This window comes from Psittacula echo (genome assembly GCF_963264785.1).
Source record: "Psittacula echo genome assembly, chromosome: 4".
NCBI lineage: Eukaryota > Metazoa > Chordata > Aves > Psittaciformes > Psittacidae > Psittacula > Psittacula echo.
Window position 1 is genome coordinate 1884700 of NC_137738.1, and position 130641 is coordinate 2015340.

Genomic DNA, 130641 nt, shown 5'->3' on the forward strand with positions numbered 1-130641 from the left:
GACTAATCTTTTCCTGTTCAGTTTTGACATGTTGGATGTGCTTTGATGCTTTAATGTATTTCTATGCATTTACTTCTGAGCTACCATTTCTTTTAGAAAGCCAAGCTGCTTAAGCTCTGTGGCAGTGATTAGGTTTTATTCTCTCCCACCCAGTCAGTTACAAGTGCTGTCTGGAACTTCCCGGCAGTTGCTGCCTTTATAAAGCTTCTTTCCTTTCCTATCCATCTCCATGTAGATTTTCAGGTTGATGAAGAGTTCATGTTGCATCCTTCCCTCCCCGTCTTTCCCAAGCACTGAGATCACGTGCATCTTCTTGGGACTGAGTATCTTTGAGGCTGCTGTTTGGAGCTGGCCAACAGATTCCAGTCTCCCTATAGTGAGCACAGGCCCATAGAGCCAGAATAATTGTCCATGCCAGAAAGAAGTTCATTTTGTTCACCTTTTTGCTAAGGCATAGCTTCCTAATACTTCTTCAGATTACTGCTGTGGCAGCTGAACCAAAGGCTGAACCAGACATGAAGGTTATGACAGTAAGGGGAGAGGTGGAGAGGAACATGATGAAATACAGATGAGGAGATTTGCATGAGGGAGCTGCGAAGTGGCGTGGGATGTCAGCCTGATACGCAAATGGCTGATGGAGAACCTTGCTCTCAGGTCTCTGAATAGTGCATTTTGTGGGGGAAGATGAAGGCTGGAGCAATAGAATAGAAAAGGTTGAGGAAGGGATGGAGGGAGTCTGCTGCTGTCAGAAGCCATGGAGTAGGGCAAAGGGCAGGTGATAAGGAAGGGGCTGCAGAAGCCTACCTGGCTGGATAAGTTGAGATTCTTGCTAAAATGCTGAAGAGAAGAAATCTTTTAGGTGTGAAACCCACTTTTGTGTGTATGTGACAGGCTTCCCTATCACACCCGCTTTCTGTGTCCCTGCACCATTTTGGGAATCATACAGAACTCAACTGAGCTTCTTTTAACAACAGAAATTCCACAAACAGGAGTCTCTGGGGTGGGAAGGAGGAGAGGGATACGTTCTCTGAGCTGCTGCTCCCGTGCCCATCATCCGTGGCACCATTCTTCCCACGTATTCCACCCCATTTGCGTGACAAGCAGCAGAATCGGTAAGACATGATCCCTTGGGATTTGTGCCAGTTGCTCTTTAGGCCCTTGCTACCACGCTGGTCCTGCCTCCCACTTGTGTGCTGTACTTAGGCAGGCAGAAATGTAGCATAAAGGACTGTGTGGTTTTCACTGGTCCTGTGATTGAGATTGCTCATTTGGACCTCCTGGATCTAGTAAGTGTCACGAAGCAGGAAAGGAATTTTCTCTGCAATTGATACAAGTGGTACCTGAAAGTTACCAGAAGAGGATGGAGCACAGTTAGAGAAGTTTCTTTTCTTATGCAGGGAAAATGGGCAAAAACCCCAGACGTGAAGGAATGGTTGATGCAAGTAATTACATGATTCAGCCAATTCTCATGGGCAGTTCTTTATTACTCATTTCCTTTACGATTCGCCTGAACTTGACTCCTTTGCCTGTGCAGAAATGTATATTAATATCAAGATGGGAAAATAAGCATAAATACTTGGAAGTACTTGCCTCCGCTGAACCAAGATGCTGAACCTGCAGTGCTGAGCAGGGCCTGCGATTCTGATCCCTGTTCAAGAGTGTTCTGCTGCTGTGCATTTGATGTCCTTGTATGTTTCATGCTGCAGGAATATGTGAGCTTCCAAGTCCTCCTCTGCAGCGGGGAGAACTGAGTGAGGTCTTGGTTCAGGGGAAGAGCAGAGGTCAGAGAGGCTGAAGTCACTTGCCCCGGGTTTCACCTGCTGAACCTGCGCTGTTGAGGTGCGGGTGGGGGCCTTGACCACTGGATGGAGCTCTGATCCCCTTTGTAGGACGCGGTAAATGCGCGGGTATTCCTGCTCTGTGCCGTGCGTATTTAGGAACAAGTTTCCAACGTTCTTCTTGCTCAGCTCTCAAGGGTGGGAGCTCCAGTGTCATTTGGGCACTCCATGAAATGGCTGGGTTTGAGTGGTAGTGGGTTCTTCTGAAGGATGTGAGGTCCTGGGTGTATTGGAAAGTCTTCCAGTCTGCAATCTGGTTATAGTTGACGCTATAAGGTGATAAGCTTTCAAAGAACTGCTTCTTAAAGTCATTGGCAATAGTCTTTGGCAGCCTTCTAGTTCCATCTCTGGACAGAATGGATCACCACAATCACTAGCCAGTGTGGAGATGATGGTTTATTTGGCTGGTGACAACAGGTATTCTTTTTCCTGCCTGTTAAATTTCAGTCTTACGTTGTCATTCACGAGGCATATGAAGCACCCAGTGTTTTCTGAGGGAAGGAAGCGTGTTTTGAGCCTTTCCAAGCAGTGTGAAGAACATCATTAATATCCAGTCTGATGAGTGACCATTGACCACAGAGGCACAATGTTTAAGCTGTGCTCAGTTGGCTTTCCACACGGGAGCTGTTCCATGGGTGACAGTGGTGTGAGAGAAAGGGAGCATCTGTGAGGAATCTGTATTTGTTAGAAAGCTGCTCACTGATTCCTGGCTAATGGGTGCTGGGAATTCTGCCAGCAGGAGGCATTGCTGTCCAGCTGGACCGTCATGGAAATGCAGTTCTTTTTTAACCTTTGGACACTGGCTTTGCAGTTTCTTATTCTGAAACCTATAATTAGCCTGCAAAGATCTAATTATGTGTTTTTATGGGGAACATTTATTAATGCTGCCCTATGAATTTAATCCAGGCTTTGTTAATTCCTTGCTCTTGGCTGTGCTGTGGACAGACAATAGTCTCTCCTGCTGGTGCTTGTGTGCCAAAGGCAAAAGGAAGCCTTTAACCTCTAAGTAGCTGAATGCAACAGGAGCAAGTTGCTGAGACCCAGTAGGACCTGGAAGGACCAGCGGTTCTTGCACCATCCCTCCCTGGGGCTGCTGAGTTCTTAAGAAGCTGCACCCTGCTCTTCTCCATCTCTTAAGCACCAGTGCCAGAATATAGAAAAGATAGCCGTACCTGAGGAGTATTTCACTGTCACTGCTTCATACCACATCTGGTTATTTAAAGAAGTCTTCAGAGTAAACTTAAGGGCAGTCTGTTGCCTTGGGCAACCTGACACTGCAGAGAATGGGGTTGGAAAAGGCACTGCACATGGACTGTGACCTGGTAAAGGCCTCCAAGAATATAGCGTTGTGATCACTAACCATGTGTAACAGTAATTATGTTCTGAGAGTAGGTACTCTGATGTAGAAACCACCCATGCTCTCTCCCACGCTTCTGCAGTACCTGTAGTGGGTCAGACTGGATTGCTTTGGTAGACATAAAATGTAATTGTGACTAAAACATGGAGGTGAGATGCTATAATCTGGTTATCTAGCCAAGATCCTGAGAGTTCATGAAGTATACAGTATACACAGATAATTCTAAGTCACCACATAATCCACTGTGCTTCTTGTAGCCCTTTTCCTCATCTTTCTATGATGTTTATTAAGATCTCATCCTGCTAAGATTTTTCCCTTAGTTTGAGAGTATCTTTGTGTAGCAACTGCACAGGAAACACGTGGTAGTCACTGGGAGATGTGAGCCCGAGACCCAGCTCTCAGGGCCAGCACCAGATCTTTCTGATGTGAGCCAGCTTGAAACATGGCTTGTGTGGGGACAAGACACACAGGGAACAGGAGGCCCTTGTGCTGACAGCCCACAGCACGGGCGGCAGTATCAGGGAAAGGCAGGCGCCAAGATCATGATGTCTCTGCCCTGCGCAGGCCTAATAACTCTTCCTTTATTGCAGGGTGCAACCAAAAAGGCTTTGACTCATGCACTCCAGTGCTTCTCAGGATGCTTTTTGGGCTGAACTAAAATGCAGTGTGCCTTTATCAGGGAGGGGTAGCAGGAATATCAGAATAGCCATCGAGTCAAGGCTTAGCCATCTATGGTTTTCCTCCTGGGACAGGCCTGCAGCAAAGTTTTGGGAAGTAGTGTAAGCAACAACACAGAGATCTGGTTGTCCACAGCTTCTGGTAAGGAGTGGCTTAAGTCCTGTGCTGTAGGTTGCATCCTGACCACAGTGATTTACTAACCCTCTGAACTCAACAGAGTCTTCTTTCCAAACCTCTCATCTGTCTGACCTGCACAATGTGCTGAGCAAAGCAATCCATTACTCCAGCAACACTTTGTGTGGGGGAAAAAATACTTCCTCTTGTTTAGCGTATGCGTGCTTTGCATGTTTGATGCTTAGCAGGGAGCCACCTGGGGCCATTGCTAATATTAAGGTGTTCTAATACCCAGCATCAGGTACAGAATCAACAGGAGTGACTCGAAAGTCACTTAGAGCTTCTCATTTCATGGTAATAGTGGTTAATGTAAGATGTGCTTGGAAGCGTGTTGGTGAAGACCGATGCAAGGTTGTATCTGTGAACAACTTAGCTTCAGGGAATTTCAGACCTTTGCAGTTGTTTAATCATGATTATTTCTCATCTTAAATCTTGGGATCTGTTGGCAGGGGCAGCAAGACAGAAGGTAAGTGGCTGCATCTGTAGCCTGTAGAGAGAGGATGGGGTTTTTTGTTTAGTTCAAGTGTCTTTACTGTCCTTCCTTTCCTCCTTTGCTACACGCACAGTGCACAACAGTAGGGCAGTGGAACAGTTGTGTTGGACTAGATGCGGACGGATTATATCTCAAATTCTTAATTAAAAACAAGTCCGAAACCGTGGTTTCTATTTCACAGCTTTGCTTTAATTCTCTGAGGTTCCATGATGAAATGTATAAACAGTGCAATCTCAGCAGACAGGTATTGCCCGTGACACTCCAGTTCTCCATGGCATCACAGCTCTCTGAACTACATGTGATACGGGTGAGGAACCTCACCTCCTGCACACCTTTGTCACAGCCTCTGGGTCAGGCTTGTCCACAGAAGCCACAGAAGCAGGGGTGCAGTCTCTCTCAGGTGAGTAGTGACTCTTAGGAGCCTTAGCCCCTTGAAGCTGAGCACTACAGCTGAGCTGCTATGGACTTGTTAGTAAGTCTAGGATGGCTTCTTTCCTGGGTCTAACAATGTCCTTTGGATAGTGTAATGCTTCAGCAGTTGGGCTGATACTGAAATCCTTACTCAGTTTTGAGAGAACAGACTGAGGATTTAGAGTCATAGAATAGTTAGGGTTGGAAAGGACCTTAAGATCATCTCGTTCCAACAATCATTCTTGTTCAGTTCACTTGTTACAGATGTTGTGCTGCTATTTCACTTCTCATTCTTTTTAAAGAGTTAGGATGCTGGACTCGAGCTCAGGAGGGGCTCAGAACTGATCACAGAGTCTCATCAGAGCTGTGTAGAAATGTTTTGGGCTTTAGGTTTCTTTTCCTACACTAGCAAGTAGTGCAGCCCAGGAGGAGCTGGACAGTTGTCAATGAGGGTTTCTTTCAGACCAGCATTAGTCCAGCTCTGTGGCTTGTGAGCCAGCTGCAATGGATCATTTGGGTTAGCTTCATCCAAAAGCAATCTTGTTTTCCTGATGTGTCCACTCAGTGCCATGGGCCGTAGCACAGTAGGTGGGGACAATCAGGAGTTGCATGCTCCTGTTTGAACTAAAATGCTAATTTAGCCACACAAAGACAAGGCAAACATGAATTGATAGCTGTTGCTGCCTGCTGTGACCAAGGGATCATCTATGGTTCAGTCTATAGCGTTTCTAAGAAGAAGGAGCACCACAAGCCCACTGCAGTAGTCGTGCATCCTAACCCCCTCCCCAGCTCTGCTTCACACCTCCTGGTGCACATGCAGCGCAGAAAGTCACTCAGTCTCCAAGCAGTGAGCTTACAGGCAAACACGGCACTACTTCTGTACCTTTAAGAGTACTAGATAGCATGTAGTGAGAACAGAAACCTCATGGTTTGGTATCTGAATATCCTTTTATCATCAGATGTTACTGTGAAGCCAGTGTAACTTGCAGAAGAGAGGTACAGGGAGAATGATGCTGTGTAAAAGCTTGGATTACATTTTATTGAGGAAATAGAAATGATGGGTATGTTGAGGCAGAACAGCTGGCCTCTCACACCCATGGCTTTGACCAAAGGTCAGAGTTGTCTCCCTTTGCTGGCTGTTAAAGGACAATGGTACCTGCTGGCTGGAGGTGGTTAATGAAGGACACAGTATGATCTCAGGCTGCTGTGATAGTGTGAACACACTTCAGGTGATTTTCCTTGGCTTTGTACATTGGTGAAGGGAAGTCAGTTACTCCTGATTCCCCTTAAGAAAGAGTAAGCATGTTACAGACACTGTACTGTAACAAAGAGCTCTGTGTCAGTGTGTCAGAATGTCCTGTCTCTCCCAGCAGTCCATCAAATATTGCATCAATACTGAAGGTGTCAAAAGCGAGCGCAAATAAAATTACTACAGAGCTGTAGCCTGAAACTCATTAACTCAGCCTTTGGTACCACACCAGTGGCTTGCAAATATATATACACATATATATGTATGTATATATGTGTGTGTATATATATATAAATTACTAACCTTTTCCCAAGCAAGAATTCTTCTGCAAATTGTGGCAATCTCTTGCTAGAGATCCCCCATCTTTTAGACAACTAAGGCTATGCTAAGTATGTCAAGCCTTTGTTTTGACTTCATACACACAACCACATTACTACACAAGGACATACAGCTGAAAACCACCAAGCCGATTGTCAGAAGGCTTTAAACTCTCCCTCACTGATCTAGAGGTGAAATAGCCCATCCCAAACTGGATGCTGTATTTGGAAGCCCTGAGGTTTTGATTTAAAGTGAGCTTCTGCTTTCTGTCCCCAGGAGGGTTGCTGACAGCAGTGTTTAACCAAGGGACTAGAAACTACAGCCTGGTGCTAGTAAGAAATCCTTGTCTTCAATTTTAGATATCCCAGAGGGGAGAGAGTAGGAGCAAAAATCCCACAGTCTTGGAGATTGCTTAAGGGTTTTTTCTTGATCTTGGTTTTTATGCTGCCCTCCCCATCTCTAGAGGAAAGTGCACATTTCTAGTACTGGAATTCTTCCCAGAGTTGGCACAGCTTCAGAGGGTTTTATCTTGGCTGTAGTACCCACACGCTTCTGCAAAGATCCCCAGGGAACAGAGTTGGAAACAGACAGAAGAACAAGAAAGCTCCAAGGTCCTCCAGGAGGCTCTACCCCACTGGAATGATTCTCTAGAAGCCAGTCATACAGAGAAATCCCTATCTTCCTTCCCCATCTCCCGCTCATCACCATGAAGCATCCCAGCCCTTGGCTTCTCTACAGGACCCATGACTTTCACTGTGTCCTATTCTCTTTGCTGGTGAGAGCTCTCCGTACATGTGCTGAGTTAGGGCCCTAGTAGCTTTTCTTCAGCTGCATTTTCCTGTATCTGCAAGGTCCCAGCAGAATGACACTGGCCTACAAGCACTAAAGCTTCCCAGAATGGTTGGTGTTGGAAGGGCCCTCTGGAGATCACCCAGTTCAACCCCTGCGAAGGCAGGGCCACCCAGAGCAGGGCACACAGGAATGTGTCCAGGCAGGTTTGGGATGGCTCCAGAGAGGGAGACTCCCTTGGGCACAACCCCCCTGGGCAGCCTGTGCCAGGGCTCTGCCACCCTCACGTAAAGAAGTTCTTCCTCGTGTTGAGGTGACGCTTGGTGTGGTTCAGTTTATGGCCATTGCTCCTTGTCCTGTTACTGGGCACCACTGAAAAGAGTCTGGCACCATCCTCCTGGCACCACCTTTGAGATACTGACCTGCATTGATGAGATCTCCTCTTTTCTAGGTTCTTTGGTAATAGTATCAACCCACTGGCCAACAGTCTGTGATTCTGAAAAGCTCTTTTCTGAGCACCCGTGAGGGAAGACAGAGAACAAACCTTCATCTACCAGAGTCCTTCAGTCACTCACAGCAAAAGGTTGTTAAAATGATCTCAACTATTTCAGCTGTACAAAGAGCCTCTGTACATGGATGCTACACTTTAGTACTCTTTCAGGCTTAGCCATAAACATTAATCTCAGCCCACTGCCTTATTACTGGGATGTGGCATGGAGCACTTACCTCAGCAACACAGAACACTGAGGACCAAGAACAGCATTTGACACAGCGCTGATGTATCCGCCTGTATATCTACACAGCAGGTTGTTACCTTTCTATCTACTCTGCAGGTGCGAGGTTCAGGGGGTTCTGCCTGCACAAAAGAGAAAATACCCAAGAAACCTGAGCATGCATAAACTCGTTGCTGTGGAATAATATTGGTCTTTCATCTAAAAAGCTTGGGGTCTGTTTCTACTCAGGTTGGATTGTGAGTTGTCAGCAAAAAGCTGATCAAGAGCAGTGCTGAGGTTGCCTGTGAAGTTTCCTGTAGCACTGGGGAAGGCTATTAGTTGGAAAGGGAAGTTCAGTTCCAAATCAGATAGTAGCTTTAACTCACAGGCCTGATCCTGCAAGCCTTACTCATGTAAGTGGCTGTCTTGCTTTCAGCAAGATTGGTCCAGCCAGCAGCTCTCACTAGCTTGTGCCAAAAGCTTTTCTAGATAACTACATCCAGGCTGGGGGGGAAAGGGAGAAGACAGAAGTCACAAAATAACTCATTTTCCACAAGAAATCAGCTATAAAAACAGGATAGTCAGTGAGCCTTGCCCTTAAGGTTCCTGATTAGCTACTAAATTAAAGGAAAGGCTAGCATGTTTGGTCATGAATTGTGTCACACACCGCGGGCATCAGCAGTAGTTACTACGGACACAGCTTCCGAGAGAAGAGACAGGCAGGGAGAAGGAACAAACAGGAGAGCTAGAAAAGAGTTAACTGGGATTGTGAAAGATCTAAAAACCTTATTCAAGATAGAGTCAGTAATCCTTGGCATTCCGAAACTCTGGCATGCTCCAAACCCTCCTGGTGGGCTGGGTGCCCCGTTCCACATCCTCAGAGATGGTCTTGATGTCACTGATGAACGGGGAAATCCTGGACCGGGATTTAAATGTTGTTAAGGAGAGGCTGGTTTTGTTCTTTGTGTTCCATTGCCTGGCAAGTTTCTTGGCCTCTTCCTCTTCTTTGATCTTCTCAGCAGCTTCCTGCAGGGCAGAGCGGAAGAGCCGGGATACTTCCTGCACTTCTGGTTCATATTCAGCAATGAGTTGCCGGAATCTGCAAGCAGAGTCAAGGCAGAGCTTTGATTAAAACCATCAAATGACAGATTGCTGCCAAGTCACTGTACAAGGCTTGGAACTTGCACTGTTCTGCAGAATGGGACTCCCTGGAACTGAAGGGAACAACAGGGAGGGGCCATGAAGATCTGCTCAAGGTCTCTAAAATCACAGAGAATGTAAGGAAGCAATGAATCACTGTTTCTCATAAGTAAGAGAAATAATAGGGAGCAGCAAACAAAGCTAGAAGGTGGCAAGTTCGAAACAGAAGGAAGTGCTCTTTTCACATAACACCTATTAAATCAGAACTCAGTACTATCAATAGCTTAAGAAACAAAGTGATTAAGCAAGTTTGTGGAAAATGTCCCCATTACTGCTGATTAAATGTGATTATCCAAATGCAAATCCTTGCTCAAGTCACCCCTGAACTGCTGCTTACCAGAAGCTAGGATAAACCAGGGAAAGTCGCACTAGACTTCCCTTGTTTCCAATTCTCATTCGCCAGTGGCCATGAGACAAACAAAATTCCTGTAAATCTCTTCTCTGTTATATATTTGGTTGTCTCCCAATATTCAGTGAAGTGACATTTCATCTTCCTATGGATTTCTGCAAGAGAATGGACCAGCTCAGCTTGACTGGCAACATGATGCTCTATCTAAGTAGACAAGTGTGAATTACTCCAGTGCTTTCTCAGGAAAGAGCTCAAAATGTTTGTTATTAAGCTAGGTTAATGCCAGGGAAGTGAAGAATTCCCACTGTTTATTTTGCAGGTGAGGAAGGGGAGATGCAGAGCAGGATAGTGTTCTTGAAGTCACTGAGTGGGTTGCTGGCTGGGCCAAGAGGAGAACATACCATTGCTGACACCTTGTTGGGTACTGAGGTCCTCAGCCTGGAGAGTGTGGGATCCACCCCCACTGGTCATATAGATATTCTAGTTGTTCCATAGTAGTATGCATGTATGACAGATGGTAATATGGCTACGCCTGTAATAATCAGTTTTTAACATAAAAGTTGTATCTACAAGTAGACACAGCTGAAATACTACTTTGCTAAAGTACAGGTATTTGTACTTAATGGAAGCTAAATGGGCTGTAAGCATTTTCGTATCTTTTCTCCAACAGAACTGAATGAGGATGGAGAACAGTAGGATTGCATTTAAATAAGCCTAATAAAACAAAAGCTCATAGAACAAGATCTTGCCTATTGGTTTCTTTAAAAGCCTTAGGAATGTAACAAGGAGTTTAGTGCATTATGGAACTGCACTGCTTAATGGTGTATCAAAGGATACCCAAGATAATAAGGACAAAAGAAAACCAGAGATAAACCAAAAAGCCTCTTTGTACATTTATGCCTTTTGACTCTTCCTGTGGAGCCCTGGTATTGGACATACATCTTAACAGCATGCTGCATCTCGAGTGTTTCAGTGTGCTTCTCTCACAGCACATGTTGGCAGCTACATGTACAGCAGTGGGGACACCACTACTGCACGCTGATGGAAATCTGTTCCAGCAGAAGCTTCAGGCCCTTGCAGGGTTGAGCTAAAGAAGTTTGAGACAAATCCCACCAAGGTCACCAAGATGTTCCTTAACCATTTCAGTTGTTGAATTCCTAACCCACCTGCTCCAAAAAAAACCAAGCCTAAATGTGGAACATTAGAGTGCAAACAGCCTCTGAGGCACTGTAGTTCACATTGGTATAGAAGTACTTACACGATACTGCTAAAGCAAGTTGTGCAGAGCCAGTAAGAGCAAGAGACTTGGTCTTGCTGAGTGTTACCACATAACAACACTAAGAGGGATTTGCTGTACATGGCAAACATCCTTTCTGCTTTCTAAGGAGGCACTTCAGTTGTGTTTTCAAAGAGATAAAAACACAGTTTCCACAATAAATACACTTCTCCCTTTATTCTATACAGAAGCACAGACAGACGAGTCCATTGAAACCCAGGTCTTCACAACATTATAATTCTACCGAGAAAAGCACCTTCAAAGGGGTTTACTGCAGAGGTGAACTGAATGAGTCATTCCATTATTTTATCTTCATGTGTATTTTAAAGAGAGCTGCTGTCATGTTGTATCTATATCAGTACGTCCTCTTTTTTTGTATTGGCAGTTGTGCACCCAGGAGGCCTCATCGCTGCCTCCAGTTTTAGAGGCTGTGTGACATGCTGCTGGACTGTGACTCCAGAGCAGGTAGCACCATGTGTCAGACTATTACTGGACCACTGAGTGGCTCTGGGAACAAGAGGGAAAATAAGTGGTACGATGGCAAATCTATCCTCTGAGCACAGAGCTCTAATGCTAATGCCCTGTGTTGCTAATAATACTCCCAATCAAACTAGCTGAAATAGTTCTCTAAAATCAGCTTTCCACCTTTGTAGCTCTCTTCCTGTTTGCACTCTCCTTAGCTAAGGCAGCAAGAATTGGTTTTGCTGCTAAGATTTACCACTGGCTTTTCAGGACCAACACAAGAACTACTTCAGATGGATTTGAGCAGGTCTAAGGGACAAAGAGGTGATCCAACAGACTGTCTGTCAGTCACCTGAATAAAAGCCACACTCATCCAGATAGAGAAGGGAAAGGGAGCCCTTTCCTCCCGCCCAACAGGATGAACTAACTTCACCCCTTTATTAATGCCCACCTAACTTCAGTACGAGCATGTTTGTGTAAGGAGCAGCCCCTGCATTAAGTCCAATAGGTGTGCATGCCACAGTTATTTCTCAGCAGAAAAGATGGACAGGTTCTGAGGGGGTGAGGTCTAGCTAAACCAGTCCATGTGTCAGGAAATAGCTTGCTGTAGCCACCTACGCAGCACTGAAGCCATCCTCCTCAGTTACCAACGAAAACCAGTTGCTGTACTGGATGATCAAGCAATCTGCTCTCTGCACAAAGCACGCAACAGACAAAAACAGTAAAACCACTGGAATCAAGGAATATGGGCTTGTATCCTGGGAAACAAACTCCATGCAAAGCTGCTCAGTGGAATTAGGCAGAAAAAATGGCACAAGGCTCACCTATCTTCTAGCACAGGTTAACACCCTTACACTTTTGCATGGAATAGTTCCAGACTAGGCAACTCCACATCCACATCCAGAAATCCCTCAACATGGCTTCCTTATTCATCAGTAAAGTATACCTATCTTGTGATGATACTACTGGTAGCCAATCCCTAATACAGTATGCAAGTCTCACAGTCTTAGACATGACCATCAACAAAACTCACCTTGAACCAGCAAAGCAGCCTGGAGAGCATGTATACACACACAGAGGGATGAGCACATTCCCCACTCCAGCCTGTGTTTTAATCACAGTTCAAACAAATTTGTTTTCTTTACACTGTGAGCCTTATACAGCCAGTAGAACTGAGGAATCTGACAGCACCTGGCTCATACTGGCACTGCTTTTGTAAAGCACTGTCACCTGCCCATGTTATTCTGTAGGTCCCCAGTTCAGTAGGTTTCCTAAGTACAGCCTGAACTTTAAAGACCTCTTAAATCCAATGGAAGTCGATGAACTTAAACAGTGTGCTTATAGTTCAGTGTACTCCTGAGTGCCTGTCTGAACTGGGAGCTCTAAGTAGATTTAGTCACTCAAAGAAAACATGGGCTGCTTAGAGCTTATAATTAGCTGCTGACTCCTGAATCTATATTTTGAGCAGGGATTCTGGCTATATTGTAAAGTTATGCAGAGCTTTGCTAGAGAAGGCTACTTGACTCCCAAAGGACCATGGCATTCACTAACTCGTATCACCACAAACTTTAGCTCATGATAGTGAATAAATCCATGTCTGGTTTTAGGCATTTGTCTTACATTCAAGCATAGGAAGTCCAGCTATACACAGTCCTTAGGAAATTACACTCCTTGGCCTGCAGTATTAATAACAGATCACCAAAATGCAGGTTTACATTTTCATATTAGGCTTTTACTGTTTCACTTTTGCTGAAACTGAAAGAAATGAAACAGCTCTGATGAGAGCTTAAGCTGAGTAAGGATGGCAAAACCCTAGCATTCTGTATTAGCAAGCTACTAGTCTACTTATTCAGTTTAACCGTGGCAAGTCCCAAGGGCCTCACCAAAAATCACCGCCACTTCCTTCAAATGGCTCCAGGATTTCATTTGAAATCTAGTCTGTGATCTCCAACCCAGTAACCTAAAGCTAAGTTACACCTGAATGCAATAGCTTCATTTGTATGAGGTGAATCAGTCTCCAGGTAGCTGCTGGTATTTGCAGTGCACTTGAACCCTTCCAGGGTTTCAAGTGACTCAAAGAGAAGTTTCTATTGACCTGAAATACAAACCCAGGCAAATTGGATCTGAAGGGAAGATCCTTCCCATTTCAGAAGTGCTCCTTTCCAGCCTTGTCCACATCTAAAGGAACAAACTTAAAGAAACTCTGCTTCTCAGCAGATGTGACTGTAGCCACAGAAAAGGACAATTTGGATACGCATTTAGAAGACCTTTGGAGAATAAAGTCACATCTCTGACAACTCAGACCAAAATGTTTTGTTCTGGTTTTGACTCTGAACTCCGAAGCTCCCAAAGAAGGAGACTTTGTGTGACACAAACGAAACAAACTCTGCAGCCTTACAAGGTGTATGCCATTTGTGTGATTAAGTATTACATGCATGTCGAGTACATCAGAAAGGACTTCACCTCTTAAGATGTCCAAGCTGGAAGGCAAAGGATCCAGCTTAGTATTTCAACCAGAACCAAAGGCTTCAGTAAGGTACATGCTCTGCATTTGAATTTCCAAATGTAAATTTGTAGATCTTTAAGTGGAAGATTTTTCTTACAGTTGCTACATATTAGAAAGTCACAGAGGATTCAAGAGGAAACACCAGCAGTGCAATAATCTGATGATTAAAGTTCTACACTGCAAATGTGGCCATTTCAGGTGAATTCCTATTATACTGCTCTTGGGCAGTTTTGGGGAAGTTACTAAAATCTCCATGCTATCTCACTGACTGAGAGGAGAATTTATCCAGTTCTGGCTGCCTTTTAGTTAGATTGCACACTCCTGCTTTCTGCTGTGCATTTTCAGCTCCTAGCATGGCCAACCCCATCCTTTTTAATTGTTTCCACAACAGCAATGAAGATTTCTGAACCACAGGGCTCTGGGTGAGAAGGTAGAAAAGAAGAAGGGTCGACTGCTCACATTTCCAACACAAGGTGAAAGGTTTATCGAGTACAACTAGTCCATACTAGTTTAAGACAAGCAAAATACAGTTTTCTCCAGTAGAGCTCTAGTTCAGATGTAGAACTCTGCCTCAGGGTGCCACAAATGCTAACATTTACATGTGTTCAAAACCAAGAAAAGCAAAACCCCACGACCTAAGCAACCTACTGAAAGAAAAAGCCACGGAGGGCGATTATGAACAGAAGGGCCACTTCTGGCTCCAGAAGTCTCCAAGGCCCAGTAAGTTGGAGGCTAAATACAAGATACTATAATTGCCCACACTGTTGTATTTGCTTGCCCTGTTCTTTTCCTTTTTCCTTACGCTGATGCTACTGGCACTACCTCACAAACAGACTGCACATCAGATCAAACAGACCTGTTCTGCTGTTATTGTGGCTATGGCATTCCCTTCTCAATGAGGGAATTGAACCAACAAACGTTATGCAAGTCTCATTTATTTAATATGGCTCTGCTAACCATAGTATGGAACAAACAAAACCATGCCACTTCTTGACTCATCCTGTAATACAATTTATGATAGCCTATAATAGCAATTTCTAAGAAGATTTTAGGAGGATGGTTTTATCCTTTTTCAATCATGCCCACATAGAGCCCACCAATGTTGTTGAGTATGTTTCTCTACCGCCAGCAGCATGCTGAATCCTGAACAAGCACTAGAAGCAGCACTGAAAACACACATCTTTACATGAACAAAGCAGGAGCAAGTTGTAGATGGCTCAGCTTAGTACTCTTTTCTGAAGCAGCTGATGAAACCTCCCAGCTCCAGCAGCTGAAGCCTGCTCTCATGGAAATAACCTGTTTTCCAGACAGCCCTTGCTCTGTGGCCCTGGGGAGGGTGAAAATAACTCTGAACCCCAAGGGCTTTGAAGTGGCTTGTTTACAGCATAGCTTGGAGTTACACAAATATAAGGCAGGTGCTGTTTCCAGCAAACTTCCACTGGGGAGAACCTGGCCACTCAATGAGCCCAGATTTCCGATTCTGCCACAATGATAGCCTTTGCAAGAGCCAAAGCCCTGTGCCAGCTTGCCTCCAAGGTTCAGCCCCAGGGCAGATGAGGGCTAGAGAGGCGAGGCAAGACAAAGCACCAGCTCTTTCCAGCCCTCTTTCAGTTGTAATTCAGGAGATGTAGATTCATTTGTTCAAGATAAAAACAGGTGCCATCACATGCAGTGAGTGACTGCAGGGTGTTGGGAATCCCTTTGTATATGGCCTGCCAGGACCATTTTGTTTTTAATCCCAGCTGAAGAATATGTTAGAAGAGGGGAAGTGGATTATACAGCCCCATTTCACATCTTGGCTTTGGCTAAGGTGGACTGCGCTGTGCTCAGTGAGATTTAACTTAGAACACTTCCCCCAGAGGAAGCGAGTCACCTCCTTTCCCCCAGCTTGGGTGCTAGAGCAGGCTTAGATCTATTTCTAAAGACATTTTCACTGAAGGTTACTCAGCTGGCCAGCAGCAAACCCAGATCTAGAGCTTGAAAGGCTCAACAGCAAGTCCAAAAGGCTGTATCTGTACGTACAGCAGAAGGCAGAAGTACCATGTAGCTGTTCCAGCCAACAGCATGCCCCACCTGCCTTCTACTCCATGTGAAGGGTGTGGAGGGAGGGAGAAGCATGCAATCCCTTCTTTCTCTGGGAATACCTGGCTCACAGGCTAAAAACCACAATAGCACCTTTCGGCTAGTCTGGACACTGGGGACAAATGCCTCAATAGACCTGCTGGACAGCTTAAACCAAGGAAGGAAGGCTCCAATGAGAGTGGATAAACACCAAAGCAGGTTGTTCAGAGGCTGTGGAATCTCCACCCTCAGAGATATTCAGCAATAGACAGCACAAGGCCCGGAGTAACCTGATCTAACTTTGAAGTTGGCCCTACTTTGAGTAGGAGGTTGAAGCATGTATCTCCAGAAGTCCCTTTAAACCTCAGTTATTCTATGGATTCTAAAGACTGAAGCAGAAGCCATCACAATGCTGGAATGGTAACTGTTCATCAGCAAGACAAAGCTTCTCTGGCTGCTCAGGAGCATAAAGTACTCAAGCCAGTCTGAGGGGGCAATGGCATTTAGTAACTTTATGGAGGAAACGATACCACATTAAACTATCTTACAGCATTAGATTTCTCTACTTCCACAGAGACCCTGTCCCAGCATGACTTACAATACAAGATACCAAGTTTTGGTTTTGTTGGTTCAACCCACTCTCCCTCCCTGCTCATGTCTCAGAAAGAGGAGAGGGGGAAAGGAAAGGTCTGTATCAGCACATCTTTTACTGTACCTGAGTATGACAGGCCCACAGTAGGAAGGGTGGATTTTGGTACACATATCCTCCAGCTGCAGGCGCTCTCCTGGGCTGATATCATAGCTCTGCTTTGGATAGCTGACCAGCCAGCCGTAGTCCACCCCAGTCTTGATCTTGCGATACTCATTCTCTCGCTCTCGCTGCTTCTTCTCTGCCTGCTTGGTCTGCCAGCTCAGCTCCATCATGAGAGTCTCCACCACCATTTCCGTGGGGCTCTTCTGGGAAATGCGGCTTGGGGGCTCATTCCACCGGAACCAGGAGGCCAGTGACATAGTGCTCTGTGTCTTCATGGGGAGGGGGTAGAGGGTAGGGAAAGAGAGAAAAAGAACACTGCCATCATCCACCAACCATAGCCAAGAACATTCTCGCCTGCATGTCTCCCTGAGTGTGTTTACCTAAATCTGCTACTGGATTAGCCAGTTAGGACTAACGGGTGCTGAGCACCTTGAGAAATCTCATCCATAGTGGCCAACCTGTGCAGAGGGTGAGGCAAAGGGGGAAGAGACAGTTCCCTTGAACTGCCCATCACCGCGTCATTGAAGTGACAGTCACAGTTCTATGTCTGGAGTTAAGGAATAAGGATACCTTGCTCCCTCCCAGTCAGGCTGGGAAGCATTCTGCTGCCCACACAGAAGAGCTGGAGCTAAGGTTTGCCTGTCTGAATCCTTATGGGAAGGCATGACCTTGCAGCGGCCCTATATGAAAAACTCAACAGTCCTTCCCATGGGCTGCAGTTCTCAAACTGCTCCAGCCTGAGTGCCTTCCATGGGGTGCATCCTTCAGGATCAGGCTGATCCAGCCTGAGTCCCCTGCAGGGTCACAGCTCCTGCAGCAAACCTGCTCCAGTGCAGGCTTCCCATGGGGTCACAGCTTCCTTTGGGCATTCCCCTGCTCTGGCATAGGGTCTTTCATGGGCTGCAGGTGGAAATCTGCTCCCCTATTAACCTCCATGGGCTGTGGGGCACGGCTGCCTCCCCATAGGCTGCACCATGGGCTGCAATGGAGTCTCTGCCCTGGAGCACCTCCTGCCTTCTTCTTCACTGACTCTGGTGCCTGCAGAGCTGTTTCTCTCCCATGTTCTCACTCCTCTCTCTGGCTGCAGCTTCTCACAGGAGCCACCCCTGTAGCCTCCCCGCTACCAAAACCTTGCCACACAAGCCCAGTCTACCCAGGTTGGTTTGTTGCTGCTGAGCGGTAGAGCTCACCTGTACTTAGATAGTAGTGGCAGAAGCAATAGGTACAGTAACTACAAGGCCAGGCAGAGCTTTACTCATTATTTAGCAAATGTGCTGTTGCAAGCAGGAAAGGCTGCAGCATCTTCTAGAAATTGAAGTTGAATTATTAGCCATGCTAGAAGAGCATTACCACCAGTGTCAAGGGAACTGAGGCTGGGCTGACAGGGAAGGAGCCGCATATTAAGGTTTAAATTGTTATTACTTCTAAGTGAGAGGTTTCTGCTGCTGGAACACTGAGAAGGCAGAACAAACTGCACCAATCAGCTCAGCAAAAGATGGATTTAACTCTCCACCTGGCCAGTCCCTTCTTGGAGTCACTTCAAGAGGACAATGCATGGAACAAAGTTATTAACTATTGTATTTGTATTCAAACACAATGGAATCCAAAGCAGGCTCTAGGGACGTGAGCAGGAGCAAAACAGCATCTGTTTCTTCACACAGCACACTTACGTGCCTTGTTGCTCCCTTCCTTTAGCCCCCAGGGAGAAGGGGTGGCACAAATAAGCATTGCAGCTGGGATTACCAAAAAGCTACTCTTGGCAGCAGCCCAATCAGGACATGGAGTTAACACGAAGGTAATGACTGAAGAGCCTCATTCTGCAGGGCCAGAGCAAATCCTCAGTATTGAGACACAGGCACAAAGAGAGACATGAAAGGGAGAAAAAGAGGCTTTTGATTTAAGCTGCTGTATTGGGGCCTAGAGCCTTTAGTGACAATGCAGATCACCAAAAGCTCATAACTACTCAGTACTCCCACTGTTGCTGAGAGCCATAAGCTTCCAGACTCCCTAGAACAGCAATGGTCAATAGGATTCTGCCTTCAGTGCCTGGAAAACCATCACCATCTGCACCAGGTGAGAAGGACACTTCAGTTGCTTTCATGCCTTTATCCCTTGCCATAATGTAGCCTTGTTCTCTTTCAAAGATATACTGCGATGTTATGTAAATATGTCACACCATTTCAGTATGGAAAATGCTCCAGACCCATGGACAGTCTGTACAGTGTCCAGGTGTGAAATTATCTCACGGTGTAATGCTTAATCTTTTCTAGAACCAGCAAGTTTTCCAAACTGCACCAAAGGACTCGTTTCTCTAGCCCTCTATCCTACCTCTCCCAGCAAGCAACACCAGTTTCTTCAGGAGCGACAGCTTCCACAGGACACAGATCGAGCTAGATAGATGTGCAAGGCCACAGGCACTCTTCTGAAACTGTACAAACATTAACACCTTTGCTGCTTTACAGTGCTTACATGTGAGAGATTGCTGAGTGATTGCTGCTCTTGCCCTGGAGTATCATCTATGACTATCCTTATGATAGCAGCCATAGTCAGCAGCTGCTGGAAGTAATCTTGCCCCTCTCTCATTTCTGTGCTCAGCAGGAGGAGGAGCAGCAGCAGCAGGTCCTTTCATTTGCTTTCATGGCCAGGGTGAATCCAGCTAACAGCTCTCAAAGCAGCACACAGTGCTCTGCCTGCCTGCTGCTGAAATACCTGCCCAAGACACGTGAATGAGCTCAGGTTGATGTGCTGAAAGCTTCAACTCCATAATCCTACCATCCTCACATGTACCTGGATCCTGCTACATGGTACCCTCCATTCACCATTACACGCTATTTAGGATGAAGATCCTTAAAACTTAAGGCCCATTCCTTCATCCTACCACTTACATATCACATAGGTAAGCCCTACTAGCAAAAGTGAGCAGCATAACAGACCACAAGCGGTTGTAATTGATTTGAAAGTCTCCTGTTTCTTTTCAGCTTATGTGAGAGCAGGTTTTCATAAGCTTTTACAGATACCTGACCAATTCATGTATCATTATTATTTCCATTTGTGCCTTCCTCTGATGAAGATGAGCATGCCCTTCTCTATTTTACCAGCAAAGGGTTAGCTTGCTTTACGCTTATTCTGGCTATGACCTGATCTCACATTTGTGTAACTCTGCTGACTTCAGTGTGTCAGGGGTAAATCAGTGTAACTGTGAAGCTGATGAATGCCCTTCCGGCTATTCCAAGCTCACCAGCTCTTTTGTTCATTAGAAAAGGAGCATGAGGGGAATTTAGTGGTCAGAACTGGAAAAGAGAGCAAGGAGACCTGGGCTCTAATTTGACCTGCCCTGGCTTTCACATGGTCCTCAGCTCTTCTTACTGCCTTTATGTTTTATGTCACAGGTCTCCCCCAAAGGAAGTAGTTCTGCAGGAGGAGAACCCTTTTACCTAGCACTGGTACTGCAGAGAACAATCAGCTAGGAAAGTGTTTTGGATAACTTTGTCTGAGCAAGGCTGCTGAATCTGAGCTCTGCTCTGTCCCAGAGCTTTCATAAGGCACTGGTAAAAGGCAGTTTTGCTTTTCATATGGGAACACAGACACCACTGACTCTGGAGCTTCCACTTGTCTCCCATACATCACTTGAAAAATCTGCTTCCACGAGAGAAGAGTACAAAGTAAGAAAAGCACCTTACCTGCAGTGGAAATGGCCGGTTCTCAAATTAAAACAAATCCTATGCAAGCATTTCATGCTCACTGGCGGCTTGTGCTGGCTGCTCCTAAGGGAGTCTTGTTTGTATGAGATTGTTTCCTTTCCCATCTCTCATCCATCATCTCCTCCTTTTGAGAGCTGGAAACTGGCCATCTCTATTTAGCAGGCTTGACAAGCCACCACTCTTCCCACTACTGGTCTTTGCAGCCTGCAGAAGATCCTATGGGCTCCATTAATTGTGGCTGCTGTTTTTAATTGAAAGCTCACATGCAAGCTAATCATTAAATGGCTCAGAATGGCTTTCCTAGTAGGAAAGGCTCAAAGCATGGTTGGCAGGATGTGGGCAACTGAAAGCAGGCAAAAGTTTCAGCCTGGCATTCTTACAGGGGAAAAGGACAAATTCACACTCTGCAAGCATTCACTTTACAATTATTGAAAGAAAGACATTGCCCCATCTGAATACAGACCTTTATGTTGCACAGTGAGCCCATTTTCTGATTCCTTGTAAGAGGCTATCCTGGGAGCTGACAGAATCCAGATGAGGAACTACTCTGGTGTTACCCAACAAAATCTCAGAGCGGTTTACACACACATTCCACTCCAGAAACTGAATCTTGAAACTGGTTTCAAGACATTTACCTCACCCTACACCTTCATCTACAAGATAAACCTTCTCCTCACTCCATTGACTGCAAGTGTGACCAACCACCTCACAGCTTTTTAAGCACACATTTAACTCAGCTGTGTTGAAGTCTGGAGTACCTCACTTCCTCTCACACAGCTTTGGAGGGCTTCCTTCAGTTTTTAGTGACTGCCAATAAGTCCCTCTAGACTTTTGCATGTGAAAGGTTCCTGTTAGCTTTAGTTCTAAAGAAGCTTTTTGCCTTTCTCCAAATCTCATTTCTGTTCTCCATGTTGTCAGCAATTCCTCAGTTTTCCTCCTCACGTACTTTACAACTCTTTCCATTCTCTTCTAGTGGCAGGTTCTGTACAATTTCATCTTGTCTCCTACTTTTTCACCTTCTCTCGTATTTCCCCGTATGATTTCCATTTCTTGCTCCACAGAATGCACCAAAGAATCAGAATAAGTATCAGAGTTCACATGTCTTGTTTTTCACCTGCCTAGGACAGGATTTCAGCCTTTCCTAGCTCTTCTACTAACAAAGACAGTATGTCTCTGTAGGTTGCTCTTTGGATGTTCTTTGGCCAGCTGCGGGCTGTTCATATAACCTGACAGACATCAGTCTTCTTCAGGCTTTTGCAGTGTGGCTCACCACTTGCTAGGCTGCTTTCTGGTAAACCCTAAGTTAAGCAGCAGGACCCTTTTGCTTTGTAGAAGATGAATATCTAATCCAAATGATAAACAGCCTAATCCCAAATCCAGTGATGTCAATGGAAATGTTGTCACTCAGCTGGCTATGGACAGAGTCCCAAGAAATCCACTGTCACCCGGGCAAAGCATACCAACAAACTACTGGGCTGAGGAGCTGGGAAATGCCTTCCCTCCCTTCTTACGGGTGGTAGTTCCTTATTGCCAGGGATCAGAGAGACAGAACTGCTTTTTCCACACACACCAGATGAGAAGGTAACAAACAAGGAAGGTTATTTCTAAGAGAAGTGGGACAGGCTCCATCCCCAAATTGTGTTCATAACTATACTTATTAAAAGAGACATGCAGTCACAGGGAAAACAGAGGCTATCAAATTGAAGAGCATATTAAACATTTTTCCTTCTTCTTTTTCTTCTTTCATTAACCAGAAAAATTCAGCATCCTTTGGATAGCAAAGGATATCCAGTATCTCCCTAGACTGCACCTCATAGGTAGATTAAAGCCAGTTTGGCTACTCCCATCCCTGAATTGTGTGTGTGCTCACTGGTGCAACATTTAACCGGCTTCTCCCGCAGACTTTGTAGCCACGGCTATTCTGCTTGCTGTACCTACATGGAGTGGCACTGAGTAGCAACAGCAGCACACGTCAACCCCAAATTCAGTTTCTTCTGTAATAAAGATATTTTGATTCTGTTCTGAGCAAAGAATCTTAGCAAATTCTAATTCAAGAAACTGCTGCCAACCCTTTCTCAGTTTTATTAATATAGTCCATCATAGCTTTGTAAAAGGATCTCTGTTCTCCACTGCTTTTTTGAAGAGTTCTTTATCTTTATTCTCTCCATACAGAAGTTTTTACCTTACTAGAGTCCAAAGAACCCTACTTCCTATCAGTCTGGAATCTCCATTCTTATTTAGTGACATGGAAGGCCATGGTGTTTACACATTGCCACACGACTGTAATCTTACTGGAAATTATTATAACCTCAGCCAGAGAACCCACATCTGTCTCCCAAAGTTGCTACGAGGCAATTAATGCTGAAAAAGCAGTAGCTAGAGCTTTTCAATCAAGAAACTTAGAAGCAATGCATATATAATGATGCTAATACAGCAGCAGTCCTCATGCTGACCTGCAGAATGCAGAGAGAACTGCTGGGGACACTCAGAAGTGTGCTTACAGACCACAGCAGAGAACCTGTTTTGCTTTATGAGTGTACCCATTCTCTTGCTGTGATGGGGACAAGCTATTTCTGGACCAAAACAAAAAAATCACAGTTAAAGAGCATTGAAGGACATGACCCTGATACAAGCAGCAAGGAGTTCTGAATAACAGAAGTACAGGGGATCGAGCCAACGTTTTAAATGGAACATTATTTACTGTCAAGTCTTCCTGGCTGCAGGTGTTGAGGACAGCAAAAACAGCCTCACAGCAGCGTCTAGGAGTGAGCTGACGTGACAGGGCACTGTGGCACTCAGCAGGCCACAGCGTGCCAGGTAATGCCTGTCTGCCCCTAGCAGGGCAGTGCTCATGATCTGACCAGCCTGCTGCAGGCTGACAGCTCCTGCTGCTGCCTAAGTCTGCTTCTGAATGACAAGTGCTCTCAAAAACGTGTGAGAGCCATGCTGCCATTCAGCATACAGTCTAATCTCTGCATTAGTGGGTTTTTTCTCCAGCAGACTGCATTCTCTGAGTTACAGAAATGGGCTGGGGCTTTGTCTGGTGTAATTGCCAAGGACAGTTACAAGTCACTTAAGCCATTTGTGAATGTGCATGGCTAAAAGTCACTGCTAGCTAGTGTAACAGGACAGTCAGAGTGTACTACAAGGTGCTGCAACACAAAAGAGAAACCATTTCTACGAGGGAAAGCTTGAAAGCCCTTCTATGGTACACATGGGTATGTCACTTTTTCTACAGCTAGTAGCCCTCAAAAGATTTTTTGTAATGCAACTGTTTAAAATGGAGAACACACACAAAAATACTGCTCTCACCTCCCCAGCATCTGTTTAAATTGTAATATATCCTTAGAGCTTCAATCTTTCAGAAAACAAGTCTCTCTGGTGCATTTTACATCTGCACTTTGATTGTAAGAGGGGTAAAGAAGTGGGAATTCAGCATGAACTGGGCTCCAAGCTCCTGTTTGAATGAGAAAGGTATTTTTCAGTCGCTAGCCAAAATACGAGAAAAAAACGTAGCTGATCTAACAGGTACCACTTCATGATCTACCATACAGCTGCACTAATATAAACCAGATTTGCCTCACCAAACTAAATAAAAGAGCTCTGCTGATTAACTGCAGACGAAAATCCAGTCCACAAAGCTTAAAGAAAAAGAGATGGAAGAGCCTGGAGCTCTACTGATGACTGGGACTCTGTACAGAAGATAATCTTTGTGTTATCTGCAGAAGCAAAAGGGTGGGTGTTACTCAAATCTGCTTATGAAGCAGAGTAGCATTTTACAGTTTGTCTACTTATGAGAGCAAATGAGTTCCATCTGCTGAGAAACAGGACTATTTTCATGCCAAATTCTCACTCATGCTCTAAACAGTATTTTCTAATAGCAACCATAAAAACACTCTATGAAATATAACCTACACTGGATTGTTACCTACACCTGCTGAAGGGAGGAAGTTAGAACACACTGATCTGCTCTGTTTGCCTGCCTTGTTATTAAAACTCCTACATTTTGCTCAGCTCTTGCTGTGCTGGATCAAACACACCTTCAATTCTGTATCTTTCTTTGATCCCTGCAGACTACAAAGCCAGGTTTCCAGTCAGGACAGAGAGACCTAAAATATTCTTCACCATTCATTCAGCCATAGAAATGAGAGTTCAGAAGGTAGCACAGATAAATAGGTTTCCTGTTACTAAAACTATTTAAACCATAGGAAAAAAAAAGTAAATAAATAAATAAACCCCTGTATTCCTGTATAAAGCAATAGCAGCAATAGCATCCAATGGAAGGCTCCATAAAAGGCATTCAAAATTAAAACTCAGAGAGATCCCCAGCTCCTCTTTCTCTTATTCTACTGTCACTGTAGCTATACAGTGTTATTAAAAGAGCAGTCATTAGAGTTTCTAATACTGTCATTCACTGCAGATACTTATACCTACAGGATTACTTAAAGTAAGAGCTTGAAAACTCAGACCCAAAAGCCTATTTCACCTGTTGTCAGATCCACTGAAGTTTTGGGGGTTTTATTCATATGTAGTGGCATAGACCAGACAAAGTGCTGTGAAAATGGGTGTGCATTTGCCACCCAGACTGAGGACTGATTCTTCCGTGAAAGCAGGAGTAACTCACAGCATTGTAAGGTTACAATGCATTTTAATGGATGCCCGTACATTTCTGTTCAGCACTGAAGCTTGGTTACGGTATCTATCAGAAAGAGTGTTGACCAGAGGTCCCCAAAGTCTCACTGTGTCTCAATTCACTGCAAAGCTATTAGCGTGAGTTTTCCCTGTACTGGAGAACACTAGGACCAGTGTTAAAGTTTGGTAACAGGAGTTACTTAAAAATACACATCGCTTTAAAATTAGCACCCAAAAGAAGAATGCCAAGTTACAACTTGAGCCTCTCTTTGTAGGGATCACATACAGCACAGGGAGCAACAGGCAGAGCTCTGGGAAAGCTCACCCTTTTCTTGTATGAACCACCTACGACCCATCCACAGAGAAGCATAAGCATAAGCTGTCTTGAAACAGATTGTAACTAGTGTGTTAGCACTAAGTGATGTACAGTGTGTAGTGGGTTCTCAGTTACACTGCCATCACTCCACAGCTATCTGGCTGGCCTTAGCGGCTGGGGTTACAAAACACTGGGGTTCCACATAGAAGACACTTAGTAGGGCAGGTATTAAATCTGAGAGATCTTAAACGCGAGTGGGATAAGCTTAAAGCAGCATAAACCACGCTTTCCTCCTCGGCTGCCTACTCTTTATGTAACCGGTCACCCGGTGCTTAGCCATGCAGGCAGCCATGCCCGAGCCCAGCCTGGGATTAGAGCTGGAGCACCCCAGCCCCTTCCCTGCCCACCCATCCCGCCTCACCTCGGGCAGCGGTGCTCCTGTGAGGGCAGAGGGAGCCAGGCTCAGCGAAGAAAAGAGGACAGGGCTTGAAGTGAAGCCCTCTAGAGTGGCACCGAGAGCTTAAATCCACACTGGGGTAGGGATTAGCCCTGGTGACGAGGGATAACAGCTGTGTTTACAGCAGTGCTTTGGAGCTATTAGGGCTTGGTGCGGTACCTCTACAAGATACCCGCCAAAACCAATGCGCTTCGGGACTCGGGCAGAGCTCGGTGCCTGTTTCAAAGTCCCTCCAAACCCTGAGAACTTTGTGGGGTTTCTATGGGCAGCTCAGCCGCTTCTGTGAAGAAACGGGCGGCATTCACACAACAATCCGCACTTTATGAAGCTGCCGGGGCTCGATCCCTCAGCCGCCCCCCCCACCACCACAGCGCCTCATGGCTCCAGGGCGTGCAGAAGCCGCACGGCTCGGGCAGCGATACCGGCAGACGCGGGCACTCAGCGCTCCACTCCGCTCGGCACCACCTCCGTCCCGCCGGGCACCCACCCCGCCCGCCTCCAGCAGCGTCCCTTCCTCCTTACCGCGGTCAACCCGCTCCCGTCCCGCCGCCGACGCCGGGGCAGCACGGCCTCAACGCCGCCCCTCCGCCGAAGTTGAGCGGAGCCGCCACAGGCTCCAGGCGGGCTGAGGCGCGTCCACGCTCCCCCGCCGGCAGTTGCTGTTGCCATGGTGACTACGCTAAAGCGGTTTGACCCAGGGGCGGTGCGCTCCCGACCGCAGGGCCCGGCCCCGGGACGGCGCAGACCCCCTCAGGGATCTGCCCCGTAGATTACGTGCGCGCTGATAGTAACGGCGTGGTGGAACCACGGAGTCACAGAGCGGTTTGGGATGGAAAGGTCTTAAAGCTCATTCACTTTCAACCCCCTGCCATGGGCAGGGACACCTCACACTAGCGCAGGTTGCTCCGAGCGCCTGTGTCCAACCTGGCCTTGAGCACTGCCAGGGATGGGGCAGCCACAGCTTCTCTGGGCACCCTGTGCCAGCGCCTCAGCATCCTCACAGGGAAGAGCTTCTGCCTTAGATCTAACCTGAACTTGCCCTGTTTCAGTTTGAACCCATCACCCCTTGTCCTATCGCTGCAGTCCCTGATGAAGAGTCCCTCTCCAGCATCCTTGTAGCCCCCTTCAGACACTGGAAGCTGCTCTGAGGTCTCCACGCAGCTTCTCTTCTCCAGGCTGAACAGCCCCAATGTTCTCAGCCTGTCTCCATACAGGAGGTGCTGCAGCCCCTGATCATCCTCGTGGCCTCCTCTGGACTTGCTCCAGCAGCTCCATGTCCTTATGCTGAGGACACCAGCACTGCACACAGTGCTGCAAGTCGGGTCTCAGCAGAGCAGAGCAGTGGGGCAGGATCACCTCCTTGACCTGCTGGTCTCACTGCCGGGGATGCAGCCCAGCACACGGGGGGTTTCTGGGCTGCAAGTGCACACTGGCTCATCTTCAGTTTTCCCATGAACCGATCTCTCTCATTTATTGATCACCAGGGCTTCCAGCAGTAGCTAGAGCTGTCCAAGGGGCTTCAGTCGTGGGTCACAGGTTTCATTGGGTTTAGAGGGACGAAGAATGATGAGGGGTTGGCATGGGAGCTAGAAGGGAATGAGGGAGCTGAAGAGGAGGAGGCTAAGGATGGAGGTTAGTTGGGAAGGTGAAGGACATGCAGTGTCAGAGGGAATAGCTTCATCTGTGAAACAAGCATGTTACAAGAACAGTCCCTGTGCACTGGGCGCTGCAAGGGATGTGTACGGATTTGGAAAACCATGAGGAGTGGTTGTTTTTATTAAAAGGTCGGTGAGGAGAGCTGTATGTAGTGAGAGGTCAGTGAGGTAAAAAAGAGTGAAAACTGGCCTGGAGACCATGCAGGTCTGTACAGTACATGCATAAATCAAAACAGACCAGCTAAAACATTGCGGGCTAAAAGAAGCCCAGTGCAGTCTAAATTAAAATGTATGAGGACTTCTTTGTCTTTTGTCTAGTTTATTATTAGATCAAATAACAAAACCAGACTAACAAAGAGATTAGAAGCATTTTCTGCTCTAATTATCTGTGGAGGATTACGTGTCTGTCCCCCGCTCCAGCCCAGCCCAGCACACTATCCAGTCTGCAGAGGTTTATGACATTCTGGCTGTGCTCTGCTCAACCCGGGATTGTTGAGTTTTAATTAAAAGTCATCTTAAATGGCTAAAGACCTTTACATTTTCACCCAGTAAAGCTTCTTTCAACAGTCACCAACTCTGACTAATGCAGAACAAACCCTGTCTTGGAAATACTTAGGGACCAGGCAAATGAGGGGTTGTATTTTCAGTGTGGTGAATTCATGGGAATTTCCTGCCATGAATTCGAGACAGTGGTGACTGGGGGATATCTTCAGGAGCATTTCTTTGCAGATATATAAGCCTCACAATGAAAGAAATCATTTATCTCTCCTATACCTTATTAAGCAGTTGAAACCAAGGATTCTCCTACTGTTGTACTGATAGGACTTAACTGATCAGTCAGCGTTCAAACCACCAGTTGCTTAGTGCTGTGGTAAGGTAGACAGGGTAAAGATTTACTCCATGTTACGTTTTCCAGGACAATTCCATGATTATCGAGTTTCACCGTTACCATTTGTAGTGCTGTCCATTCGGGACTGCTGTTTTGTGTGATTTATCAGATGCTGCCCTGACTCACCTGAGCACATTACGAACCCCAAGCTGCAGGCCCCTGTGATGGGAGCTGTACAGCCTTCACGTTTCAGTGCCAAAGTCACAGACCTCTGGCACTGACACTAAAGAGGGGCTTCTTCAATCTGCATGGGTCCAACCACAAGTAAAAGCTCTCACTCCATCACTGATAAAAGTCAAGTATAACGTGGCAGGGTTCTATCTGGCCTGCTGTTTTTTGGCTAAGTTGGTGAAGCATACCAATGAATATAATGGGGCTCGCAGAGGGAGCGGTGCTTTTTTTCATAGGCTTAAAACCCTGCTTAGAAAAGTGCCACTTTCAGAGCTATTTGTCATATTTTTGTAGTGCTTGTTTTCACTCAGCAAAGCAGTTTATCACTGACTGGGGAGGTCTTCTTCCTGCTGTTTACTTCCAATCCAGTCAGCCCACCCACACAGAAGTGCACTATAAGCAGAAAAGAGAAAGTTCATTCAGTCTTCAGCAGCAATCCCAGCCTTTTCGTGGCTGAGGCTCCTTTGGGAAAACCAGCAGTGTTACCCAGGCTTTCCTAGTGAATGTCTCTTTCTTTTCCTCCTCACTGTGGGGCTGCCCCTTTCTCCCTCCACTCGGTTGTGGGCATGAGACTGTGCCCAGTGAGGCTTGGATTTGACACTTCAGCTGCTGTAGGGTGTCCCCTCACCACAGAGGTATCATACTGCCATCAGGGACCACAATCCAGAAGGGCAAAGAAATCAACTCAGAAAATAGTATCCTGAATCAGTAAAAGAGGCAGATACTTGGATATTGTGTTCCAGGGCACAGCTGGATGAAGAACACGCTATACAGCTCTTTCTCAGGAAAACCTCTTGCAGAAAGAGTTGCATCTCATCAAGGACTTTTGTCTTAGATAAACGCACCATAATGTCATTGCAAGGCCAGTTCTTGCTATAGTGAAAAGCATTTCTCCTGTACAAGCTCCTCACTGAGAGGCCTGTTGCTGTAGCTGAGTAGGCTCTGATGTTCATTTTTTGCTCTTCTCTCATTTAGGAGGAGATGACAGTTGCTATGGTTTACTAAAGGCTAGAGATACTGAAGCCGTTGAAAACAGAATCACAGGGTGCTACACTGCCAGGAGTGGAAAAAGGTCACTCAAAATTAGTATTAACTAGAGGAAGAAATTTAAGGAAAGAAAATCAGGCAGAAGCAATGACTTCAGACAACAGATTTGTGAAATGGACAAGTATTTACTGTGAATGAGCCCCCAAGCTAAACATTTCAAAGGACACCAGGAAAGCAACAGAAAACATTTGCTTCACTGTAGGGAGGTGGAATGAGTTAGTATTAGGAGCACTATGCCCCTAACCTCGATGGTACTAGGAAGTGACAACCAACACATTTCGTCTTTGCTGCAGGCATTGCCCACTCAGTGAAGCCAGCTTTAACTGCTTATTCCATCTGATATACTGTGATCAGTGTAGAGAGGCTGGATCTACACTGCTCCTTGTGTACTACAGAACCCTGTTGCAGTGATTGTACTTAGCTACGGCCCTCAAAAACGCTGATAATCACTCATGGAGACTATCCAGAACACAATAACCAAATAACCTTCCAGCCATGACATAGCCCCTCTCCCTGAAACATCCTTTAAGCTGGGGATTCAGAGCTGGCAGAGCCACTGATGCATTTGCCTCTGTGCATCTGAAGTAAGCAGCACCAGAAAACCTGATACACAGGGTTAAAATGTTGTTCCTTCCTTCTTGCCTTTGTGTTCACCATCATAAAGAATCATTTAGCGGAACTGTAGTGGTCTGTTTAATTGTGGATTAACTTCAGTGAGCAACCCAACAAATATTAATTCTGTATTTTTAGCGCTATGAGTGAAAATGATGAAGTGTCATGAAATATTCAGCCAAAAACCAGATGTAGAAAGGCAAGCTGAGCAGCAAAAATTACAACACAGATGGTCGTGATAAATTAATTGAAGACACTCAGGCTGCAAGGGGGGAGATGCAAAAAAAACCTGCCATAGAGCCTATAAGTAGACAGATGTCAAAAATATCTGTGATTATGCACTTAATTGCGCTCTCTATGATTGCTTGATTCCTAATGTGCACTATTAACAAACAGTAATCTCCAAAGGGTATTATCAAGGTTGTTGGCTTTTAAAATGACCACATCTCAAAGGCTGTCACAGTCCCTAATATCACCTTTTTACAGGAATGATATGTTTTTCAGCTTGAATCTTCATTATGTGACAAAAATTGCTTTAGTACTAGAGATGGAAATGCTTTCACACCACATTTAAAAGGATTTTGCCTCTATCTTACCCAAATATGTGTTGTTAAACTGATACAAATGGAATCGTCAGCAATTCACAGGTTTTCCTTAGTCCCAGGAGGCTGTGAATTGTTTGTTCTCTTCCATCCAAAAGTGAATTTTGTACCGTCCAAAATTCAGTGCAACAGGAATTTTGCCATTAAATTCAACAGGAGCAAGACTTTATCCATACACTGAGGTTGCCCCAGAATCCAGAGGGGATTTCAGCTGATTTACAAGGGAATTAAAAGCAAAAAAGTGGTTGGGAGGAAGAAGATGACAATGCTGTAGTATCTTTTAATACAAATGTAGAACATAGAGAGAATCCAATTGTTGTTCCACACAGTGTATAACCTAATTATATCACTGAAACTTTATGGGATGTCTCATGCAAGAAATACTAGCTTTATCAGACACATCCCTTCAGGAATCATCAGCAGGAAGACAGAAGCCAAGTATATCTATGAAACTGCTTTGGGGATATGAGACTGGAGGACACAACAACAGGGAGGCAAGAACTCAAAACTCAAACAAGTCCCAGTGGGATCACATTGTTTGTGTTGTGCCTCCCAAAGAACATTGTGCCAACTCTTCCCACTCTGAGGCAAACAGAGCCCTGGAGCATGCCTGTATCCTCGATGGGTCTAACAGATGCTTCTTTTAAACATTAAGAAAAGATGCAGGGTCCAAAATGTCCCTGTCACTACATCCTCAGGCCTTAAAGCCTACATACTGCAGTTAGGGAAGTAGGATCACCCTTTTTCTATTGCTAACAACTGCTTAAGAATAAAGGTTTCTGAAATGATGGTGTTTCACAAGGAGGAACATTCCCTGGGGTATCACTTATAGCCATGGATCTTTCCTGGGTCACTCACACAGCACATGGAAAACATCAGTATCTAAGTAGGTTTCAACCCAGCATTTGGGCTGCTCCTGACACTGCTCCACCAACCTTCCAAGCACTCAAATACTGGCCATGAGCATCAAACGCCTTTTGGCACAGCTACAAACAAAAGCTGGCCTACTGCAACCCCTACATGGGCTTGGCCCTGGAGGTCTTTCCTTTCAGGGAGGCTGCTCCCTGCTTTCTCCATGCTTTCTACACTTAGAATCGTAGAGTCATGGAATAGTGCATATTTAAAGCCAGAAGAGCCTGAGTGTTGCAGTGGCAAGGGGAGATTCTAGTTGCTGCTTGTGGGTCATGAGCAAGACATTAAAGTAGGATCACAAGGGCAGGGAACTGAGGAATTCCAGCGTGAGTTTGTTTTTTCAGTTCTTATTAAACTTGTTCTCTTTAAAATGTGGATTCTTCAGGTATATCTGAAATGCTTTGAACATAATTCCTTCAGTTAAACGCCCGTTTTCCAACAGATATGTAGCATTACCCACCCACAGACCTGTATTTCTTCCAGCGTGGGAGATCAACATTTGAAACTCTAATCCCACAAATGCTGAGATTTATTCTAAATCTAGAGCCTGTGATTTATTTATTTATTTGAAGTTTCGTTTAAATTCAACTCGACAATCGCTCTTTCCTTACAGCCAGCCCCAGGCCACCCCATTCATCCATTACCCAGCATTATGCTGAGACCATGAGCAACCGAAGACAGTACATGCCGCAGGGCGGCTTCACTGGGGAAGGTGTTAAACGCCGTGATTTAGCAACAGCACGTTTTTAGTCTCTTAAGCAGACGGTGATCTATGGAAGCAGATGCATCCAGTAAATTGTATTCACAACACGTAGAGAGTCAGCTCAATCGGTCCTGAGCCTCTATGCCCACAACCGAGTTGTAGTATCTCACTGTGGCACGGTCCTGCACAGCACTGGAAGGTAAAACTCCATACCTGCAGTGGGGAGCAGCAAATAAATGCAAGAGAACATGCAGAGGGTGCTGAGCAGCAGCTATCAAGATATATTTGAAATAACTCAGGCTCAGCCTAGTTGAGATCTTCTAATTTGATGCTTATCTGCCACTCCACCCTGCAGTATGACAGAAATGCTCTGGAGCCTGCCAGTAAAATGTTCTACATCATAACTCAAAATACTGATTACTTGACAAGCTAGTGCTCATTTTCTTATCATTGCAGCTGTCAGGTTTCTGTTGTGATTATAAATGGTTAAGTAAGCTGTATAGTAGGAGACGTAATCTGCTGTAATACGGCGTGGTCTGATGCACGCACCTAGATTGGAGTGTTACTTAAGCTTTAATCCCCAAGAAATCAGTGATTACCCACAGGAACAAATGGAGGGCTGTTTATAGTATAGTTGCTAGACAACAGTGCACCATTTAAAGTCTATTTGTCCAAAGATTAAGTGCGTTTCCAAGGCTAACAACTTTTCCAATGACCTGCGTGTGAAAAACAGAATTTAGAACATGCAGATTTTCAAGAGGGAAGAGAGGAACATCATTGTTTGTTGGCAGTTTCAGTGACATGGGGAAACAGTGAGTGTGGTGCAGAACGTAGAGAAAGAGGCTCATAGGGCTCAGTCTGCAAAGAAGCAACAAAGAAGCAGCACGGTGGGGACTGTGAACAGGTTCTTGCCACCCCTCTGCACACCCAAGGTCTGCATTTCCTCAGCGTTTCTATAGTAGTGCCACTACTCTAATGCTCTAAAGCCGTTCATTGGCTCCCTTACAGAGAAGAACCAAACAGAGTAAAAAACGACAATGTGTACCATTAAATCCATCTTTTCCCCCGTTTTCCTCTCCTGCGAGTGTTACAGTGACTACCTTTGCTCCTTTTGGCAAGGCAGGGTATGTAAATGGTGCAGAGCTGGGCTGCATTTATCAAGATCTCTTTGGAAATGCTCAGCTACAAACTGCATTGCTAATGTCTAACTTAACTGGTGCTTCCTTATAGGCTGTCACACATAGTTTTGCCTCTTCTTAGTGTTTTTTTGTTGTTTCTTTGACCACATTGTCTTTTCCTTCTTCCCAACATAGAAAATGAAGCAAGGAAGGAATATGGGCGGGAAGGGGAGGGTGTCCTGTGTATGAAAGAAGCAGGAGGACAAGAAAGCCAACAGGGGCTCAGAAAAGCGAGATTATCCTGACCTGCCCTTTAGATCCCATTCTCTGGTTTATAAGAAGCAAGTGTCTGGATGATATAGTCTTTACAATATACGGCCTCTGGGTTGCTTGGCAACTTTCTGAAACAGTCCTGGGGTTTTGCAGAGAAGGAGCTGTTTGAAGTGTATATGAGTGCTTCACAATCCAATCCTCTGAAATGATCTTCTCCAAGCTCTTCTTAATATATGGCAACAAGACTGTCCCTTTTCCTTTTCTTGTTGTAAAGTCCCTGTAGGACCTTACAGTCACTTGGTGGCTGAAATGCTCTCTTATGACCTCTTCCTCTACATGGAGACATTCAGCGAGTTTGGGCAACTGTCCCATAACTTGTGCAGAATCAAAATCCTGTCCTTCCAGGCCTTATTTTTGCTGCCCCATGGACATTCAGGGACTGTTTGTGTGGTGAAAATGCTTTCCCTCAAACAAGGATTTAAGGATAATGTCCACTTTGCTGCCAAATAAAGGTAAAATCAGCTCCAGTCAGTCCTTTATGGCAAGAAGGTCATTGCAAAATGATATATTCTCCAGTCAGACTCATTGGACACTAATAAAAATACCCAGTGGAGCCAGGCTCATAGGACATCCCTGTGAGACTTTATCTGAAATTACCTCTTACACTGAGGTAGAGGAAGCAGAGAGAGCTCTGAGAGTGGTTTTTCAACCAGCACTTCTTTGTTATGGTACTGCATCTACACCACAGCGTCCCTGGTGCATCATTAACTTCTAAATGGTGGCACAGAAAATCTGTGCAGCTGAGAGCAGGATTTGGCCTGCATATTACTAAGATTTGCTGTTCTGGTCCGTGCTCTTTCAACAGCCATCAAGTTGAGGACTATCTATTCTTAGCTTGAGGAATGGCATTAATGCTCAGCATTGTGAGAAAAGCAGAGATACATGGCCCCCAAAGCACTGCTTTCTTGTGAGACAAAGGCAGTCAGGGCCAGCTATAACTCCCAGGCCACCCATTTAGGTCTATATACACAAAACCTCCAGAGTACATCACATACGTCCTCCCAGGCTGAAGCTATAAACTGCAATGTCAGAGGAAGATGTGATCCTGGATTATCTGCATGAACTTGAAGGGACAAATGGGAGCCAATACAAACTTTGTTGAAGATTTCCTCCCCATAGACAAGCCAGGCAGATTGCAGTCACTGTACCAGGGCATTTTGTTCCTTTCCTGTGATAGTGTCCCAGGAAGAAAGTTCAGAACATGCAGGCTCTGGTTTTGCAAGGCACTGAGCTCCCTGTGTCCCTTCCCTACCAGGAAAACCCAGAACGTGAGGGATTTCCACCACTTTTGTAGGTAGGGCCATTTGTTGAAATAAAGGGACTGGAGCTGCTGAAAAGCTGAGGACTTGGTGATCAGGCAGCTCTGCAAGCAAGAGCAGAGGCAGTTCTTTCCGTATGCAAAAGCTGTCCACCCCCTTATATCAAGAGAAGACAGCCATTCCCTCATGGAAGTTTGCAAGAACCCCCTGAACATCTCCATTCAACTTTGCCCTCAATGCACTCTCTGACCCACTGTAGTCCCTTGGGCTCTCCACAGAGGAAAAGGCGGTTTGAAGTGCAGCAGTGGCCACCGTTCTCTGAGAGGGTCATTCTCTGCAGCCCCCATTTCCAGTGCTTGTGGTCTCGAGAGAATGGCTACACATGGAGATGGTTACAGAGCCTGAGCTGTGCTCCTGGGCTGGGGCTGGGCCCCTCGGAGGGGATGGAATCCTTCGTAGCAATGGGCACACAAACCCGCAACAGCTCTGCCTGTTTGGAAGTGGATGCTGCAGCTCTGCTTACCAAGGGCTGATGGTCTGCAAGTGGTGCTGGAGATAAATTCACATCAGGTACTTTCCCAACTCATTGCCTACCTGGAAAGGAACGGTTTGAAAATGAAAGTGTCCCTTCTTTCCTGAGTGAAATGGTACTGTGGAATGGTAGCCTCCTCACGGCTTGCCTACCAGGAGGAAGAGACTGTTTCATTTGAGAACAGCTACTGCAAGGACAGTGATTCTGCTCCCAATTCTCCCGAATAAGATATTCCACAATAGTCAATGCTGCCTTTCCTTTGTTTCATACAGACAAGCCTCAAGTGCCAGCAAAGATGAACTAGAAACTGGAATGACCAGGCTACTCCCTTGAAGAGGGAAGGCTAGGTGCTGCTGAGGAGTCCCTGAGGATCTGTGAGGAGCTGTTTCAGCAGCAGGTAGCAGAACCAGAGAGACTCCCCTGGAAAATTACTGACAAAAAGTGCAAACCAAGCAACCCATCCATTTCCAGCTGCTTATTGCCAAAGTGAAATCATCTGTCAGCAAGGAGGACAGAAACACGCAGCATGTTATCCGTGCCTGACAGTTCAAATCGTCTTCCTTTTGCCAGCAGAGTCCAGCACAGCTTCCTGCAGGCAGTGACCTGCTTGCTTTGACAGTGAGGGCTTTTAACAGGGAAGTACACACACAGCCATGATGCTGAGGAGAAATGTAACTTCTGGAGGGAGACTTTAGTGGCAGCCAAGCTGCAGCACTCAAGAGTCCGACTGCTGTCTCAGCTTCCCCTCCAACCGCTGGTAGGTCATACCAGAAAGCAAACTGTCCTGGTGGTGCTGGTCTCTAAAGGAGCTGCTGGAATATGGAGTTGCTGGATCTGAGGAGTGGTTTCAGCAGCAGCAGCTTGACTCTTTGATTGTGGTGCTCAGCAGCAGCTCTCCTCCTTGCCAAGTGGTATGTCTTCACACAGCCTGTGAATGCACAGATGATACAGCTTGTGGCACTGCCCCTCCCCTGCTGCTCAGGGGTGTCAGAGCATCTCCTTCCCCAGGGTCTTAGCAGGTCCCTGGATCACTGGGGCAGCTGAACCAGAGAAATGAGCCTTGGCACTGCCCACTTTGCCTAGGTTTTCTGATGTGCCTATGAAAATGTTGCTGTGACAACATAAGTCTTGATATGGGGATATACCAGCCTCAACCTCTTCAGTGCCTGTATGGGGACACTGCTCCTCAGTTGCTCTGTCTTCCTCTGTCTTGGTCTTTCATAACTACCAGTAACCTGGAAACAGACCAGGGCAACCTTGGGATCTGCGCTGAGTTACAATGGTTCTGGCTGGTTCTGGCTTCTCCTCAGAGCTCAGCCCTACATCCTAATGTGAAACATGGTGTAGAGAGGCTCTGGGGCTAGACCCCCGTGCCCACACTGACCAACCATCTCACAGGAACGAGGAAGCTTCTTGTCCTGCAGAGCTGGAAAGCTGCTCCATTTCACAAAGGGCTTGCTAACATCTTGTTGCTGATCCAGTCATTATGGAGGAGCAGACAGGCTAAAATGAACAGCGCAGCAACAGTCAGCACTCTATCATGAAACAGAACATGCACGTGTGTGAGACTGAGTCCCATTCTAGAAGGTCAAAGAGCAGACCTCAGCAGGCTTAATGCTTCAGGGCTTTTCCCTTTCGGTGAAATACATTGCATATGGCTGCAATTCAGTAACTGTTGGTGTGAATGACTTGATGATATTAGCACTAATTGTTAAGGTGTACAACTACAGTTGTGCTGACTTCACTGTGTTCACACCAGCATTGAGTCTAACCCACACGTACATCAGAGCAGTCTCCAGCTTGGGATGCCTTTGCCCTCTATTTACTCTCGTTTCAGCTCTGCTCTCAGCAAGTTCTCTGTGCCTGTCACACACTGAAGATTTAGACTGGACATGAGCTCCAAGCAGAAGGTCAGATTTTAACCCAGCTCAGCCAGAGAATTGAGGTCTCTTCTTTTTGCTGTAAATATTTATCCAGCACATTCCTGATGCTTTGGGAGATAATAATAGAAGATTAGAATGATTATCATCTCTGCAAGGAGTGGCTTGCTGCGATTCACGAAGCGCAACTCAGCCAGAATGAACCTAGTCCTGTACCAGCAGCTGAAATGCAAGGAAGCTGAAAGGGGCAAACACTGCTGTGTTCTCAGTGACAGGGCTACAGGAGGATTAGTTCTGTGATGTCTGAGTCTAGTGTTCCAGAAACTGTCTGGCCTCTGCACAATAACTCATTAACTCTACTGAAAGGCTTTGCTATGGATTTGAAAAGGGCCACAAGAGAGTGGCCAAAAAAAATCACACTGACTCACAGGGCCCAGTGCTTGGCATTGAACGGATGTTCATTTTATGCTAGCAAGGGAAAGCTGGAAGATGAAGGTGGCCACCCATGGGCACTGTGACACTTTATAAAGAAGCAGGGCCAGCACTCAGAATGGCTGAGGCAGCAGCACAAGGGAAAGAAGAAAGATTGAGTTGCAGTGAGCTGAAGTGTTCACTCAGCTTGTACTACAGTGCTGTTTTCCTCCCTTTCCCCCACAGCCCATCATGTCGTACTGGTGCAGGACAAAGACAGATAAATGCAGTTCTGAGTTATTATACCAACTGTAATGAAACCATAACACCAGTGAGGAATGCTGTTTTCAGCAGAAACACATCGGTCACCTCTCACAGGGGTTTCAGCATCCTGATTCAGATGGCTCTGTGACAGGATTTACCTGCACATTTATCCTTTAAGGTGTTTCTTGGCTCTTAGAGCTATTATTTGGCTCAGTGGGTGGTTTATTTATTCTTTATAGAAGCTGTAACCGTCTGAGAACTGGTCTTCTTTCCAGTGACCTAACAGGTGCCATATGGAGAGCTTCTCGCCTGCCATCTGCTCCAACCTGGCTGTGGAGGCAGCAATCATTCAGTTCCACTGACACTTAGTCCTTGAGGTGTGTGCTGATTGCCCATAACAGTTCAATAAGTCTTACTTGTGATGTGCACAACTATCCAATAAAGAGAGGATTAAGACCATCTGTCTCATTAATTGCCCTTATTCCTAAATGGTGATGATGCCCTGCCAACGCAGGTAGCTCCTCTGAGGTTAGCACAATGCATAAATTGTTATTTATGGCAGCCAAGGATCTGGCCAACATTCTGAGCCTGCACTTCACAGATGCAGTGCTATGGTCTTCTGCTTGGCAGAGGGCACCCTTTGCACTGCCAAGTGTGGTGTGACTGCTGGGATAATGTTTTGGCAGTGTGCAGTGAATCATGTGCGATGTGAGCGATGGCAGCCTGGGCACAGCGTGTTGCTTACCTCATACCTCAGAAGCATGGAGTCCTGGAATGTGTACTGAGCAGGATGAATATGAGTGTGTGCACTCTTAGTGTGTTTTGGGGTGATTTAATGACAGACCTGCCTAAGAAAGCGGGAAGATGCGTAAGCATTCCATGCACAACGTACACACATTAAGCTGTCCTCTGAATTGGGCACTACAGGAGCCAGGAGTTGTGCTGCAGGAACTGGATGATAGCAAGGCAGAGAGGCAGGGATCAGCATTTCAGGTCAGCAGAAAAAGAAAGGAATTGAAAGGACAAAGATAAAGCGCAATCTCATCACTGCAGATTGCACTGCAGGACTCTGGAGCACCTGGGTTTAGAAGTGTCTGAAAGCAATAGGAAGAGAAGAAACATGAGAACTCCTGCTGTCCGCTATGACTAGGTCTCACTCCCCCTTGCCCTGCCACACACTAACCTGCAAACCAGGGGGGTTTAAACACCTCTCTAGCAGCCACTTTGAAGGGGACAAAATTTAAGGGTCATAGAATCTGGTTTTAGTAAGTGAAATAAGGAAACTTAAAAAGAGGAAGCTCCTGGCTCTGAAGTAAAAGATGCTCGGCTATAAGATGGTCTTTAAACAAAAACTGTGCCAGTTTTACTAGCAGGTTTCACAATAGGCACCTATTCAGGAGTTGCCCCAGGTGAGCGCATGGGTCACTTCAGAACAATGGTTGTGAAAAGCCAAGTCCTCTTTTCACCCTGCACGGTGGCTGCAAGGTTACACCAGGTGCTGATGCTGAGAGGAGACCTCATCTCTGCTACAAACAACTGAATTCCCACTGGAGCCAGCACTGCTGCCCTGCTCCCTATTAAGAGCTCGGCTTGGTCTAATGAAATTATCTGGCTAGAAAGCAGCTCCACTGCACTGCCACATCTGCTGCCCAGGAGCAACTCAGTGCGAGGGGACCACTGACACATCGGGAGTTACCTGCATCCCTCCTGCAAGGATCTCTGTAGGACCACACTGTCAGGTGAGCCCTAGTCCCTTCAGCACATGAGTTAATGCGGAGCTGTCATGTATCTCCCTGGCCTTTGGGAGGGGAGCCACTGCACAGAGCTGGAGGAAGCGCTTGGCCCTGGCCAGCACTCACTGTCAGCAGCACCAAAGGCTCACAGCAGCTCTTAAATGAACAGGAATAGAGACTGCATCACCAGAAAAAGGTCAGATTTACTGCAAGGTCAGACATCCCTGCAGCACTTTTAGCCATGGAGTATTTCTACTGCTCATTGTGAATGTGGCAGGTTTAAGCACCAAGATTTCCCTTCCTCCCACAGCCTGCCCCCCTTACTGGTAAAAACCCTGCTTCACAGCTACCTTTGAGCCTGTATCCAGCTATTTAAGTGCTAGAAACAACTCAGATTTCATCACCACCTGCTGACTACAGAACATGCCTGTGACTAATGGCATGTCTGTTCTGGAAAGAGGTGGTATGGTGGCAAATACTGATCAGCTTTGCCTTAGGTCTGTCCTTAGGAACAGTCACCATTATCAATGCTGAATTATGCCCGCTTCCATCTGGCATGCAAATTTGCATACAAGGACTGCTTGGAGACTGCACCATGGTTATAACTGGTTTCACTCGGTACATCACATCTTTTGGCCCTAGTGATGTAATGTATAGACCTTTCAACCTGGGCAGGACAAGCAGTGCCAAGCTTGGTTTAGAAACTACTGGTGAAATCCTAAACCTAGCATCAAGCAGAGTGACTGCCCGAAAAATCAGAATGGTGGCTTGAGGATTGAGGACACAAAACTGAAAGCCTGAGATTTCTGTTGGGTGAACGCTTCAGATGGCTTTGGGCAGGGCCTGTGCTTCGGCTGCGTGCCAATCACATTGGGTCCTCCAGCTACAACTAGGAACAAATTCACTTCTAGGCTCTCCTCAGGCTGTTCCATCCCAACAGCTCAAAGATAAAACTGACAAGCTTAGGACGAGCAAACCACTGAAGGAGCAGAATCTCAGAGGGAGTTTAGCTGGCTTGCCTGGCTGATCCATCAAAGACACTCACTATTCAACAGATGGGAGCAGTGTGGGCCTCTTCGTGATGCAGCAGAAATAGCCCAACCAAATGTGACTGTGTATTACTACCCAAATAGCGCTGCCTCCCATCCATCAGATAAGACACAGTTGTAACCTAAGATGTTCTGCACAAACTGAGAGGACTCTGTGCCTGAGGCAGAAATCCCTGCACCGTGTCATACAATCCCACACTGGTTTGGGTTGGAAGGGACCTTAAGATCATCCAGTTCCAACCCCTGCCACGGGCAGGGACACCTGCCACTAGAGCAGGTTGCTCCAAGCCCCTGTGTCCAAACTGGCCTTGAACACTGCCAGGGATGGGGCAGCCACAGCTTCTCTGGGCACCCTGTGCCAGCGCCTCAGCACCCTCACAGGGAGGAGCTTCTGCCTCAGATCTTGCCCTGTTTCAGTTTGAACCCATCACCCCTTGTCCTATCTCTACAGCCCCTGATGAAGAGTCTCCAGAGGAATTCTCGCTAGCATCAAAGTGGTGGTGACCTGGTGACCTGCATCTCTCACTTTAACCAGAGAACTCTGTCTCCTTACAGCAGTGCTGAGCCCATCAGCCCATTTGTCTATCTCATTCTGGCTCCCTAAGGCAGATGCCTGGGCTCTTGTCAGGGCTGCTCTTTGTGCCACATGAGCCAAGTCCAGCTTCATCCCAGCACAAGAGACTTGTGTGAAAGAGAGGGGATTGCTCTTGCCCACACCTGGACTCCTCCCCTGGCTCACTCCTGGGGACCGCGGCAGGTTCCCACTGCCCTCACAAAGCTCCCAGCAAAGCCCATTTCCCATTCCTCATTTCCCGTACAGCCACACAGCAGGGAAGGGCTGGACACCCCATGGAGCACAGCTTGAGCCCACAGGCAGGAGAGGGGGGCTGTGCTCCTGCCTGGATTTACAAGAGGGAGAAGCAGAGTTTGCCTTTGAGCGAGCAGTGAGCAGGACAGCCCGGGCCAGGGCAGGTGGGTCAGTAGCTGCTGCTGCTGAAATTCCACATGCCTGCCACAAGGCATCTTAATGGAAAGTAAAAGCTTTGCAGAAGGACAACTTGACTCTCAAGTGAGCGACAGAAAGATGACAGGCTAATTGAATGCTTCATTTTTAGCAGCATTATTCTGAAGTGTAGGATAATGGTGAACTGATTTAACCAGGTTCTTACTTCTGAGAAGCAGAACAAAGAGAACTACTATTTTTTTCCTTTCTTTTTGCAATTTGCCATTATAATCAAGCAGCAACATTCGCATCTGCAGCTCGATTTCTATATATAAACTTTTAATTGTCAATGAATGTGATCGTAAGAATAGCTTTGCTTAAACCCAATACGCAGCACCATAAGTGTGCATTTAGTTAGGTTTGTGTAGTAACAGATAATACAGTCACCCTCCGACTGGCTGAACGCAGCAGTGTGCAGCCCTTTGAGATGTATCACAGTATCACAGTATGTTAGAGATTGGAAGGGACCTCAAAAGATCATCTAGTCCAATCCCCCTGCCAGAGCAGGAACACCTAGATAAGGTTACACAGGAATGTGTCCAGACGGGTTTTGAATGTCTCCAGAGAAGGAGACTCCACAACCTCCCTGGGCAGCCTGTTCCAGTGTTCTGTCACCCTCACTGAGAAGAAGTTTCTTCTCAAGTTTAAGTGGAACCTCTTGTGTTCCAGTTTGTACCCATTACCCCTTGTCCTATCATTGTTTGCCACTGAGAAGAGCCTGGCTCCATCCTCGTGACACTCCCCCTTTATATATTTATATACACTAATAAGGTCACCCCTCAGTCTCCTCTTCTCCAAACTATAGAGACCCAGCTCTCTCAGCCTTTCCTCATAAGGGAGATGCTCCACTCCCTTAATCGTCTCTGTCGCCCTGCGCTGGACTCTCTCCAGCAGGTCCCTGTCCTTCTTGAACTGAGGGGCCCAGAACTGGACACAATATTCCAGATGCGGTCTCACCAGGGCAGAGTAGAGGGGAAGGAGGACCTCTCTCGACCTACTGACCACCCCCCTTCTAATACACCCCAGGATGCCATTGGCCTTCTTGGCCATAAGGGCACAGTGCTGGCTCATGGTCATCCTGCCGTCCACTCGGACTCCCAGGTCCCTCTCCCCTACACTACTCTCTAACAGGTCGTTCCCCAACCTATACTGGAACCTGGGGTTGTTCCTGCCCAGATGCAGGACTCTACACTTTCCCTTGTTATATTTCATCAAGTTTCTCCCTGCCCAACTCTCCAGCCTGTCCAGGTCTCGCTGGATGGCAGCACAGCCTTCTGGCGTGTCAGCCACTCCTCCCAGCTTAGTGTCATCAGCAAACTTGCTGACAGTACACTCAATTCCCTCATCTAAATCACTGATGAATATATTAAATAATACTGGTCCCAGTACTGACCCTTGAGGCACTCCACTAGATACAGGCCTCCAACTAGACTCCACCCCATAGACTACAACTCTCTGGCTTCTGTCCTTCAGCCAGTTTGCAGTCCACCTCACTACCTGATCATCCAGACCACACTTCCTCAATTTAGCTATGAGGATGCTGTGGGAGACTGTGTCAAATGCTTTGCTGAAGTCAAGGTAGACCACATCCACCGCTCTGCCATCATCCATCCACAATGTTATTTCCTCATAAAAGGCTATGAGGTTGGTCAAGCATGACTTCCCCTTGGTAAAGCCATGTTGACTGCCCCTCATAACCCTCTTATCCTTGACATGCCTTAAGATGGCATCAAGGATAAGGTGTTCCATCACTTTCCCAGGGATGGAGGTGAGGCTGACCGGTCTATAGTTACCCGGGTTCTCCTTCTTGCCCTTTTTGAAGACTGGAGTGACATTTGCTTTCCTCCAGTCCTCAGGCACCTCTCCCGTTTCCCAAGACTTGGTAAAGATGATGGAGAGTGGTCCAGCAATGACTTCCGCCAGTTCCCTCAGCATCCGTGGGTGCATCCCATCTGGACCCATGGATTTATGGATGTCCAGATTGCTCAACTGGTCTCTAACCCATTCCTCATCGACTAAGGCAAACTGCTCTGTTGACCTGACTTCATCTGAGGTCTCAGGAGTACAGGGCTCTTCAAGACTGCCTCTGGCAGAGTAGACTGAGACAAAGAAGTCATTCAATAACTCTGCCATCTCTGTATCTTCTGTCACCAGGGCACCCATCCCGTTCACCAGAGGGCCTACCTTGCCTCTGGTGTTAGTTTTATCAGCCATGTATTTGAAAAAGCTCTTTCTGCTGTCCTTGACCCCTCTGGCCAGATTTAATTCTAAGGAGGCCTTAGCCATCCTAGCTGCCTTCCTACATCCTCTAGCAGCAGCCTTATATTCCTCCCAAGTGGCCAGCCCCTCCTTCCATGACCTATAAACTCTGCTCTTCCACTTGAGTATACCCAGCAGTTCCTTATTTAGCCACGCAGGTCTCCTGGCCCTCTTCCTTGACTTCCTATGTGTCAGGATGCTCTGCTCTTGAGCTCGGAATAAGCAATTCTTGAATGTCAACCAACTATCTTGGGCCCCTTTACCTTCAAGCAGCCTTGCCCATGGGATTTCCCCTAGCAATTGCTTGAAAAGGCCAAAGTTTGCCCTGCTAAAGTCTAGGGTTGCAATTCTACTTGCTATTGTACTGGTCCTACCACACAAGATCCTGAATTCCACCATCTCGTGGTCGCTGCAACCAAGGCAGCCCTCAACCTTTACTGCTTCGACCAGACCCTCCTTGTTAGTGAGGATGAGATCCAGCAGCGCTCCTCTCCTGGTTGGCTGATCCACCATTTGCATGAGGAAGTTATCATCCATACACTGGAGGAACCTCCTGGACTGTGGCTGGGTTGCTGAGTAGTCCTTCCAGCAAACATCAGGGAAATTAAAATCCCCCATGACGACCACGTCCTGTGACTGTGAGGCTGCTCTCAGCTGCCTGTAGAAGGCCTCGTCAACTTCCTCACCCTGATCTGGTGGCCTGTAACAGACACCCACAACAGTATCGCCCCTGCCAGCCTGCCCCTTAATTCTCACCCACAGACTCTCAACTCGCTCGTCCTCTGTCCCTGGACAGAACTCAGTACATTGCAGCTGCTCTCGCACATAAAGAGCAACCCCACCACCCCGCCTGGCTGGCCTGTCTTTCCTGAAAAGGACATAGCCCTCCATGACTATATTCCAGTCATGCGAGCTGTCCCACCACATATCTGTAATTGCCACCAAACCATAATCTCTTGATTTAACACAAGTCTCTAACTCCTCCTGCTTATTTCCCATGCTGCACGCATTGGTGTACAGGCATTTCAAGGAGCGAGCTGAGCTGAGCTCACCGATTTCACCCTAGGATTATAGGAGGCCTCCCAGTCTTCATCAATTCTAGAGTGCTGCCCCACTGGGGCAAGCCCAGTTACAACCCCATCCCCCTTCGAATCTAGTTTAAAGCTCTCCAAATGAGCCCTGCTAATTCATGCCCCAGCATCCTTCTGCCTCTGTGAGATAAACCTTTCCCACGTGCCATCATCCGGACTGGAGCCTTATAAAAGCAGCTGTTATCAAAGAACCCAAAGCCCTGCCTGCAGTACCAATCTTGTAGCCAATTGTTTATGGACTGAATTTTCCCATTCAGTCCCATATCACTGGAAGATGGAAGAAGTGAGGAAATCACTTGAGCCCCAGACTCTTTCACCATCCGCCCAAGGCCCTGTAGTCTTTCTTCATCCCCCTCAGACTGCGGGAAGCAGCTTCCCCCCCACCTGTCTGGAAGACCAGCAGCGGGTAGTAGTCTGTCGGGTGCACCAGGCTGGGGAGCGCCCTGGTGATATCCCTGACCCGGGCTCCAGGCAGACTACACACTTCCCTATGATGAGGGTCAACTCTGCATATCGGGCCCTCTGTTCCACTCAGAAGGGAATCGCCTACAACAATGACCTTTCTTTCTTTCTTGTCAGAGGCAGTCTTGAGGCGTGAAGTCGACCGCCTTTTCCTATGTGACCTTGTAGGCCGGCCTTGCACCACATCCTCACTTACCTCTCCATCAAGATCCAGGGGCCTCAAACCTATTACGGAGGGGCACCTGGGGAAGCAGGGCAGGAAGGGAGGAGGGTTGCCCACGAGTCCAAACTGGAACTTGCTTTCAGTGTCTTTTTGGTCCCTTACCTCTGGGCGACAACTACAGGGCACGGGATGTCTCGGGCCATCCTCCTCTGTCAGAGAGGGCAGGACATCCATCCCCTTATGGGGGGTATCTCCCTGGAACCGTTCCTGCTGGCACGCCAGGGAGTTACTCCACCAGTCGATCTCCCTTTCACACTCCCTGATGGTCCTCAGCGTCTCGACCTCCTCCTTAAGTTCTGCCACCAAGCTAAGCAGATCTTCTACCTGCTCACACCTCACACAGGTGGAATGCTGGCCTCCCTCCTTCGGCAGCAGCAGGCTCTGGCACTCCCTGCAGCCAGAGACCTGAACAGCCACGGTTTGGGACTGGGTCTCTGTCTGAGTTGCTACAGTCTTCTTACTGCAAGCTCTCCTTCTGGAGGCGACCATATTGGTCAGCAGTCTGGGACACCAGCAACAGGATTCGCAACACGACCTGCTTGTTCCTCCCTGCGCCCGGTGGGCAGCGACCGGTCGAGGCCCTCTCAGAGCCTCTCTCAAGGCAAGGCGCAGGGGTGCAGCCGCCGTTTACCTCAGGAACGCCCCCTGCCACGTCAGCCGCTCTCTCGCAAGGGCTGCTGGGGCTTCGGGGGTCGGGAGATGTCGGGAATCGCGATGTGTCTGCGCTATCCCCTCTGATTTTCCTCATCTCTGCTGAACCTCGCGGTCGCTGAAGGGTGTCGGCTCCGGCTCTAGCTGGGCTAGCTCCGATCAGCTGACTGTGTACAAAGCAAGCCAAGAAGAGAGCAGCTCCGAGGACAATGCCCAGGGATGGATTCCCAGATTAGGCAGGCTGCCCTAGGGAGGGGGCATGGACCACATTTATCAGGCAGGACGAGTGCATGAAGGTGGGACCTTTCCAGATGCCAAGACCATGCTCTGCACAGAGGATAGCTGAACATCGCAGTGTCAGTGGGCTCCAGCTTGAGAGACAGAGGTGCACTCTTGCCTTCTTTGGAATCCTCCCCAGGAGTCTCAGGTGCCAGCATCAGTCCCCAGCGCTAAAACAACTTGTGATCAAATGCACAAACAGAACTGCTAGTAAGGGTCATCCCTACATCGGTCTGAGGAATAAGGTTAGGCTAACAACCAGCTGTGTATCTCTTATGGTGTGATTTACACTGGGAACAGGAATCTCCCAGGTAAACCAGGGATACTTTGTCCTTAGCTCAAAATCTAGCAAAGATGCAGTGCTTGGCAGAAAATCCCCTCTTTCCTCTCCAGCTGCCTCTTGGCATGGATGGGGTGGAAGCAGATGCAGAAGGCAAGTGTGCACAGCCTTTTCACCCCTCCTTCCCTGGGAAAACCTGAGAGAGCTCACTTGGTTCAAAGGTATTCCTCTCCCATTATCCCTTCATTAGATCCCATCAGGGTCTCTCAGTGGAAATACGTGCACTCTCAACACAGGTGTGACTGCTCTAATTCCCCTTTACAGGGCTTGCCACTTAGCTCCTGCAGCTCCGCCTGCTTTGGCAGAAGGGCCCAGCGTGTCGCATCCATCTCTGAGCATCCTCTACCCTGCACCCCGCTGTGTGCCCAGCAGTGCTCCTGGGACCTGCAGCTGCCTCTGGTGGGTTTCCATGCCTGCAGCCAGCACCCATCAGCACTCACAGCTGCCAGGGTGCCATCAAGGGGGCTCAGATCAGCCAGAGAACAGACTGTGCTGCCCTGGATCCTGGGAGAAGCTGTCCCCCTGCCTTTCTCCACACACCCAAAATACACTGACAGCTTTCCTAATAACACCTTAAAACTCTGACAATCAGTACTGTTTATGTGCTTCACCAGTTCTGCTTTCCTTTCCTCTCTCCATGGGTCTGGTCTCCCTCCTTAGAGAGGATGGTGTTTTTAAGATGTTGTTCAATAGCACTTACTCTTTTACAGTGGCAAGATGCTTATCAGTGGGGCAGTAAGTGATGTTTATTGTCTTGCCTACCAAAAGGCTGAATGTTTGCATTCCTTTTCCTTCCTGACCCCCTATCCCTGTGTGCTAACCCAAACCAGACCTTTGTTAGCAACGTGAGCAAACCGATGTTGTGTACACTAAGCTGGGCATCATCTGCTCAGTCACATGCAGTGGGGAGCATCAGACTCTGAGGTGAGCCATGGTAAGTATAAGCCTCTTACATTCAAATTCCCTTGGAGCCCAGGAGAATCCAGAGTCTGGTGTATGGCACAGTCAAGACACCGGTGCTTTAGGGTGCCATGTCCCCCAGCCAGCCCTCTCTAGCTGCTGTCCTTCCTTTCTCCACCTTTTCTGTTTGGTCTGAGATACATCCTTGCTGAAATGCTTTGTTGTGCACCGTTTCTGCTCCGCAACAGCACTGCCCTTCCTAAGTGCCACTGGAGCACAAGCATTAACAGCACACCCGTGGAAAAGAAGAAACCACCGAGGTGCATCTACTGCTCAAACAACCTCCAAGCAGCAGCTTCCCTCTTTTCTCAAGTTTTCCCTCAAGTCAAGCAGAAGCAGAGCATCTCCTACTGTTGCTGTGAGCACATACGTCCCCTTAGCTGCACCTGCTCAGTAGCTCTGGGGTTGGGTACAGCCTCACAAGACAAAACTGATACAGAAAATCCATACAAGCAAAGAGAAGAAGTGCTCATACAATAGTGACCCATTCTTTAAACTGTTTTTCAATTGCTGAGCCTGCATTTGGTCTCCAAAGGCAGGGCTCTTGAGGTAAAGGGCACTGAGCTCCCTTCCAGCAACAGACTGAAATGACTCTACCGTGCACAGCATGGGGAGTAGAAAACACACCAAGCATTCCTCCATCCTCTGATCTCCTGTAATCCAGCCCGCCAGCGTCCTGCAGTGATTTCCTCCATGCCCACTGTGCAAAGCGTGCCCTCATTGCCCTGGGCCTGCTTAACCCGGCTCTACCTTCATTTGCACTAGAAACAGTGTTACATAAATTACTTACTCGCTAATGATGCCTCTTGTAAGCAAGCAAATGGGTTGACATCACCCACGAGCAAGATACCAGCTGCTGGGGAGGGATGGAGGCAGGGAAGGGGTGAGCACGTGTCTGCGGGCACAGGGACTGGTTTAGCCGTGGCTGCATGGCAAGCCCAGTCCTTCCAGGAGTGAAGGCAGCATCCAGGGATGGCTCAGGCTGGAAGGGACCTCGGGAGATCTCAGCCCAGCCTCCTGCTCGCAGCAATGAGGCCACACCAGGTTGCTCAGGGCTTTATACAGCTGAGTCTGGAAAGCTTCTGAGGACACAGGCTCACAACCTGCGCAACCTGCTCCAGCATCGAACTGTCCTCACAGGGAAAAAGCATTTCCTTGTATCCAGCCTGACCTCTTTTTGCAAATTAAGGCAACTTTGCCAATTGTATAGCTGGTTTAAAATACCCCTATAGATAAAAATACCATGTAGATGCATTCAGATCAACCTACACCTCTGCCCACATCTTTGTTCAGAGCAGCCCAAGCCTTCTCCAGCCTTTAATAAACCTGTTATACAATATTTGCTGTACACAGCATCGTTTAATTTCTCTGTGGGAGTGCAGGAATTTGTTCATCTCCTAAATACCTCAAGCAAGCAAGCCCATATGCACTAGCACAGCCAAAATGACTGCGCAGCTTATGTTTCCTCCAGATGCTGTGTTACTCCCTTCATGCTACAGGGCCTTACCATTCAGGAACTACTCACTGCTCCCCTCCGGGCAGGACAAGCCTTATTCCAGACAATCTCTTCCTGCCCAGCTCAGCCTTCCCCATGGGGTTAGATGCTCCTTCATGGGCCCAAGCTGGCTGGTGACAGAGACATGCCCCTCACCAGAGGCCAAACACAGTCTCCTGAGTGTCTGATGCATCAATAAGCTGTGCTCTGGGAAGGCAGATCCTCACCTCCTAAAGCCATTGCTGCTCCACAGGGCTCCACCCCCCAACACCAACCTTCACACCTCCCAGAAGGGCAGTAAGTAGAGTCTGGTGTGAGCTGCTGCAATGGGCACGAGAGGAAACTGCATCCACCTGCCCCATTGAGAACTCATCCAGCACACTGACAGCTGATGTGGAGGAGGGAGGGAGGAAGGCATTGGTGCGCATGGAAACAAGTGGTGCTTGCTCCTACCCACCTGTGGGAAGGGAACTTGGCATGGCACGGTTCGGTGGCATCATGCAGGGCAGTGCCAGCCTGCATTTCTGGGCCCAGATGTCCCTCAGACCAATTCAGATGAGAGCGGTCCTGCCAAGTCTCAGCGGCATCATTCACAGTTGTACACACAGACCAGCTCCGCATTGACATGTGGCGGAAGCAAACATTTCCACCTGCACTGAGACAGTGATTTCAACCCCAAAAGCAGGGAATGAATCCAAATCCACTCATCCCCACCCCTGTGCATAAAATGTGGTTTCACAATTGCCAGCTTTAACATAGAAGTGATTGCAGGATACTTTAATTTCTCTTCTGGTTTTCAGCCTCTTGGGTGTGCTCCAGTTATGTTGTGAAGCCTCTTTCTAGAAAGATGAGTGCCAGAACTGATTGGTTTTTAAACCTAAAGCAAAACTGTCACAGCATCCCATAATTGTGTGGTGGCACTCAGGGAGAACAACAAACTGTGAGACCTTGCACAGCAGCCTGATTGCTGCAGCACATATCGCTCGCACTGAGACATACCTGTACCTTGGGGAAGCCCTTTAAGCTGAGGAGCACCCCTAAAAGGCAAAAGACAGTGATGGAGCAGGGAATTGTCAGGGAATTGAGAGGCCTCCCTTCTCCCTGTTGTTAGATTCCGAAACAGAGCTCCCCAAATCTACAGCCTGCAAAACACTGTTCTTGAGAGTAAAACACAGGGGACAGTGTGCTCAGCCTGACGGCTGCAGAGTTCAGCCTCTGCCTGCCCCAAAAAGAGGACCCACAATAGCACTAACTGCCCCAGACTCCTAGCAGTGCAAAAGCCCCATCTGTACCCAGAAACTGGTGCTGGCTGGGGTTAAGTAGTTCCCAGCAGGTGACCCCAGGAATGCTGGATGTGTATTCACTTACAGCATTGCAGACCCGAGCACTGGGAAGGCAGCAGCAGATGTAGGTGCTTTTGTGGGAGCTGCAGGCCAGCCAAATAGAAGCTGATCTGAAACCTGGGCTGAGACAGAAGTGGAAATCAATAACGCGAGGAATAAATCGAAGAGCACTCATCTGCATTCGGCCCAGCTTCACCCCAAACGTGGATTCATAGAATCTCAGACTGGTTTGGGTTGAAAAAGACCTTAAGATCATTCAGTTTCAGCCCTCTGCCATGGTCAGGGACACCTCACACTAGAGCAGCTTGCTCCAAGCCCCTGTGTCCAACCCGGCCTTGAACACTGCCAGGGATGGGGCAGCCACAGCTTCTCTGGGCACCCTGTGCCAGCGCCTCAGCACCCTCACAGGGAAGAGCTTCTGCCTTAGATCTAACCTGAACTTGCCCTGTTTCAGTTTGAACCCATCACCCCTTGTCCTATCGCTGCAGTCCCTGATGAAGAGTCCCTCTCCAGCATCCTTGTAGCCCCCTTCAGACACTGGAAGCTGCTCTGAGGTCTCTTCTCCAGGCTGAACAGCCCCAATGTTCTCACTGGTCACTCCCGGCTGCTTTCCTCGGGCTGTGCAGCGAGCGGAGCCGCAGAGGCCTCTCACGGACAGCACCGATGCGGCGGGGACAGCGGCAGTTCCCGCCCATCACTTCCCGCTCCATCCCGGCTCCCGCCTGCTCCAACCCCCGGGATGCTCCTTCCCGGAGCATCCCCCTCCCGCGGGATGAGCAGGGGTGCGGGGCTCAGCCGGCTCCCCCGGCGCTGCGACCCGCACCTCCCACCCCGCACAGCTCCGCTGCGCCTCCGGGCCCGCAGTGACACCGCGCGGCGGACACCGGCACCGGCGCCGCCGCACCCGTTTGTCTCCCTGCCCCGAGGCTCTGCAGCGGTGGCGGGCTCGGTGTGCCCGCTTCCTCCATCACCCCTGGGAAAGGAGCCTTCTCCTTCTTCCCCTTCTGAGCATACATACAGCAGCGTGAGCAGCAGGTCATGGAGGTGATCCTGCCCCTCTGCTCTGCTCTGGTGTTAGACCTCACTTCCAGCACTGTGTGCAGTGCTGGTGTCCTCAGCGTAAGAAGGACATGGAGCTGTCGGAGCAAGTCCAGAGAAGGCCACGAGGATGATCAGGGGCTGCAGCAACTCCCATATGGAGACAGGCTGAGAACATTGGGGCTGTTCAGCCTGGAGAAGAGAACCCTGTGAGGGTGCTGAGGCGCTGGCACAGGGTGCCCAGAGAAGCTGTGGCTGCCCCATCCCTGGCAGTGTTCAAGGCCAGGTTGGACACAGGGGCTTGGAGTAACCTGCTCTAGTGGAAGGTGTCCCTGCCCGTGGCAGGGGGCTGAAACTGAATGATCTTAAGGTCCCTTCCAACCTAAGCCATTCTGGGATTCTATGATTTTATACATATATATATTCTTATACACAGAGACACAAGTACATAGCTGCAACCCTTCTCCCTCCTCCTCTACCCATCATGTCTCACCCCTGGCCTGTTGCCATCAGCCCACATGCTGACTTGGCACAGCAAAGGTACCACCAAGCCCCCCCGGCTCAGCAGCAGGAGCCTCTGAGAAGCAGCCTTATCTGTAATCAAACTCCTGCACTTTTTCCCAACCTCGATCCCTGACACCATCCCCATCTGGCTCACCCTCCTGGGATGTTTAAAATGAGATTCTAATTTCTTCAGGCCAGGGATAATCTTTTATCGTGTCTCGTACAACCCTCACCACGCTGGGGCCCAGGCAGCATGGGACCTGCAGGCATAATTACAGTCCCAATGATAAATACCAGTCATACTGTTTGTCTCCCCATTCGGGCTGCGCTGTAATCAAACTTGCTGATTGTGTTTACAAGGCAGGTGTGCACTCGGAGCCTGATGCAAGGCTGTCCTACATTCTGCTCTGGGTCATGTCGAGCTCTCTGGATTCAATACTGAAGAGCAATGGTGCTCCTCCAGCCCATGTGCGGCAGGGCTGTGGCTCATCACCTTTCCCAGAAGCCCTAAGTCGCTTGCACAGCACGGCACGTCAACACAGTGTGTGGGTACGATGCTCTCGCAGAGGATGCATTCATCTGTTTGTCTGCTGGGAAGGAGGAGGGAGCTGATGCAGCCTTCTCATTTAATGCTGTGCATGTGGCAGCTGGTCAAGGGAGGTGATTCTCCCCCCCTACTGACCCTGGTGAGGCCACATCTGGAGCACTGTGTCCAGTGCTGGGCTCCTCAGCACAAGACAGACAAGGAGCTGCTGGAAAGGGTCCAGTGAAAGCCACGAGGATGCTCAGGAGCGTGGAGAATCTCTCTTACGAGCAGAGATTCCACGAGCTGGGCCTGGTTAGTGCAGAGAAGAGCAGCCTGAGAGTGGATCTCATCAATGCAGGTCAGTATCTCAAAGGTGGTGCCAGGAGGATGGTGCCAGACTCTTTTCAGTGGTGCCCAGCGACAGGACAAGGAGCAATGGCCATAAACTGAACCACACCAAGTGTCACCTCAACACGAGGAAGAACTTATTTACATGAAGGTGGCAGAGCCCTGGCGCAGGCTGCCCAGGGGCCCTTCCAGCACTAATGATGGATTCTGTGATGTGCTGGAGGCCGCCAGCCCTGCGGTGCCTGGCACATGCTGGGTACAGCTGTCTCAGTTTTCCCTTTAATAAGCATGTGGTAAGGGCTGGTGCCGGGTGATGCTGTACTGCCAGCCCCACAGACTGCCATGAGGAGACATGGGAGGACAAGAAGACTCCTTGCTGCCTCTCAGATTTGCACGTGTCACGTCAAGCAGGTCACTCCAGCTGTGCTGATCAGTACAGAAGAGATCCATCAGCACATCCTGAACTGCAGCTGCGGCTCCTGTCTGTGGCCAGCCTGTCCCGTGGGAGCAACGTGTCAGGATTCCAGCATCCCTGATGTGCACACCCGTGCTTGCAGATGCTGCTGGCACGTGATGCTGCTCTGGAGCTGCACCACAGACACAGACTCCTGCAGAGATCAGGTCCCAGGCTCTCCCCAAGGTGACCTGGCTAAAGGGCAAGTCTTTAGCTGTGGAGGTAGGACCAGGAGTATCACTGCTCATATGCTGTGGGCAGATCACTCAGGGAAGGCCCAGGGATGCACTGAGCCCGTGGAGGACAGTCCTCCTTCCAGATGCTACTGCAACCAGAGCAGCAATCCCTGTTGGAGCGCTGACAGGGCAGCACATCCTGCGCTCAAGACCCCTTGGGATGTGTCACCCCAACCCTGGAGGTGCGTGAGTCACCATCACACGTGCAGAGAACTCAGGAACATGTCCCTTCCTTGTGCTCACTCTGCCCTTCGAGCACCAATCATTTCTTCTCAAGTCTCTGTGAGATCCCCAGATGCTCATTCTCGAGCCCCCTCAAAAGCATGGTTTGGAGAAACCCAAAGCACCTCCACACGTGGCACTGGGCAGATGCTCCTCTGGATGATGGAGAGCACTGTTGAAGAGTCTGTTCTCTGAACATCGCAGATCAGAGAGAGCCGGGCCTCCCATCTGCTGAGCAAACAGAGTTGCATAAAGTGAAACTGCCTCGGGCTCGCTGGGGTAAACTCACACCCAAACTGTGCTGGAGTTGAGGGTTTGGAGGAGAAGAGAGCGGGAATCACCTTCTGCTGAGGCCAGCGCACTGCTCCTCCTGCCTCGGCTCTCCTCGGGCAGGGCAGCATCACTGCTCACCTCTCACACCATGCTCACTCCATCAGGTTTGATTCACAAAGGCATTTCACAACACTTGCTTGCCTAAACGAAACAAAAGCCCTGGGTCATAAGGATCACAAAGGATCAGGCTAGATCCTTTGGAAGCAAACGACTGGTAAGTCACCATATTTTAAACAATATGGTTTCCTGCCAAAATCCCTTGCTGAGGGAAAAGTCCATGTAAGTTCATGTAAGGGTTTGGCTTTCGGGTCACTTAAATATACAGGCTCCCATTCCGATTCTGTCAAATTAACCACGTGTCAGGTATGCAGGAAGCTTTAGCTATCTCTTCAGGCCTCAGACAAACAGGAAGCCACCAAAGCTGAGGAGGACATTCTACCTCCTACACCTTCCCTTCTGGTCCTTTTTGCTTGGATTCCCAACTGACGTGTTCAGTGTGCACATTAGGAACAAGAGCAAAAAGCCATTGCATGTGGAGCAGTGTTCAGTTCCCAATAACCTCTGCTGAGGCTGACCCAGGAGGGAACATTCCCTGGACTCCCATGGTTCCATGCTGTGGTGTCTGTCGTACTGAAAATGCACTTTTTCTCCCTGTTTTCTCAGTAGCTATGGATAGGTGGGAATGAGCTGGTCCCTTGCTGAAAGCTAGCACTGATGGCTACTGCTGAATTCATGGTTTGCCTCTGTTTGCAATCATGTCTGCCCACAGCAGGGGGTTGGAACTGGAGGATCTTAAGGTCCTTTCCAACCCAAACCATTCAGTGATTCTATGATTCCATGTTCAGCTCCACACCTCACAGCCTTACCTCTCTCCTTGCCCGTCCATGAGGCTCCAAGACATGGAGATGTGGTGCTTGGGGACATGGGTTAGTGGTGGCCTTGGCAGTGCTGGGTTAACGGTTGGACTTGATGATCTCAAAGGTCTTTTCCAACCTCAATGATTCTGCAGTTCTACAGACGCTTGGGCCAGGCTGGCCTTGGCTCCAGCCCTTCTGGCAGCTTCATCCTAAAAGACAACCACTGTGGGGACATGTTCCGTTTCCTTTCCATGTGTCCCCTTAAAACCATTCCAGCAGAATAATCTCTACCAAATGTACCTTCATCAAAGCCTGTTCTGTGAATCCCAACAGCAATGTGCTCATTGAAAACGTCCCGTTACACTGCAGTGTAGTACACTCCAGCTCTTGAGGAATGGGTCTAAAATGGGGGTAGAGCGAATTAATTGATGGAAAAAGTTATCCGGTCAGACACACCATAGAATCATAGGGTCAACTAGATTGGAAAAGACCTATAAGACCATCAAGTCTCCTTCATTAGGATGGAGGTGCTTCAGTCTCACTGGAAAATGCCTGAAGGCAAAGCAAGAGCTGCTCCTGAGCAGAGGAAAACATGCAGGCTTGCATTTGGCCATCCTCCCATGGTGGACAGGGCACCCAGGGTCCCCAGGAGAAGGTCATGGTTGAGGTGGACCTCTGAGAAGTGTGGAATCTGGCCTGAAGCTCAGCACTGTTCCCGTCAGCCTTAGGTAGAGGGGTTTCACACAGTGGGACTGTGCTGCAGCCCCTGTGCCCACGCTCAGGCACAGTCCCTCGTGTCCTCCAGGAAAGCACAGCCCCCAGCTTGAGGTCTGGAACATGAGGCAAGAGGAATTGCTTTTGGCCATATCAAAGCAAGGTGCTTTGCTCCTCCTTTTAACTGGAAATTGAAGCGAAGTTGAGCCCGTTGTGCAAAACGTTTCCGTGTGGATGAATCAGCTGCTTCCAGAAGGAAAAGCTGTGCCATTTGAAAAGCCTTAGCCCGTTATACATAACGAGCTCTCCTCAGAGACCTTGCAATTAAAGGCCTGGGACAAGCTGAAGCAGGCAAGGCAAATAAACCCAGGTTTGGAGGAACCAATTATGCAAGCAGAGCAGAAATCTGAGTTTACCACTGACCTGACCATGCCAGAGGGGAAGAGTTTGTTGGGAAATATCAAAATTAGACTTAAAAGGAGAAGAGCTGGTTAATATGAATCAAGCAGCCTCTCTAGGCTGAGAAATGATGAACCAGCCCTTTGCGTGTTCCTGCCTTCCCCTTTCGTGCATATGTCATAAATAATTAACTGGCTCTTTGTCTTAAGCCCTTGATGAATTCTGGGATGTAGTAACAGGAGTAGTCGATGGTATCTCCACTGTTCTCTCTTCAGACAACACCAGGCTCTCCATGTAGTCCTGCAGTGGCACGGAGCAGGTTCTCCTTATCCTCCCAATCAGGTTTCCATCCTGGAGGAGCGTGTCCTCCTCCTGTGCACGTAATTATCCTCTGGAGACACGCTCATGGAAACAATAGGCACATACACTGGTCGGCAGCACCGTGCAGGCTGGCAGACCTGCTAAGGCTGGGCTGTAATTATACAGTTAAAAGCCTTCAGCAGCAGTCACCAGTCCGGGACAACAACAGCAAGCAAGTAACACCTTGTAGGCCAGCTTCCCCTAGGTGTTTTTATTCTGTCTGTGGTCATGAGTCATATGGGAGTACCTAGCAGGTAACGTGTCACACATAGGTGTTGGGCCTGGAGACCAACACAGCAGACAAAAACATCCCTTCTTTGGGCCACCCACAAGAGACAAGGCAGGTTATCACCCCTGTGGCACTCACCGTGGCGTCCAGGCAGGCTGGGAGCTGGGTAGCACGCCTACCAGCATCACATCACAAACGAGATGGCCACATCTTCCTGTATCACAAGGCTGTATTTGGGAGAGAAAAACAATTTCCTGTGATTTTGCTGAAGGAAGCTACAGCTCAGGATATTGTGGACAGAGCCAGAAGCCTTCCTGGTCCACATGAGGGACATCACCATCTTCCTGCTAACTTCCCATTGCCATCTCCATTCTCTGTCCTGAGAGATATTACCCCTGGGAAATTCCTTAGGATTCTCTCTGTATTTCCCATCCACCACCAGGAGTTAGAGAGCTGCCAAAGCAACTGCAACACAAGACCAGAGTGATGAGTTGGATCTACCACCATTGCAGGCGAGCACAGTCACTGCTGAGAACAGGCAATAGAATGGGACAACATTTGGAAATGTTGGTTATTTGGAAATAACACAGTTCCCACACTTCCCCTGTAAACTAGCACTGTTCCAAAGGAAACTGTCCGGCCTCCATCAAATGCCTGCAATACAAGGGTGCCCCTAGTCCTTCTTTCAGATACCCAAATTTGCTTGGATACATATCCCACAGTCACTCAAGGAAGGCAGGGTAAGACAAGCAAGGTTTTACACTGAGATCTCAGGGGCTGATCAAAAGGGTGAAGCACAAAGGAGGCCTGAAGAGCTGCACGAGCACTCACAGCAAAGCACTGTAGAACAGGAGCCATCTGCCTGTGCCTCCCTCCTTCTCACCCACGCCCCTCATCCTGCCCCACTGCTGGCTCCACAGTGCTTGTGTCTCCATGCTCCCTTTGAGAAAGGAGGGCTCCCACCCTTCTGCTCTGCCTTGCGTCAGCGTCTCCTCCCCACATCTCCCTGCTCTGACTTTCCCACCTTGCTCCATCCCCAGGGACACATGAGCCTTTTTGCCTTACACGCTTGCCTTTCCTCCACTGCCATTTTCTGTTCCCCACCAAGGCATTTCCCTTTCACCTCCCCACCACTGCCTTCACAGCTGGGTAGGCACCCCTGGGTGCTCTCCACCTCCATGCTACCATGGTCCCATGGACCTCAGGAGGCCTGTGAATGATTCCCATCTGGCAACACAAAGGGGCGAGGGGTACGAAAAGGCTCCTGCAGACAGCAAGGAAGGAGCTGTGGAACCCCAGTGGTGCAGTTGTCCCCTCCTCCCCTCGTGCATTACAAACCTTTTGTGAAAGCAAAGAAGAAAGAACTACATTAATGAAATACAATGAGCAGAGACATGACCTCAGCCCGGCCCCTTGGAGCACAAGGCAGTGTCTGGACCCAACTGTTGCTACACCTATGGCACAGCAAGACAAGAGGCATTTTGCAGGGCAGTTGGAGGAAAGGGAGAGTCCGTGCTGCATGTTATTAGTGATATGTGGTGAAACAGAAACACTATATCCCCTATTTTCCAGCTTTCTTATGGGACGTGTAAGGGTTTGACTGGGAAGGGTTCACGTAGCCACTGGAGCTGAGTGTGAAATGTCCGTGTTGCACCCAGTAAACTCCTCTTTCTTGTTTTCCTTCCAGAACAGATAAAACCACAGTGGGATCAAAAGCTGCTCTTTCCTATGGCAGAGGCAAAGTCCTCGCTTTGACCGGTCCCAGCTCAACTCAAGGTCTGCCTCCAGCTTCACCCCAGCAAGCCTGGGACTTCCAGAGCAACACGGAGACAACGCGAGGAGCCGTGCAAAGCCCTCATCTCTCTGCCAACAGCAAGCACTTCTTGCAGGTAGAAGCAGACACAGGAAGGGTGAGCTCAGCTCTGGGTGTGCTCACAGCAAGCACCCAAGCTTTGCCCCAAGCAAGAACCCCAAAGACCAATGGTCGGGACAAACACTCCCGTGCGGGGTGGCAGCAAGGACAGGGAGGTGATTCCTGCAGGCTAGGGAGTGCATCCACCTCCGAACTGCTCCTGTCTGTGGAGGTGTGATGAAACACGTCACCACTGCAGACAGACGTGTGCGCAGCGATGTCTAATTCAGATCACTGCTAATTACTCTGGCGAGTATTTGAGGTGCCTTAGAAAGCCAACACCCGCTGAAGAGGCATGATGCTTGCTGGAGCGATGCTCTGCCACTAATTGCAGCTCGAGCGTTTCAGCCTGTGCTTACCTTTCTCCCTGAGAAGGGGGTTACAACTTCTTTTGACCCTGAGCACTCACAAGGAGTGTGGGTGCTCTATCATCAGCTTTGTAATGAAAACCCTAAAAGCAAGTAGATTTAGCACAGTTCCATACCAAGCCATGTACAGAACTGCTTTTGGGGTATGAGTTTTCACCCGGTTGTGCTATTGTCTGACAGTGAATTCATTCAGAAACTGAAGGGAAAGTATGATGTGAGCAGTGCCCTAGGCAAGGAAGAGGGAGGACGCTAGCTCTGCCCCTCTGACCATGCAGAGGGGCTCCAAACAAGACGCAGACAAAGAGTAAGACAAGAAGCAATGATGGATGTGCAAGGGAAGAGGGAAATACAGCTAAATACCTTTCCTGACAGGCCACCATGCCACCTCCAGCTCACTGTGGCAGCAGGGTCCTGAGAGATGTGAGGGCCACTCTGAGCCAGGGCTGGCTGGCTGCCCACAGGGCACTGTTCATCCTGCCCAGCCGCCTCTGTATTCCAGCCGCTATGAATGGAGAACACCCAGGAATGCCAGCTCTCCTGGACCCTCCTAAAGCGACACAGCACCCCTGCAGCGCAGGCATTGCTCCTGCAGCACAGGCAGCCTCCAAAAGGGCCAGAGCCCTGGGGCATCGCTATTGAAGTATATTTGCAATAAGGTTTTAAAGGTTGGAGCAGCCCAGGCAGAGAGCTCAGGAAAGGGCTGTGCAATGACCCCACTGCTGTTCTAATCAGCATCTCCTTAGCATCGCAGCGCCGTTCCTCAGCACATGGATTGGCAATGGCAAAAGGCCCAAGGCAAGGCACTCCACAAGAATGAGGTCCCTGGAAGCAGACTCACTGTTATCACCGCAGCCACCTTGCCTCAGCACATATCTGTGCTGCAGAAGACACCGACCCCAGCGCGATAGGGGACGAAGTGCCTGAGGCTGCGGTGCGCTTCTCCCCAGTGGAACATCAGCCTCTTTGGCAACTCCCGGTTTCACCCTTTACTTCACCCTGTCCTGGTGCGAGGCTCCCCGTTACCAGCCTCCTGTGAGCAGGCACCTGCAGCAGCGCCCGTTGCTTTCCCTGCTCCTGCACAGTATTCCTCACGCACCGCTGGCACTGCTGCTGTCGCTGTTTTGCTTCCACCCCAAACCTGCCTCCTCCTGTGCTCCTACTGCTGTCAGTCCCCTGCCAGCTGCAGGGTGGGGTGTGTAAAGAGCAGGAATCAGCTGTGGAAATAACCCTTGGCTTTGGCTAAGAGACAATTGGCAGGAGTTCAGACTGATAAAGCGTTGGCATTTCAGCTGCGTCCCTACCCCACACGAAGGCTGTGTTCTCTCACATGGCTCATGTGTTTGTTTTCATACTTTTCTTCCCCAAAGGTAACATGGAATTCGTTTTTCCCCTCAGGATTTCTTTCTGGTTTTGTTGTTGGTTTTGGTTTGGGTGTAGAGCATCTCAGTGTTACCTGTGGAAAAAGGGATTGCATTTTGGGCCTTGGAAAGTGGACTGGTGCAAGCAGGCACGGATGAAAGGATACCCTCATTCAAACATCACCTAACACAGGGAAGCCAGTCGAAATATTTTCATCACCATTATGGTGAAGACTTTGGAAATAAAACAAAGGTCTTTGCTCCCGGTGCTGGGACTTGGATCTGTGTCCATGTGGCAGGAAATGCTAAGTCCCGGCACTGGGGGCAAAGACCTTTGTTTCTCTGCTCATATAGAAAAAGAAAGTGCATATGCGAAGAGCACTAAAGGAGGGCCAGATCCGGCTGCCCATTCAGATGCCCTCTGGGAAAATGGCAGGACCATGCTCTAGCAGAGACAGTTGAGCGGATGCCTGCAGGTGGACTTCAGAGCCATGACAAGGTCAGGAAAGCCACCGGCTGGAGAAAGAAGGAGCCCTTGGCTGCAGGTGTAGAAGTGCTTCTTGGCCTTTAACCGAGCTGTCCCTCAAAGCTCCCCCATGATCTGGTTGTTTTTCTAGAGAAAAAGATGCTTTAGGTGTGCTGAAAGCTGGAAAATGGAGGTTGGGAACAGGATGGATCCTTCATGACAGATGATGGTGACACCCTCCTCCGCATAGAAACCAGGAAGTTTCTCTTCTCAAGTGCACCAAGGTCTCGAGGAGGAAATGATTGCAAAAACATTTACTGAGTCTGTTGCTGATAATGACGTCTGTTTTTCCACTGAGGTAATCTCCCTCTCTTCTGCAGTTCACCTGGGGTGATGGCTTTCATCACTCCCATCATCAGCATAAAAAGGAGTGTCCAAAGTCCTGCAGGTTATTTGGAGAGGCAAGTGTGGGCATCGGCTCTGCTTCCTGCCGAGGAGCATCAATGGTGCCCAGCAGGTGCCATCAGCATCCAGGGATATTAAACCAGAGGGTTTCCTACTCATGAATCCTCTGAGTTTTCAAGTAGTTTTCTATTTGAAATAGAAACGTTTGTGTGGATTAGAGCTGAGCAGAACAACGAGGCTGCCGATGCAAGCTGCCCTTGCAGGGTGAAGAGGGAAACACCATCCCATCATTGCTGCTGTTTAGAATCATGGAATCAACCGGGTTGGAAGAGACCTTTGGGATCATCCAGTCCAACCATTCCCAGCACTGCCAAGGCCACCACTGACCCATGGCACTGAGGCCTCATCTCCACAGTGTGTGAACACTTGCAGGGACAGTGACTGCAGCCCTGCCCTGGGCAGCCTGTTCCAATGCCTGAGCACCCTCTGGGGAAGGAATTGTTCCTCAGCTCCATCTAAACCTGCCCTGGTGCAGCTTGAGGCCGGTTCCTCTTGTCCCATCCCTTGTTCCTTGGGAGCAGAGCCCAGCCCCTCCTGGCTCCATCCTCCTCTCAGGCACTTGTAGGGAGCGATCAGGTCCCCCCTGAGCCTTCTCCAGACTGAACCCCCCAAGTCCCTCAGCCGTTCCCCATCACACTGTGCTCCAGGCCCTGCACCAGCTCCGGTGCCCTTCTCTGGCTCTGCTCCAGTACCTCAATGTCTCTCTTGTAGCGAGGGGCCCAGAACTGAGCACAGGGGGATCCAGGAGGTCTTGTCCCTGGAGTGGGTCTGAAGGCAGGGAATGATGGGCCCAGGCACCCCAAGGAGTGAGGGATCCCCAGCAAGGGAGCGCAGGAGCTCACCCTGTGCTGCTGCTTGTGCTCCGTGTGCTCCCATGGCCAGGGCAGTGCAGGGCCAGGTCAGTGCAGGTATTCAGGTGCCTGCAGATGCAAATCAGGCACAAGGTGATGTTTCCCAAAGCATTTGCATCTCAGACACCCACATGTTCTTAAAGCTCTGCCCTTCCGCCTCTGCGTGCAGCAGTTTCTTCATTTCTAAGCTGGATGTGGTAATTGCTTGCTTCGCTGGCAGCAGGAGGAGAGGAGAGACCTGGTGTGCTGCCGTTAGCACCGGTCCCCTCCTTATCCCATGTACCAGGCCATGCTGGGGAGCCCATCAGCACCTGAAGATGCATCCAGCTTTGGGAGAGGGGAAAAATGCCAGCCCTGAGCCTAGCTCTGGTTAAGATGGTTTTCTGGGATGGTGCTTCCTGACCATTTTCCTCAATCATGGAATCACAGAATGGTTTGGGTTGGAAGGGACCTGCAAAGCTCAACCAGTTCCAACCCCCTGCCATGGGGCAGGGACACCCCACACTAAACCATGTCACCCAAGGCTCTGTCCAACCTGGCCTTGAACACTGCCAGGGATGGAGCATTCACAACTTCCCTGAGCAACCCATTCCAGTGCCTCACCACCCTCACAGTAAAGAATTTCTTCCTTATAGCCAATCTATAATCCTATATAATCTTATATTTTACAATAATCTTATATCCAATCTATGCATGTCACAGAGTGCAGCATGCCCATGAGTATCAGGGTACCCACATACAGAAGAAGAAAGCCACAAGTGCCCTGGTCCTTAGAAGATCTCAGGGCTTAGCCCTTAAGCAGGGTGTTTCTTCTATTTGCACGGGTCAGAAGGATCCCACGTTCCTAAATCTCCATGGTTTTGTTCCCTAGGGCCTATCACACTCTGTCCCATGGGTCTGCACACCCCTCTGCAGCAAACCACACTCTGCTTTAGCAGGGGTTGTCAGCCATGGGAGCAGAGCTGGGCCAGGGAAGCAAGCAATGAAATCCCTGCTCATTTCCATGACAAGCTGCAAGCCAAGCCCTGATCCTACAAATATTCCCACTGGACACCAGTGCAGATTTTATCAGAGCTGGGTCCTGCTGCAGTGAAGGACACAAAGCATTCCTCTGACCTCCCCTGACATCCAGAGAGAAAGGATGAGTAAAGACTTTGGTACTAGTGGAGCCTGGTCCTATGCTGCTCCCTTCTCTGACAACTGCAAGCACGGCGGAGGCAGGCTAAGACAGAGCCAGAGCCCTGCAATAGGTCTGGATCAGCAAATGCTGCCTAAGAGTTACCATGAGCAAGAGCTTGGCCTTCCTTGGCATGCATCCCTCTGCAGTGTTAGCTCCTGGTTTGCTCACAGTTGCAGCTGTGGAGAGCTCTTTGCTGGTACACAGGCTTTGCAGTGGATGTTATTGGCTTACTGAAATGAAATGGCTGTTTACATGAAAAGCTTTGGTACAAAACCAGGACAGGGTGACCTGGAACTGAGAGGACTTCATTTTGCTGATGGCAAATGTCAAGGGCCATCATGCATTGACCACATGCCCATATAAGCTAATGAGGATTATTGGGAGCATCCCCCCAGAGATGAAGTGGGAGAGAGGAGGACCCTGTACAGGGATCCCTGTCCCTGGGAGATGATCGAGTGGGGCTCCCTTATGTTGGCCACTGACATGAGGCATCCACTTGCTCTGAGCTGCCTCTGTTTTACCATGCCAAGATGCTCAACGTCTTTGCCCTCTGTCTTCCACGGTCGCCTTAATCCTGCAAAGCAACAGCTCTTGTTGTAGCAGAAACTGGGAAACGAAGTCAAACATTTCCTGAGCTATCCCATAGAGTTTCTGTGCTGCAGGGTTCAAGCAGTAGTGATGCCATGGGAGAAACAGTGGCAGTCGCTCCATGATCCCTCTGCCACCTCAGCAAAACACCATAGGAAACACAGAGAATAACCTACTCTGTAATGACTTATTTGCACCAAATCGTCCAACTACACTTCAGAAGCAAATCAGATTGCTTCCCCGGTGCTGGGTTCAGCTGATATGCTCTCCCAAGGAAGCTGATGTTCAACCATGTGTATCTCCCCAGTGGATTCCTCAGCATAAGAAGGACATGGAGCTGTTGGAGCAAGTCCAGAGGAGGCCACGAGGATGCTCAGGGATTGCAGCACATCCCGTATGGAGAAAGGCTGAGAACATTGGGGCTGTTCAGCCTGGAGAAGAGAAGCTGCAGGGAGACCTCAGAGCAGCTTCCAGTGTCTGAAGGGGGCTACAAGGATGCTGGAGAGGGACTCTTCATCAGGGACTGCAGCGATAGGACAAGGGGTAACGGGTTCAAACTGAAACAGGGCAAGTTCAGGTTAGATCTAAGGCAGAAGCTCTTCCCTGTGAGGGTGCTGAGGCGCTGGCACAGGGTGCTCAGAGAAGCTGTGGCTGCCCCATCCCTGGCAGTGTTCAAGGCCAGGTTGGACACGGGCTTGGAGCAACCTGCTCTAGTATGAGGTGTCCCTGCCCATGGCAGGGGGTCGGAATTGGATGAGCTTTAAGGTCCCTTCCAACCCAAACCATTCAATGACTCAACCTGCGGAGCTGCTCACACAGCTCACCCGAATTTCTGCTCATCTCAATTAAAGAGGAGGGGTCAATGACAGAGTTGATGGTGGAAGCCAGACCTGAGGTGTTTCCCCCTGTTCAGATCTGCCCCCACTGGAGAGCCTGGTTCAGGAATCTCTCTCCGAGTTTCCATTTAGAAGCACAGAATTACTCTGAGCACAAGAGGACAGCAATTGTGCACTTAATTTGCTTCACCCTGGAATCCATCATCATTTAAGAGCCCGGGTTATTTACTGGTGGCAAAGAGATATCGATTGCCTGGCCGCAGGCAGAGTAAAAATCATTGCGGGGGAAGACAAAAAACCCCAAGCAACAAAACAGACCAGAAGAATGGCTCTGGTGCCTCCTGCCACGCAACGAGCTGCTCGGGCCTCTCTGCTCTCCAGCATCCCTCAGTCCTCGCAGGCTTCCAGGGCATGAGAAGTGGCCTTTCCCTTTGAATTTACGGGCGAATGGTTTTCAGCAGCTCGCAGGCACTTTATCACCTTCCTGCAGAGCAACATAAAACAGGGCCCTGGCCTCAGCCTCTGTGGTAGGAACAAATACATAAGGGCAGCTTCCTGCAGCAAGTCCACGCGCGAGAGCCGCTGCATTGTGCGAGGAGCTCAAGCTGTGAGCCCAGAGCTAATGCTGCTCTCAGCTCCCTGCTGGCCCTGTGTGTGTTTGGAGCCAGTTATTTCCTTCTTCAGCTCTGCCCAACAGGAAAGCTGTTTCCCACCCCTCAAGCCTGGTTAAAAGCCAATGGCCCACTGTGGCTCTTGTTGAAGATGGATTTCCCTGCTAACAGCAGCCACCCGTTTTCCTGCGGTGATGGATGATTCCAGCGCTGCCTGGACCCTGCACCATGTGGCCGGGGCAGTTTCATGTTGGCAAATCACATTTGATAGCACAAGGGCTGTTGCTGATGCTGTTGGGGTTGTGGCAAGCCTTGAGGTTCCATTTGCCACAAACCCTCTTTTGTCCAGGGCTGGTGTCCTCTGGAGCAGTTGTGGGGCAATGCCCTGGTCAGTCGGTGGCAAGAGGTCACATTGCTGCTGGCCAGAGCCTGCTCAAAGCCAAGCAGAGCGGTCCCTGAGCTACTGCCCCAGGCAGGGTGGTGCCGGGCTGCTTTGAAAGATAAGTGTGGGGCTGCCCCTCTACAGCCCAGCCTCTAATCACCCCCTGCACCAGCCCAGGGCACCCACACAGCTCTGCATGAGGGCTAAGGACTGAAGCCCTGCAAGGTGACTGCATCCATCCACAAGGATTGCAGCTGTGCATGGGGACTGTATCCATCCCCAAGGATTGCTGCTGTGCATGGGGATTGCTTCCATTCACAAGGATTGCAGCCATGCATGGGGATTGCCTCCATCCACGAAATCCATGCTGTGATGCAGCAGGAGAGCAGTGGTGCTGCAGGATGGCAGCAGTGCAGCCCCTCTGGAAGCCACTGGCTCCCTCACATCAGTGACAGCAGCAAGGCTGCACTCGCCCATACTGGCATCAGATAGAGAGCAACATCCCCACGCAGCCGAGCTCTGCTGTTCCCAGCACCCTCTTTGCTGGGGTGAGAAGGATGTAAATCGGCATCTCCACAGGGTTTGCAGCCAGCCTCTGGCTTCCTCCAGGGTTCCACTGCTAAATTTTGCCTCATTTTGAAAGGAAAAAGAAAAGCAGAAGGTGCCACCTGTGTTCCAAAGGGAAGAAATGTGGCTCAGCCTCACAGTTCCATTCCCAAGGAGCAACTCCTGGTGTTTTCAGTGAGCTGGACTTCGATTTGCGTTCTGCAAAAGGAAAACATTGCATTTTGCCAGCCAGATATTACTGATTATCCCTCCTCAGAAGCTTTAGATAGCTATTTGCTTCAACATTTATCATTTAAAGAGTAAGTCATGTGCTAATACACAAAATCCAACAGCACAGTTGAATTGCAACATCTTAGCTCTGCCATTGAACTGCGTTGTTGGGATTCATTTCTCTCATTCTTCAAGGGGTTCTAATTATCCCTGTGCAAAGAACTGGTTCTCTGGATGTTTTGTTCTCCTCAAATCTGAGCTCATCATTTCATTTAGAAAGGGGAAAGTATTTCAAAATGGAAGTGGTTTGGAGGGGGGGTTTAACTACTGCAGGAAGCTAAAGCATTTTACCCCCAAAAAGTCATCGCTCCCCATGAGGCTGTCACTGCAGAGAGGCCACCATCAGCTACTGAGATGAATGTGCTGGTACTTTCAGTGTGTGGGGAGGATGGAGGTTCCTGCTCTATTCCTGCTCTCGTTTCAACATCATTAAAAGCAATAGAAGCAAACCAGCTGCTTATTAATGACCTGAGCAAGGGCTTTGGGTGCCCAGATCATCCCTGTGCTTTCCAGTCATAGCATCTCTTCCGTACAGAACAGTGGCATTCCCAAGACAATCTCAATCCTGTTTAAAGCAAACAAACATGCCTTAAGGAGCCTGAATGCTATGAAAACCACATGGAATGTAGCTCCTAAAGTACACAGGGGCTTGGGAGCACTTGGGAGTGCAAACTGATGCCTCTGGGCTTTTCAGAAGCATCTTAAGCAGCACATGGACGTGGTAGTTTGTCCATACATCCTAAGACACTTGGTCCATGGAGGTGCTGGAAGTGATGCTTCCTCACCCTGATGGAGGACAATGGAGAGCTCTGGGATAGGTTCCTTGCTCGCACCCAGTGCTCTATGGGTTTGTGAGCACCAAGACAACCTCTTTCTTTCAGCCCCTCTGCTCCTCCCTATGTAAGAAGCCATGTGCCGGGGCAGCGATGCTCGCTGTATCTTTGCAGCACTGGCTGCGTGCAGGTCATGGAGGGCTCTCATTTCACCCCCTGACACATAAAAACCGGAGAAGTCAGAAGCATTATCACCATGGGGTGCCTTTGGGGGAGCTCTGTCTGGGATTACAACTGAGCCAGGAGCATTTTCAGGATTGCAGGCATGTTCCTGCACTTCCAGAAAGGAAAAATATGAGTCAACAGGCTAAAGAAATCACAGAAACAGGTGGCAAGAGACACTGTGGAGTCCAGTGTTTGTGCAGTTGTTCTGCTCCCTCCATAGGCCTGCTTTAAATGAACCAAAATACCATGCTGTGTTTGTGGTTGGTAGGCATTTACTGCCCTAAAAGCAATGGTCACCTGCTGCAGCTCTGCTCCAGTGATGTTTATTGATTCAATAGGATGGTCTCTTCAATGTCCTTTAAGAGAACCAATGCAGGGCCAACTCAAAACTAAAACCAACCAAACCAACCAAAACCCAAAGCAACAAAACTAACCCACGTTGGTTTGGGTTTGGGGTTTCTTTCCTGGTTCTTCTGTACAACAAAGAGAACAAAATGAGGAAAACCTTTGAGCCAAACCGCTTCTGCATCCCTCCTAATTGACCTCCACAAAAGCCTGTCTCAAGATCACTTGCAGGCTGCTTTAGTTAAACAGCTTCAGGATACAAGGGGTTAAAGCATCCTGCCGTGCACGAGGCTTTTACATGAGAGGTCTGACAGCCTCTCCCTTCATCTGCAGAGTGGAGCTGTGATCCCACAACAGCTAAAGTCGTGAGCTTGTTAATGCTACAATGACAGATGTTATAACAACAGGGTATTTATTGAGTTTCCCATTACCCTGCTGTGCTTTCAGACCCCAGTTTCTTTCCAAGACTTCTCTTTGGTTTTCTAATAACCAGGAGTTAAGAGAAGGCTGTTTCCAACCTTCTAACATGAAGTCATGCAAGCACGAAGGGGAAAAAACGGGACAGAAAGCCTTTCTAAACTCTCCTTCTCCGCCTCAGCTGGACCCCTGTTAAAGAAGAAAGAAGCACAAATTCTGCCTTTCTGCCTCCCTGTTACAATATAGGCTTATTTTAAAGTAAGTACATTATTAACCTTTTCCCTCAACTCTATACAGCATTACAGGAAAAGTCAGAGTCCGTGTGATTCCAAAGTCCTGGAGACTTGATTATGGATGTAGTGAAGTGCCGCAAACTCCCTCATGGTGGGTGTTTTCCCCATTACTGGAATAGGAAGCATCCAGCAGCCCTGCCTGGAGGATTCCTACCTGCAAGCTCAGTGCTATGATGGGAGGGGACAAGCCCTGCCCAAGCACTGCCTCGGAGTCATCATGGAAAAGTGGACAGCCCAGAAAAGCCACCTGCACAAGGGCAGAAGAAGCAACCAGGTTTAGGCAGTCACTTCTGCATCCCTCCCTTCACACCTGCACCAGACATGGCCTTGATTTGGAGGCCTTTCCTATGCAGTTTTAAGCACGGCAACCTGGGCTTCTCGCAGGAGGAATGCTGGGCTTCCATCCCTCAGGATGGGTCTGCTTGGGCTGCAGTCAGAGGAGGATGCCTTTTGTCCCTAGTGGTGCTGCTGGATGCCCACAGGATTTCTGCCATCTGTCAAGGCCATCCTTACACTGAAATTGTAGCTTCTGGGGGAAACTGAGGTCCATATGGAGACAAATGAGGCCACTGAGAGAAGCACGGTTACCGCACAGTAAGCAGTCACATTCTCTAGTCTCAGTACTTCATACTTCTTTAAACACCATCCAGTGACGTTTGATGCATGAAAAGCAAGACAGAGGTCAGAGCCCTGTGTGCACCATGAACAGAGAGCTCTTTTCACCTCTGCCAGAGTTCCCAGTGCTGTACCAGGGCAGGTTCTTATATTCACAACCTACTTATCAGAGGTGCTAGAAGGAAAACATGCTCTAAGGGTTCTGTAGAACCCATTACCATCCTACCCGATTTACTTAGTAATAGCTTACACCTACCAAAAAGTGCCTCGGTGAAATTTCAGCTTTTTTCCCCCTAAATATAAGTGGCAATGTTCGGGATGAATCACATTTACAGGGAAAACAGCCAAAAGCCAACAGAAAACTTTCCTAACAGAGGCTAAAGGTGTTCAGAATTAACCTACCCTCATCTTCAACACATCTCTTATACTCTCCATCCAGTACGTGCCTTGGTTCAGAGTCTTTCCACCCTTCCCTCACACCTTCCCGCCCTTCCCTCACGCCTTCCCGCCCTTCCCTCACACCTTTCTGCCCTTCCCTCACGCCTTCCCGCCCTTCCCTCACACCTTCCCGCCCTTCCCTCACGCCTTCCCACCCTTCCCTCACGCCTTTCTGCCCTTCCCTCACGCCTTCCCGCCCTTCCCTCACACCTTCCCGCCCTTCCCTCACGCCTTTCTGCCCTTCCCTCACGCCTTCCCGCCCTTCCCTCACACCTTTCTGCCCTTCCCTCACGCCTTTCTGCCCTTCCCTCACGCCTTCCCGCCCTTCCCTCACGCCTTTCTGCCCTTCCCTCACGCCTTCCCGCTCTTCCCTCACACCTTTCTGCCCTTCCCTCACGCCTTTCTGCCCTTCCCTCACACCTTTCTGCCCTTCCCTCACGCCTTTCTGCCCTTCCCTCACACCTTTCTGCCCTTCCCTCACGCCTTCCCGCCCTTCCCTCACACCTTCCCGCCCTTCCCTCACACCTTTCTGCCCTTCTCTCATGCCTTTCTGCCCTTCCCTCACACCTTCCCGCCCTTCCCTCACACCTTCCCGCCCTTCCCTCACGCCTTCCCGCTCTTCTCTCACACCTTTCCGCCCTTCCCTCATGCCTTTCTGCCCTTCCCTCACGCCTTCCCGCCCTTCCCTCACGCCTTTCTGCCCTTCTCTCATGCCTTTCTGCCCTTCCCTCACACCTTCCCGCCCTTCCCTCACACCTTTCTGCCCTTCCCTCACGCCTTCCCGCCCTTCCCTCACGCCTTCCCGCCCTTCCCTCACGCCTTCCCGCCCTTCCCTCACGCCTTCCCGCCCTTCCCTCACGCCTTTCTGCCCTTCCCTCACGCCTTTCTGCCCTTCCCTCACGCCTTCCCGCCCTTCCCTCACGCCTTTCTGCCCTTCCCTCACGCCTTCCCGCCCTTCCCTCATGCCTTTCTGCCCTTCCCTCACGCCTTCCCGCTCTTCCCTCACACCTTTCTGCCCTTCCCTCACGCCTTCCCGCCCTTCCCTCATGCCTTTCTGCCCTTCCCTCACGCCTTCCCGCCCTTCCCTCACACCTTTCCGCCCTTCATTCGCGCCTTTCTGCCCTTCTCCAGTCGCTTCCGCCTTCGGTATCCTTCGCGTTCTCCTCCCCCTCCCGTCCGTGCTTGCTCGTTAGAGCCAGCGCTTCCTCCCTGTTCCCGCCAAGGGTGTCCTCGCCCCGCCCTCCGCCTTTGTGCTCGGCGCCATCTTGAGGCGCATAGGGCGGTGGCTCGACCCAGCCTTCTCTGGGCTCTGCGTTCCTCGCAGCACTTCTGGCTGCCTCAGCTAGCCCACCCCAAAAGGATTCTGGCGGTTTCTGTTTATCCGGAAACAGATCGGGGTTCGGAAGATGGGGAGGTGCGTCGCCCTCCCGAGATACCACAGGCTCAGGAGAGCCGGGATTGTCGGGGGGATTATGATGTAAAGTCTGCGTAGCCACCCCGACCCCCAGTTTTGGGGTGTCTCACAGGCAGGATTTCGCCACCTTCCAGGTTTCCTGCTCGCGTATGGCTTTCCGTAGGGCTTGTACAACCTTCCCCCACAACTTAAGGCTCTTGCCACAGCCCAAGGACATAGTCTCCTTGGCTAAGGCCTTGGTGCATTTGTCCCACACCTCCGGGTGGAGAATATCCACTGGCTGATCAACGACCCCGAGCTGTAAAAGCCTCTCTGGGCTTACAATCAATACCCCATTGCCTATGTATTTCGGATACGACCTTCACAATGGATTCCATCCTCCTTGTGGGTCCGGGAGCGTCCTCCCTGCTGGGCTGGTCCTGCAGCTCCGGCCGTCGTTCACCCGTCCAGGCGAATCCCGGGTTTCGGCACCACTTGTTGCCTCTGGTGGGCGTGGCGACCTGGTTCAGGAACGGTGCAACGGCCCACCCCTGGCCGACTGGACCATTAGCTCGCAGACACCAATGTGGTGGACGGCAAATGGCGTTTATGCTTAATGACACGGCATTATATAGCTTGGGTTTATAACGTCACTTCCGCCTGCTTACATCATCAACTAAACGCTATTGGCTAGCAGGAGAGGGGCCCTATCTTTCCATACAGCGTGATATCTTCCGGCCGCCATACCCTGGCTACCCACAGATGGGGTCTAATCTGGTGTTTCTGGAATAAAGTCATCAACATATAACTGCTATGTTGAAGGGTTGGTTTTGCAGGGTGCTAGGTATAATAGAAGCAAAACTGCAGCACAGGGCAGATACCTTTTCTTTCATGTAAAACTGAAGTAGTTTCTCCTTTGTGAAGCTCAAGCAAAGCTTTTTCCACCCTATTTTATGGTGGTGCTCCCTGCTCTCACACGTTCTACAGCCACTCAGAGCTCTGCACAGCGCTAAAGTGATGAGTGGTTGTAGTTAGCTCAGATCTGAGGACTGAAAACACCTTGATTTTTAGCTGATATTCCAGGTATGCCATGCCCACAAAAACTGGACAGGCTCTTGAAAGTGAAGTTCATTTCTATGTCCTGTGAACTACCAAGATCAGAAGCAAGGATATGGAATTACCAATGTTCTTGTTGATTATGAAGCACTTTATCAGGAGAACTAATTATTTCATTTGAAAAAAAATGATATTAAAACCACTCGCATTTGAACCTTAAAAGCCCAGAATATTTCTGCTATCTTGGGGAACTTTCAAACCTACATCACCGTAATGAATAAAATCCATTAAAATGGGGCTGGTTTCAGGAGCTGCAGTTTCACCGCACTGTGTTAAGCTCAGATTTGTAATTTAAGGTTAAGGTTTTGAGATAAAGGGGAAGATGGTGGCACATCAGCCTTGTTTATTTTGTTTAAGCAATCGCTGTCCTAGCCCAGACCAGTGACTTTTCCTCTCCAAACCACTGTTTCGAAAGGGGAACTCCACATTGCGTAAGGGCTCTCTGCATTTGACTTTACCTCAAGTCAGTTGGAGAAACACTGCTCTGTCAGGATTTTAACCATTGCCAGCAACAAAGCCTCCAAGCAAAGACATCATAAGCTGCCTGCTCTTAATGCAGGCTTCCTTCTGGTGTGCTTAGGTGTGAAACAAAACTACTGTTACCTGATTTTCTACACCAGTTTTGAGCGGTGTTGCTAAGCTTGGTGCTTCACCCTGTCCTTTCCTGACCTACAGCTGAGGCTGTGCTGGCTGCCTTCTCAGTCTCGGAAGGATGAAGGTCTCCGTTTCAGCTGGGATCTGTTTAAGCATTTTCTGCCATGTCCTTCACTAGCTTTGATTTCCACAGACATCAGGTGTAGGTCTCGCAATTACAAGCTGTTAAGCAATGCAGAGCTACAGAGGAAGACCAAAACCATCATTACCCTCACCAAAACACCTGCAGGGGGGAGATGATGACTAATCCAAAAGCAAACCCCATGCACCTTCCATTGCTCATCTTTCTCCATTGATGCTATCAGTTCATTTGCTTTCTGCTAAGCAGTGTGACCACCATGGGAGAAGCGATCTGCTGTCACAATGCTCCCAGAGGCAAAATTCACGCAGATCAAACTTCCCATTCTCAAAAGACCTGAAGGACTCCAGTGCCTGTCCCCTTCTTTGTCCAGGTCACATTCATGGCTGCAGAACTCCCAAACATGCAGTTACAGCTAAGATAACTGTCCAGGCAGAGGCCAGCAATTCAGAGGACCACAGATGCTGGTCTTGCAATGAAGCTGTGGTCAGAGGCAGCCTCTTGCTCACAGAAGGCTATTGCAGAAGCTTCAGACTTTAGAATCCAAACAGTTTTCAGCAGAGAAACATCACCCTGACATTACCTCATTTTCGTAGGTACTTTTAGAAAGGGCACACAAGGGCAGCGGCACTCAAGCTCCGGGTTCAATGGCACACACTGTTGCAACACAGGTGAATTGCACACCACAGTCTAAGGCCTTTCAGCTCCTCATCTGAATTGGTAGTGACATTACCATAGAACCCAGCCTGGTTTGGGTTGGAAGGGACCTTAAAGCTCCTCCAGTTCCAACCCCTGCCATGGGCAGGGACACCTTCCATAGAGCAGCTTGCTCCAAGCCCCTGTGTCCAACCTGGCCTTGAACACTGCCAGGGATGGGGCAGCCACAGCTTCTCTGGGCACCCTGTGCCAGCGCCTCAGCACCCTCACAGGGAAGAGCTTCTGCCTAAGAGCTCATCTCCGTCTCCCCTCTGGCAGGTTAAAGCCAGTCCCCTTGGCCTGTCCCTACAGGCCCTTGTCCAAAGCCCCCCTCCAGGTTTCCTGTAGCCCCTTTAGGCACTGGAGCTGCTCTAAGGTCTCCCCTTAAGGAGCCTTCTCTTCTCCAGGCTGAATCAGCCCAGCCTTCTCAGCTTGCTCCAGAGCAGAGCTGCTCCATGGCTGAACTCTGGATATGTTAAAGAACAAACCCCAAACGTGCAAGTTTTCAGCACATGCTACTGAGGTTTGAGGAACACAGCTTGGGTGATGCTCTGAGCTTTTCACATACAGCTGATGTCATGCTGCAACCGGGACACCAGCGTGGTCCTGACATGGGACGTGTCAAGCTCTGCCCACACAGCTTGACTCAATGTTTGGTTCTGTAGTTTTCCTACTCCTTCAAAAGCAGATAACTGGGACGCTGTGGTGCCAATTGCTACTTCATTTCCAAGCTCGAATACACACACACACACACCTCCAACACCTTTCAGCTATGGCTTGCTGACTAACCCGTCAGTGTCTCTGCTGTGCACCTACGTTACGCAGGGAGATTTGCAGGCAGACTGGAAACACAGCTACCAAGGCTGGCTGCTAATTCTGGTGATAATTAAACCCAAACCTTCCCCCCTTTTGTTTTGAACAGCAATGGGAGAAAAGCCAATCCCTTCAACACAGCACGACATGGAAGTCTGAGACCTCTGCCACTATGGGTGTGATGACAGACACTGGAACATGAACCCCTTGAGCCTAGATTTGACCTGGTATTTTAACCCACCCCCTCCTTGCGCTCAGCTGGAAGCACACAGGCTCAACCCCATCCATTAGCGTCTGAAGCTTCCCACATGGCCACAGGATTACAGGTGAAAATTATCCCCCAAATTCTGTTCATTCACATAATCCCTTTCCCAAGGGAAAATGAGCTCAGCTGCAACTGACTCAGGGAGAGTCCTACAGCACCCCAGGACGAGAACGATGGGCTGCATCCCCAGCCAATGCTGCCTGATGCAAAGATCTCAGGGGCATTGCAGTACGTGCCACACTTGTCTATAGGAGTTTTGCTCTCTCCTGAACTGGAGCATCAGCCCCAAGACCAGGTAAGCACCAACGGCCTGGTTACCTGCTGAGCCTCCCCGTGCTGCACCCTCTGCTAGAAGGACAACACGGTCCCATCAAACCAAGCATCCAAGCTGAGCCCAGGTCTGCAGCCCTCACCCAACACCCTGCAGCAGGCACTGAAGCAAGGAAGAGCCAGCAGCAAGTGAATATCCCCCTGAGGTTTTGCCTATACTGCAGAATGCAGCTGAAACAAGCACGGGCCAACCCGCGGCAAGCCTCATCTAAGGCATGAGATGTAAGGAATCCACCTCGGGAGTCCAGCAGGGAAGATGAAGGAGGACAGGCTCAGCCCAGGCCAGCAACACAAGCACAAACACAGGAAACCCAGCAGGTTGCACGTCCTGTCCCACAGCATCGCCATGGCTATTCTTAGCCGGTGTAAAGAGGAACGCTGGGATGCCTACCAGCACTGCGACTAGGAATGGAGCTTGGGTGGCGGGAGGGGGATTACAGCCGGGCCTGAGCACTGCTTTAAGGTTTGTGTTGATAACACAACACACGCATGGATATAGAAACACTAACCAGCTTTGGTGGCATGGGATTCAGGCTGGGTTTGGGATGCTCGCAGGGATCAGGCTGAGGAGAAGGTTCCTGCTGAAGCTGTTTGCCGGCCCATAGTCAGACACGGCTTCAGTCCCATCCTGCCCTTCCCTGAGGAACCAGCTCCTCCAATGCAAAAGCAGCAGGAATTGTTCCAGGAGCTGGATGTGGTGTTGCAGGTGGTCAGGCAATCATCTGGGGCAGGAGGTCTAGGAACAGCATGGGTGAAAGTAAAGCAAAAGTAGACTGTAGACCAGAGCTCCCCTTCCCACCCTGTTATTTAAAACTGCCCCCACCTGCATTTCTCCTAAAGGATGCTCACATTAAGTTTAAATCACATCTTTCCATGAAGAAGTAAAAGCAGCTTTGGAACAGGGCAGGACTCCAGCTCACACGCAATGCTCACAGGACAACCAAACGCACCCTCCTGCGTATATGACCAAGAGTAAAGGTTCACTTTTCCCTCTCGGAGCAGGAGCAAGCAGCTGCTGAAGCTGCCGAGGGAAAAGGCTCCAAGCGAACTCCTCAGTGCAAGCTGGTGAACAGCTCAAGGCAGGCATTAGGAACAATCTTGCTCCCCCCAGCATTACTTTCCTCTATAGTTGGTACCTTCCTCCCACCAAACTCTACCAACTGCAGTGTTTCTGAACTGGAACAAAGGAAGCTGCAAACTCCAAACACCTTCTGCTCTAAAGCAGCCGCCTTCCAAAGACATTCAGTAAACCAGTACTGACTTCTGTTAGGAAGCCTTCCTTATATTCCTAAGGGGGAAAAAATGTATCTGGCATAATTAACTCTTCACATGACACCAGAACTGAGCAACTATGATTTAATTGTACCTGGAATGCAGAGTTGGATGCCATCACTTTGCAACCCATGTATTAACCTCCTTCTCTACCTGTGCTCTTTGTACCTGTTTCTGAGGTTCTGGGAGATGGTGAAGGTGCATTTCTACTGGCGAAATGCCTTCCTAGGAAATGACCTGAGAAAGAAATCCCTGCTAAAGGTATCTGACATTCAAGAGCTCCATTTACTTCCTCAGGATTTCAATACTTAATACCAAAAACCACCCTAAAATTAAGGAAGGAAAGAAGAAACCTCCTGGATGAACACCAACATTGCTCAGAAACAGGAGCCAGCACATATAAGAGATAAAAAAGAAGCAGCCGAATGAATCCCATGGGCTTTCTGGAGACATGTAGATGGAAGCTGTTTTTCAGTATCGTGGTTTTGCTCTTCAACTACTTAGATAACACAGTGCATGCAGAAACATAGACACGTGAGCGTGTCAAAACATGGTGCTGCGGCGCACAGGCTGCAAACCACACAGAGCAAAGGTCATAAGGCATAACCAGACCTCCTGTTATCAGCAGAGCTACGTTTGGTTTGGAGAACTGTCCAGACTGGCTTTAGCTCAGGCCAACGGAGCATCCACCTCTTGCTGTCCAGCAGAGAAAGGAACAATCAGAGTGACTGCGGAGCTGAACAACTTCAGTGCATACCTAGAAAGGGTGTAACTGGTGCTGTGCTATGAACTAAAATAGAGCACATTTAAATATAGTTCGCAGTATTTCCCATTCCCTCCATGTGGAACCCCGAATATCGAGCTACAGAATTCACCCCCTCTGTCCCCCCCAAGTCTCTCCATAGCTGAAGAGATTAAAAAGTGCAGTCAAAGCAGGGGGCAGGGGAAGGAGAATTGCAGGAATCTTTATCCCTGCTCCCCAAACTGCACTAGGCAGTGCTCAATACATTCGGATGGCCCAAGTTCAGAAACAAGCAGCGCTGCCTGTTTAGCTGAACGTGTTAGCAAGTGTTGGGACACTCAGCGGGCTTTTGTTCCTTCCTTTTTGGAGAATAGGGAAAAGAACAAGTCCTGGAATTCCAACAAAGCAATAGTGCTTCTGCAGTGAGTCCAGAACCACCACCGTATTCCTGACCGTAACACATCCATGAAACACGAGTACTCAGGAGTTCTTCAAAAGCCAGGCTGTGCTGGCAGAAGCATTGGACTCGCTCCCACAAGTAGTTCCTGGCATGCAAGTAACGGCTTGTCAGCCCCATGGAACTATTCATGAATACAGAAATCCGCAGCATCGAGCCCTTACCGTGACTTCTGGGGAGTCACAAGCTGGGGCTAGTTTGGCCTTTAACATACCTGTGTGTATGCCCATACTGAATACCATGATGCAGCAATAACAGATACTACCAAAAGCCTGCAGTGGTTGTTGAAAGCAATCGAGCTAAAATTATAAAGGATTCCACAGAAGCAATTTGCTTAGAATCAAAGCTTCACGGTACTGTGACACTGAGCGTCTGAATTACATCTGCACTGTACCTTACGGGCAGATAAAGAACCATAGAATCCCAGACTGGTTTGGGTTGGAAAGGGACCTTAAAGCTCACCCAGTGCCAACCCCTGCCACAGGCAGGGACACCTTCCACCGGAGCAGGTTGCTCCAAGCCCCTGTGTCCAACCTGGCCTTGAACACTGCCAGGGATGGGGCAGCCACAGCTTCTCTGGGCACCCTGTGCCAGCGCCTCAGCACCCTCACAGGGAAGAGCTTCTGCCTTAGATCTTGCCCTGTTTCAGTTTGAACCCATCACCCCTTGTCCTATCGCTACAGTCCCTGATGAAGACATAATCAAAGAAGTGATTCTAACCCAGCACGTTTCTGGATGAGACACGTACTAAGCGTACAATATTTCACCCAATGACATTTGGTACACCTCAGACACATTTAACCAGAAGCCTGAGCAATCTTGACACTGAAATACAAACTTATTTTTCCTCAAAAATCAGTGTTCCATATTCTTTTATTTTAAAAATTCAGGAATGTGATACACAATACAATGAGCTCCCCACCACTGCAGTGCTCGCTTACAGGAGATTCACCAGCTTCATGGTTTGTGGGGGGAATAAAAAGAAGGAGAAAAAGACTGTGCAGTGTTTTTGAATGCTCCCAGTATTCTGGACCTGTGATCTTCAGAACAAATCAAGTCTGTGAAACCACACAAAGATAAGGTTAAAGAGAAAAATCAAACTCTATTGCAAGGTAGCAGGGTACAGTCGGGTGTCACACAGCTGGAACAAACACAACACTTGTGTTTCTGCTGCTGTACAGCCACCAACCTGATCTGGCTATGTGCTGTCAGGGAATTTACCATCAAGGGCTAAAGAGACTAAAGGGCCCTGTTAACACCAGCTGGTGCTGCATAGGCAATGTGGCACAGGACAGAGAGGCCATGCAAGTCCCCTTCTGCCCCCACCATCATCATCACCATCATCACATCTGTATCCTGTCCTGATAATAAACATAATGGGGGGTAGGAGGAGAGCTTTTTGTCTTTTAAGCTAGCCATTGCCTGCAATGGACACAGAATAGAAAAATATGACTTCTGGCACCAAAAAAAGATTAAATAGTTACAATGGAAGGAGCGACTACAACTCCATCTATTCAGATGCATTGACTTACTGTTAACAAATGGTGGCAACTCTCAACACTCAATAACTGCTCGTTTCTTATAAGAGCAACAGGAGAGAAGGAAGTCAGGCTTCTCAGTGCTACTGTGGTTTGTCTTGGTGCTTGGGGTTTTAATACTCTAAAGAGCAGTAGTTCTAGGGTGCATCAGTGATACCCAGCCAGGGCCTCAAGAATTCGTGCTAATGACTGTGACCAATCTTAAACTAGTGAGCAAAATAATAGTGAAAATTTACCATAAAAAGCAAAGATACACATTTAAAAAAAAAAAAAAAAAAGGTATTTGTTCATTTCAAAATTTACTGGGTTAATACTTTGTAGCATACTCGCAGTTGTAGCATATTCTGCAAACGTAGCCTTATACGAGATCTCATTTAACAGTCAACTCTAGATCATATACAGGTAACAGAAGAAAGAAGGTAATTCAGACCAAACAAAAACTTATATAAATACTATATTAACACATTTAAGTTAGTTTATGAGACTATACAATAAGCATAAACACAGAAAAAGGTGAGGGATGCTGATGGCTGCGATGCACCAGCATCCCCAGGCTAGCACAAAGCTGAGCCGACCCATCCACACACAGCAGCTTCCTGCGGATGCATCAAAGCAGCCAAGAGGCAAAATAACTGCACCCAAGCTAACACCCTGTGAGAGGGAACTTGTGTGAAACTGGACTGAGCTCCTCTACTTTTCCAATGCTTTGGCACCTAGCATTTGGCCAACGCACTGGCATGCGATACAGAGCTAGTCTGGCCTTGTAGCCTGCACAGTTAATGTACAACACTGGTAATCCACCCATGGATAATCGAGAGTTGACTGCAATGCTCTGCTGAGAAGTTGGGTAAGACCACTGACATGACCTGGGCCAATCCAGGTCTGAGGAGCAGCAGACTATTTGAAGTACTTAGGAGCAATTACCATAGGAGACACGTATTAGAAATGCCAACTAGAAGGTGTCCTGTATCCAGAGGCAAAGCCACATTCCCTTCACTAACAAAACATTCTATTCTTAAAAAAAATCTACATTTAAATACTGTTAAAAACCTGAAAACCACAGCATCAAAGAATTTCATAAGGCCAAAACGATCCTCGGTTCCCTCTGTTGTGCCTAGGTATTGCAATACATGTGCAGAAGTAGTAAATACCATGTAATTTAATATCTTACACTCCTTCCAGTGCCTTCCAGTAACACATCTCAGACCTCTTCGCACAAGAGTTCAGCCTCACAACACCCCTGTGAGGTAGGTATTATCCCCATTTTAAGATGGGGAAACTGAGGCAGAGTGTTTACCATGTCCAGGGTCATAGAGCAACCAATGGAAGATCCAAGATGTTTTCCAGTTTTGAGCCTAGGAGCAGTCAATTAAATCACAAGATATTATATCCCATACATAACTTGAGGGTGGATCGAAAGGGTCAGGGTTCTACTTAGATCTCTTGTATGTTTTATCTTCAACTCTCATCTAGTCTCTGCCAAATTCAGAGTCCATCGACCAGTTTCTCCTTTGTTAAGGTGTAAGTCGGCAGCATACTGTAACAGCTTCTTTAGAGCCAGTTGTCAGTTAACCGAGTTAACATTTTAAACCATAGATTCAGCTACTGAAGTGAAATTACGTGATACATAAATATCCCAAAGTCTGAAATACAGCAATGAAATCCTGCTCCCAGCCCCACTTCCTCAAAGGCCTGCAGAAGGCTCTCAAGGACACAGAGGAGGGACCAGGATTGCTGTCACTGCAGGTGCTTACAGACACACTCAGCTACAAGCAAAATGCATCACTGAATTAGCTGTTATGGAGGCGACTGTCTATCCTCAAAAGCACAAATCACACTGTCGGTGCTTAGCAGACATTCCCCAACAGAGCACTTCTTGACATAACCAATTCCTTTATCTTAGTCAACTGAGCATCAAGTGAAAATGAAGCTCCAGCTCTTCATTCATAGCACTGTGAGTCAAGGATTCATTAAACTTTGAAGATTTTTATGAACAGACACAACTTGGAAATAAGGGAAAACACCAGAAAAATCCATCAAATATAAAAGGATGCATTACTTTATGGGTCAGTCTTACGTCCTGATCACAGAGCAGTATACAGTAGCTTGAACTTCCATGCTGACTGAAAAACACCCCTTTCTCATCTGACCTTTTCACAAGCAGCTGATTTTAATCACCTCACTACCTTACCAGAAAAACTGGGGACAGCTTCTAACAATCACACGATGTTCTCTTTAAAATACGCTATACGATAAATCCATTAGAAAAAGCCTTCACATTTATTATTATATAGGTTTAAGAAAAATATGTGAAACTGCAAAGTGGTTTCCAGTTTTAAGTAGTTATCTCTTTAAAAACACTCTACGAACTTTGGTTTTCCTTAGGGCTTCTAAATAAACAATATATTAAAATATCTACAAATCAAATATTAAAGGAAAGAGTAGGTCCAAGAAATCCGTAACACAAACCGAGTTCCTACGTGCTCATCCCTCAAATACCTTTTCACTGGAAAAAAAGGAAATATTTCAGTTTGAAGCACAGCAAAAAGTGTCTCTGCTGAAATGTTGAAACTGGTTTTCTGAAGTTGTTACAGCATTGGCGCACTTTCTGTCTGTCTCAGTACAAAGTCAACACAACCACATTGTATCATGACAGTGACGTTATGTTCTTTGAAACAAAGCATTCTAGATTTAGCAGTTATGACAAGAACAAGGACTTCAGCAATTACACTACTTGGCAATGTTGCTTCTCAAACGTTTGTCCCTTCCTCTTGCAACAGAGCTGTTGTCAAAGTCCCCAGAACTCAGGTAGCACCACTCAGGGAGTTACAAAGATGATTCAAACTGCTCGTTTTGGTCGGTGTTTGCCTCTAGCTTAACTGAAGGGATGCTCTCCGGCTTAGTCCTCCTAGTTTTTGGAAATTCAATGACAACTTCTGAACAAGAAATACTAAGTGACGAAGATTTTTCTGTCTTCTTTGCAGTAATATCTTCTCCTGCTCCACAACACTGCTTCAAAGCACACTGAGTCCTGCAAGGAAACTCACACTTCCCTCTCCCCGATTCAGAGCCAACACTGGCAAACTCAGGCTGAATGGTAGTTGCATGAATCCCTTCGTCGTGGAAGATCTCCTTTATGCGCTTTGCCACCATCATGTATGTGGAAGGGTCAGGACACTTGATGTGAGCAGTGCCAATGATCCTACTGCCTGCCAGCTGCCAAATGTGTAATTCATGGACTGCTTCAACTCCTTCAAGGGTACGTAATTTTGAGTTCAAAGAATGAACATCTATTTGTTTGGGAACAGTCTGTAGAAGTATAAGGGCTGACTCCCTAAGTAATGGGTAGGTTGTGTAAAGGAGTATACAAACCATTATCAAACAAAGAACGGGATCTAAATATAGCAACCAGCATGGACCAGCCACCGTAATGCTCTCTTGCTCAGACGTGTTTGCTCTGTCAAGCATTTGGGATAAAGTAGCATTTTCCATGCAATGATTATTGATGCATGGATTAAAGCAGGGCCCATCTTTGGGGCATGGATTCCACAACCCATAAAAGAGCAAGGCATTCACTACCACAATTACTGAACCTAGGGCATCTCCAAAAACATGCAGAAAAACTCCACGCATGTTAAGCTGTGCACTGGAGTCTTCTTCAACCTCCTCTACATCCAGAGTGTAATGACCGGCGTTGCCATTCACCTGTAGGTCAGTCATGTCATCTTTCATATCACCTGATGAGAAAACAGTGGAGCGATTAGGCATATGCTGTAATACTACATGCTACCATAATTCCATATGAAATAATAACCAACATTAAGGTTGCTTTCATGTGAGTACAAAACTAAAAGCAAGCAACTCTACCCATAACACTTAGCAACATTTTCTCTAGCTGAGAAATATTCAGTTGTCCCAAGAAGTGATCAAAACAGTCTAGAAGGATTGTTTCTACACAGAGCTATAAAGCAAAGTATAGCTTTATACTACAGAGTGGCAAAGTATAAAGATGACTGCACTTTAATTTATCCTGCTGAAAACCTATTTCCACATTTTCTAGCTGTTTAACCACTTGACTACTCACTGTTCATTTCCTAAACAAAATGCAGAATTACAGAGCACACAGCAAAAAGCTGGTTAACGAGCTAAGTAACTTAGGTTTTTCCCCCCTTTGGAAAAGCCAGAAGGCTAATCACATTGCTAAAAATCCCTCTTAAACCATAGGACTGCACTGCTATTTTACAGTCAAATTTATGAGGCCAAAAGCCCAAAAGCTGTATGGGTACTGCTTTACAGTAACTTCTTTTCAGGTTTAGGAGTTCATTTCCACAAGACTTCTGAATTCAAGGAAAAGGAAGTTTTCCTGAGATGGCGCATGGAGCCAGCAGAACTGTGAGATACAATGAGCTGAGCTGTTAGGTCTGAATTCACTGGCAGTACTGACTCCAGGGCAGTGTGAGTTATCACTGAAGCTCTCAGAGGCTATGAACTGGTGCTATGCAGATTTCAGAACTTTAAAAAAAGTACTAAAAATACATCTTTTTTACGCAAGTGACACAGAGCTGCTGATGCCCAAAGCCATGGCATGGACAATGCAATGAACAGACCAACATTTTAGTACCAAACCTGTCTGCAACACTACCACTCCAAGCCACCTAACTAGCTGTATAGCAATAAATGCACACACATCATTACAAAGAAAAACCTGTTCCAATGTTCAAACTTGGAAGTATTTTACATGAGTAACCTCCCACTGTTCTTGAAAAGTTCTTCTTGGGCCAGGAAACTTCCAGTGTTAAGGAAACAGCCACTGGCCACTGACCCAACTAACTGAGACACGGAGCCCTTACTGCTTCCCTGGTCATTCAGTTCAAAGCTTTGTAAATATTAACATGTTCGCAAGACCTGCAGCTTCTGCCACTCCTGTGATCCTGTAATCACAAAGTGTCCACAAGTCCTTTCCTCTCTGCAGAAGGGGTGGGCTCCTGCCCAGGCAGCTGTGTTCCAAGCCTCAGGCTCATTACCTCGTGTATCGCACTTCTGTCCGAAAGCTCCAGCTACATTTTCCATGCAACCTTTAGGAGTTATGGAATTTGGGACCTGTAACTTTCCATGGAAACCAATAAATTAGAGGAAAATAGCTCAGGTTACAGAGCTCAGACCTCAGGGTCCATGATAAGCGCAAGGAAAGAGGAACACTCTGCTGCACACCAAGTAGTTGGAGCAAAGGAGATCTGAAAAGTCAGTAAGACCTGCAACAGGAAACACTGTGCCAGAAAGCTCTTGAGATTATTCTTTAATGGCAATCATGTCCATTTGAAATACTCTCACTGAAATCTAACCACACACTTAAAGCACAAAGCTACCTGCACAGGACTAGCCCCTAAGGCTATAGCGGGTCTTCCACTTTCACCTTAGGAAATCAGGATCTACCCCTCTTTGTAATTTCCAATGAAGGCATAGTACCACTCTCAGACGCTTTCCTAGGCTTCACCTGCACTCCTACAGCTTCTCACAAGCCTCCAAGCACCTTTACCTGCAACAGTTGCATGGGTAAACTATGAATAACTCCATCAGTTACATAATCATGGCAGGGCATAGGAGGAAATACAAACTTATTTCAAAGTTTCACTGTGACCAAAATTATGCCCTATTACCACCTAAATACCCACAACAAATTATTTGTTATTGCCAGAAGGGCACCCATGAGAAATTCCAGATGACTTAGCTCAGAACAGTGCATGCTTTAACCCATGCTATAAACTAATCTTTTAGTCTAGAACTAGTCCAAAACTCGTCTTTTCACCATGTTTGAGCAACCTGGCCTGGTGGAAGGTGTCCCTGCCCATGGCTGGGGGTTGGAACTGGATGAGCTTTAAGGTCCCTTCCAACCTAAACCATGCTATGAGTCTATGTTTCACCATGCAAGAACAATTCCCAAGCCAAGATATCTGCCAGATTAACGGTTAAGGGAACTGTACATTGTTTAAAAGTAATTATTAGGATACCTTTGTTGGAACTAATTCAACATTAAGAGCTTGTTACGCGGTCAAGACAATGGTCTACTATATTCAGATCAACTTTTCTATCTTCTCGCAAAACTGGTGTTTTCCAAAGCAACATGGATTCAGGGAAAGAGAAAGCTGCTTCTCAAATACTGGAACCTCTGACCACTGAAAATGAAACTGTAGCAAAGTTCACTCTGCTCAGTTAAATCTCAGTTTCAGTGAAAGCAGCAGTCTCCTGATGGAACCCCAAACCCAAAAGAGAAACATGGGCTCTGAAGAGTGAAACCCCTTCCTCCTGGTTACATGGATGCCCTATGGCTAAAGTGGAGAAGCAGGAATTGCAAACCTTTCACTCTGCTAGCACGCAGCACTTGGCTTTGGCCAAGTGACTTCCAAATAGACTATCCAGGCTTCTGGATCAATTTTAAACATAACCCAAGCAATTCCCTCCCACAAAATAGACACTTTAATCCTAATTGGGAAGGGGAGATTTTAAATTTACCTCTATGTGCAAACGAGTGGGAAGGAGCATACTTTAGAAAGCTAAAGAGAACTAATGCAAAGAGGCCACACATGCACTTTGACATCAGTGAGCTCCATTTTCAGTGCCCACTGCATGACTTCCATGGCTCGGATTGGTAATTTCCAAGACTTCTCCGTGTTAACACGGATGTCACGAAGAAGTACAACATTATTGCAATGGAATATATTTCAGTATGTTACTTTCAGGTTGAGACTAGCTTCTCAGGTAGCTAATAACTGACCCAAGGGACAGATCCAGCTGTCAGGACCAAGGTGTTGAGCTGCGCTGTATCTGATGTGCAGCCAGTTCAGATGGCATTAGAGCATCGCCTTATGACAGCTTGTGTCTCTAAGCAAAACACTCTTGTCATGGGCCTTCTCTACCACCAACAACTTTTTCCAACACAACCTGCTTTACCCCAAGACTCTTTCACACTTCGACTTGTCTTCAAGAGCACTTAGGGCACTCCTTTTAGCACCTGAAGGAAAGGTGCGAGGTGGAGGTGCAACAGTCATGTGCCTGAGAGCACTGCTAAGGAAGTTTCTTGCCTGTTCCCCACCTGAAAGGACAGGGGGTCCCCTTGAAGCCAGCACGAGGTGGGAGCAGGACACCGACCGCCCTACTCAGAGAAGGGTCCTCTCCCACCTTCCTGGCACTCCTATGCTGGGATGGGGCAGAGGTGCCGCAGGGCTTACCTAGCTTGTCCTGGCTGACTCCGTTGGAGCTGCTGCAGTTCTCCACTAAGGTGCTGGTCTCCTCCCGGTGCAGCGCAGCCTCCCCATCCCCGGGCGGCTGCTCGGGCTTGGAGCCGCTGCGGGAGTGCTGCCTGCTGCCGTGCGAGTGCCCGTGGCCGTGGGAATGGCCGTGGCCCCCCGCGCCGTGGTGGTTGAAGAGGCAGAGCCCCAGCAAGTTGATGATGAGCCCCGCCACCCCCACGCCGATGACCACCAGCGGCTGCTGGATCTCGTGGGGCTCGGTGAAGCGCTCGATGGCCTCCAGCAGGATGGTGAAGCACAGGGCGGTGAGGAAGACGGCGTTGACGAGGGCACCCATCACCTCAGCCCGCACCCACCCGAAGGTGTTCTTCTTGGTGGCACGGGTGCACTGTGCGAAGCGCACGGCCACCAGCGCCACGACCAGAGCCATGACATCGGAGAGCATGTGGAAGGAGTCGGAGAGCATGGCCAGCGACGACGTGACCCGGCTCACCACCACCTCCACCACGAAGAAGAGGAAGGTGAGCGCCAGCATGCACAGCAGCCGCGCCCGCCGGTTCTGCCACCACCGCGGCCCGCCGGGACCCTTCGCCGCCATCCCCCCACACATCGCGCCGGGGCAGAGGCTGCCGGCCCGGCGGAGGCGCGAGGAGAACGGCCGGCACTGCGAGCAGGCCCGCGGCGGAGCCCCGAGCGCGATCGCGGCCCGTTCCCCGCGGGCGGCGGCCCGGACCCGCCGCTGCCTCCTCAGGCGCTGGGCGAGCAAACTTTGCACCCGAGCCCCCTCACTCTTTCCACACGGAACCCGAACCGGCGCGGACACGCCCCCCTGCCCGCTCCCCATTGGCCACCGCTCCCCCACCTCGCCCGGCCCCGCCCCCGACCTCTCTTCTCATTGGTCCGAGAGCCCTCGCGACAGGCGGCCACGCCCCTTCGGCACCTCCCATTAGGCCTCATCCGCCCCGCCCCGCCGGGCCGAGGCGGGGGAGAGGGAGTGAGGCCGTGCGTGACGTTCCGGGAGCGGCGCCTCCCATTGGCTGAGCCCCGGGGCTTCCCCGCCCCGCGGCGAGCGGGACTCGTGCAAAAGGTTCTCTCCGCACGGCCCGGCTCGGCTCGGTGCGGGGCTCCCCCTGCGGGACGGGCGGAGCGGGGCGGGGCGCGCTCGGGTGCGGGGAGCCGGGAGTGCCGGTTTGTGTCGCCGGTGGGGTCAGACCTGAGGGAGTCGCGCCTGGGAGCCGCCGGCGCCGCCATGGCCGTGTGGAGAGCGGGGAGGTCCGCACCGGGACTCGAACCCCCGGTGTCGGGGACCTTCCCCAGGCACGGGCCTCCCGGTCCCCTCCCGGCGGTGTCCGCGCTCACGGTGCGGGGTGTGCGGTGTTCTGTGGGGTTGCAACACGGGCAGGAGCCGCGCGGCCTCGCAGGCCCTGAGGCACCAGAAACGGCCTTATTGGAGCTTCGCGGAGTGGTTCGGGTGGGAAGGGACCTTAAAGCTCATCCAGTGCCAACCCCTGCCACGGGCAGGGACACCTTCCACTGAAGCAGGTTGCTCCAAGCCCCTGTGTCCAACCTGGCCTTGAACACTGCCAGGGATGGGGCAGCCACAGCTTCTCTGGGCACCCTGTGCCAGCGCCTCAGCACCCTCACAGGGAAGAGCTTCTGCCTTAGATCTAACCTGAACTTGCCCTGTTTCAGTCTGAACCCATCACCCCTTGTCCTATCGCTGCAGTCCCTGATGAAGAGTCCCTCTCCAGCATCCTTGTAGACCCCTTCAGACACTGGAAGCTGCTCTGAGGTCTCCACGCAGCTTCTCTTCTCCAGGCTGAACAGCCCCAATGTTCTCAGCCTGTCTCCATACAGGAGGTGCTGCAGCCCCTGAGCATCCTCGTGGTCCCTCTGTCTGGAGAGGGAAGGAACCAGCACCCAGCCCCAGCTGTCAGATCCATGGGCCTGTGTTCCAGCTGCTGCAGTGCATTCCAACAGCTTCTTCCTGCTTTTCCTGCCCCCGTTTTGTTCAAGGTTTGGCCTTTTTGCAGGGGCCAATGAAAGTCCCTACATAGTAACTGTTTTACTAAACTTGTAGTTAAAAAGGGAAAAGGAAAGCAAATATTTTGAGACCTGAAAAAATGACAAATATGTAATCACAGAAAAGCCCAAACAAATCACAGAAGTTAGCAGAAGGCAGAGCTGACCTCTTGCTTTGCCTGCTCTGTTCCCGGGAGCCAACAAACATGGCCACAAGAGAGTGAGCATCCAAGAACATTCCGTGAGTAGAAAATGGAGAGGACCCAAACAGCCATAGCTATCTGTAGCTATAGAGGTGTTGCTGTGTGTAAGAACACAGAGAGGCAGTAAGAAAACTGGTGCCCTGGAAAGGAAGATCCAGCAGGAATGCACACGCCTGTTGCTGCACTTGGAGATAATAACTCCTCTTCTCCCTGGCTGAGAACATTGGGGCTGTTCAGCCTGGAGAAGAGAAGCTGCGTGGAGACCTCAGAGCAGCTTCCAGTGTCTGAAGGGGGCTACAAGGATGCTGGGGAGGGACTCTTCATCAGGGACTGCAGCGATAGGACAAGGGGTGATGGGTTTAAAGTCACGGTGATCCAGGGTCTGTACAGAGGTTCCTGACAGCTGGAGCTGGGTGGCTGGTCCCATTCATTAGTAAATTAATTGGTGCAACAGAGACCCGTGTGTCAAGACACACTTCCCTGCACTCAGCAGAGCCCTTGTGAGCCCACGTGTGTCCATGCACTGCGCTGCTCTGCTCCATCGATGCCGTCCCCTCTCCTCCCTGGCTCTGCAGCGCTGTGCTCCCGACACTGCAGACACAGCTTGGCCACCGCAGGTCCGGCTGTACTGACCTGTGACCCTGCACCCTGCTTTGCTGGGGTTGTTCACATGTCAGTATCGAGGTGTGCTGTGTTTTTAGCTTAGCGGTAGGAACCCATGTGGGACACTTTAATGACCATTGTAAGAGTCAGTAATTAGATTGCTGTAACGTTCTCCTCATCTCCTTGGCTTCCCATGTGCTGTAACACCATTTAATAAGGTGTTGTAAATAACCAGGAAGCTGATCAGCAATCACACTGAAACAGAACATGCCCATGTCCTCTCCTCCTCACCCCCACGCAGGGCCATTAGTTTATAAGGAAGAATTAACCAATTTGAAGATATATGGGTCAAAGAAACTGGTACAGCTGAAAGCTTTTTTAATTCCTGAAGGTGGGGCAGGTTATAAGTTTATGGGGATTGGTGTTAACCCCATGGGATTTAGCTCGGAAGGAAGGGAGGATGAGGAGCTTGATGTCTCTCATTGGCTGGACTTCAAGAATTACTGAAGCTGAGCTTTACTTGGTTGCCCCCGTGATGTTGTCGTAGTTTGCTTGTAGTAAGAACTTCTTGTAAGACTGAGTGCTTGTAAGTGGAATAAACAGGATATCAGTATCAGTACCACCCTTAGGGATAGCATTTCTTCACCACAAGACCTCTCACTTTGCTAAAGGATACCACACCACTGGTCAATCTGCTGCTGTTTTCCCCTTAAGGGGCATGTTCTTGATCCTGCCCTTGTTCTGAGATAGGTCTTCCTACTATACCAGGCTGAATACTGAATTCCTCCTGGGGCCAAAAGCCAGAAGACATGGGCCATATAGCTCAAGAGAGAGGGAGGGCACAGTTTCTTCCCAGGCAAGAAGTAATAATGGTTCCTCAGGCCTTCCCCTGCTCCCTGGTGAATGGGACTGGGTTTATAGTTTTGTCCTGTGGGACCCAGCAGCCACTGTTGCCTTCGCTGGCTGCAGATACAGGGGCTTTGAGGAATGGCCCCTATGGCAGCACAGTCCCGCTGCCAGACAGGTCAGGCAGAGACCATGCAAGAGTTCACGTCGCTACCTCTTCCCCAGACTCTTTCTCATGAACCAGTTTGCTCTGCACTGCTGTTCCCAGGCTTTTCTATTGTATTTCCACACATCAGCATCCAGGAGGAACAGGGATAGTTCCTAAATTTAAGGCTGTCCATCTGGCAACGTTATAGATGTTCAGATTAATGGGAAGGTGACTGATAAAGGTACCCAATGAAGCCATAAATGGTGTGTTACAGGAGAACACTGTGTTCCTGCCTATGCTTTTGAGGAGAATGCTGTGTCTTCGGAGTAGGGAGGACTCCAGGTTTTTTGTCGTTGGGTATTTTTGAGGCTTCCAGGCATTGTTCTTGACTCACCCAATTCTTTCTCAGCTCAACTTCCGGACTGCACATGTGGAAGGACCCGTCTCCAAACCTGCCTCTGTACCATAAACTGTGTGCTGAAGGGAGGAGTGACTCTGACTCTAGCATCCAGCCTCATGTTCTGCAGGGTGTTCTGCACTGGGTGCTGCTGAGCGCTCTGGAGGCAGCTGTGGGAAGGACTTTGGTTGGAGATTCGCTGTTACTCAGCATGTTTGCTGGGTAAATAAAGTCACTGCTTCTTCTTTGAGTTCCTGGGCAAGGCTGCATGTGGAGAGGTCTGTTCCACAAGGGGCTCTTCAGCACTGTGCCTTCCACCTGGAAAAGGTGAAGCCCTGCCTATAAACCGCTAATGCAATCACATGTTACAGAGCATGCTGCCTCCTTTAACACCTAACTTGTTCCCTTTCTGTGCAGTCATCAGAACTGCCTGCTTTTAATAAAGGCTTGTGGGACTCTGGCAAACATGACTCCATCTGTCTGCTCCACTTCAAGGCTGTCAGTGTTCATCTGAGGCTGCTTCTCTTGCAGGCAGTGTCTCTCTCTGGTAGCTGTCCTTACAAGGCTTCTTCAAATGAAACCCAGTCAGCAACGCGAAAGCCAACAGAAGCATTCTCTGTCCAGTTACCTCCATCAGCAAGGTTGTTCCTTGTAATGAAAAGCACTACAAATGGAAAGTGAGTACTACTGTTCACACAGCTCTATGTCAAATTCACTGTTACATCCTGATTCAGGAAAGCAGCTTTATCAAGGAAAGGATTTAAACATGTGTTTGCAGTTAATTAAAAGGCCTTCTTTGAACAGAGGCGAGTTAAGCATGTGCTTACATGCTTCTGTTTGTGACCTGCGAAGAAAAACTGCAGTTGTAATTGGCACTAAGATAGGAAATGAAGAATGCCTTGCTCTGTAAAGAGGTTTCTTCTTCTACCTGCTTACCGTGGCTTTGAAATCTCAGCTCCTTGGAGTCAGTGTTAGGTCTCCAGGCAAATGGAGGGGTCAGTGTATCCTCCACTGTTTTTGAACCTTGCAAGGCAAATTAGAGAACCCCACTTCTTTCCCTTCCAAAATCTTTTCTTCCTAATAAACAACTGTTTCAAGAATAGGCCTTTCTTATGTCCAGTTCTGACCTTTCCTTTCTAGGTTAGTTATTTTGCTTTCTTGCCATCAAGCCATTTGATCCAATGGCATTTGGCAGCATGTAACTGCTTCCTAACTTCTGGCACAATTAACTGCACAGACAATCTATGTTTGTGATGAACGTGCTTTGTTGGTTGGGGTTTTGTTTTCAGTGGACTTCAGAGCATTTCCTGGCTGCTTTGGTTACACTTTGTCTGCAGAATAGTTGCTCTAATCAGCTGTGAAGTTAATGCTAATAACATATTGGAGCTGATACTTGATTCAGCTCAAGTGGATTCGACTAGAAAAGTCACCACCATATTAATCATTAAAGGAAAGAAGTCAGACAAAAAGGTGGTGTTACTCACTTCACACATAGTGCAGCTCCTCTCTGCTGGAAAGATAGTAACAATGATTCAGCAGGAGTGGGAAATTCTGTGAATATGGAATTCATGGAATGAACAAGTCCCTCTGCAGCTGATTGGCTGGTGACATTTTTGGTTATTGCTGAAATTGTCCTTCCTACAGCATTTTTAATGAATCATATTGTTAAGCTTTACCTTCTGTTATCGTAAGAAAGAAGATTGCTCTGATCTAAGCCAGTTCTCTTGGACCTGTGGTGACAAGTATCAATGAATCAATGGGTATTTGCTGAGGACAGCCACTGAGAGAGATATATGCTACTCACTGCGGTGCCTGCTCCACCTACCTGCAGCATCAGGCCCTGTCAGAGAACGTACAATACTTTCTGGCGTCAAAGTCAGATATTTGTGGGCAAGGATTTCCATTGTCACTGTAGGGTGCTGGATTTCATTGGTGTAGGGTTTCTAAAGGTCTCTTGCTGGAAGAAGGTCACTCAGGTCCTTTGAGGTAAGTCAGGTCCCTACAAGAACAGCTAATGCTGAAGGGAAAGGATAAACGTGCATGTTCTGGCATTTGAAAAGTCAGTTCAAAACTCGTTCAACAAGTGCAGCTTTGTATTGTGTGAGGCTGCAGAACACCTCTGTGTAATGCTGCCACACAAGAAATGTCCTGTGATGGCACATCTGGCCTTGAGAAACGAGGCCATGCTCGTACACCTCTGTGTGTCCTGGGGACTGAATGAGGCCATGTAAGAGCTTAGTGGGAGAGCAGTATTGGCTCAGAAGAGGACGATCCCCAGGGAAATTGGAATGAAGCCATCACTGGCTGTGTACATCAGAGCACAGCACTAGCAGGGCACCAGCGCCCCTGTGCAACACAGAGCCTCCCACTGACCCAACACCAACAGGTCTGATCTGGAGGGCAGACTCAGGCTCATCCTCAGCAGGCAACCCAGGTACTCCTGGTTTTTCCAGCCAGCTCCTCTACCACACATCCCTGCTCCTCTCACCACCACAACACGTCAGGCAGAGACTGCTTCTGCCTCTCTTGATCACACAAAGTCCCTTTATGTAATGTCCTTCAAGCGGTTGAGCTCTTGCTGATGAGCCTCAAGGACAGTAAGATTCAAGGGCAGTGAGCTGCAAAGGGCATGCTCATCATTCTACCATTTATGTATTTGCTATTTAACTGTATCAGCTTGAGATGGATGAATTCCCATTTATTACACAAATTGATATCAGTATTTATTTTGCTGCTAGAAGTGCTTTCATTAGATCCCGTTTAGGTCTGTAGATGCTGTTAATACCTGTTCATCGGCCATTAGCAAAGCTCATGTTCTGGTGTTCCCAGCATAAGAAGGACATGGAGCTGTTGGAGAAAGTCCAGAGGAGGCCACAAGGATGAGCAGCGGCTGCAGCACCTCCCGTATGGAGACAGGCTGAGAACACTGGGGCTGTTCAGCCTGGAGAAGAGAAGCTGCGTGGAGACCTCAGAGCAGCTTCCAGTGTCTGAAGGGGGCTACAAGGATGCTGGAGAGGGACTCTTCATCAGGGACTGCAGCGATAGGACAAGGGGTGATGGGTTCAAACTGAAAGAGGGCAAGTTCAGGTTAGATCTAAGGCAGAAGCTCTTCCCTGTGAGGGTGCTGAGGTGCTGGCACAGGGTGCCCAGAGAAGCTGTGGCTGCCCCATCCCTGGCAGTGTTCAAGGCCAGGTTGGACACAGGGGCCTGGGCGACACGGTCTGGTGTGAGGGGAGTTGGAACTGAATGATGTTAAGGTCCTTTCCAAACCATTTTATGGTTCTGTGACAAACTGCCCTTTCTAAGCTGTAGATACCTAGAAAGAACCCGTTCTAGCAAATGATGCCATATAAGTACTGCCATCTACGGAAAGCAAGTTTGCACCCACAGTAACATTTCCTGCAGATTCTGAGACCTGCTTGAAAAGCATCTTTGCCCAGAGCAGAAGTAACATTTTTTTCAGTCCCAATCATGAAACATTTCTTCTACCCCGGGCTGATACTGTGATCTGGAATATGCTGTGATCCCAGCGCTGAGACTTGCTGACACTGCTCCTTTCCCCAGGCATCAGTCGTGGCCTCCACAAAGGGGTGGAGACATGAAAGTCTGTTCTATGTCTCGTCACCTCTTTTCTTTTCAAGGATCAGTTGTATTTGATGTTTGTCAAATCACACTCCAAGACAGTAATCATAAACACGTTAACTTTATGCTCTGCAACTAAATCTGTTCATTTTCAGAACTGCCTTCCACAGAGGCTATTTTGTGATCAACTTCAGCTGGTCCAAGTAAAACCAGATTCTAAAAAGGGCAGTTCAGTTTTCCTCTTCAGAAATGACATTCCTGTCCCCAGGCAGACCTTAGAGCTAGGAATTAAGACATATGATGTTATGAGGGGCATCGGCTATGCCTGGCAGCGCAACCAAAACCAAACTCTTCAGCATTAGTTTTCATCCAGTTCAGCAACTTATTCCTATTTACTAAGGCTGCAGGACTGCTGGAGCTGATGCATGGAGCCATGTGATCAGGGCAGGGAAAAGTGTGTGACAGAGAACTGGCAGCAGCCCATAGCTGCTGATGCTGATCGTGAAACCACAGCCTCAGCTCCACAATAAGGGAGGGATTCATGCCTGGGAATTGGTAGCTAACACACAAACGTCTTTAGATCACAAGCTTCCCTTTTAGAGCCAACAGAGATCTAATCAGCTTTGTCAGTGGAGCCTGCAGCGTGGTTTATCTCCTCCTACAGTGGTATGGACTTGATTAGATGAACCCCATCCTTACAGTGCCTGTTTCTGTTGCTGACTGTAAAGAAAACCTGGTGTGAATAGCTCAGGGATTAGGTCAATAGTTAATGAGGCGACTTCTGCCCCCAAGTGTTAGTTCTGCCCATTATAAGACAAAGATTTTTTTCTTACTCCTACATTAAAGCATGAGTTAAGTGAGTTCTTTAATGCCACAAACTGAACAATGTCAGAAGGAAGAGTGGAATCCAGTGGCCCATCTTGTTAATACCAGTGCTTATACTAATACAGCAGAAATGTGCCGTTCAAAGCTGTGTCTCCAAGCTAAAATTAACGGGCGTAGAGGAGGTGTTTTGATTTAATCAGTCTTGGAAGCAAAGAGGAGTGGTGGCTGCTTTTGGAAAGCAGGTCATTTATGTAGTGATGAAGCAAGGAGGAGCCCCACTGCTGGAATGAGTGTTCAGAAAACCTTAACCTAAATCTCACAGACTTATTCTATACAGTTCATTATAAATGGCTTTTCTCATAGCAAAATAGCAACTGGGAACACTGCCTCTTGAAAGCTTTCTTTGCATTGACCTGCTTCTATTTAGCCAGATGCTTCTGTCTTAACATTTAGGAAAACAAAAGTTCACATCAGAACGGGATGATGAAATGATGCCACAGTAGCTGCAAAGCCAATGGAACCTATTTGTACCACTGCCAAGATGACAAAGCAAATATGAAATACAGCAGCAACCGTGGCTGGCCCGGAAAGGACTTGTCCATCAAGTTCCCAAGTAATCTGTTTGTGAAATATGTGCCCTTATTGACTAACAGCGTCTATTATCTGCTTAGTTAACAGTGGGGATAAAGGTATTTTTCCTGCTGTATTTCAAGCTCTTATGCAAAAAGCTGCAGTTAAACTGTGTATAACCTTAGGATGGTGAACAGCGCCAAGGTCTAGGAAGGTGCTTATTCAGTTTTTTATTAGCCACATGATAGACAGACTTTGTGGGTTTGCTAATTAGAGAAAGCAGAGCCTCTTTCTTGGAAATTTCCCTATAGGAAGAGATTCTTGTAAAAAAAGGGAATAGGTAAATAAGCAAAATATGTGCTTATGAGATGAGCAGCATCACAGCACACCGGTGTTGTTAATGCATTGGTATGTGCACTATATCACTGTATTGATATAAAATCACTATAAGCAATATAAAAATACATATATGGATAGATACTAACTGTTAAAAATCAAAGAGTTAGTAGATCTTTTTCAAGCTGGCCTTCAGAGCTTCTCTGCTTGTTAGTAATGATAGCCAACACTTCTATGTTTAATCCTAAGTGGGAAAAATGCTTCCCACATGATATTTCAGACTCATGGAGACTTGACTGCAGCCTGTACGTGCACAGAAAGACACCCAAGAGCATCCATGTGTCCATGTTTCCCCGAGGAGTCAGGCTGGGCTGACACTGTCCTCCATGGGAGGCACCCACACCAGTGGATTCCCCTCTAGGACACTGTCTGTGTGGGAGCACAAGGAATCGGGTGTGCACACTGATGAGATGCTGGGAATGGCAGCATGCAGGCAGCACGTGGGCTGGGAGGAGCTGCTCCATCTCTGTTGTTACTTCACGTGTAATGGGTTCCTGGCACTGGCTTCAGCCTCATCTAGCACTTGGCAGTGCTGCACGGCCCAGTGCTTCCTACAAGCATGACTGAGCCTTCTTGTTATTGAGATGATTCATCCTACCCCAGCACACCAGTGTCCTCCTGACCTCCTTAGTCTCTCCTTGCCTGCCGTAACTGTGTCACACAGCCTGTTTGTGCTCCTCAGGATGGTAACACAGGTCCTTGCACATGGACATCCTTCCCTGACAGCCAAAACGCAGCAGTTTGCATGCCACCTAACCCATGGGTGAAAGGAGGGTCTGTTGGTCCCTCATCACTTTTAGCCTATGGAAAGCATCCTTAGGGTTGCCCAAATGCAGGTCCACAGGCGGTGAAGCCTGCCCTGGGCTCCAGCCAGGCACTCAGCCTCCAGTGCTCCCTGTTCCCGTTACAGAGTTTGAGGAGTGACTGATGTGCCCCATGTAACCCAAACCTGGAGGCAGCTCAGTTTCATGTTCCTGCATTATCTGCTCTGCCCAGCAAGGGGACCCCGCAGAGATCATCCCTCTGTGCTGGCAGGATAGCACCAGTGCTCGGGGACCCTCCTGCCTTCAGCAAAGTGACAGGAGCAGCAGCAGCAAGCAGCGCCTCATGCTCACTCCTGCTTATCTGGGACAGATGGAACATTTGGAGGCGAATGGTCTCCCCTCCAGCTTTTCCTTTCCAGGCAGCCTGACTGTCATGACCTGCAGTCCACACACTGAAGCCTGCTGAAGCCAAGGTGGCAAAGCAGCTAATAATTAAACCTGGTTTTACTGCAGGAGAAATGCTTCTGTAGCCAAGCACCGAGGAGAACACAATACTCCTTTCTACATCAAAAGAATATGCAGATACCCAGGGTAAACTCTGGCCTGCACATAGCATGCTAATTTCTGTGCTGCTATCTACTTGCCCTGACAGTTCCAGTGACGTCAGCGAGCTCTTCAGCCCTCTTAGCAATCCTCAGGGCTGTTAATCTCAAAGGGAAGAGGGGAAGGAGTTGTATTTCCAAGATGGACTCAGTTTGTGGAATTTCAAATGACCACAACTGCAGCATCAAACATGCAGACAAATCTTGGCAATGACAGACGTGGTCATCTTCCCTCTGAGTGTTATTGTCAGCGTAATGTGCACATCATGTTCACACACACACAGAGCAGATGCAGTTCAGAAGGCAGGTTAAGAGCAAAGATCCCTGCTTTCCGAAGCCCTGGGGAGATGCTGCTGGCTGGTGCTGAGGACTGGTGCAGTGGTCAAACAAACAATGTAATATTCTGGGCTTTCTTTGTTCCAGTAAAAAACCCAAAACAAAACCAGTGAGACTGAAAAACACAAAGGAAATGGAGCAGACAGACAAGGTGGAGCAAACACAGCAGGAGCAGAGAAAAAGCAAAGGTGAATAATAGGCAGAGTTACTTCTATCAGTTCCAAAGTTCTTGCCTCCTGCTGCTAGCCTCCCTTACTCATTGGGCAGTGGGGGCAGTTGCTGCAAGTTTCTCTTTAGCTAAAATGACTTCTTAATAAGCTGTATTATTTGTAACAAACATGAGGGTATCACTTTGTAAAAACATCCTTTTTCAGGAAGTGATGAAACACTCGCTCAGTTTAAAGTCTGTCCTCAAGTGTGTTTGCTGGATGGGTGTTATCCTCACGTGGCTTTATTCCACTGAATCATCCCCAGGGAGAGTAGAAATGAGGGATGGTGGGGAAAGAGGTTTGGAAACAAATAACACTCTAAATCAAAAAGGCAGGACATTGTACACAGCCCAGGCCACAGTAATGGCTCCCACAGGGCTCGATTCTTCCTGCACTTACAATCAAATAGCAAAGCTTTACATACATCAGCAACTTTCCTCTTAGTTCCTCAGTGCCTGACGTATGGCAGATGTGTCCCAGAGCTGCTGAGCACTCACACCGTCATCCTGCTGATGGCACCCAGGCTTGAAACTTGGAAGACTCATCAGCAGAGGAGTGGGGAAAAGGCATTTATTGGGAGCTTTTAGCAGGATAGATTTTGTCCCAAAGGACAGGTTCCGTTGGGAATCCCCTGTCTTTCACAGGTGCTCTAAGAGAGATGAAAGAAAAAAATCATAGATAATCTCAAGGACAAATTGAGTTGCTCAGAGGTTGATCATTAGGAGCTGTGGCATTGATGCAACTTTAACCCTGACTCAGAGATTCTCACGTCAAAGACTCCTGCCTGAATTGCCTCCTGTTTTTCTGATACCCAGCCAGCAGGGACAGAAAGGTTTCGGGTCATGGGGAAGCTGTCTCATCCCTCAGTACCTCAGCCCTGCTCTGCTGGCCCCTGGCTGCCACTGTGCTGGCAAGAGCAGCCACAGTCACTCAGGTCCAGATATTGGGAATGTTTCAGAAGTAGATAAAGAAAACCTTAATGAGGATCAATAGGAGAGAAAATCCAGAAGTAATGTGCTGCAAAGAGGTGACCCAAACCGAACAGCTGAAAGAGGCAATGGGCTCTTTCTTATGATATTTGGCCCCAAATTTGCACAAAGGTTTGTTTCCCCTGAACTACCAGAGGAAGAAGTGATTGTGAAATGGGGATTAAAGGAGAATGCTCACTTTTAAGTCCTGCCTTGCAAAGGCAATTACATGGAAATCCTGTGCTTCCAACAATGCTGAATTAGGGTTAATGTTTCCACCATCACAGACAATGAAATCCCAAGGATCTGTCAATAAACTGCTGTTGTTTAAACAGCCGCTCTCATTCCCATGCTCAGACATAGTAAAACAAGAGGAAAAGATACCAAATATGATCATTTGATAAATCCTCAGTAATCTGTATAAGATCACCTAAAATTATCCTTCCTCTTTTCTGAAGTAACCACTTCCTAAAACAAATAAGCAAGAATGACACTAACCTGAGCATTCTCCATGAGGATGCAAAGCCTCAAGTACATACAGAGACAGGCTCGTCCTGTTAATTCAGAGTGAACTTCCTCTCCTGTGGAGGAAGTAAGGCTGTCAGTCAGTTAGAGGCTGGTATGAAGTGAAGTAATACCACTAGAAGGGTAGATGTTGCCACTGAGCAGTTTACTTAGTGGTCTGCATTGGTGTGTTGGGAAGGACCCAATAGCTGCACAAAGACAAGATACCAGCATAGGTTTGTTTCTACTAAATCCATCCTTCAAAACCCTCACTGCCCGGTAATGCAAGTCCCAGAAATGAGTTTCCTTAGAATAACATCAAGGGTGGAAAATGTCTGATGTGCTTTTCATGCATTTGTAGTCATTGATTATTGACCAAAGGCAGGAAAAGAATCAGGGGTCTTAAATGTCTTGCGTGTGGTTAGGGAGATGCAGTGCTGAGACTGGGTGCTCAGCACTGCTGAGGCTGAAATGGGACAGCATGATTTACAAACATGATTTACAGCATGATAAAGAATTCTGCTGGCATTAAAGCAGTGAGCAGCTACTGTTCTTCCAATACAATGCTCTTACAATGAACCTGTAAATGGGGGAAGAGGCTGATTGTTCTGTTTGGTTACTAAAAAGAAGAGTAGAAGATAGTTCTGTGTTTGCATATGCTGGAAGCTGTCCTTACCATTGCAAAGACATGATTTTATTCACTGCTTTCCTTGTTGATGCTTCTGATTTTCTGTAAGAGAACTATTGGTGATTTTACTGTGAAATCACTTCAAGATACTTGTTCACAGCCTGGTACTGGGCTAGGGCTAAAGCTGACAGCATCTTATAGATAGTAACAAGAATAAATGCATACAAAACATATAACAGGCCACTTTGCAAACACTGCAAACTATTGCAATAATGCTGAACTTAGAACTGACCTCCAGCAAGTGCTATTTCACATCCAGAAAGTGGCTTTGAAGGTGGAATCTAAGCTGTAAAAAACAGAATTAAAAAAGCAAGTGACCATTAGACATCTGCTCGTCTAAGCCAGGCTGTAGGATTCCATGTAAGAAGTTGTTGCAGTGTCAGATTTGGAAACAAAACTTATGGTTTCTGTCTGGCACATCCCCAAGGCTGAGCTTTGCCATTCAGCTGAGCTCATTCCCTGGAGCACAAGCAGAGGACCACGCGTCCAAGGCTGTGATCAGCTCTCTGCTCCTTGCCAATACTCATCTGTCTGCTTTCACCCACAGCCATGCCAGCAGCAAGTGCAAATTAGCAGCAGTGACAGGATGAGTCTGCCATGGAGCCAGAACAAGAGGCAGCAAAATGAACATGGGAGGAGGTTAAAAACATGCACAAGTGAAGGCTGTGGTTGTTCAGCAGCTTAGAATGGAATTTGTGTATGAAATACTGTTTCCAGGGCCTGCCCAGAGAAATTCCCTGGGCTCAGGCAATACAGGGTCCAGATTTCAGTTGCTTACTTACGATCGGTAACTAGAAAGTACAGTTTCATGCCCTTTCCCCTCTTGATAACACGTAGAGCACCACTGAACGTGGCTTTGCACAGAGGTGAGGTTACCCCCGTAGCTTCCAGTTTCGTCTTGAGACCTCAAGCACTGAGACCAGAATTTGGCTGTGAAAAACAGTGGGAAATTTAGAGCAGGGAATTTGACTCATTGTATCTTACACAGGAATTCAGTGACACGTTCTTGGTTGCTCACCTTGCTCATCTGTGCCCATCACCTTGCTGACTTTGACTGCATAAAGGTTGATGACAAATGACCTTACACCTGATGAGAGTGAGTCCCTAGCCTGCCTTAAAGGTAAACACATCCCTCTGCATCACACAGCAGCAGTTCTCTGATCACACTTGTCCCTTTAGGAGCTAGCACAACCAGGGAGGTTTCCGTAGCGTTCAGTTTACCTGGGAGAAAGATTTAAATGTGCCCTAAAGGCAAGTCTGTAATAATTCTCATAAAACTAGGCTATTTTCCCAACTGACTATTTCTTTGATGATATAATTTTCTTTAATGCTGATGCTTCCTCCTGCTTTTAGTTGCAACCACAAAACCCTCATAATCCAGCACAAGCTAATTACGTGGATCGTTGCCATAGGAGGCATTTGCTTCACCTCCCAGGAAATCATTATCAGTCACGATCTGCCATTTGCTCTGATGGCTTTGTTTATGTTATCATCCAAGTGCCATAAAATCCATATTTATCTTTCCCTAGTGGCATCTAAAGATTGATTAGTAGTAGCCAGCAGAGGCTTTACTTGACAATTAGCACTCAGTGACTTTAACACTTGCATTTGTCAGGAAGGGCCTTCTGAACTTCCTGCATGACCTAAGTAGCCACGAGCTCTGGGGTCACTGGAGTGGTCCCTGCTGATCTAGGGAGAGCTGAGAGTTCAGGTAAATAATATTGCTGCTGTTTGCAATTGGATGATGAAATGCATTATGAGCAGAAAAAACCCCATGCATTTGCTGTTCTCTAATACCAGATACAAGTCCTGGGGGTCTGACAGCTCCTGACTCAATTCTTGCCAAGGGAAATCTGGTTTGGTGGAAGCCGAGATCAAGAGCTCTACAAGAAGTGGCTTGTCTTCACTTCTGCTGAGGAAGATGGATCACTTGTTCCTGCCATGCCATTGGCAATGCTCTCCCTCCCCAAACAGCAAACAAGCATTCACGAATGTCTAGTATGTCTGATGCTAATGAAGCTGAAGCCCAGCCAGGGGTTCACTGCATTTGAAGGAAAGTTTGTCATTGGCTTCACTGGGCTCCTGTTGTTTCCTTGGGGCTTTGACTGACACAAACACCTGCAACACTTTGTGTTGTGGATATGCTAGCTTCTGCTGACCTTGCAAGAGCAGGGCCTGCTAAAAGAGCTGGTTAAACAGTACAAAAGCATTTAGCAGCTGTCCTTGAAAACAAAAGGTTTTCAGGTTAGGATGAATAATGGAAAAAAACCCCAAAACTCTAGTCAAGTATTCAAGTACTTGCTAAGTACCTGCCACGTTCCTCATAAATCTCTCTGCTTGTTGCATTCATTTTACCACTGAAAAACATATGAAAGGTGACAGTGGAAGCTGTATTATTAGTTATTACTCACTGCATGTCGTGCCCAAGTCAGCATTTCAGTTGCCAAGGAAGTAGACATAATGCGCTGAGACCAAGAATGTATTCACAGTGGTGAACAATACGGTGTAAGTGGGCCTGTAAATTACCTCTGCTTGAAGCAGGTAGCCCAGCAACAAGCATCCTGCATCAGTCAGAAATGAAACGAGTCACAAATGAAAGTTAATCAGCCAAAAGTCTCCAGAAATATGTTTCCTTACCCAGAAAGAGCCTACATTGAAAACTGAGGCTGTGTGGAGCTAATTTCAGGTGTCTCTGTAGCCTTTCTTTTCCCTTTATAGCATAAAACTCTGGCATGAGTCCATTTTATAGACTCAGAGGGGTTTTATCCCCAACAAAGCTTCATCTTTCCATGGCAGCTGAGCCTCAGAAGTGCACTTCGTCTCCAAAATAACACCAGATAAAGGTGCTGTTGCCTCTAGTATAGTAACTTCTCTGCACCGTTGAGGTGGCTGAAGGCAAGATTGAACAGAAAAGCAGTATAACTGTATGTGGCATTACACTATCAGCCTGTGCAGCTTTTTAAAGTTGTAAAGATTAATATTTAACTTTCAGCTAACTTCTAAGGTAGAGATATAAATAAAACACACTTCTAATACCTGATGTGGATTATACTGTGCGTAGCCTTAATTAGGCCAAAGTCTTCCACAGTGTGAAACATGTATTAAGCAGGCTCTTAGGGCAGGCTTCTACACTGATACAACAGTTTTTTAACTACTAGGATTCCTCTGGCTTCCCACAAGTTACACAAGGGAAGAATAAGACAGAGACATGGCCCAAATGCTGTCACTGTCTTTCGGACTATGGATGCTGCAAACACTGCTTACTGGGAAGTGGGCTTCATCTTTATCAGCACAGCGAGAGGTACACGTGTATATGAAGGTGACCAGCAGCATGAGGAGCAGTCTCTCCCTTTCAGATGAAGACAAGAGCAACAGCAGGAGCTTCTCCTCTGCACTGTTTCTCGTACCTGCAAGAAACTGCATGAGATTGAATTCTGCAGTAAGTGCCTATGAACTGGCTTGTGCCATTATTAGGATCAGATCACTGGCAAAAATGCAAAAAGGCAAAAATGCTAAATTCCCTATGATCAGGTACTTATAATTGTTCCAGAGGGATTTATCTTTCCACCTGCTCAATGATATAGTATGGATTAAACAACCTATTGATATTTATGTTTACGAAGCAGCTTCATGGTCCTCTAGATTAAAGTCTGATTTCCTCTAAGCATTTTATCTGCCCAGCTGGCCAGCACTTTCACACTGTTTATGGAATGGCCTGGTCACCTGGCTGCAGAGTGGACACTGACCAGGCTTATCAGTAAATAAATGACTTTGGTACTCACCATTGTTTTCCCAGTAAATTCCATTCCCTAGTTCATGCACAGCTGCCTGAAGGAGGAGACCAAAGTGGCTGCACCCGAGTGCTGACCTGTGCAGAACCCCAGTGCTGTCTCTGAGCTCGCTCTGTGATGAGTCTGTTACAGATGGGAACCCAAGGCCCGGGGTAGGGCCTTGGTCAAGGTCACACATGAAGGCTGAAAGTCAGGGATTTGGTCCATGCTTTTCAAGGATGACGCAGCTTCTCTCCAGTCTATCCTTTACCTAAATTACATTCTACACGTATAAACATCTGTAACTTCAGAGGTGCCTTCTGTCTATCATTTGTGTACCCACAGCCACACATCATTAAAATTCCTGATATTTATATTAAACATTAATGAATTTATCTCACAGCATTCAATGGTGTACACCATTATTATCCTCCTGTAAGGCTTAAGCTGTAAAATTACATCCTGAAGGCAACTGCAATGTGCTGTGGGAAAAACAATTATGCTTTTGCAGGAAAACATGAATTTCAGGATTCCAAAGCAAAAATCCTGAGAGAGAACAAAGACCATCTCCAGGATGCCTTCCCCTGTGTTTGACACATAGTGGTAGGAAGGTCTGGTTTCCAAAACCTGAAGAAACCTTGCATTTATCATGTTGGAGTGATAATACTTCAAGAAGACATTGCCACGCAGCTAAAATAGCTCAATGCTACAGCTGTAACTTAAGCTGTTCCATCTATTCCTGCCATTGTGATTGATACAGTTTGCACTCTCTGTAGCATTTCTTATCCATAGAAGTGTAACTGTTAACCAGGACTTTGATTCAACTACTTTTATGAAACATGGAAAATGTCAAATTGGAGAGAATTACACTGAATTAAGTACTAAAGCATCTGTAGCTCAAGAAAATCAGCATCTTACAGCAACACACTGATGATTTTTCTGAAACAAAGCAGGTAAAAAGATATTAAAATCAGTTCTTAAATGTTGTATGGATGTATCCATAGACCAAAGGAAATTCCCAACAATTAAAGGGCAACAGTGCCATCTTGAGGTCATCAGAGAATTAAAGAGGAAAGCTGCAGGATTGCTCTAAGGTGTTTTACTTTTAAACTCAGAAATTACTGTATATTCCAAGGGGAAAATGCCCAAACCTCTCAAGCCATTTTCTTAACTTGGCCTTGTTAAAAGCAAAGCATTTGCAAACACCAGCCATGACACAACACTGCCTTGCCTGAACCATTCATTAGTGATTTATGTTCTCGGTTGCTGGGTTTCCTCCTTTCACTCACTGGTACCTGCGTTTTGAGGATGACAAAGCCCGCAGTTAATTCTTGTATTCTACATATGTTTTGCAGATCAGACTAACCCCACTGCACACTGTAGCCTTGGATATTCCATGGGCTGTACAAAGCGGATCGCCATGAAGGCCAGTAGAACTGCAGTGCAGATTTTCTGGTTGAGGCCTAGAAGGTAAAGATCTGAGTATACAAACATGGTGAGAAAGCAGGGATTCACCCTCCAAATACATTTGAGAGCTGCTTTGGCTCTGCATACATGCCAGACACTTCCACCACACTTGAGCACTAGGTCATGGCCACTAGAACAGTGGTAGTTTTACACTAGCAAACAAAATGGTCATATTCTAACTTTTAAGCAAAGGTTGTGGTGAAAAGAGTAACCACTAGGCAAGCAATTATGATATGTTCTGCTGGATAGTTAAGAATCTAATAGAGCAGTGCTATTGCTTGGTGACACAAGTAGTTGTCTAGCAGCAAATATGTCACATTTAATTAAGGTTTCAAATAAGATTCTCTTTCTTCATGTAAAAAAACTACTTAGAATACATCCTTAGCTGCATAGATAGATATGTAGATTATAGATAACATTTATGGCCCAATAAGGAAACAAGTGTTTTGAAAATCAGCCGTTTTCTAAGAATAATTGTTTCATGGTACTTCAAACCAGAGATAAAAAATCTTTATATAAAATAGATGCCAGGCATTACAGTGCCAAAGGATTGTTTTAAATTCATGAGTCATTTAATTCATTAAACTTACACCAGCGTAAGCAAGCAGCTCCTACTTCGGCAGAGAATTCTGAAGGGAATCTTGGAGATACCTCATAAGCTTCATCAAAGTAAAGATTTTCTATTCAAAGTACAACTGCCCCTTCCCAAAATAGAGGTGTAATACTCTAGATGGTGTCCCATCCAGGACAGCAGTTTCAGGGGATTAGTTTGTAACTGATTTCAAGGCAAAATGAAAAAGGTCTTGATTATCTTTTGGACTTGATGACCTTAAAGGTCTTTTCCAACCTAGCTGATTCTACAAAGGTACTATTTCAAATGCTATGCCCTGAAGCAGGCCTTTCAGGAGCTGATGGACAAGCCCTTCAGTTACCCAGGCAGAAACTCCTCAATTACACTAAGCTGACCCATGCCACTCATTAGTCAGACATTCAACTACAAGTAGCCTACTTTGATAGGTCACACACTTAGTGGGAAGAGAGAACACCAAATCTCCTTTTGCTGTTTTGATAGTTAAAAAACAAGTGCAGACAAAAAGCCACTGATTTTCTACATATACAAAATATACTTACCAAGTATTGTACATTACATACAGCATCATTTTAACCTACAGATTGTGAATCTCTGTACATTTTTCATCTGAAAAGCTTTTCACATCAGTTTAAAAACATCTGATTGACAATATTTCTTTTTTCAGAAGAGTAATATATGGTAAACAGGAGGACCAAATATTTTTTCTTAATACAATTCATAATCTCTTATGCTTTGATCATGAGCTACCTATTGTAGACTAAGAGCTTGTACAACAGCTGTTAAAATAAACTTTCAGTAGGTCCCAGCTTAAAAGAGGGAGGCACAAGTAGCTTCCAGCGCATTTAATCAACTTTTAAAAGTTAAATATTTTACACCTGTGTTATAATTTCAGCGCATGCCCAAGATTTGTCTGCTCTTCAGTTGATAGTTCTTTTCCAGTTCAGCCAGTGCTTGAGCCCGTAGGTTGGCAGCATACAGACGTTTTCTGAGATCAGAGCATTTCCCTTTAGACAGGGGATGGTTTTCCAAATTAACAGAAGTCCCAGCATTCTCCTCACTTCCAAAGTGTACTTTCTTCTTGGTTGTAGGGAAGGGCAGCAGCAGTGCATTATCTTAGAAGTCAAACAATAAAGACTGAATTAGTGCATCTTTCAGCATTTGTTGCTTAGCTCATATTTTTTAAGCCTATTACCCATTTTGCTATCTACCTATGGCTTTAAGTGATCTAATTAAATGCATTTCACAGCAACAACTCTTTTCCACTTTTCGTTTCCAGGAGTAACATAATGCAGTTCCAAAGTGAAATAGAGAATGGGGGTCCCAGCTACGAAACACTTTGTCTTTCCTTCATAGCAGGGGCAGACATGCTTCAGCTGTATAGAATGGCCACAGTGAAAAGGCAGTTAGCTTGGTTTGTTTTTAATGATGCCGGGTACAAAAACTACCATCAAAAGCTATTAAAACAGCTGAGTTGCTTCTCATAAAAGCCAAGTTTACAAAGCTGAGCTTAAGGTGTGGGAGTTTACTTTGATTTTTAATCAAAGGGTCTAACTATCCTAATCTTAACACTGCTGAAACCTTAATTTTCAATTTATTAGGCTGGAACAAAGATGCAACAAGCAAGTGAGAAGGGCCAAACTGAAGAGACTAATGAATGTTGCAGCACTTTATAGTTTCATATAGGTAAACTATACCTGTTTTAACATTAAAGCCTTCCCTAAGAATCAGAAAATCCCTGCAAAAATAGGGTAGTGTCTAGGACTCTGTCTTAGAAACCAGGATTTTTGGTTTGCCATTTTACTGTGAAGTGAGCCACACACAGACTTTGAGGAGAAATTAGGGGTCTAAGATGTGTGATATGTTCAAAAAAATATAGTACTATTTGAACAATTGAAGATAACAGAAGCAAGTGATGTTGGTGATGTACTGGAGAAATACTTAGCTCATTCATATCAGAATAGTGAGACTTTTAGAAACAGTATTAACAAGAATGCTGTGGAATGAAGAGTAGCAAACATTGTGACAAGTGTTTAATCAAGTGATCTACAGATATTGCAAGATTTGGTCAGTCTTTTAATAAATATATTCACTTTTCCACATTATCCAGATCAGGGTAGTAACTGGTTGAAGTGGTTCAAAAATTAATAGCCCTGTTAAGGTCAAAATACCTTGTAAAGGGGTGGGAGATGCAAAAGAGAACTGAAGCAAATGCTGAAGCTTACTGAACTTCAGTCATCCAACATTAGAGGCAACATCAGAAAAGCCCAAGGCAAGTTCACTTTTCATATTCTTTCATGTATCAAAGTCAGACAATATGTTGAGAGGTGTAATTCTCAAAACTGACAGGGATGTTAGAAATAGCTCAAGTACCACTAATGTCTGGTGGCATTTAGCTTGTATTCTTGCATGCTGTGATAAGCACTTGAACTTCAGTTTTATTTGTATTTGAGGATGTGAGATGCTTACCTTGCTTTATCTGACCAAAACTAAATGAAGAGGTTATTGCTGCATGTTAAAGGGTGTTCATGTTTCTTTGTTCTAGAGCACTACTTCGGATCCAGCCATTTAATATTCCATTTAATATTCCAACCACTATTTCAAAATGCATTGAGATACTTGAATTATTTTTACTATTAAAAGATGGGTGCAATGAAGAGATGATATTACATTTTATGATAGTGAGGGCTGAACAACTGAGGCCAAAGTGGATGCCAGATATTGCTGGCATAACAAATACTCTAAGAGAGATTAGACTACAGGTAGTCAGGAAGTACTACAGCACATTTTTAAAGCCCCCCTTCGGTGTGTTAAAAACTAGAGTAGGCTCTTAACAGTTAGTATTCTTTAGATGCAAAGATCTTTAGATCTTGTATGACGCACCATTCACAACCAGGTCACTTGCAATAAATACTATTTCCCACCAAATTTTTGGAAGCTGAAGAGATTAAAAATGTGAATTTTTATTAAAATTAAAAATAAAATTAACTTTATCAAAAGTCTGTAAAAAGGCATCCATAAATAAAATAATTGCAGCTCTGAGTAAAGGTTGGGTTACAAGTCAGCACTCCTATTAGTTTACAACAAGAATCTAGTTTTCAAAACAGCACAAGACTGCAGTGCTGACAGTGGTAGCTCAGACTCATGGTTGAGCATCATCCACTAAGTCTTTTTGCAAAGTACAAAATCAAAAGTCTCTTCCCAACAATGCAGAGATACTGGGGTTTGTATTGCTACAATGGGACTAAGCACAGCATACTGAGCATTGGAGGCATTCTTCTCATCATTCCAGCCTACATTTATCAGTGCCAGTGGCTTCTTGTGTGTTTCCATACCTGGACCATCTGCACAAGCTATCACCTTCTGTTCTTTGTAAAGATTGTAGCTCCTCATCAGGTTTTCAGCTCTGTTTTCAAAAGAAAAGTTTAAGTTTTTTGTCCTAAGATTGTGGAGTTTCTGCTATAGGCAGTTCTAGGCTAGTAAGATACCTGGCAAGTTTGTCCTCTGCCAGTCTCTCACGAACACAGAGTTCCCGTTCTCTTTCTGGAAGTAGAAATACAGTAGTATGCAGTGTTAACATGTAAATGTTAAAGTTAAGAGTGATTGTGCATGATGGATTTTGTTCCAGGAAAAGACAGTTATGGGTGCATTTGACAGGCTATATTTCCTGCATTTATGGCTCTAAACAAAGGTAGCTGCTGTGCAGATACACCTTTATCCATGCACTGATAAAGCACTAAGCAAGTACTCCAAAATGCCAGCAGGTCTTTTTTCCCCCCCTTCCCTCAAAACTGCCATATCTACAACAACGAAACTACAGCATCTTTTTGTTCTGCACATTAACTCATGGCGCACAGCAGCAGATCTAAATATTTAGATACCAGATACTATGATTCAGTTATGACTAAACACCCCATTTACAGCAGCAGCAGCTGTTATTCAGGCTTAGAAAACAATTTATACTGTTAAACTCTGTAATACAGAGTCTACTGCATATGCAAAGAGATATTTCATGTGGGCAGCAAATGTCAATGCCTGAGGACCAGTTATCCATAGTTTCACAGGTAAGCTACCTGTAGGGTACAGCTTTTATAAAACAGTTTGCTTACTCTAATATGTTTTGCTCCAACATCAGGATGACCTTAGGTTACATACAAGCACAAACAACATTAGCTTACACAGTGAGTGAAAAGCAACTTACACCGCACGATGCAGAATATACCCAGACCCTTTTTTCCTTTATACTTTCCTAATTGCCACTCATGTTTAATCTTCCCAAGCCAGACTTCTATATCCAAACTGCCAGTTATAGTAACTTGAAAAAAGAACTAGTCTAGATAAACCCAGGCATTCTTGCTTTAGTCTTTAAACAGAAATCTAGTAATGAACGTCAGACTACAATATCCTAGTGCATTAAAATGAGGGGTTTTAAAGCCATCTAGCTTTACTTTCTCCATATTTACTCTTTTGAATCAGAACCCCACTGCCACCCTCTTCCCAAAGTGGAATATCATACGCTCCAAACGTTGCTCTCTCTCCTTAATGGCTTGTTCTCGTCCCTGTAGTTGCTGTTCCTTCCGCTTCACCTCATTCACTGCAGCATCTGAATACTGCAGCCTTTCTGGCTCCCATGATCTCCAGCCTCTTTTATCTAGGTTTTGTCTCTGTTCTTCTGTCACCAAGTCTGCTATCAAGGGGTGCTGCAGAATATCTTCAACAGAAGGTCTGCAATAATCCTAAAGGGAAGACATTACCAACAGATTCCATCTGCAACCAAGAAACATTAGGGCCAGAGATTCCCAAGCAAGACCCACTACAGATGGAAACCAGCTGAGCTGCTATACAGTGAAGGAGAAGTTGGAGAAAAATGGAATTAGGAAGGGGTAGCACAGCTAGATGACAAAAGCCAAGGCAGGAGGCTGTTACTAAGCCCTCAGCTCCAGAGGCTGTTAAGTTTGGCTCTCCTAGCCCAGGCTTTCACTCTCTTCAGTGACAGAATGGGGTGGTGAGTCTACAGGGGCAATTGTTAGTAAGTTCTGTAGCAAGCACTCTGCACCTGTAGTTGTCACTTGATTCCTGAAGAATCCATACCTGTTGGGAGACTTGGGTTCTTGTTACAGCTTTGTTGTAACATGCAGTGTTCTTCTCAACACCCCCATGCTAGCCATGGGGCATGATCTATATGGTAACCATATAAAGCCAACCCACTTCCAAACACACTGGAACCATTTTAACGCTAAAGACATAAGGTCTTATGTATGCTGTGAGGAAATTCTGTGTAAGACAATATTGAGACAGCCTTTCAGCATCCTGAACATACTTGAGCTGCTACTTCAGATCAGTTTCTTTTGTAATTGAGAAGGAAAACTAGTATTTCAGTACCAGTTCAAGTTCTAGGTGGAAAAATGAGTAATTGATTCTTACCTTTACATTCAGCATCTCCTTGAGAAGTTCATTCAGCTGCTCTGAGTAACGATATGGTATTCGCCTGAATTTCCCTTCCTTTATCTTTTCTGCCAACTCCTTTTGGCTGCAAGCTCTAAATGGAGGCCTGAAAAAGAACATTTTTCTTGGTTTCTTTCACTAATTTTAGTGATTCATTTTTCATTTAAATAAAAGAATCAGACCAAGAAAAAAAGCTGCAATCAAAGGCTTGTTTTGACTACCTAATGTCAAGAGCAATATAGAAATACAAATCTAGGACTAGATTCTGAAGCCTTTATGCTTTTATCTCTACAAATTTTAATTATACACATGTTAACAGCTATGTCTCTACATTCATCACCGCACTACTATACTTACGAGAGAGCACATAATTCATACAGGAGACATCCTAGAGACCAGATGTCAGATTTTTCATTATATGACATGTAGTTCATTTGTTCCTAAAGAAAGAGAACAATCTTTGGGTTATTAACTAAGATATTGTTCTACTATTGTAGGATAATCAGCTACTCTTCAAACCTGAATTAAACCATTATTTAATGGGGTTACTTTTAAGATTCCACCTTAATCTCCACAGCTACTAGTAGTAGCAGGATTTTAACAAGTTGTAGCAGTGCTACACTGTAGAAGACTGTGAAGTGTTGCACCAATCTTTAATTGATACAATCCCATATTTCAGTCAATACTAATCTTTCTCACACAAAATGCACTGTGTTAGGGAAGTCCTTGTTCATTTCCACAAATTAAAATCCTACCACCAAGAAGTATTTTAATAAGATTTTTACTTTAACACTATGAAACAAAAGCATTCAAGCTTCCCTGTTCCTTTTCAGAAACAATATACTCCAACATCTCTCTAATATTCCAAGAACATATCAAAACTTATACAGTGAAGAGCAACTAGTAACTCTATCAAAACCTCCTAAGCATTCATGGACTGAGACAAACACTGCAGAAAACAGATCTTGGAGGCACAAAAGGGGAGATGAGGCACAGAAAGGTGGTCTTACTGGAGACATGTAATACGGAGTTCCAACAAATGTTTTGGCAAAGCTGGTGTCATGGTGCAATATTCTTGCCAGTCCAAAATCTCCAAGTTTCACATTCTGCTTGCCATCTAGAAAGACATTTGCTGGTTTTAGGTCGCGATGCACAGTGACTCCACCATCACTCCGTCTGTGACATTCCTTCAAGGCCAGCGTCAGTTGAGTCAGTACTCTGAGAACAAAGCTTTCTTCCAAGTAATGCCTGAAAGATGATCACATCGTTTAACAAAGGTATTCTCTGAGTATGCATCATTTTTAAGTAGTTGCTGCCAGTCTTAGTGTGGCAGCAGCATTTCAATACTACCGTTACAAAACATCACTGAATCACCCCAGCACCTTCACAGAAAACTAACAGCAACAGGCATCTAGATAAGCTATTTTAAAAATGGAAATTAAAAAAATCACTCCAAATACATTGGAAGACATCTGTACTTTTGTTGCAGAACCCCTGAGATACTTCCTTCCTCCCCCAAAAAGCTTAACAAAGACGTAGCATTTTCACTGCTTACAGCACAAATACCAACTTGATGCTTTTGTGAAGAGATCTGTCCCTTTGATCACTTGTGTAAGTGTACTGCCAGCTGTTTATAATGAGCAACATAGAACAACAGAGCCAGGACAGGACTGATTGTTAATATAACCTTCCTCATATGAAAACACTGATGTTTGGCAGCAGCTGCTGTACCATTTCAGACTATCCTCACAAAGTGACACACGGTGCTATGTACTTGTTTAACTTACTAATGTTAAAACTGATATTATACTTAACAACTTGGCTGCTAAGTCTAAATCTAACCAAGGTGAAGTCTTATCAACTTGGTGTCTTCACAAAGTTTACATGCAGGCACATAAAGTAGTTTTTAACAGTCTTCCCTTTCATGTGCCCTGGTGTTCTAACGAAAAACAGGGTACAAGTAGTTTAACTGATGGGCAAGCCAGAAAAGCCAACAGACCAAGCTGCTTATCTGCAAGAGCTATGACTTGCTGGTTTCTGTTTTCAGCCACGTGCATAGTAGCGTTGCAACCAGAAACCATTCAACAGCTTCTGCCGCATAGGAGAGCTCAGGTTTTTACTACTTCAGCATAAGCATCTGATCAGTTGGTGCATTCCTGAGCAGAACTCCCACCACTGTTATAATCTTGGCCAAAACTTTGTACATTTCAGAGCTGTTAGGTCCAAAGGATTAAACCTTTCCAGAAGTTACTAACGGACACATTTCACTTTCCTTTAGACTGTCTGGGATATTTCATACAATCGCAGCCTAGTTTGGGTTGAAGGGACCTTAAAACTCATCCAGTTCCAACCCCTGCCACGGGCACGGACACCTTTCACTGGAGCAGGTTGCTCCAAGCCCCTGCGTCCAACCTGGCCTTGAACACTGCCAGGGATGGGGCAGCCACAGCTTCTCTGGGCACCCTGTGCCAGCGCTTCAGCACCCTCACAGGGAAGAGCTTCTGCCTTAGATCTAACCTGAACTCCCCTTGTTTCAGTTTGAACCCATCACTCCTTGTCCTGTCACTACAGGTGATATTTCAAGTTAGACACTACGAAATTGCCACACACAGATTCCACACACCTCTCTTTCGTGCACTTTGCAATCAAGCTGGCCAGGTCACCGCCATCGCAGTACTCCATCACGATGTACAGCGTCGTGCTGCTTTTGTCGATGATTCGATCGTAATACCGGACGATATTGGGATGCCTCAGCTCGCGGAGCAAGTTCACTTCCGAAACAAGCATTTGCTTCTCTGCCTCCGACATTGTGCCATAGTCAAGCTCCTTCCACACCAAGATCTAGGATGAGGAAAACGACCTTTAGGGAATGCTTTGCACACAAGCCAGAGCTCCGCAGGGAGAAGAGCGGCTCCCAACACCTTCGCCCAGATCCCCGCCTCACCTTGCCGTCGGCCTTGCGGCGCACCTTGCGACACTTGCCGTAGGAGCCAGCGCCGATGGTGAGCAGCACCTCATAATCGTCGGGCCGGCCGGGCATGGCGGCGGAATCACCTCAGGCTGCGGGGATCCCCACTTCTGGACCCGCGCTGTTTAAACGCACCGCCCCTCCCTCCCATTGGCCAGGCTGCTCCGCCCCGCCCACTCCAACTGCCTTCCCATTGGCTACGCCGCCGTAAACAAGCGACGGCCCCGTTGCGGCCGTTACAGGCAGCGGGTGGCGGCGGCAGGCAGGTATCGCGAGAGGCGGGGCGGCGCGCGCTGCCCGCGGTCCCGGTGAGGCACCGGCAGCGAGGGCGGCCTGGTGTGGTGTGAGGTGTTCGTGCCCGTGTAGGGGTTGGAACCCGGTGAGCTTTAAGGTCCTTTCCAACCCAAACCATTCTGTGATAATGGGAGATCTCAACAGAGTGGTCTCTAATACTGAGAAGTGTTCAAAAAAAATCCTCAAGCTATTTACAATAATAGAAATTTGGTCTGGAAAACTGCATTTTAAAACCAATGAGGAAAATTCCTCATGATTCTTCAAGGAATTATAGAGTAAGTCATGGTAGCTTTGCTGTTGAGCCGTCTATGAACACCTGTGTTATACCATACACAAGCACCTTCTGAAAAGAAGTCAAAATCATGTGATGTAACTTTGAAAACACGAATGCATGGCTCCGTACCCGAAAGTTGAACCAGTAATTACTATGGTTACATTAAATGACACTAAATAACACCACAATATACTGTCATCACATCACAGACATTTTAAGAACCATGCCGTGTATTTTCTAGCATCATTTAGGCCAATTCTGAAGTATCAGAGAGCAGTTCTAGGCTCAATCCAATCTCTTTCCATGTGGAAGTGGCTGTGCCTGAAACAAGAACTCCTATTCCTCAACAAAGAATGGTAACAGATTTTATAACATCCAAATCAGGTGTGAAAGGGAACGGTTGTGTTTGTTGAATCCAGCAATAGGATTCTCACAGTGCATCCATCTCCACTTAATGGTCTCATTAATCATTCCCCCATTTTATTCCACGCTTCGAGAAAGGTTTGAGGGGGGGTAGGTGTCATGCTATTACTGAGTGTTCATGAAGTATTCCTACATTAGTCTGCCAAAATCTAACCCTTTACTGTCATCCTCAGGAGGCACAAGAGCTCCTGTTACCCATTACCAAAATCCTAGAGCTTTCTATCTGTAGGTAAGGTCTCCTCATCACATGAGCAAATGAAGTATACAGCATAAAGAGATTTTAGTTTTCCTGTTAAGGAGTAACATGGTGTTCTAAATGGTTCATTTTTAGCACTGATTTTAATGACCTTAAAAGAAAATCCTCACATACGCCATTAGCATAATAAATAAATGATGGCAATAGGCAATAAAAATGGCCAGGAGTACTGTATGTATTATTCAGGCTGCAAGCTTCATTGCTGGTTTCAAATGCCTCTGTTTCCAGCTTCTGTACTTTCAAATGAGCTGAAGGTCATCATGTCTTCCCCGTGTTATCAATGGGAGCCTTTATATTTCAATACTGTGTTTTGTCCAGGGATTGTCCTGAGAGTTTCTTTAGAAATGCTGCTTTGAATGAGGGAAATGTCAAAATGTCATGCTCCAAAACACCAGGAGCAGTCATTTTACTGCTGATCATACCTACATTTGAGAGCTAAGTCTGAGAAAAATTCTTTTCTAACAGCATTCATTAAATATTTCAGTAGGTGCTGTTTCTTTTCTGTCTGATTTTCATGCTGGCCATAGAAAAGAACCCAGAGTCCAGAAATACATCCCAAGTTTGAAATGGGGACCCCCTTTATCAGGCATTGTATTTTCAATGCTGATCTCTAAGTCAGGAGCAACTTCTAGATTTCCAGTCTTTGATTTCAGGTCTTTGCAGGCTACCAAATAGTTTTCGATTATTGCTTCTAACATTTTATTCTGCTTGGTTTGGGTTTCTTTTTCTAATATCAAATTTCACTAATAATTCCCCAAAACTTAATACTGTGAGAGACTGAACCGAAATCAGGCTCCACCAATCCATTGTCTCAAAGACTGATATGAGAAGCTGAGGTGGGATTCCACCATCCATTGTCTCCGAGATGGGTGGGAAGAGCTGAGATCACACTCTTCCATCCATTATCTCGAGGATTGGTGTGAGGAATTGCTGCCCATTATCCCAAGAATTGCTGCAGACCCGTGCAGTCGAAGAGCTGGCTGCAAGCCCAGCAAAACTGGTCCACCATGAACGTGTTATACACGACACTAAGAACAAAGGTACCCCCTCCCAACTCATCATAAAGGGGGAAAAAGGTAATCCCCAGGGAGGACACCTCCATGAGGGCACTCAACACAGTTTTAAAACCAACTGCCAGCAGAGATGCAGTGCCACCCCTATTCTTATTCTAAGCCAGAGTTCAGTCCTCATCAGTCCTACATTTTACTTCTTTAGTAGCAAATGGAGAAAACTTTAGTTATCTGTTACAAGTAGAATACCTGCTTCAGGTATTTTTTGTAGCAGACACCAAAGAAATCAGTTTACATTCTCTGTTGATCTCAAGTGACAATACCTTCTCTTATTTGGGCACTGCCCGGAACGCACAGTCGGATTTTGTCACGTTAAAGGTTACAAGCGCATTAGATAGATGGGTTAGAGACAGTATTTTCCATGGAGCAAGATCCATAAACAGCTGTAGCACTGTTTTAACAGGAGGCACCTGTCACTGTTGGAACTCTTGACAGTGCAAGTATGTGACATACTATAGCTCCCTGTAGAACCATGCAGAAACCTCATAACAATCCTTTGCTTCAAGGAGATGAATAAATTCCTGTGCCAAGAATATCAGTTACATCTGATGTCATTGACTGTTAAGGGAAAAAGGCCACGTGGTTGGAGCAAGAGGACAGGGAGACAGAAATTTTTGGCAGAAGACAAATATTCTGGTACCATATGGTACAGAACTCCTGGTGTCCCTAAGCTCAAATTAGAAGAAAGTGGCTGCCTGCTTTTCAACAGGAAAGATGTGAATTTTGGAGCTCTCTACCACTGTAACACCCATTGCCTTAGTGGGGATCCCGGTGTGTGGGTTTACCAGTGGCAATGACAAAAATAGATGTTGAAAACAAGACAGTTCAAATGCAACCATCTGGAGTGGCATTTTCCACTGCGAAGGCTTAAAAGCCAGTGTTCACTTTGCACCAGGAGCTCCCTATCTCCCTTTTACTGGGGAGTCCAGAACTGGACACAGTACGCCAGGTGAGGGCTGAGTAGGGAGGGAGGATGACTTCCCTTGACCTGCAGTGCTCTTCCTAATGCAGTCCAGGATACCATTGGCCTTCTTGGTCATAAGGGCACATTGCTGGCTCATGGGCAACTTGTGCACCATGACCCCCAACTGCCTGCTTGGTCTGACAAGTAACGTATTTGCTGCTGCCAGCAACTATCTCCATAAACTGCAACCAGGATACAGTCATCTAGCTCCAGTTTTGAGTGAGTCCTTCCTTTCCTTTAAGAAAGGACAACAGGAAAGTCAGCTACTCTTATGTTGCTGTTAAAAGTGGTGCGGCTTGCTTGCACTGAACCCCTCCCTGTTGGTTTTCCTGTGCAGCCACAGGCAAGTCAGGCAGAGTGGCTGAGTTTGGAATGAAAGGAGCTCTGCTACCAACTCCACAGGAGACAGGTAGTGATCGAGAGTCTGATCTTTTCATGAGTTGCAGCACAGAAGAAAAAGATGCTTTCATTAATATTCTCACACATTTATCCTGTAGCAATTTATCACAGAAGCCAAGAATCATTCCTCAAAGCTATGTGGAAGATAAATCCTCTCAAACTGTCCTATGGGCAGCAAAGCACACGCTGCAGTTACTGTGCAGCCATGGACAGACTGGCCAGCTGACCAGGTTATAGAACATGCTGTATTCTGCCTGTTTTCTCATGGCGGTCATTAAACTGGGGGATTTACCCTCCATGTAGCTGTCAGATTTCCAGTAAAAAACCCTCTTAGGCTCACATCATTTAAATGCAGCTGAGTATGTATGGCAAACAGGCCTGAGAGCTATGGGGCAAAGTAAAACCACACAGATCAACTACAAAAATCATCTCTCCTTAGGAAACCGGGGAAGTTTCTCCCATCCTAATGTGGTCAGCTTAGACATACCCTGCAGCACATTTCCTGGAAGCTTGACGCTTGCTTTGCTGCTATATAGTGTGTCAGAGAACCTAAAAATGGATTCTTAACTTCCTATAGGTCATTGCAACTACATGGATATGACTCAAGCAAGATTGTAGGAAGAGGCAGTATCTTTACTATTCAGCCTAGTAAAATACATTTCTTTACCAATAGGCTTTTCAGATGAAGATTGCTGCTTTAGCTGTCTGTGAGTCAACTGCTTGTAAAAAGTAGCAATGTCCTCTAATATTCATTGCTTGAATAGTGCTGGTGTACTAGGGTAGTAATCACAGTAAGGTAACTTGTAATTTTGAGTGAAAGCAAGGTATCAGTGCCTGAGGACACTGTGGTTGCACAGGATGTGCAAAACAGAAAGCAAGCTAAAAGATGCACAAGAAGGTGCAGGACCCCAGTTTGAACCTCACTTGAAGTTGTTAGTCCTGTGGTTCTGAGGTGAAAGTCAGGTTGGTCACATCCAATGGGAAACACTGATCTGTAGTTTCATTTTTAGACAGAATCACAGAATCCAGTGCTTGTTTGATCCCTCCACAAGCTAATTCAGCATATTGTGCTGACAGAAAATAGCTGGTTTGGGTTTGGGTGGGGATAAGGTTTTTGTCAGTGTTATTCAGGGCAGAATGCAAAAGCACAGGGAAGTAAGGTTACTTGGTAGGTCAGAGGGGCACTGCTTCCAAGTCTCTTCCTGTGCCAATCCAGAGGAGTGACCACAGGGATTGCAGTGTTTTGTGAAATACTGACATGGCCTCCAACATCTCAGTGTCAAAATCAATAGTATTCAAATGAATTGGGTCTTCCATTTGCTTCTCCCCTCCCAGCTTCCAGAGAGTTTTAATCTCTCTGCTGATGCACTAAATATGTTTTGAGGTTTCAGATTTGGAACATTTTCATTTTTAATCTTCATTAGTTGACATCAGAGGAACTGGCCCCTTTCATAATAACTGGAGGGGTTGAATGATTGAGATCTGAGCAGCCACGGTCAGCATATGTTGCTTAATGCACATCTTACAATTATCTAATAGGACTTTTTAACACCACAGATGTTAAACTACAAAGTCTTCAGATCCAAAGATCAGCTTTTTTCTCTATGAGCAAATTAAATGGGATGTGTTTTTTGAATTGAAAAATATTAATGGCACAGTGGCACAACACTGCATGCAGCAGCAGCGCATCTGCTCATGCTCAGGTCTGTTCACATTAGGTAGTAATACTTAGGACAAAGCTGCTTCTGTCTTTAATACAGGATCTGTTATGTCACGGGAGGTTCCATGTCTGCAACACAAGCACAATTACGTAAGGATGCTTCACCCACAGCATCTATTAGTGTGCATTAGTCAACAAGGAAGGGAGTTTACAGGGATCAATGTTCCTGTTAACACACTGCATCAGGAATGTGAACAGACACCCCCATGAGGATGGGGCTGAGGAGCAGGTGACCTGGGTTTCTGAAGACATTGTTCTCAGTCTCCCTAAGAGTAAGAATATCATCTCCGTGTGGTTACGCTAATCTGTTTTCAGAGCTTGGTACAGTTCGCCAGAGCAGGCTATTTCACCATTATAATAACTCTTAGTAACAGGGTGTTAGGTCTGCAGTGGTAGATGTAGGACAGAAAAGGGAATTGATCTACATTCAGTACAGCTACCACAGCAGTACCAGTTCAAGGGACTGCTTACAACAGTACAACTGCTGCATTTGGAGACTCAAGAGCAACAGAGGAAGCTGTCTCAGAGCAAAAGAAGGGTGCCTGCACATGCTTGAACCAGTTCAACTAAACCACTGTAAGCTTGTACATAATTATTTCTACACAGCTGCTCACTATCTCTTACATTCAAATTCCCTGCTTCAGTCAGGTACTTCTTTCTCTTCAGATTTTGGAAAGAATAAACTAGAAGTAACATGCTTGTATCAGACTGCCTTTGAGTTTCTCTTAAATAACGTGTGTGTGTGAGTTGCAGTTTGCCTACTTTCTGCACTTCAGCACAGTGTCATGGGCACTTGTGCCATTGTGGCACACTGCCTGAGAGGGTAATGACAGCCTGGGCAGGCCAGACAGTAAAACTGGTACCAAACTTCACACTGAGCATGAGATCACGACTGATGTCACAGCAGGGATTTCTGGCCCTAAATTCTGGGAGCTCATCCATAAGAAATAGTAGGGAAGAAGGAAGCTCGGGGTTTATTCCCCCAAGGAAAGTAAGAGTGAGTGGTGGGAACTCAGGACAGTGCACCATGAAGTGTTTCTGATGGAGGTGGTGGGTTTACACCCAGGACCTTTGGCATTTCATTTCAGCACACACAGGTGTGGTGTTACAACACATTGCAGCCATAGGATTACAGGGAGGCTGCAGCAGAGGCAAGAGGTGAGTCCTGGACACCTCTAAGCTCAGCTCTAAAGATCCTGCCTTACAAAAGCAGCCAGGATCCAGTCTGGGCAGGCAGGGCAGGGGCCCAGATTCCACTCCAGATGGGTTTCCAGCAGCAACAGCTCTTGTAGCTCTGCAGGGTTAGGGTTAGGTCTGGTTGGGGTGAGGGTTATTTTCCAGCAACAGCTGCTGGAAATCTGTCTGGAGCAGGTTTGGGTGCGTGTTCATTCCTGCCTTCACTCCTCACTCTATTTCTCAAGATGCTTTACTTACTGACTTTACCGCAGCTGGGCAGGGAATGACCGCGGCCAACACTGAGGCAAGGAAGAAGTGATGGGTTTGGAGAACTGGAGTTTAGAACTCCATGGAGCAGGAACCCCTTCAGGCTCCCAGGGCTCGAGGAGAGGTGAAAGCGTGGTCAGTGAACGCGCTGGGCAAGAGGAAGGGAAACAACGGGAACGCTGCGGTACTCCCGCAGCACCTCCCTGCTCTACACCCCCCCGCCAGTGCCCTCCGCAGCCGCTAGGGGGAGGCACCGCACCGCTCCCACCGGCAGCCGCTGATTGGTCGGTCTGGTCCGTGCCGTCCCTAAATCTGAACCTTCCCTGTAGGTGTGAGCTGGGGCTGCAGCAGTGCCCAGCTCTTAACTCTGTGGTGCATGGGACAGTCCTGAGCTCAGTGAGGCCTCACCTGGTTAAAAACCCAGAGACAGCATAGAGTCATGGAACGGGTTGGGTTGGAAGGGACCTTAAAGCTCATCCAGTTCCAACCCCTGCCACGGGCAGGGACACCTTCCACTAGAGCAGGTTGCTCCAAGCCCCTGTGTCCAACCTGGCCTTGAACACTGCCAGGGATGGGGCAGCCACAGCTTCTCTGGGCACCCTGTGCCAGCGCCTCAGCACCCTCACAGGGAAGAGCTTCTGCCTTAGATCTAACCTGAACTCCCCTTGTTTCAGTTTGAACCCATCACCCCTTGTCCTATCGCTACAGTCCCTGATGAAGAGTCCCTCTCCAGCATCCTTGTAGCCCCCTTCAGATACTGGAAGCTGCTCTGAGGTCTCCAAAAATAATATTAAAGCACTGCATTTTTGGGATGCGACTAGATGTTAATCCAAAATGCTGTATTTAACACCCATTATCTTCCAGAACCAGGATGCAGGACACCACATGGACTGTCTTCCGAGAAAGACCATGGTATTTCAACTTTACAAAAGGGGAAAACCCATCTGACATGCCTGTGAAAGGGGAACCTGTGTTCTTGGGTCACTGTTGTCAATCTGTGCCTAGAACGTGAAGTTGGGTGTTAAGTTACCCCAGACCTGCTACTGTGATGATAATGGTTACTTAAGACTCAATGAGCAAGCAATGATGCATGTGCAGGAGGCTTGGGTGTGTACTTCCACAGGGAGTAGGGGTTGACTTACATGCAGATGTAAAATCTCTTCTCTGTTGGAAATGCTCCAGGCTGAGATTTGCTTATTCTCCTTCCTGCCTTGTGTACTGACTGCTGGTAACTGAATGTGGGATGGATTTGCCCCTTTTTGAAAGTTGAAATATTGGGGTCTTTCTTGGAAGAAAGTCCATGTGCTCTCCTGCATCCTGGTTCTGGAAGATATGGGTGTTAAATACGGCACTTTGGATTAACATCTAGTCGCATCCCAAAAGCGCAATGCTTTAAAATTATTTAACAATCCTTATTTATCCTCATAAGAATCAGAATTAAAAACCCAGTGCACCCCCAAGCATGAAAGGACACGTTGCAAAGAGCCAGAAATGGATTCCCAGCTGTAGTTCATTCAGTTGCCAGGTTGAGGCACAGGAGCCTTGTTTGAGCTTGCTCTGGTTTGCTCTCAGCTTGTAGCTGGTGAAACTGCTTCGAGGTGCATCCTCTAATCGAGTGCCATACACAGCAATGACAACCTGACTGACAAACTTACACATTAGGCATCTCTTATTCCTTACAACCACCACTGCCTTCAAAGAACCCCTGGCGAAGTTACAACGTGACTCTTACACCCCTTTTGTCAGATGATGACAGAGAAGATGACTGATAGGTTCAAATACTGCAGTTTCCTACAGCTCCTTTTCTGTTGTTGCCTCTTTTTGACCCTTTGAGCAGTTTTGGCTTCCTTAACCTTCAGCAGCAGATGATGCAGCCATCAGGAGTGTAATGAACTGTTGGCAAAATCCATTTCCTTTCCCTCATGACTTGCAAACACCCAAATATTATCTTTTAAGGAAGGCCTGTTCAGTTTCCCAGCCACACTTGCACATTACCATCTCATTGTAACACATACTTTTGATATCATCACAACCTGGAGACTTCCACGCAGTGCTGCGAAGCAAGGACCTTTTTGTTCCTGCAGTTGTGTTGGCTTAGCTCTGGCTCTGGCCTATCTCACTGCATAGCTTATTCCTGATCCATCTTCTGAGCTTACAAAATATGAGATAAAACCAGATCATTGTTCCATCTGAATTCCCATAATCCTTGTGTTCATTAGGAATAAAGCCATGTGGCTGCCCTGAGTCAGGATTGCACTAGTGAGTGCACAGCTGGCACTTCTGACCTTGTGGTTCCTACCCTTCCTACAGCTGGGCTTGAAGCACTGCCTGCTTTACACAGCAGAGGTAACACCTCCTTACACAACAAGCACTGCAGAAGGATGTGCATGAAACACAGCTCAGGAGGTTTTGCATAGCAGAGTGTGGCTTTTCCACATCCCACCCTCAGCTTAACCGAGTGCTTTGGATTTATTTCAATACATTAAAGGGCCACCAATGCAAATGAGAGGCCAACATCCCAGAGCTCCGTTAGGGAGACAGAGCTGGTCCCCAAAGAGCTCTCGACCAGGGGCTCTGGTTCAGGGTAGCAGCATGCTGGTATCTAACTGCTTGGGTCTCAGTGATTCAGGGAGATCCCAGCAGGAGCTCATTGAACTTGAACCTCATTTGAGTGGTTTTGTCTTAAAGAAAGGCCAGGTTGAAGGAAATAAACTCCCTGTTTGCTCACTTTGCCTTATGGAACAGCTTTATATTCTTAGTCCTCTACACTATGCAATGAAATTAAACTGGTGTGATTTTGTGCAGGAAATTAAAACCTATCTGCAGCAGATGTTTTGTTGCTGTAGCTGCTAACAGAGTCACTGATTTATGTGTGTTTCACTGGAGTCAGGAAATCACTAAAGGTAAACCCATTAATAAATCTAATCCTCTCACTCTCAAGCTGTACTTAAGTAAGTGCTTAGGTAAATTATACTGACAGGACAATCAATTCTCTGAATGTTATAGTAAAAAGCAGAAGGAACTGAACTATGCAAGGGATGGATGTACCAGAATGAGAACAGAAACTGGAATGGTTCAGAGAAACCCTCAGTCATGGTGGGCTGACAGAGAGATGTAAAACCAGGAAAGGGAGAGGGAAAGGGGTACTTTTTGTTTCAACCTCTCCTAACACAGGAGGGAAAGAACAACCAATGCAGAATCAGCACATCCACAGGGAACAAACCAAGTGAACTTTTGGAGGGGCTTGTAAATGGCCTGCAGGACTTATTGACCTCCCCAGGCTCAAAACTGTACCAGGACAATAAAACCAAACTGGTGAATTAAAAGGAAAACAAAACAGGGACATAAATTCCAATGGGCCAGGATAAGAGCCAGCTCCTAATGGAAGGGTAAGGAACAAAATTCCTATATATAGCAAGATTATTCCACACTTGTCCACTCCAGGGATCCTCACACTCTTCCCTGAGGCACTTGTCCTTGGCTATTTTGCACATAAGGATAATGGCTTGGATGTATCAGGGGCCTGATTCTTTAGGCAGTTCCAACCATCTGTGTTTGGATAATGAAGGAAGGCAGTTTAACAGGTACCCCAAACATGAAAATGATGGATAGCCTAAAAACCGGAGTATTCAATGTATTTAATGTTGCTATTTCTTGCAGAATCAGAGTCTTTGTAAGGCTGGAGCAAAAACCAGGAACACTGTGGGAAGTTAAAAGCCTATAAAAGGAACCGGCCACCTAGCTACTAATAAACTGACAAGTTTCATAGGTTTTCAGGAAAACCCATCATGACAACCATCAAGTCTTACTTATCTGCAGAATGTAGGTCTCAATCTCCCACTATAATTAGGCTAAACAGGACCTACTTCTATTTCAGCTTTGTCATAAATGATTTAAGCCAACAGTTTTGATTTCAAGACTGGAGGGATGGAGAACCAAACACATACCCAGGCTGGGCCTTTCCCCTGCTTCCTCCTCATGACCTCAGTGATGTCCTGCACTGAACTGCTGCGTCTTCCATCTTCTCTTACAGGCAGGAGCCCATGGCCGACAGCACCTCCTGGGTACTTGTACAGAACAGAACTGTATTGACACACCTTTGTGTAAATGAAGCAGACCATTACCTCTTTCACTTAAATCACTTTTCCCTTTATAGCTTTAACTGAACGTTGGATAACAGCTATAAACATAAACCACACCTTGGTACTGCAGGGCAACAGCTGGAATGAGAAAACCCATCAGCTACAGCTTTAAGTGACAATGGAATCAATACTCAGCACTGGAATAAACGCAAGCAAGAGTAAATTCGCCAGGAATTAATCCACCACTGGTTAATGGGCATTCTGGATACTGCAGACTTGTGGGCAATGAACAGAGCTGAGTTTTAAGGCCGTACTGGCCCATTAAAGTAATATACTCATTTTTGTCATCAGTTTTGGTTAAGGAACTTCCTGGAAAAACAACTCGCCCTCATGAGAGCCTCGAGGTTCAGCTCTGACAGCTCTTCAAGCTGTGTGTGCCAGGCCCCATAAGTCACTGCCTGTGGGCTAACAGCACGAGCACTGCACATTCAATGCTCCACTGCTTCCACCAGCTGAAGGGAGCTGGCGAAACACCAACCCCCAAAACCCCAACCCAAGGCCAACCCCTCCATTCTGCTGCACAGACTGAAGTTTGCCATTTTCAATGCAGGAAAACTTACTGTAAATTAATAACAATTTACAACAAAGTCTGGTTCATGTTTTCAAAGCAGAAACACAAACACAGCCTTTATGCAGCTGTGGGAGGTGAGATACGTGACAATGCCCAGTGGCCTCTCAGAAACCCAGCTGCCAGAGGGGTAAAAATACAAGATAAAGAGTCCTGAGAGATACAGATTTATTCCTGTGATCGGCTTCCTCAGTGTGACAACACGGCTGGTCAGCACTGGACCCCCCCACCAGTGTCCCAAGATGCAGATTGCAAGTTTTGCCTCCCCAATTTACCCCAATTCTCCCCACCCCTCACAGCAAAACATAACACATGGAAAAACAGGAAGAAAACAGAGGTAGACGTAACTACAACCATAGTGCTGCTGTGGAAGTCGTGCAAGATGTCTCACAGGCTTCATGGAGTTCCTTTTCCCTTCATCCTGTGTTGCAGGATTACACAGCAGCGGGTGACAAAGAAGGCGACACAGAGCGAAGAGCTGGTGTTAGCAGAGGCCATGGAGCGAAGGGAGCTGATCTGATCTGTACTGCTCTGCCTGGCTGGAGTTGCTTAAAAACACAGCACACTGTTAACAAGTGTTAAGTATGTACAAAGGGATGACACTAAAAGGTTGCTCACATCTCTCTGGGATGGGGGCAATCCAGGTTCTGCTCCTGCCTCAGCTCTCAGGAGCTTGAGGAGTATGCACTGCTACACAGTGGCCTGTAGAGAAACTCTGCAGCCTCCAATGCACGCTGCAGCAAGTGGTGCTGTGGAAGCTTCCTTCCCCTCCCAGCTCCCTGCTGCTCCACTCCTCCCCTTACCACTCCTGGCACAGGAACATTTGTCTCCATGTCCCTCCTCAGGAACGCTCCGCTAAGCAACTCTCTCCATCGCAAAGCAACACTGCAGCTGGATAGCGAACCAAAAGAGTTCTTTTACTGTGTGTTGTGTTAATGGTAAGTACAACAGAGATTGTGTATCTCTCAGATATAAATGCAACCATCAACAAAATCAATCTATTAAAGGTTAAAAGCACATGAAATATTCGGGGGGGGGGGGGATATCAACTCTGTTTGCCACACACAGAATTATAATGGGAAGAGACACCTGATTTCTCCATAGAGAAACGCTGCCTCTGGTATCTGTCTCCATTTCTGAGGGATGTCCTGGCTCATGGAAAGGTCTGATTAGGAAAAGGCCCAATGACATAAATTCCATGAAACACCACCAAACACGAGCAGCCCTCTGCAAAATCACTGAGAGTCACTACAGGCTCCTGCATCCATTTAATCACACAAACCAAACCTGCAGGTAACACAGGAAGGAAGGAGAAAATCGGAGGCAAAACCAACTGGTACCAAGAACACTCGTTTTTATCATACAAAATGAACACCATTGTGATTTGAAGGAACTAACTCACTTTAATAGGACAGTTGTTCAGTGAATAATCATCCAATGGTAAAATAAAAGCTTTAACTTTAAAATGCATAGAATCCTTTTAAAGACTTCTTCCATACCACAGCCAGGTAGTCCACAGGCTGTACAGGCCAACCCAAGCTGCTCAGAGGTGCTGGTAACCTATGCAGACATTTTAAACCAGAGCGTGGCTTCAATTCTACTCTCCCAATGGTTGCTTTGTTTAAAAAACAGTGTAAAAACTATCAAATATGCAACTTTGCAAAATAACCCTTTATTTCTTATGGCTCCATTATTTCCAAACAATACAGTACCCCCGGTGTAGAATTATTCTGAGTGATTGTACCACATCACATCACCACAAAACCCCCAGCTGACTTGCAAGAGAATGCACCCAACCGTGGACTCATGATTTGGAAATGCCAGTTTGAAGTACCTTTGGTCCGAAAATGTTACGTGAAGGCAAAGGGGAGCAGCTGAATCCTGTCGCACACAGTGATCGGTATCCGCGTTATCTCGTACAAAGAGGTGGAAAACGTGAACAGCACTTTATGGCAGTGTCAGACAAAAGGAAGTGACATCGTTTGCAAACCAAGTGACTAATGGACAGTACCACAGTGATCGCTGGAGTTTTACTGCTGTAAGATGCATCTGAGTCGTGATGCTGGAGGTGGAGAAGGAAGCTTTTAATTTCTCAGTAAGCAACCGACACTGAAATCTTGCTTTTCACAATCTGGTGAGAGCAACTTAGGAAACAAATCCCTCCTGCGAGAGACATCACTGCTGCAATGCTCAACAGAACCGTCCAGGGCACACAAGAGCAGCTGGAAAGGACACGCACTTGCCAATGAGTGCCGAAGAAAACACCTCTCCTTGCAAAGGGGCAGATCCTCTTCCTGTAATGGGACGTGAGGAGCAGCAACACTAAACCATGAGGACTTGTATCGTTTCAATGGTAACAACTTGTTTACAAACAATTCAACATAAAACGTAGAGATATTTCGTGTGCAACCCTGGCAGAGAACCACCTTTATTCACAACACCCTCAAACACTATGTTTGCGCCTGTGTGTGCAACAGCGTTTCGTCTGGGAGTTTTTCAGTCTTTAGCACTTCATACATTCTTCCATTTTATTTCCCCCATTATAAATCCAAAGATGTATTAATTACCCATTTTGTGATCAGCTGTATGGTTCATTAACATAATTTTCTATGGATGGCATGGCAACCCCCCCAACCTGTAACACCAGAAGGAAGAACCGAACTGCAACCAACAGGAATTCACGTTCCTCAAGCCAGGCTGCTGAGCTCCAAACTGGCTTGACCAGCACGGTATTTTTAGCATGGAATTTCCTATGCACTGGATCCACTTTGCCCCTGAAGAGAAAAACTTCTTATATCCAATTTATTCTCTTTTATGGAGCAGCATCCAAGTTCACGCTGGGAGGGTACTTTGGAGTTTCTTAGCAATGGTTTCATTCCACTGTCATCCACAGCAACTCAGCCGTAAGGAGACACGATGTCAGGCTCTTCACATTTGCCAGTGCAGGCAGGAAAGAAGCCTAAGACCTAATCCTATCTACTCACCCTATTGAAACAACAATCAGTGCTTGAAAACAAACGTCTCGCAATAGTAAGCACTACAGAGGAACAAACTGAAAATGAACAGGACCAGATAAATCAAATTATTATCATTGTTGCGCATTACTAATTTCTTTAGGCAGCATGTGAACACTCACTACTGACTGCAATCCACTGGAACAAGAGAAACACTGCATCTGAAAAAACAATATGCTCTTACATGGAGGTCACAGGGTCTATAAAGAACAGTCTCCTGATGTGAGCTACTGCTGTGCAATCTGCTTAGATCAACTTCCCTTTTTATGTATCACTCCAGCCTGTCCTAGCTCAAAATAAACCCAGCTGTACCGTGGGCATGTCCATGGTTGTGACCAAACCACCTGGTGAAGGGCAGGAGTTAAGAGCTTGCCATTTGCATTCTGCACTTTCCAGAGCCCGTTTACACCATGCACATCAGACGTAACCACTTCAACAGCACCCTTCTGCGAAAGGGCACATTAAATACATTCAATCCATCAGCTGTACTTTAGCAAGAGGGAAGAAGCCCACCAAACAAAACCACGCTCCCACTTCCTTTCAGAGCATGCCTCTTTTAAAATGGATCTCCCATTACACCAGAATTCAGGTGTGTGACTGGGTGTAAAGAGGTGGGACAGAGAAACAGGACCCCACCAAAACATGAAGCTGAGGGTGACCACTGTTCTTTACCTCCCAGCTGCAGGGGTTAAGTCAATGAGCGGACACACACAGTTCAGGGATATAATTCTGCAACTATCCCCACTGAGCCACCCCCAGGAGGGACAGGGGTGCCAGAGTTGCCCGGTGGTTTTCCATTAAGTCAGGGAAATGGGCATTGCCTGGTATTTTGGGATGCTCTTAGCTTCCCACCAAAGGCAACACTGGCCAGGCTTTGTATTCTGCACACCACCTGCTGTGATTCACACAGCAGGAGAGGGAAGGAGAAGGGGGATCAATATTGCTAACTCAGAGCCAAAACTACTGAGGGCTTACTTTGTTCTCAGTGAAATTACTCTGCAAAAGGCAGTATGCCAACATCTGAAGTGCTGGCTAGCCTGCGTGTATTTAGAGATCAGGTTTATTTTGGGAACAGCTCTCTCAAATCGGTGTATAATCACACAAATACAATGCCAACTAGACCTGCCAGGAGTGAGACCGTACGTCATAGACATCCTACGTATCTGAAAGCATCTCCTGTTCCAGTTTGCCCTTCAAGACAACTCATCCTTCTTCCGGTATGGTTTTAGCACAGTGGTGAGCTAACGAATACTGCCCTCCATGTAGTTATTCAGAGTAGTTACCATCCTTTTTTGCAGTAGTATCCACCTATAGATTTATAACAGAAATTACACCTATTTTTTCTCTTTAAGAACCTAGTTTTTCTTCTATGACTCCTTA

The 130641-nt window shown here is 47.2% G+C and overlaps 3 protein-coding genes across 20 annotated transcripts; all 3 read right to left on the reverse strand.

Annotated features, from left to right (window-relative positions):
• Positions 1-405: 405 nt before the first annotated feature.
• RD3 (RD3 regulator of GUCY2D) lies at positions 406-72168 on the reverse strand. 17 transcript variants are annotated; one of them, XM_080616810.1, is made up of 9 exons: positions 71964-72168; positions 60812-67012; positions 57369-57457; positions 55538-55928; positions 52856-54812; positions 51036-51132; positions 50667-50704; positions 16590-16897; positions 406-9119 (listed from the first exon to the last, which is right to left on the reverse strand). In XM_080616810.1, the coding sequence occupies exons 5-9, from the start codon at positions 52868-52870 to the stop codon at positions 8822-8824; spliced, it is 756 nt and encodes a 251-aa protein (XP_080472936.1). In that variant the 5' UTR covers positions 52871-54812; positions 55538-55928; positions 57369-57457; positions 60812-67012; positions 71964-72168; the 3' UTR covers positions 406-8821. The 17 variants fall into 17 exon arrangements, 15 of the variants coding, with proteins under 15 accessions (XP_080472936.1, XP_080472926.1, XP_080472935.1 ...); XM_080616800.1 differs by lacking the exon at positions 50667-50704 and having other exon boundaries at positions 51036-51127; positions 52847-54812; XM_080616809.1 differs by lacking the exons at positions 52856-54812; positions 55538-55928 and having other exon boundaries at positions 51036-51127; positions 66916-67012.
• A 6734-nt stretch (positions 72169-78902) lies between these two features.
• Positions 78903-87514, reverse strand: SLC30A1 (solute carrier family 30 member 1). Of its 2 annotated transcripts, XM_080615339.1 has the most exons (3): positions 87458-87489; positions 86772-87418; positions 78903-83282 (listed from the first exon to the last, which is right to left on the reverse strand). In XM_080615339.1, exons 2-3 carry the CDS (start codon positions 87400-87402, stop codon positions 82372-82374), a joined length of 1542 nt encoding a protein of 513 aa, XP_080471465.1. In that variant the 5' UTR covers positions 87403-87418; positions 87458-87489; the 3' UTR covers positions 78903-82371. The 2 variants fall into 2 exon arrangements, with proteins under 2 accessions (XP_080471465.1, XP_080471464.1); XM_080615338.1 differs by having other exon boundaries at positions 86772-87514.
• Positions 87515-107172: 19658 nt separating this feature from the next.
• On the reverse strand, positions 107173-114766 carry NEK2 (NIMA related kinase 2; the record flags this gene model as incomplete). Its single annotated transcript, XM_080615361.1, has 9 exons — positions 107173-107396; positions 109617-109687; positions 109770-109824; positions 110798-111017; positions 111706-111832; positions 112084-112166; positions 112737-112974; positions 114350-114567; positions 114671-114766. 9 exons carry the CDS (start codon positions 114764-114766, stop codon positions 107173-107175), a joined length of 1332 nt encoding a protein of 443 aa, XP_080471487.1.
• Positions 114767-130641: the final 15875 nt, after the last annotated feature.

Coding starts and splice junctions, on each gene's coding strand:
- SLC30A1 (XM_080615338.1), bottom strand. CDS start 87,402: ATGTGTGGGGGGATGGCGGCGAAGGGTCCCGGCGGGCCGCGGTGGTGG. Junction 83,283..86,771: donor AGTCAGCCAGGACAAGCTAG/GTAAGCCCTGCG, acceptor TTTTCTCATCAG/GTGATATGAAAGATGACATG.
- RD3 (XM_080616804.1), bottom strand. CDS start 60,245: ATGCTGATTAGAACAGCAGTGGGGTCATTGCACAGCCCTTTCCTGAGC. Junction 51,133..57,368: donor CAGCCTGCCTGGACGCCACG/GTGAGTGCCACA, acceptor CTTCTGTCTCAG/CCCAGGTTTCAGATCAGCTT. Junction 16,898..51,035: donor GTGCTCGGGTCTGCAATGCT/GTAAGTGAATAC, acceptor CTCCCCATGAAG/ACACAGAGCACTATGTCACT.